This window comes from Phocoena phocoena, chromosome 18, assembly GCF_963924675.1.
Source record: "Phocoena phocoena chromosome 18, mPhoPho1.1, whole genome shotgun sequence".
Classification (NCBI taxonomy): domain Eukaryota; kingdom Metazoa; phylum Chordata; class Mammalia; order Artiodactyla; family Phocoenidae; genus Phocoena; species Phocoena phocoena.
The window spans coordinates 7,016,544-7,160,722 of NC_089236.1; the positions used below are offsets into that span (position 1 = coordinate 7,016,544).

A 144,179-nucleotide genomic window follows, 5' to 3' on the forward strand; every position below is an offset into this window, starting at 1 on the left:
GGGTCTCATGGGGATTGTGCCTGACACAGACTGGAAGAGATATTTGAGAGTGGGCCAGCCTGTGGGGCTTTCCCAGATCATGTCACGCAAGCAGTCGTCTCTTGTGGGTCCTATCGAGGCATGTTGGGTTTTGTCTGGTTTTAGTCCCGATGACAGTGGGGGACTAATTATGGGATGCTAGATTCTCAGCAGCCCTTACCTTGGGCTATGATGTAAAGACCACCAATGCACATAAAGACAGACTCTGTTCCTTAATCAGTATGGAGAGGGAGTGAGTTCTGTTTAAGAGTCTTTCTCGGGCTTCCCTGGTGGCGCAGTGGTTGAGAGTCCACCTGCCAATGCAGGGGACGCGGGTTCGTGCCCCGGTCCAGGAAGATCCCACATGCCGCGGAGCGGTTGGGCCTGTGAGCCATGGCTGCTGAGCCTGCGCGTCCGGAGCCTGTGCTCCGCAACGGGAGAGGCCACAACAGTGAGAGGCCTGCATACCAAAAAAAAAAAAAAAAAAGTAATCTGGTGACCACCGTAAAATCATTGGGGCTGGATTCTGTCCCCCACCTCCCCATATTCATATGAAATCCTAACCCTCACTACCTCAGAATGTGACTGTATTTGGAAAGGGGGTCTTTAAAGTGGTAATTAAGTTAAAATGAGGTCACTAGGGGGGTCCTAACCCAATATGACCAGTGTCCTTATAAGAAGAGGAAATTTAGACACAAACAGGCAGAGGGCAGACCACCTGAGGGAGAAGACGGCCGTCTGCAAGCCAAGGAGAGAGGCCTCAGAGGAAACCAACCCTCCTGATGTCTTCATCTTGGAGTTCCAGCCTCCAGAACTGTGAGAAAATGCACTTCTGTTGTTTAAGCCCCCCAGTCTGTGGCACTTTGTGAAGGTAGCTCTAGCAGACTAAGACAACGGCCCTCATTCTGACCCCTGCTGGAAGGAGACTGGAAATCTCTTCCGAGTTGAATCCTTCCCTCTTTGTGTAGAGTCCGGTGGGTTCTCCATCTCCTGGCCTTGCTATTCTAAGTGTACCTCATGGTGGAGTCCTTTGTAAGCAGCAAAGACATACCAGGAAATACCTCTCCTGCCTGGTCCCACACTACCGCCAGCCCAGCCTTCCGCTTGCCCACCCCCCCTTATACACCTGGCCGTGGAGACCCTTATTCCAGCCCCACCAGGACTGAGGCCACTGCTGGGTCAGTGACTTGCCCAATTTCACTAAATAAGTTGTTGGCTAAGAATGGTGTCAAAATCCATCCCTAATTATTCAATCGATAACCTTGGCAAATGTGTTCCCAATGTGTGCCAAGTGACTTCAAAACATTTTTGACCAGCTTCCCCTCTCCTAGAATAAGTATCTACTAGTAGCCTGAAAAAATCCCCTAAGATTTAATTAAAATTATTAGTTGCCAGTGTGAACGTCTTTCTTTCACCTGAGCCCTCTTGGCTGGAGTTAATTTGTCATGATACTGTAACCCAAATTTTATAATTACTGGTTGTGGCACAGTCAAAAATTCTCAAGTAGTACAAAATGTCTGCTCTAAAGCAGGGTTACAGGTTTGGAAGACAAACCGTTTAAAAGAAGCTCCGAGTCTAGCCGTCCACTTAAGCCTGTTATTCTTGGTGTAATTGGTCACATGCACCTGTGCAGTTTTGGGGTTTTTTTTGTTTTTTAATTTATTTTTGGCTGCGTTGGGTCTTTGTTGCTGTGTGTGGGCTTTCTCGGGTTGCAGTGAGCGGGGGGCTACTCTTCGCTGTGGTGCACGGGCTTCTCATTGCGGTGGCTTCTCTTGTTGCGGAGCACAGGCTCTAGGAGCACGGGCTTCAGGAGTTGTGGCGCGCAGGCTCAGTAGTTGTGGCGCACGGGCTTAGTTGCTTGGCGGCATGTGGGATCTTCCCGGACCAGGGCTTGAACCCGTGTGCCCTGCATTGGCAGGCGGATTCTTAACCACTGCGCCACCAGGGAAGCCCTGTGCAGTATTTTTCTAGTAGTTGACACACAATGTGTTAGAATATTTGGCAAAAAAGAAGCATGAGATATTTTTATTCAGATTGTGATTCCTATGCAAAAATGCACAAACGTAAAAAGAAATTCTTCCTGGGAGGTGATATTGATCTCACGAGGGACAGTAGACACTGCTGTGAAGAAAACTCACTGGCTTTAAGCAAGGTATTTACGTTCTTTGGCCTCAATTGTCCCATCAATAAAGTGGGATTAAAATAGTTTCCTTGCCTGGGTGCTATAAGCATTGTGTTTGGTACTTAGTTAAGCTCAGGAATAGTCAAGAAATAACTTCTGGGAAAAAAAAAAAACGTAAAGTTGCATGACATACAGGCATACACATTTCTATTTCATTAATATCCTGTGACAAAGTGAGATGCAGAAATCTAATGAAAGGATACAATAGTAGCTGATTTTTCATTGAGAGGGGAAAAGTGGTTTCTTTCTCCATCCCAGAGCCAAGGGCTGGTCAGAGGAAAGAATGGGGACAATTTCAACAGAAAATAACCAAATGTCGGAAGAAAATTTGCAAAAACAATTGATTTCCTTCCCAAGGACTGGAAGTGGCATAGGCAGTTGGGCAACAAAGGAGCTGCAGTCATTTTCTGTCCCATTTCTACAAATGGCAACAAAAACATGATGGCGGAGAACAACGCCAAGTGACAAGTTTCATTTCATTCCTCGGGGATAGAAAACACATCCGTTTATTAAGTCTTTAAAAGCTATAACCACAGATTGCAGCAACAAGACGCTACAGAGAAAAGAGTGCTTGGGTTGAGCCAACCCTATGTGGCAACCAAATGAAAAGATGATTCCCGTATGGAGGCGCAGCGGGCCAGTCCCCGGGAAGAGCAGGAACAGAGTTCTCATTTACAGCGGAGATGCTGACGTACCGTGTGTTTTCCTCTGCAGACAGGCAAGCTCCCTGGAAAAGGAAGATTAATGCAAGCAGAGAACGTGAACTCTCTCTAGCAAACCATGTCCATTTTCTGCCTGGGGAGACCTCTAAGAAATGGATGGCCCAGACCCTGGATTAGGAGGGTGTGAATGAGTTCTGCCCCAAGTACTGCCCCTGCTTCCCAACTCTGCCCAACTGGACTTTCGCAGAGAAGTCTCACTTGCCCCATCATCCCTGGGCGAGAGCCTGTCCACCATTTTACCAAAAACAGAGCTTTTCCCATTTAAATTGCAAAGGTTTGTTTATGTCAAGTTTAACATATTTTTGTAGAAATCTTTTCAAAATGAATGTCAGACCCCCCGATCTCTCAGCATACACTGAACATTAATGAGATGGCACGTGAGTAAGTATAGAGTGCGTGGCACAGAACACGCACTAGGCGGTGCCCTATGCCTGTTGCTCTGTTTATCCCTTTTTATAATTCAAGGTCATCAGTGTGACTATTGCTGATGGAGGGGTGCCTCTGCAGAGGTGGACAAGGTGCAAGATGAAGTTGGAGAGATACAGAGGACTACGCTTTTTGAGTATTTGTGTCTGTGGTTTCTCTCCCCTCCCCCCTTTCACCATTAGGCTATTCATGGTCATTTCTTGGTCCCCTTCTCTACACTGTTTCGCTTATGCAGGCTCAGTACCTTCCCTGAACAACAGATTTGTTCATAAAACTCTCTACGTGCAAACTCCATGAGGGCACCGACTAGGTAACGCAACCAGACACGCCCTGACACGGCAGCTGTTCTGGTTCCCCAACCTCTGTCTCCCACTCTTGCCCCTCTCAGCAAGGGAAACTCCACCCTTCCAGCTGTTGCGCCTCCATACGGAAATCATCTTTTCATTTGGTTGCCACATACGGTTGGCTCAACCCAAGCACTCTTTTCTCTGTAGCGTCTAGTTGCTGCAATCTGTGGAGTCATTCTTGACAAGCCTCCTTCCTCACTCCCCACCCGCAGGCAATCAGCACATCCTGTAACCTCTCCTTTCAGAACAGGGACAGAAGCTGATCACGCCTCACCTCATCCTCTGCTACCACCTTGGCCCAAGGCACCGCCTCCTCTCCCCCAGATTACTGGCCTTGCCTTCCTATTCTCAGCTCATAAGCAGAGGTCATCCTTTTAATCCCGTCACTCCTCAAACTCCTTTTAGTGGCCTGCGAGGCCCACTCATCTGGATCCTCATGACCGCGCTGCCCTCGTCTCCGTATCCTCTTCCTCCTGGCTCACCCAGCTGCACCCAGCGCCCTGGCCCCCTTGCTGTGCTTCGCACAAGCCAGACAGTTTCCTGCCTCGGGGCCTCTGCACTGGCCCTTTCTTCTGTCTACAATGCTACTCACCTAGATGTGGACATGACTCTTCTCCCAGCTTCAGATCCCTGCTCAAACATTACTTTCTAGCAAGGCCCTCTCTCTTCCTCTCCTTACGCTGCTTTAACACTTACCACTACCCAACATAAAGTAGAGTTTGCTTGTATATCTTGCTTCCACCAACTAGAATGTGAGCTCCATGAGAACAGGGATTTTTTTTTTTTCATATCTTGTTCACTACTATATCCCTAACTCCTAAAACAGTACCTGGCACACAGCTGGTCATCAATAAATATTTGCTGAGTGAAGATTTTTGTACTGTAGTCATTGAGCCCGCTCCTAGACATATAGGGTAGTGATTATGAGCAAGGATTTTAAAGTCAGACTAATGAAGATTCAGAAACCTGCTCTAACCCCATTTTAACTGCGTGACCTTAGGCAAGGTGTTGCACTTCTCTAAATGTAGTTTTATCCTCTTTAAAACAGGCATGGTGGTGTACAAAAAAGTATGCAAAGCACTGAGCACAGAACCTAGCAAACTCATTATGTATGCAGTACATATGCCTCGTTATGAGTATTATTCCCATGGCCACCCCTAAGTGCAGGTGGCTATCATGTGTGCCCTGTTGACCACAAAACCCCCAGCTCATCTCCTTGACTCCAGCGTTTCCCCACACCCCAGCATCTTCTACACACTAGGACCAGAGTGATCTTCCAGAACACAAATCTAATTGGTAATACAGAGATCCAAAGAATCTCTCTTCCAAGGGTGAGCTGTGACAAAGCGAAAGAGCGGCATGGACATGTATACACTACCAAACGTAAGGTAGATAGCTAGTGGGAAGCAGCCGCATAGCACAGGGAGATCGGCTCAGTGCTTTGTGACCACCTGGAGGGGTGGGATAGGGAGGGTGGAAGGGAGGGAGATACAAGAGGGAGGAGATATGGGGATATACGTATTTGTATAGCTGATTCACTTTGTTATAAAGCAGAAACTAACACACCATTGTAAAGCAATTATACCCTAATAAAGATGTTAAAAAAAAAAAAATCTCTCTTCCAAAAAAGCTGACAATAAATTGTCAAAACCACCTTGGGCAGAAGTCCCGAAGTTACCCGAAGGCCTGCAGTAATCTGGAAAGCTTTATCCAACCCAAATGGCTAAATCTTGGTAAGAACAGTGAGGCTTATGGTGTTTTAACTTGCCCTGTTCCAATCTACCCACCTCCAGGCTCCATGGTTGCCCTGAAAACCAGGCCTAGTAAAACCAGTAGCCCGAGAGCCATCAGACAGATGGAAATGGAGTCGGAGCTCCTCTAAAGCTTCATTCCTGGGGAACTGTCAGTACGTGACCTCTCTGGTAGCTCCCTGGAAGACTCCACTTGCAAAGTCATTCTTGTTTCACCTGACTTGGCATTCACTCCAACAAAACGCCTTTTCCCCCCGGGGGTGATTGTCAGAAAAAAAAAAAAAACATTAAAGGCAACTGTTTAACTTTGCGGCTGGGAGCTTTGTGGCTGCCTGAGGCAGTGAACAACAGTTGGGACAATTAGCCAAAAAGCTTCAGAGGAAAAGCTGAGGAATGATTCTCCAAAGGGGCTTTGAAAAGCTTCCACATATTCATGGGAATCTCGAAGACCATGTGCGAGCGCAGGGCTGTGAGCGTGCCTAGGGCTGTGCGTATGCTCACAAAAGACCTCAGAAGGCCCTACGTTCTCACCTCTAGCTGACCTTGATGCTCTGCACGCCAGGGAGTGAAAGCTGAGGCATAGGTGTCGACTGCCCGGCTCAGTGTTGGAGATGAGCCCCACCAAGCACACAGAGCCCTTGGCAAAGGCTGGGAGATTTATTGGTTATAGAAATTTAAGGAAATATCTGTCCACTCATTAACTGACCACTGAGCTAACTGAGCACAGAGTATAATGACTAAACATGAAAAAGATTACAGACTTTACAGAACTAGTTCAGAAAAGCTATTTAAAAAAAACCAAACAATAACAACAACAAACACTGGAGACAGGGCAGAATCTGATTTCCAGAGTTACCCTATTATCGGTTTGCCCAAAAAGTTCATTCAGGTTTTTCCATAAGATCTTATGAAAAACCCGAACGAACTTTTTAGCCAACCCAAGACGTTATTTAAAATTTCTACTTTTCAGGACGGAGTCAAGATGGCGGACTAGGAGGACGCGGAATTCGCGTCTCCTCACAACGAGGGCACCTACCAGGCGCCGGTGGGGGACCACGGACACCTAAGGGGACGGGAGGAACCCCCAGCTACCGGGTAGGCCGTGGGGTGTGGGGGGAGTGAGAGGGGAGGAGAAGTGGAGGCGGGACGGGGCTGGCGCCCCTGAGGGGCGGCTGGGGGAGGGGAAGGGATACCACGCCCGAAGGGGGAAATTGGGGGACCATCGAGAGGGCAGAGGATCAAAAGGGAGCGTGGCCAGGTTTCCCCTGCCCACATGGGCCCCCAGGAGCTTGCTGAGATCCCGGGCCTGATCCTCTGCCCACCGAGGCCCCCTCCAGCCGCGGGTCCTGAGGGAGTGGGAGGGAGGGAAGGGAGAGCAAAAGTAAAGGTCGGACCTCCGCGACCGGCACCACTGGGGGCGGCTGGGGGAGGGGAGGAGTTCCTACACCCAGTGGGACCCACCCACGGTTAGGGGTCCAGGGGCGATGGGGGAGATCCTGGGGGACACAGTGGGGTGGGGTGGCGGGGAGGGGTGTCACGAAAGAACATAAGGGAACGGGAACAGTGCTTTCCCTGTCCACTCAGGCACTGGGGAGCCAGCTGGGCTCCTGGGCCTAATCCTCCTTCCGCGGAGCCTCCCTCCTGACGCGCAGAGCCCAAGCCCCGCCCCTGCACCCCCAGCCAGGGCCCCATCTCTACATTCGGAGACCCCCTCTGAGACCCCCTCCAACGCACTGGGCCTAAACCCCACCCACACATCCCCACTGAGGGCCCTACCTCCAAACTCCGGAACTCCACACTCCAGAGGCCCTCCTTCCACATGCTGCCTCTCCCCTTCTGAGCAGGTCCTAAGCAGAGGCTCCGCCCCACGCTTGAACATCGCCCACCTAGGACCCGCCCCATGCTCAAAGGTCACGCCCCTCCCACACACACACCCCCCGCACCTGCCTAGGTCCCGCCCCACCCTAAACCCCGCCCCTGCCTAAGTTCCACGCACACATCCCCCAACCCCCCACCCCCGCCTAAACTCCGGCCCCATAGCCAAGCCCTTTTTATTTCTTTTTTCCTCTTTTAGATTGGGCTTCTGTTTTACCTTGCTGATTCATTGTTGTTGATTCTTTTATATTTTTATTTTTCCTAATAAATCTTTTATTTTTCTAATTTTATTTTAATCTTTATACTTTGTTATTGTTCTCTCCTTTTGGCTTGTTCCCCCCCGCTTTTTTTCTTTTGCAGTTTTATTTTACCTTGTTGCAGTTGTTTCAATTATAGTTTTATTTTTCCTAATATAAATTTTATCTTTCTAATTTTATTTTGTTTTTTATTCTTTGATATTATACTGCTTTTTTTCTTCCTTTTTTTTTTTTTTTTTTTACTGTGCCACGAAGCTTGCGGGATCTTGGTTCTCAGGCTGGAGGTGTGGGAGCTCTGAGTCCAAACCGCTGGACTAACAGAGAACCTCAGACCCCAGGGAATATCAATCGGAGTGAGGCCTCCCGGAGGTCCTCATCTCAGCACCAAGACCCAGCTCTATCCAGCTGCCTACAAACCCCAGTGCTGGACGTCTCAGGCCAAACAACCAGTAAGACAGGAATATAGCACCACCCATCAAAAAAAAAAGAAACAACAAAAAAATATGTTAAAGATGAAGAAGCAAGGTAAAAACCTACAAGACCAAATAAATGAAGACAAAATAGGCAACCTACCTGAAAAAGAATTCAGAGCAGTGATAGTAAAGATGACCCCAAATCTCAGAAACAAAATGGAGAAAATGCAAGAAACATTTAACAAGGAACTAGAAGAACTAAAGAGCAAACAAACAGTGATGAACAACACAAATACTGAAATTAAAAATACTCTAGAGGGAATCAATAGAAGAATAATGGAGACAGAAGAACGGATAAGTGAGCTGGAAGATAAAATGGTGGAAATAAGTGCCAGGGAGCAGAATAAAGAAACAAGAATGAAAAGAACTGAGGACAGTCTCAGAGACTCTGGGACAACACTAAACACACCAGCATTAGAATTATAGGGGTCCCAGAAGAAGAAGAGAAAACGAAAGGGTCTGAGAAAATATTTGATGAGATGATAGTCAAAAACTTCCCTAATATGGGAAAGGAAATAGTCACCCAAGTCCAGGAAGCACAGAGAGTACCATACAGGATAAACCCAAAGAGAAGCATGCCAAGACACATATTAATCAAACTATCAAAAATTAAATACAAAGAAAAAATACTGAAAGCAGCAAGGGAAAAGCAACAAATAACACACAAGGGAATCCCCATAAGGTGAACAGCTGATCTTTCAGCAGAAACTGTGCAAGCCAGAAGGGAGTGGCAGGACATATTTAAAGTGATGAAAGGGAAAAACCTACAACCAAGATTACTTTACCCATCAGGGATCTCATTCAGATTTGATGGAGAAATTAAAACCTTTACAGATAAGCAAAAGTTAAGAGAATTCAGCACCACCAAACCAGCTTTACAATAAATGCTAAAGGAACCTCTCTAAGCAGGAAACACAAGAGTAGGAAAAGACCTTCAAAAACAAACTCAAAACAATTAAGAAAATGGCAATAGGAACATACATATCGATAATTACCTTAAATATAAATGGATTAAATGCTCCAACCAAAAGACGTAGACTGGCTGAATGGATACAAAAACAAGACCTGTACATGTGCTGTCTACAAGACACCCACTTCAGACCTAGGGACACATACAGACTGAAAGTGAGGGTACGGAAAAAGATATTCCATGCACATGGAAATCAAAAGAAAGCAGGAGTAGCAATTCTCATATCAGACAGAATAGACTTTAAAATAAAGACTATTACAAGACACAAAGAAGAACACTACATAATGATCAAGGGATCAATCCAAGGAGAAGATATAACAACTGTAAATATTTATGCACCCAACACAGGAGCACCTCAATACATAAGGCAAATGCAAACAACCGTAAAAGGGGAAATTGACAGTAACACAATAATAGTGGGGGACTTTAACACCCCACTTTCACCAATGGACAGATCATCCAAAATGAAAATAAATAAGGAAACACAAGCTTTAAATGATACATTAAACAAGATGGGCTTAATTGATATTTATAGCACATTCCATCCAAAAGCAACAGAATACACTTTTTTCTCAAGTGCTCATGGAACATTTTCCAGGATAGATCATATCTTGGGTTACAGATCAAGCCTTGGTAAATTTAAGAAAACTGAAATCGTATCAAGTATCTTTTCCGACCACAATGCTATGAGACTAGATATCAATCACAGGAAATAAATCTGTAAAAAGTACAAACACAAGGAGGCTAAACAATACACTACTAAATAACCAAGAGATCACTGAAGAGGAAATTAAAAAATACCTAGAAACAAATGACAATGAAAACACGATGACCCAAAACCTATGGGATGCAGCAAAAGCAGTTCTAAGAGAGAAGTTTATAACAATACAATCCTACCTTAAGAAACAAGAAACATCTCAAATAAACAACCTAACCTTACACCTAAAGCAATTAGAGAACGAAGGACAACAACAACAAAAAAAACCCAAAGTTAGCAGAAGGAAAGAAATCATAAAGATCAGATCAGAAATAAATGAAAAAGAAATGAAGGAAACAGTAGCAAAGATCAATAAAACTAAAAGCTGGTTCTTTGAGAAGATAAATAAAATTGATAAACCATTAGCCAGACTCATCAAGAAAAAAAGGGAGACGACTCAAATCAACAGAATTAGAAATGAAAGAGGAGAACTAACAACTGACACTGCAGAAACACAAAGGATCATGAGAGATTACTACAAGCAACTATATGCCAATAAAATGGACAACCTGGAAGAAATGGACAAATTCTTAGAAATGCAGAACCTGCCAAAACTGAATCAGGAAGAAATAGGAAGTATGAACAGACCAATCACAAGCACTGAAATTGAAACTGTGATTAAAAATCTTCCAACAAACAAAGGCCCAGGACCAGATGGCTTCACAGGCGAATTCTATCAAACATTTAGAGAAGAGCTAACACCTATCCTTCTCAAACTCTTCCAAAATATAGCAGAGGGAGGAACACTCCCAAACTCATTCTACGAGGCCACCATCACCCTACAACAATAGTTAAAATCCATGTTGTTGAGCACACAATTGTATAAAGGTATAATTTGTATGGCAATAACAGCACATAGAAGGGGGAAGTGAATGAAACTATTTAGAAGCAAAGTTTTTGTTTACTATTTAAATTAATTGGTATTAATCCAAACTAGATTGTTGGAAGTCAAGAGTTAATTGTAACCCCCAGAGCAACCACTAAGAAATTAATTTAAATATACATAGTAAAATAAATGGCAAAGGAATTAAAATAATACACTAGAAAATATCTAACATAAAAGGAGACAGTAATGGAGGAATAGAGGAATGAAAAAACCATGAGATATATAGAGAAAACAAATAGCAAGACGACAGACATAAATGCTACCTTATCAGTAATTATGTTAAGTGTAAATGGATTAATCACTCCCATTAAAAGAAAGAGATTGGTAGATTAAAAAAATGATCCAACTATATGCTGTCTACAAGAGGTTCACTTTAGGTTCAAAGACACGAATAGCTTGAAAGTAAAAGGATAGAAAAAAGATATACCACACAAAAACAGTAACCAAAGGAAAGCAGGAGTAGCTATATTAATATCAGACAGAAGAGACCTTAAAACAAAATTTGTTACTAGATATAAAGGAGGCCATTTTTTAATGATAAAAGGGTCAGTCCATCAAAAAGATATTTTCTAGTGTATCATTTTAATTCCTTTGTCATTTATGCTACTACAAATATAGTCAGGGAAGTGAGACCAGCAGTCATAGCTTTGGGGTGCAGGGTTGTGCTCAAGGTTACAGAGGAAGTGCTGAAGGAGATCATGAAAAGGGGGTGAGAACTGCCCCCTGCAGGAGAAACTGCAAAAGGCTTGGAAGTGAGAACAAATACAGTGTCTTGGAGAAAAATGAGGCACATAAGGTCCACTTGGGAGGGTTTTACATATCATGTCAATGAGTTCAGTGTTTTTTCCTGTCGACAATAGGGAGTCACTGAACACTTTTGAGCCAAGGAGAAAGTGATGTCATGCCGAGTGGTGTTTTTGAAGATTAACCGGGCAGGGGTTTGTAGGACGGTTAGAGAGGTTGAGGAAGGAAGCCCAGCAGTCCGGTCACCAAGCAGGGTGGCCCTATCAAGAAAGGAGGAGAGGGACTTCCCTGGTGGTCCAGTGGATAAGACTCCGTGCTCCCAGTGCAGGGGGCCTGGGTTCGATCCCTGGTCAGGGAACTCGATCCCGCATGCATGCCGCAACTAAGAAGTCCACATGCCGCAGCTAAGAAGTCCGCATGCTGCCACTAAGATCTGGCACAGCCAAAATAAATACATATTTTTAAAAAAAGAAAGGAGGAGATAATGAGACACAGGTGGGAGGGGAAGTTGCTGAGCACCGTGCAAATGCTCTGCATGTGCCAGCTCAGGTGACCTTCACACCCACCTGCGAAGGCATTGTTCTTAGCTTACAGATGGTTCAAAACCAGTCCCAGTGCAGTTAGGTAACTTGCTGTGGTCATACAGCCAGGAAGTGGCAGGGGAGGCGGGGCGTGGCCCCTGAGAATCTGATGTGCCTTTCAAACACCTGCGAACTGTTTGAAGTAGTCATTAGCTGAATAAATGCTTTTTCAGCAAGGGATAATAATTATATCAATAATCAGGTTCATCACGTATTGGGTGCTACACTTATAAGCACTACCAGAGAAGAATTGGTCTCTATCCTTCTCACACGCACCAGGTAGTTTGACACAGTCCTCGAGCCTCACCGGATATTCGTAAGTACTTACTGACTGAAAGTCCTGGGGCCACTTGGAAAGTCACTGGAGCGAAGTTATCAGAGTCCACGTGTTTTCAAGCATCATTTCAATAGGTTTCCATCTGGAGGCAGCGTGACGTTGGCGTCACCCTCAGTTCTGTCACCCACAGGCTACAGGCGGTTTTTAATGGACATGTTTAACACCAAACCGGTAGGTGGGGTCCGAGTGGCCATTTTTTTAAACGGCTCAGCCCTGAACTGGTTAATTTTTGCTCGTGTTCAATAACTTTTAAAAACTAGAATATGCTCAGGGTTAAAAGACTTTCTCAATATCCCTGCCTCACAACTAAGAAGGAGCGTAGAATTAGAATCCACTGCGTGTCATAACCTTAAGGTGACATTCTGACCCGACTTTGGAATAAACAGACTTAAAACAGTATTTCACAAGAAGAAACAATTCTGTTATCTCCTAAATTTTAAGAGCTTTCAACTTTGCCTGTTTTCTCCTCTTGTAACTATTAATGTAGATGGAGCATGGAAATCATCTTGCAGGAAGAACAGCTTCCTTTGTTGGCTAATGTTTTTTCCTTTTACTCACTATTGTGAAATGGAATTCCTTCATAGATGATGCTTAATGTTCCGTGTTAACCTCTCTTAAGGCTCTGTTGAGCATGACAAATGTGTGAATGATTACTTTTCGTTTTCATTGAGAAGATAAAACATTAATATATTAAATTTGTATTTTAAGCAAGTTCTTCTACATGAGGCCTTTAATTGTTTAGCCTTGTCGTTGACACATATGAGTTGAGTTGCCCAGTTTCCAACCGATGCTGCCCTTTCCCTTCAAGGTGCCGGGTGCTGTCTGGCTTCTTCACAGCCTTCTCCCTCTGGCTTTCTCAGGAGGTAGAGCTGGTGTCCAGAGCAGTTCCATCGTGTGCTCACTTCTAACTCTGAGAACTACAGAGCAGTGGGGTGTCCCTCACAATTCGGGGGAGTAAGGGGTACTGCTTTTGAATCGCACACTTCTCTCTAGCATGAGCTCAATCCAACACACGAAGGATTGCAGATTCACTTCCTGTCTCATTAACTTGTCAGGGAAAGTTTCGAGCTGCAAAACAGCCTGTCCTTTTACCTTCAAAGCTTGAAAGCTCTTGGATCTAAGAAGGAAAGAGCTTATTTGGGTTGAAAAAAGACAATTTGATTTTAGGATGGTTAAACACAGGGTTACTGAAACATTAAACCCAAACAACGTTTAGTCTAATAAGAGATTCGGGTGGTTCTGCTGGTACCTCCTTAATGCCACCTAGAACCAGGCATCCTTCCATTGGAGATGTGCAGTACTGAGGGGCTTACTGGGTGAGGTGAGAGGAAGCTGCCTTAGAGGTTCTGATGAGACAGGTTAGGAGGGCATATTTTGGAACAGGACTGTGAGCCGTGAGACAACAACCACGTGGTCCCAAGTTATCTTATGCACAGACACGCGTGTGCACGTGAACAGACGCCCCCTCCCCTCCACATGCACACAGCCTACAAGCCTGTCGGTGTTTGCAAAAGTCACTTGCCCGCAAAGCCAACAGGACTCTCACTAACCACGTGGTCTGGCAGGACTCTGACAGATTAGGTTCGACCATAGTGATTTAAAACCTTGTTATTACCGGGTTATTAAATTACTCACTGTGTGATTAGACAAAGTACCCAACCTTTCTGAGCCTCAGTTTCTTAATCTATGAACTTGATTAAATAATTCCTTTTAGGGTTGTTGGTGAGGGTTAGCAGTAACAGCTGAGACATCCAGCACAGTAAGCGGAACACCGCCAGTGCCCGATACACAGTACAAATTGCTATGACTTTTATTCTTATTTTTAATCAGGGGATGAAGATCAGGGATTTGAGGAAAATGAATGTCAATTGTATTTTTAATAGAAATGTTGCAGGGCTAAAGTAGTTTTTCTTTAAAATGTTGTCCACAGTGTCCTTACCAGATCTTTAAGGTTGTGACCCTGTGTGTGTGTGTGTATGTGTGAGATAAAACCTGCTTTAACAGCTATTTTTAAAATTAATTATTTAATTAATTTATTTTTGGCTGCATTGGGTCTTCGTTGCTGCGTGCAGGCTTTCTCTAGTTGCGGTGAGCGGGGTCTACTCTTCATTGCGGTGTGTGGGCTTCTCATTGCGGTGGCTTCTCTTGTTGCGGAGCACGGGCTCTAGGCGCGTGGGCTTCAGTAGTTGTGGCTCGTGGGCTCTAGAGTACAGGCTCAGTAGTTGTGGCGCACGGGCTTAGTTGCTCCGCAGCATGTGGGATCTTCCCGGACCAGGGATCGAACCTGGGTCCCCTGAATTGGCAGGCAATTCTTAACCACTGCACCTCCAGGGAAGTCCAACAGCTATTTTTAAATCTTTTAAAATGTGTTGAAATTACATGTTTACAGGAATGGATGGGACTTCTGTTTCTGGTTCTGCAGGTAAGAAGCTTGCAAGTTGCCCCTCTGTCCTAACAAGTAAAAGTTGAACAGACTGAAAACCAACCCTAGGACCCAATAAGAGAGGGAGGGGACACAGGACAAACCTTGGCCCCCAGTGGGAGAGACATACAGGCAAGTACAGGGAGGGGCAGCTGCCCAGAGCAGACTCAGTGGGAACCAGTGCCAGGAACCAGTGCCGGGAGGAAAACCTCGGCTGTGACGGACAAACCCCTAGAGGCTCCGAGCAGACAAGTCTGAGAGCTAAAATCTCCAGGGGGACCCAGTCATAGGGGGCCCACAATCCTATGAGATTTACCTCCAGGAGCTCGGCCAGGTTCCCACAGTAAATATCAGAGAAAAGCCCCCCCCCCCCTGCTCCCAGCAGCCAGAGGGGAAAAGGAATTGTGCTGAAATACACCAGACATATTTCTCTTGGGACTGACACACACACACACTACTATACATAAAATAGATAACTAATAAAGACCTACTGTATAGCGCAGGGAACTCTACTCAATATTCTGTAATGGCCTATATGGGAAAAGAATCTAAAAAAGAATGAATATATATATATATATATATATATATGTATAACTGATTCACTGTGCTGTACACCTGAAACTAACACAACATTATAAGTTAACTCTACTCCAGTAAAAATAAAATAGAATAAAAAGAAATACACCGGAGCCCTCTATTCTTCTTAACAAGGCCTGCCATCAGGGGAAACTAGGTAACAAGGCCTGCTGGGGTGTGCTCAGAGCCAGACTGACTGGGGAAGGGACATAGTCACCTCCAGCCCACCCTAGCCAACCTGTCCCACCTAAAAGAGGAGAAAAAAACCCTGAGAAACACTTGTGAAGCTCACAGGCCAGAGGCACAGACTCACGAAAGCACTGTCACCTAATCATAGAATTAGAACACTTCCCCGCCCTTCACACCTCACGGCCACATCACCGAAGGCCTATTTACAGCAGTTCCTTTTATCCAGCACACCATGTCTAGCTATTAAGAAAAATTACAAGGTCTACCAAAAGGCAAAAATCAGAGAGACAGAGCAAGCATCAGAACCGGACATGGAAAGCACATTGGAATTATCAGACCAGGAATTTAAAACAACTCTGATTAATACGCTAGGGACTGTAATGGAGAAAGAAGACAGCACCCAAGGACAGATGGGCAATGACAGCAGCGAGACTGAAATACTAAGAAGGAACCAGAAAGAAAGGCTAGAGATCAAAAGCGCTGTAACAGAAATGAAGAATGCCTTTGATGGGCTTATAGGCAGACCTTGTTTTATTGCACTTTGCTTTATGTTGAGTCACAGATACTGCATTTTTTTACCAGTCGAAGCAACCCTGCATAGAACAAGTCTATCTGCACTATTTTCCCAACCGCATTTCCTCACTTTTATGTGTCTGTGTCACGTTTTGGTAATTCCCACAATATTTCAAACTTTTTCATTATTATTATATTGGTTAGAGTGCTATGTGATCAGTGATCTTTGATGTTCCTATTGTAATTGTTTTGGGATGCCTCATACCACACCCACAGAAGATGGAGAACTTAATAAATGTGTATTCTTTTATTTTCCCCTCCCTTTTTTTGGCTGCGCCACATGGCTTGTGGGATCTTAGTTCCCCAACCAGGGATTGAACGCGCACCCTTGGCAGTGAAATCACGGAGTCCTAACCACTGGACTGCCAGGGAATTCCCAATAAATGTGTGTTCTGACTGCTCAACAGGGCCATTACCCTGTCTCTCTCCCTCCTTATTCCTTGAGACACAACAATATTGAAATTAGGCCAATTAATAACCCTACAATGGCCTTTAAGTGTTCAAGTGAAAGCATTGAACATCTCTCACTTTAAATCAAAAGCTAGAAGTTATTAAGCTTAGTGAGGAAGGCATATTGAAAGACTAGATAGGCTGAAAGCTAGGCTTCTTGAGCCAGTTAGCCAAGTTGTGAATAAAAAGGAAAAGTTCTTAAAGGAAAATGAGCATTGGCTTCAATTTGAAGTCACCATCTACATGAGTCCTTAACCAGAGTGTCAGCCTGTCCTTTGAAGCTTTGAAGCCAGGCATTGACTTTTCCTCTCCAGCTATGAAAGTCCTAGAAGGCTGTTTAGTCCACGTTGAAAACCTGGATGACAGCACATCTGTTTACAACATGATTTACTGAACATTTTAAACCCACAGTTGAGACCTACTGCACAGAAAAAGAAAAAAAAGATTCCTTTAAAAATATTACTGCTCACTGGTGACTGTTGAGAAAAAAACCCACCCACCTGGAATTCTGTACCCTACAAAATTATCCTTCAAAAGTGAAGGAGAAATAAAGACTTTTTCAGACAAACATTCAGGAAATTTGTTGCCAGTAGACCTGCAATATATGTCAAAAGAAGTTCTTTCAAGAGAATGAAAAAATATAGGTCAGAAACTCAGATCCATGTAAAGAAAGAAAGAATATCAAAGAAAGAATAAGTGGGGACTTCCCTGGTGGCACAGTGGTTAAGAATCCGCCTGCCAATGCAGGGGACACAGGTTTGAGCCGTGGTCCGAGAAGATCCTACATGCCGCGGAGCAACTAAGCCCGTGTGCCACAGCTGCTGAGCCTGTGCTCTAGAGCCCACGAGCCACAACTACTGAGCCCATGTGCCACAACTACTGAAGCCCGCACGCCTAGAGGCGGTGCTCCGCAACAAGAGAAGCCACCACAATGAGAAGCCTGCGCACTGCAACAAAGAGTAGCCCCCGCTCGTCGCAACTAGAGAAAACCCACACGCAGCAACGAAGACCCAACGCAGCCAAAAGTAAATAAATAAAAGAATAAGTGAAGGTAAAAAACCAAAAACTTTTATTTTTCTTATTCTCAATAATACTAGCAAAAACATATTGATTATGTATACTTATGTATTTGGTAACCTAGGTGAAATAGACCAATACCTTCAAAGACACAATCTGTCAAAAAAAATGAAAGATATGAATAGGCCTGTATCTATTAAAGAAATTGAATCAAGAATTAAAACCTTCCAACACAGAAATCACCATGCCCAGATGGGTTCACTGGTGAATTCAACTGAACATTTAAGAAAGAAATTATACCAATTTCCTACTATCTATTTCAGAGGATAGAAACAAAGGGAATACCTCTAGCTCATTCTATGAGGTCACTATTATCTTGATACCAAAATCATACAAAGACGCTACAAAGACGCTACAAAGAAAAAAATTAAAGATCAGTATCTTTCATGAATATAGAAGCAAAGATCCTCAACAAAATATTAGCAAATTGAATCCAAAAAAGTGTAAAAAGAATTATACACCATGACCTAGTGGGATTTATTCCAAGTATGCAAAGCTGGTTCAACATTCAAAAGTCAATTAATATAACCCATCACATCAACAGACTGAAAAAGGAGCACAGGAATGTTCTGGAAGAGTTTAAGCCCAGCTCTCACCGTTCCCCACCACACTGTCTTGGGATTATTGAAGCCCACGTGTTCCCACAGAAATAGGCAGGAACAGCCCAGTTCTTGGTAGTATCAGCTCTCCCCAAACCAGCTGAGCTGAGGTGCTGATGACCCCAGGACTGGAGCCTGGCAACCTGGGGGCCCTGAGGGTTTACAGGTACAGCTCTGGGCAGTGCCATCGGTGAGGGGTGGCTGCAGTGTTTCTGTGGTTCCTGGGGCTTCACTCGGGAGCTTCCCTCCGCTCCCCTTAAACTCACCGCGGGAGACACACGAGGGCCTCCATCGTGGCTTCTTGGTAACACACGTTAGCAGAGAGGGAAGCGGACACGGTCAGGGAAACAGAGCTCCTAGGCCAAACCACACCTCTGCGGAGAACAACCACTAGAAGAAAGACATCAAGCCAACAGCATGCATCCCTGAAGCAGAACTGTTGGGATAAATGGACCAAGGGGTAAGTTAACACAATAAATAAGCTCAAAGAGGTAAGGGAGCATAAAAGTAATGGGAACCAGGAAAAGAAGTTACCGAATAGGAAGCAAGTGGCTGATACACTCAAAGTGGGGCAGGAGGTCACTCCGAGATCCAGTGGAATTCTCAGCACAGCAGATGGAACTCCAGCTCCCTTGTCTACCCCGCCGCGCCCGGTGAGAGTGAGAGAGGTTACGGGGATACCGTTAGCCGCAGCCTTCCTCAGGTGTTAAGGGTGTGCTCTGCAGACCTTAATCAGCCCCTCACCGCACACGAGCGAGTTGCAGCGCAGATGTGGAGAACAGTGCACTGCACTGCGTAGAGAGTTTATTTCTAAACCACGGGTCTGACTGGGTTATTCTCCAGCGGAAACACGTTTAGTGGCTTTCTGTCATCAGCAGAAGGAACTCAGAATGACACGTGAAACTCTTGACATCCTGGCCCCAAACTACCTCCTGCCATTCTCCTCTAAGCACCTTACGATCTAACAACACGGAAGTCTGCATCCCAGATGGCAAAGCAAAGAGCTTCCTTCCAAGCACTGATTCTGCAGATCTGCGATCGCTGCCTGGAACCTCTGGGGAGGAAGAGTGTGGGACAGATGGCCGTGGTCCATCGGCGTGTGTGCCAGGGGCTCACGAGGTGGGGAAATCTTGCCATGCTGTGAATTAATGAGCCTCTGCCAGAAGTCCTCACACATACCATGGTTTTTCATAGCTTCATGCCTTAGAAAACGCTGTTGCACTCGCCTAGAAGGTTCTTTCCCACTCTATCCACCAATTAAACTCCTATGCATCCTTCTAGGCCCCAGCCCCTCACCAGGAGCCTTAGCACCTTCCTTTCCACGAGGCCGCAGCTATGATTCAAGGCACACATCACACAGCGCTGGGGGGTTGTCTGTGGATCCATCTCTCCAGCTGTGAACGCCTGGAGGGCAGGGACCAGGTTTCACTCTCCTCTTCATCCCCTGTGGGATGTGCGGTGCCTGTCACATAGAGACCATTTAATAAATGCTTGACTTATTAATTAAATATGAATGTCTAGCTAGCTAATTAATCATAATGGATAATTATACATTACTAGAGGATCTGTCCAGGATGATTCCTTGGAATTCCTGCCTTGAGGGAAAGTAAAATTAGTCTAGTCTGGCTGATCCTAGAGGCAGCTCAGCATCATTTAATTACAGGTCTTGTTAGGCCTCCTCTGAGCACCTGCCTGTCCTCTAGACTGAGGCTCCCCCCTGAAGGGTCCCCTGGTTTCCACCGCAGAGGCTGCCGGCCTAGCAGTGCCAGCCAGTGTCAAGCAGGGAATGTGTCCGAGATTAAAGGTTTGGTTTTCAAATCTCCTAGACCCCCAAAGATGACCCTGTTCTGTGGAGGGAGACTTCACTTTCTTTAACAGGCAAAAGACCTGGTCATTCTGACCAGCCAGAATGAATGATTTTCGGTATCAAGCTGAGCTTCCTGAGGGTCGGGGCTCCATCCAGGGTGAGCACAGGGGTCCTGGGCACCCTTCACTGTCTCGTCTCTCACTGCACACTTCCCCATGCACATCCCCTGGGCTGCTTCGTCTCTGGGGGAGGTGTTTCCTCAACCTGGAATTCTCACCCCACTCCCGCCCAGCCCACCGTCTACTGGTAAACACCTACTCACTGGTCTTTTAGAACTCAGGTCAGTAGGTTCATTTGTACCATATTTTTTAGATTCCATATATAAGCGATGTCATATGATATCTGTCTTTCTCTATCTCACTTACTTCAAGCAGTAGGTCAAATGAACTTACTTACAAAGCAGAAATAGACTCACAGATGTAGAAGACAAACTTACGGGTACCAGGGAGGGAACGGAGGGAGGGATAAATTGGGAGGTTGGGATTGACATATATACCCTAGTATGTATAAAATAGATAGATAAGATAGATAGATAGATAGATAAGGACCTACTGTAGAGCACAGGGAACTCTACTCCATACTCTGTAATGACATATATGGGAAAAGAATCTAAAAAAGAGTGGGTACATGTATATGTATAACTGATTCGTTTTGCTGTACAGCAGAAACTAATACAACATCGTAAATCAACTATACTCCAATAAAAGTTAATTTTTAAAAATAACTTAAAAAAAAAAAACTCAGGCCAGGCATCACCTTGGTGAGAAAGCCTCTCTGATCCCCCAGCCCCCAGGCCCAGGTCCCAGGAAGCAGCGACCCTCCTTCTTTCAGGCCCTTCTAGCCAAGCCCCTCCCACTCGATAGTGTTATTTGTGGAACTGAGTCTGCAGAGATCCCTGCTGGGAGGCCAGGGCAGTTAGGGACAAAGGGACAGGTTCTCCCACCATCACAGGAAACAGTCCCAGGCCAAAGCCTGAGACAGCTACCCCAGCAGCAGGGCAGGCAGGCGGGAGCAGCTGCCACAGCCATGGCGGGCTGTGTGGTCCTGCTGGGCGTAGACCATCAAAGGCGGGCAGGGCTGGGCTTTGGTGCAAACAGAGAGAGCTGGCACCACTGTGGCTTCAGGCCTTCCCTGGGAATTTGTTTGCCCTCAATGTTGACATGCATCTTTGAAGCACTTCTTCCTTTCTGCCTCTGCTAGAGAAAGGAAACTAACTTGGAGCACAAGAATATATTGCCAAGTAGGGATTCCCTGGCCATCCAGTGATTAGGCCTCTGCACTTCTTTCACTGCTGAGGGCGTGGGTTCAATGGGGAACTAAGATCCCGCAAGCTGTGTGGCGTGGCCAAATTAAAAAATATACATTGCCAAATCAATTAGGAATGCCAAATATATTGCATTCCTTCATTGCAAGGAATGCAAACCTCCTTGTCGGGCTGTAGAGGCCACCTGGGGTTGACGCGAGCTCAACCTGCCTCACTGAGGGATGGGAGCCCGCCGGGTGACAACAGCCAGAGGCAGTAGAGAACACGCCCCCCACCCCCCATCAGGAGAGCTTCGGAGCTAAGATCCTGAGTCAGTTGATCATAGGAGGATAAGAATTAGAGAAAATGGTACCAACTTTTTGTAGGCATTTGTTCCATGGCTGTTTTCCAAGAACTATCTGCTTCAGGAGTTAATACTAAGCTCAACTCTTTTAGGGGAGAGAACTCTTTCTGAAAATTACAGACAGAAGAGCATCTGGAATTCCCTCCCCCTCCCCTACACCTGGTTTTGATTTTAGCCTGCCCATCCAGGCTGGGCGGCCAGGCACCCTAGGCACGAAGCAAGAGCGGGGCTCCTAGAGTTACAGAAACAGTGTTTTACAGCCGGCTTAGCTTTTAAAGATTAACTTAGAAAAATAGTAAATGCATAGCACTTAATATGTGCTGGGCCCTGTTCTAAAGTCTTCATGTGAATTATTTATTTAATCTTCCCAACAACCTTCTCAGGTAGCTACCATTATGATCTCCGTTTAACAGATAAGGAACCTGGGGCTGAAAAGTGCCAGCGACTTGCCCCAGGTCTCCCAGCTAGAGGGAGAGACAGCTGGGGTGAAGAGCCAGGCAGCGGCCGGCCTCCAGAGCACCCACTTTTAACCACCACACCGTCCCACCTTCAGCATGAAAGCCAGGGTGAGGTGTGCAGGACACAGAGGATGGTTGCCCCATCACGGTGGGGTGACGGAAAGGCTAAATTGGATTTGGGGGTAACTCTTCCAGGGCGAGGATGGACGAGGGAAAGGAATGAGAAGCTGGGGCGCCTGTGGGGCTCTGGTCAAAGATGCGATCGCGTGGGATGACTAAGGGCAGCCAGGGGGCCAGTGTGGACGCGTCGGCGGGACTGTCAAGGGTCAGAACTAGAGAGACCCAGAAGACAAGTGAAAGCCAAGATGCGTCCTAAAGTGGAGGATAAGAGCGGGAGCCACTGAGGGCCGAAACCAACATGGACAAGGAACCAGGAGGTGGGAACTCATGTGCAGAGGCAGTGACGGCCCAGCTGGAGCCTCCTGGTGTGTCCAAAGGTCAGCCACCTGAAGGCCACAGGGTCGGGCTGGGCACAAGGAGGAGGTCTGGGTCAGGGGTGTCATATGGTAAGATGACCACAGGTGTTTGAAGTCTGACCACCAGCGCTGAAAACTGCACCCTAGAGAGATGAACCAGGATGGACTCCTTGAGAGCAGGTGGTCAGGAAACACTTGGACTGGTCTCTGAATCCCACTGGGCGGGGAGGCCACGATTTCGGGCTTCTCCCTAAAAGGCCCCGGGGAAAATCTCCCTTCTGCGGCCACCGACTCACCTGCTGTGGCCTCACTCACTGAGGGTGCTGATGACGGCAAACCTGCCACCATGTCACGTCCTATAAATTTTGGGCACTAAGCAAATGTTAAGCTATAAAACAGGAGTGTGGAAATCATTAGCAATGTACCAGTGATCTCCTAACGGCACTGTGGAGATTTCCCAAGGAAATAATCTCCTTTCCAAACACCAAGTACCGTAACAATACAACCAAGACGGGTTTCTATTCATTCCTGGCCAGCCTCTCTCAGATTTATGTTCCAGTCCTGAGATGGGACCTCTCGCTGCATTTCGGCGCATTACTTAATCGAATGGTATGCTGGTTGACCCCGGTGTGTCTTAAGGTTGCGGTTATTTATGGATATGGTTTCGCCTGTGAGGTCACTGTGAGGCCTGATCTGCGTATGTCTGTCAGGAGAGCTGGGGCGCTATTTGCATAAGAAGCCCTAGATCTCTTGGGAGGGCCCACAAAGAGGACCGCGGCGCTGCCGAAGGGCAGATTCTGCGCGTTTAGGGACCAGCTACCCAAGGGAAGACTCTAGTCAAGCCCCAGAGGAGAGCACTTTGGGAAAGCGGGGTCCCCACCCCACCTCAGGTCTAAAGTGAGCCAGTGAACACGTGCTCTGCTACAGAGGGCATCTCAGTGGGTGTCGTGCATCATGGCACCACGAGCGGCTGCAGTCTCCCCAGTTCCTTCCAGGTTCTTCCTGGGAAAGGGGGTGTCCTTATGAGCCACACTGCACTGCAATGGACTTTCACTAAATTTTATGAAAACCGTTTCTTAAGCACCTCCTGGGGCAGTTGGGGCGACAGAGCAAGACCAGTAGGTGTGATTCCTGCCCTCAAAGTCTCTTAACGGTCCTGTGAGGAAGAGAGACTTGTGCCATGGAAGCCAGAGCAGTGGTTTATCTTATTGCTTTGTCTTCCTGGTGGCCTGAGCCTTCTGTCATATGTAATGCCCCTCTTTGTCTCCAGTAATTTTCTTGGCCGTGAAGTCTACTTTACCAAATGTCAATATAGCCACTCCTGCTTTTTATTATTATCTGCATGGTATATCTTTTTCTATTGTTTTATTTTCAACCTACCCATGCTGTTGTATTTGGAGTTTCTTGTAAACAACATATGTTGGATTTTTTTATCCATTCAATGTCTGTCTTTTAATTGGTGTACTTAGACCATTCACATTTAAGGTAATTGTTGATGTTTCAGGGCTTAAATCTGCCACTTTATTATTTGTTTTCTGTTTGTTTCTTCTAGTTCCACCACTTCTCTTTTCTTACCTTCCTCTGGTTACCTGAGCATTTTTTAGGGTTCCGTCTTGATATATTTATAACGTCTTTGAGTATTTTGTTTGGCATAGTTTTCTCAATAGTTGCTGTAGACGTTACAATATACATATATAATTTATCACAGTCTACTGGTATCAGTGGTACTGGTGCCACTCTGAGTGAAGTACAGAAACCTTACTAGTCCTCTTACCCTCCCCATTTTTAAAAGTGCGTTTTCTTAAGCATTTCCTCCTCCACATATATTGAATACTAGTCAAATGATGTTATAATTGCTTCAACCATCAAATATGTTTTAAGAAACTCATGAGAAGTAGGATAGTCTACTTACCCCTATCCTTACCCATTCTGAGGTCCTTGTTAAAGCTCCGAGGCTTCTTCTGTTATGTCCTTCATGTCTAGAGAACTTTCTAAAAGGATAGGTTTACTAGCAACAAAATCGCCTCGTTTTTCTTTGTCTGAGAACGTCTTTATGTCCCCTTCATTCCTGAAAGATATTTTCAATAGATACAGAATTTGTGGTCGACAGTTCTTTGCTTTCAATACTTGAAAGATGTTGTGCCACTTCCTTCTGGCCACCATGTTTTCAGGTGAGAACTCTGCTGTCATTTGATTATTGTCTCCCTATAAGTAAAGCCTTGTTTCTCTCTGGCTGCTGTCAAAAATTTTCTTTTTTTGGGCTTCAGCTTTTAAAAGTTTATTACACGTCTTGCCATGGGTTTCACACCATTCGGGTTCATCCCATTTGGATCTCACTCAGCATCTTGAATCAACAGATTCTTGGCTCAACCCCACTGGTAACCCTCCCCGCAAAAGTAGGGCACCTACTCCCACTGCCCCTTGTCTCCCAGGATCAATGTGGGCTCAGCTTCCCTCCAGGGTCCCAGCGACACCTGGCAGTGGGGAGGTGAAGGGCTGACTCATGCGGTTTTGCTCCTGCAGGGGTGGGGCAGAAGCTCAGCTCCTTGTTGGGCCCTGCTGACACAGGGAAGGGGAAGAGGTGAATCAGCCTGCCGTCTAGCCCCATTCTGCTTCCCACCTCATTCTGTCTCCGATACCAGAGACAGGAGTGTGAGGTTCAACTAGCTACTGGACTCCACCGCCACTACCCTGGCAGGGAAACTGGAGCTCTGCCTACTTCCACTGAGCAGGGCACAGAAGATGAAGTACCCACTTGGTCCCTAGACCTCACCCAGCCAGAGGATTAGAGCATCACTGCTTCTACCAAGTCAGAGATGGAAGATTAGCCCTCTGCTTAGCTGTACTGAGCAGGGTAATCAGAGTGCTGCCGTCTGCTTCCACAGGGCAGCGGGGTCGTGGCAGAAGACCGGCTCCCTGCTTGGCCCTGCTGAAACTCGGGGGTGGAGGTGTAGTTCTTCCACTGGTGTTTGGCTAGAGCAAGGTGAGTATTGCCAAAAAGGGTTTCTGTTGTTAGGTCACCCCTTTCTAAGTCTTTGGGCCATGGGGAACAGGCTTTTCTTGAAGATATTTTCGGTCTGGGTGCGCCTGTGGGCAATTCCAGGTTGGACGTTTATGTAGAATCCTGTCTGGAATATACTGGAGGCAATAAAGAAACCCCAGGGACCCACCACTGTGATGTTCCTCAAGTCCTGAGGACCCTGGGACGTCTGCTTTCTTCTTTCTGCCTTTCAAAGCCTTCTTATGCTTTTCTGTTGTGTTATGTCCACAGTCTTTTAGTTGTGGGAGGAATGCAGCTACTTCATCTTGGCTGGAACCGAAGTCTGACCGTACCTGGCATATTTAGGAAAGATCAGATATGTTCCGAGAGACCTATAGTTCCCCTTGGGGTTACAGGCAATCTCAGAGCTCCCTCCTGACCAAGTGGGGTGAGAAGTAGCTAAGAGAAAGAGCCAGTGAGCTTGCCAAAAGGTTACCATGACACGATAGGAAGTTTTTATTGCTTTGAACATAATGCCTTTCCCACAAATTAACACTAAGTCATGATCCAGGAACCCTGCACACTGAGCCAGTTTCAAAACATAAACTACAAACTTTATAGAGCACAGCTCACTTTCCCACGTTGGTCGGATACATTTGGTTGTTATTAATTACTCAGTAGGCAACCCAAGGCACTTAAACCACCACCATGAACACCATAAGTGAGTCAACGTTTCTAGAACCTAAATTCTAACATTTCTTAACTGTGGCTTTTTCAGCCTTGATCTTCAAAGGTATTTTATGAAGCATAACATACACAAGGCACCATGGTTGCAACCAAGCACGACGGAGCAGCACGTGCGGTTAACTGATACGGGCTTTACTGGGAACTTGGTGCCAAGAAACTGAGTCAATAAGATGCCCACTGAAAAGGAGCACTTTGGTATGCTGCAAGAAATAGTGACTTTTGTCCTCAATTTCTGACATCTCTTTTAACATGACGTTTTTAAACATCTGTTTCTGAAGCAGAGCAGGAAATCTCTAAGCAGCCATAACTCTCTGGTTGTGTCACATGGCAACTACAGGCTGTATTTTTTTTTAATCCAACCAGGAAATCTTTCTTCTTCCTTTTAAACTAGTTCAAAGCAGAGCATTTAACGGGCATTTCTACGTAGGGAGAGTTTGAGAGGCCACTTTTACAAATGGTGTCATGAGATGAGTCATGGTAAAGGATGTGATTCTGCTTTGGGAGGGTTTATGAATGGGGCTGGTTTATTAGCCAGCTGGGGGCGAGGGGGTGTCACCTGATATTCTGAGTGAGTCCCACAGCAAAGGAAGGCAAGTTGCAGGTGTACTTGTCAGGTACCTCGCTTCTGGGCACCTTTTTGAAGCAAGAGTAACTGTTCTGGCCCTTTGACTGAATGGCTTTCAGAACTGTGTTTCCAATCTCTATGACTGAAGCTTATATGGCTTCGGCGGCCGTGGATTACACAGAGAGGGTGTGTGTGTGTGTGTGTGTGTGTGTGTGTGTGTGTGTGTGTGCCTGCACAGTAGGGGGAGGTCAAGGTGGGTTTTTTTTTCTCGGTGAAATATATGAGGTGCCATATGGTGGAACAACCTGAGAATACCAGGTGTGCCTGCATCGGAATCTAATGTGCTGTTACCATGGAGACCAGAGCTCCCTGGGCTATGCAGGCCCTCTACTTCCCCCATCAGAGGCGCTTACTTGTCTAACAGAAACAGGGGCTCTGACATACAAAAGAAGTAAACCTTGAAGGCAAGCCTTTAGCAATTTCTCATTTGTATTTCCTTGCTTCTTTCTAAAGAGTTTTCTCCCTCTCTACTCATGGCTTATTTGAGGAAAGGCTTTGCTAGCGATAATCATAGCGGCATTTATTAAGATGGTGCTTTGTGTTATACATACTCTATCTACCCTCTGGAGTCAGTGTTTTATCTATATTTTTACAGAGGAGAAAACCAAGGCTTCAAGAAAATAGGATATTTTCCCAAGTCATAAATCTCCTAAACAGCTGTCCAAGTTGGAACTTGAACCCAGATCCATCTGACTTCAGCCTGTGCACTTAACTCCCTGCCAAAGGGCGTTGAATTCATTACATCTGGAGTATGTCTTTTCAAAGGATCTCAAGCTTTTTAGTCCTATGAACTAAGAACTGAGAAGTAAAAGAAAAAGGATGTGAAGTTCCTGAAAGCTTTAGAATGGCCAAGTAATGACCTATTAACGGGACAAGCCACAACCACATTGAGAACAAATGGCTAAGATTTACTTAGCATCTGTATGTGTCACTCATTCTTTCAGCGAATACATATTGAGACCTACTTCATGCCAAGCGTTGTTCTAAGTCCCGTGGATGCAATGGTGAACAAAACTAACGAATCAGACAAAAATCCCTGCCTGTGGGGACTTCTTAGACTCCCCAGTTTGTGTCTGCGTCAGACACTTGGCCATGGGAACTCAGAAGTGGTAAAACATGGTCCTTACCCTGGAGTTTATGATTAAGAAGCCAAGACAGACACACAGATAACCTAACTGTAATGCACTGAGATTAAGTGCTAGACTCCAGAGGGGTACGAAGTTCTGGGAATGGTGGCTACTGGGTGGGCATGGGGGCTTCCAAGGTTCTTCTTGCTAGCTTTAGATGGCTAGAGCCCTCAAGAGGTCCCAGATCCACTGACCTGCCTGGAGGTCCTCTGGGACCCGCATGGCCAACTCCTGAGAAACAGGAACCCCTCAGGTAGCACATTCTCATGCAGGCCTTTGTCCTATAGTGACTATCCTACCAGGCCTCCCTCACCTGTGTATCAGGCAATTGCGAAGTATAGCTTTTTTTTTTTTTTTTTTTTTGTGGTACGCGGGCCTCTCACTGCTGTGGCCTCTCCCGTTGCGGAGCACAGGCTCCGGACGCGCAGGCTCAGCGGCCATGGCTCACGGGCCCAGCCGCTCCACGGCATGTGGGATCTTCCCGGACCGGGCCACGAACCCGTGTCCCCTGCATCGGCAGGCAAACTCTCAACCACTGCGCCACCAGGGAAGCCCTAAGTATAGGATTTTACATCTGTTCCTAACTCACTGCATTTCTTTACATTTCATTTTGCTCATTCTAGCTCTTCCTTCCACCTGAGCTCTTTTTAAACATTGTTTCAATAACCTTAAATATAATCTGTTCTTCCCAGCTTTGGGTTATCTAGAAATTTGATATCTTCACCTTCTATTAAAACACTTGGAGAACATGGTCAAGGACAGGCCTAGAGAAAGGTATTAAAGTCTTCTTTCCAGGCCAGCAGAAATCCACCAAATAATACCCTTTGGTGTAGTCGTTTGACCAGACAAGTACCCACGTAACTATCGCTGAGGTTACATCTCTCTACAGTGGCCATAAGGACATCATTGGAGATGTTATCACATGCCTTGGCAAAGTTCCTCCTTCCATCCCCACAGACACACACACACACACACACACACACACACACACACACACACACACACTTCTATCTTGGTAGACGGTTGAGAAGATTGCAGTTGATTTAAAATTCAAAATGTAAGATGAGAATACCGAATTATCTGGCTCTAGCCATGACAGTAAACTCAGGCCTGTCGTTTACACGTGGGTTTTGCTGAAATGGTGCCAGACTGTCAAACACAAATGAAAAGTTACCAAACAATTGTCCCACTTTGTTTTATTAATTTTTGAATAGACAAGAAGTATCGGAGCCGCACATAAATGGAGTTCATTGTTAGCATTAAATAAAACAACAAAGTAAATCTAATATATTTTAATGAAATGCACGGCCATGATTGTGCTGTATGGTAATTAAATAGAATTATAAGACATTAACAGCAATTGAAATAACTTTCTTACACAGTAGAAAATCCTGGGGGTGAGAACTGGGTAAAAAAAGATCCTTAAAAAAAAAGGAAAAGATATGGGTAGGGGGAGGAAATTAGGGCCATCTAATAAGATCAGGGTTAGGGGTGGGTTTTGCCCTTATTTAAGCCAAGCAATTCCAAAGACTGTGGAGTTTCCAATCCCTGCCCCTGACTAAATTTACCAGCTGGGAATTTGGGCAGGGAGAATAGAGTCTAAAAATATTTGTTCAGCTCTTCTAAGAGAAAAGAAACTGAAGAGTTCTAAAAATCAAAAATCAACTAGAGCTGATTCTAGGAGTATTGTTAAGATGCTAAAAGGTGAAAGGCAGTGCCTTCCCTCTATTACAGCAACAAGAGGAAAGCGGGCTTTCCTGTTCAAGAACCTGGTGAGTCAGTTCAAATTATCTAGGAACCCATTAAAAATTCAGGCACCTACATCACTCTTAGATCGCTCAAGGAAGGGGGTTGAGGCGTGTGTATTTTTAAAAGTTCCCTAAGTGGTCCTGACAATTACCCAAGTTGATTATCTAGAACCTTTATGCAGATAAATTCTGCACCTAAGGGTAATTAGAAATCACAGCCAAAGAGAGAAGAAAGATTGGGGAAAGCAAGCTGAAGAAGTAGAAAACCCCAAGGGCTACAATGCCAATGTGTGTAAGAAAATTTAACCAGGTTGCTTTCCTAACGCCTACCACCACTCAGGGGAAAGGTACTCTGACGGAGACGGTCAAGAGGGAGCTCGTCGTGATGCAGCATCGAGCAGGCCGTGTGGGATGTTAAAACATGAGGCTTGAGAAAACCGAAGTGAGGGAACTGAGCAGTTGATTTGCGGAGAGAAGATGTTTCAGGAGGCGAGAGGAAGTGATAAAACAGAAAGAGGCCTTTTCAAAATTATTCAGACTGATCTTGCTTTCTAGTCTGCAGAAGCCAAAGCAATTTTCAGTTAACTCCTTCCGCCCCTTTTCCCTTTCACTGCCACAGGCTAAGGGTGGAAACTCTGTGTCCAGGGAGGGGCGCTCTTTCTAGCCTAGAGCACAGCCCATACGAGCCACTTAACCTCAACTACGCTGGCAGCTCTACAAGAAATTCCGTACTTCTGTGACCTATTTCGTCTAACACACTCACAAATGCAAACAAATGTTTAAATTACGCTGGTCACAGATCTAAGAGATTTTCGAATGTGAAGTGTGATTGTCAACCAAGCTTTGTGCATCGGTAGCTGCTTGCCTGTGAGCTGCCCCGCAGAGAAAGGGACGGCACTGTACACTGAAGGCTTCCTGGGGCACGTGGGCAGTCACCCCATTCGCTTTCCTTCTGAATCTTATTTGTGAGCCTCTCATGCAATAGGCACTGTGTCTCCCTGGTAACCAGCCCCCCCCCCCCCCCACCAAAGTACAGGCAGCTCCTATTCTGCCTCTTTTTGTTGTGTCCCAATCACAGTCCTCTACACGAGGCTCTTCCAGTAACTTCCATCTACTTTATCACTTTTTCGTTGGTCCCTGACCTCAGAACTTGAAATCTCTGAAGAGCAGAAGTGGGGTGCTAGGAGAGCCAGTGGCTAACTAAAGGTTATCCACATTTCCCACAGGCAGTGCTGGGTCTTGCTATTTTTTATCAGCTGGACCCCACAAGAACATTAGAAGCCCATGGAATCCCCAGCGAACAGCCCTCACACAGTTTAACGTCTCCAGTATTGACAGTCATCCACCTACTGTTCCCCCTCAAAGGCTAAACATACTCCATACAGGTTTTATTTTAAATCAAATCAGCACAGGGTACAGACTACTTATAAAATAGAGATGCAATCTGCCTTGGCAGGAACTGTGACTTACTATTGTACTAAACAACTCCTGGTGCTCTGTTGATGCTACGTGGTAAATTTAAATAAGTTGCCTCTAATATGAATGTGGCTGGGGAAAAAAAATGATAGAAAATTGCACCAGTTTTCATCCCAAGACCGACCACTCAGGTTCTGTGTTATTTCTGTCTCCAGAAGGGGTATGATTTCAGCAATGGTAAAAGCATTTGCTTATCTGATTAGCAAAGCACTTCTTCCCTGAGATTTTCACAAGTTGATGTTATGAAGAGAGTACTGTTGTGAGGTCTTGCTGTGTGACCTTGGGCAAATCACCTCCCTAGGCCTCAGTTCCTCCACTAGAAAAATAAAGAGCATGAGATCTCTAAATGTCCATCCAGCCCTACAGCTTTCTGGCCTTCTAATTCTAAAACTTCCAAAAATGAAAATTAAAAACAGAAAGCCAACTGAACAGCCTGGTCAGCCAGGATGACGAGTGGCTGTGAAGGGCAGTTACATGGGTGGGCACCACCTGTGCGGAGTGCATTCCTGTTCCCAGTTACTCACCCCCTCCCCGGAGGAGGATTATACATCTCTAGCGTCTGCCACGTGACGCCTCTTGGAGAGAATATTTCCCAGTTCCACTGACAAAAGGTTTGGCCATGTGACTTGTTTTGCCCAGTGGAACGTAACAGACACGATGTATGGCGACATCTCAAGAGGAGTTCGAAGAGCCTCTGAGGGCTTCTGAGACCTCCTGCTCTCCTCCGTGTGCCACGAGGACAGGGGCCACTGAAGGTTTTGGGGATCTCAAGAAGACACCGCGCAGGGAGCGGAATCAGAGTGAAAGCAGGGCTGCAGATGACATGAGGTTAGGAAGCGTACTTTTGCTACTGCAGCCACTGAAACGTGGAGGTCATTTCACGCCCTCAGTCTCACCTAGAGAAAGCTAACTGACCCGCCACTCCACGGGGCACATCTGATAAACACCCAAAGAAGGACAAGGATGACCTGGCTAAGGTGTGCTCTTTGCATGAGCGTTCCTGGCGGCAGCCGCCTTGCAACTCGGCACCATGGACACCGGAAATACGCAACTCTCCGAATTTGCAGCACCGGTTGCCTCAGACAGGAATTTGGGGCTGGCAAGACGCCACCGTTCCGGTGAGGCCCTCGATTCACTATGCATCTAAGTGGGGCTCAGTGGGGTAAAGAGGGACCCTGGCCTTAGCAGCCAGAGGCGCCGGGCCACTCCCTGATGACTGAATTCCCACGTGTCTGCAGAAAACCTTGATCCTATCTCTGAAGCCAAGTCACGCCACCTTTGAAACCTCACAGCGGTTCTCAGTTCAGAGAGGTCATCTCCAGGGGCCAGTCTGTGCTTCTGTTGTTCTGTGGTTGTTCATCTGAATGAAAACGCAGTATTCTAAGATTTCGCATAGAACAAATGGCTTCTCTCACTCAGGATGAGGAACGCCAGGTTCAACGAGATGCAAGGTCCCTTTCAGCTCTGAAACAGACCAGGCTTAAACCATTACCTAATCTGGACACCACTGTCCTCACCATTGGACAGGCGGATACCGTACCTATCAGTGGCACGCATCAACTTGAAGCAGCAAATCAGGGCAGAAAAACATGAATTTTCCAAGTAAACTGACATCACAGCCTGGGTGAGATGAACATGGTTATATGGCAACCCTGCGCCTACTTATCAGTCCTTGTTCAGAGTAACATGTATGTTACTTTAAGAGAAAAAAAGAGAAAGAGAACTAATTAGATTTACATGTGAACACAGTCAAAATAAAGAACTCAAATCTATTTTTTTCATTCTTATACAGCCTGAGGGCAATAGCCAAAAGAAATTAAGAGTGAGTAACGCAAAATAGATTGTGTGAATTTCAATTTGAAATGTGTGAAGTTAATATACAACTGCAAATTAAGAAGTGCCTTTTGATTTATAAAGCAGGCTTGATCCACACGTGGAAAAAATTCTATCCCATAGACAACTCTAAGATGGGCTCCCAGGTTGCATGCGGACCCGGAGAAATGGAGGGGAATTTCGTAGCACTGAGAAGACCCTGTGACTGCGGAGCAGTGCCGTCATCCACGGCAGTCACAACCAAAGCACCCGAGGCGTGCTGCTGCGGGGCCTGTACAAGCAGGGACTATGGCCGGGCCACCGCCCCTCCTGAGAAGACCGGCAAGGCAGTCTCGCAACAACTCCACAACCAGCGCTCAAGATAAGGGACCTTTAAGCTACATACAAATGAAGGGAAATGAAGTTTTGTGTTTACTAAGGCCAGGTCCACAGACTAACATCCAACTTTGCCATCATCACACAGTGAATGTTTCTTCGTGTCAGTGTTCTTCACAAGGTCTTTGCTTACGGGGTCACAGTGAAGAAAGAGCCTTCCTGTAGGATTCTCACTGCCCACTGGGGACGGAGCCCCTCCTGTGTGCGGAGACCTGCGGGGGAGACGGCGATGACCCCCGCTCCCTGCCCTCCCAGAGCTCACCGTCTAGTGTGTAACAGAACCTGCTCTGGTAAAAGGCAACTAATAACTGTAACACAAGTCAGCAGGAAGACGGTGACCGTCACCGCTACTGGACTAGTATGCCCGCTCTCGCCACGCGGTAAACTCCTCTCCGTGACTCAGGACATCACCACCTCCTCTGTGCTTCTCCTCCACACCGCTGCTCAGTCACATGCTCACTGTGGCTGATGCACCTAGGATTCGGTGATGGTTTGTTTCAGGGCTTTCTCTACCGGGACGAGTTCCCTAAGGCAATGGCTGTGCCTCAGATTTACTGGGCATTCAGTAAGTTAAACTGACTTTATATAGGTCTAAATAATAGACCTACATAAATCAATTAATATCTGTATGAGATTCAAATTAGAAAACCTGGAGAAATAAGTCCTGGCTAGACCTTTCCAGGCGCCCTTTGTGCACAAGCCCCCATGGATTACACAGAAAACTTCCTTACCCAGAAAACCTTGGAAAACTCCCCTTTATGGAAACTGAAACCCGCTGACATCATGTCATGCTTTTTCTTTCTGTGAAAAGCAAATGGGACTAACAAACTGCAACTCTGGTCTGTGATTCTTAAGCGAAGTACACGAAGCTCTACCTGTGTGACCTTCTCTAGGACATATGCATGTATCTGCAGTAAGGAAAGACAGTGAGACAGTGTGTAGTTTGTAAATTCCATATTTAAAGTGCCTCTTTTTCAGAAATGATGCTTGCTTTTTTTTGTTCCTATTGTAAAGAGGGAGAAATTTGAGCCTTAGTCTGCTAAATGAGGCAAGAGTTCGAGCAGAGCGCTACTACAACCCGTGTTTTGGTTCACGAAAGGTACTAAAAGCAGTGAGAACAGGACCCTCTCTTCATCCTGCCTCTCTTACCTTTGCTGGAAAAATAGCCTAAGAGCTCTCACAAGCATTTGGCAAAACTCTTCTGTGTACACGGGTCTACCATGACCACTAGGGAAGCCACGCCAATATGGGGGTGATTGCAGAATCTCACCTTTGGTGAAAGGCTGAAAGCAGTGTGGGTACCGCCTAGACACAGCTCAGGCTGTGTGTGTCAGGGAATGAAAGGGTAGTGGGACACTTTGGTCTATTTCTGGTGTCCTAAGATTTCTGTTACATCACAATAAAAGTATCGGAGCAAACTCTAGCTCAGGGAAGAGAGTGGTCCCCAATTGTGGCAGATCCAAAGCAGCCATTCCCACCTTGAGTCCAAATGGCGCACTGCCAAGCAAACAGACCCCATGCGCTCTGAGCACGGGGTCAGGAGTCTTCCTCACCACTCCATCTACGTATCTGAGAGGCACTGACAAAGAGCCAGGCTAGGCATCCAGAGCTGCTTTGTTTGCAGGAAGAAACAAAGCCCATATTAAATAAAAAGAGCTAACCAGTGATGTGCTGTGAACTGGCTCCGCAAGGGGGCGTGTGGAGGAGGAATCCTCACTTGCGCTGTTTGCCGATTTCCACGGCGTAAATACTCTCACCATAGCCAATTTCAAGCTATCAACAGGTTGACAGACTTGCAGCATTTTAAAATATTCAACAATTGGCTCCGAGGGACATCCATGGTGGTGCAGTGGTTAAGAATCCACCTGCCAATGGAGGGGACACGGGTTTGAGCCCTGGTCCGGGAAGATCCCACATGCTGCGGAGCAACTAAGCCCGTGCGCCACAACTACCGAGCCTGCGCTCTAGAGCCCGCGAGCCACAACTACTGAGCCCGCGAGCCACAACTACTGAAGCCCGAGCACCTAGAGCCCGGGCTCCGCAACAAGAGAAGCCACCGCAATGAGAAGCCCGTGCACCGCAGCAAAGAGTAGCCCCCACTCGCTGCAACTAGAGAGAGCCCGCGCGCAGCAACGAAGACCCAACGCAGCCAAAGAAAAAATAATAATAAACTTTAAAAAAAAAATTGGCTCTGAGGAAGCCTGTGAGGAGCCAGCTCGAGCACACCGGCGCGGGTCACATTCATTGCGGGTTTATTATGGGGCCAGAAACTGATAAGCACTTTATATTTCAAGTATCTCATTTCATCTTCCCAGCAGTCCTGTAAGGAAGGCCCATCATCATCATCTCCATCTGAAGCTGAGAAAACAGAGGCACAGAGAGGATTAGCAACTTGCCCCGTGTCACCCAGCTGGGAAGCGGTGGGGCTGAGGCTGGAATCCCGGTTCTGACTCCCGAGCTGAAGTTCTCCCAACCCCACAGTGCTCTCCTGGGACAGATCCTTGTTCCCAAAATATCAGATCTCTAGCCAAAGGGCCAGGATGGTGCGATGACCAGAGTATGCACGGCCCAAATAAGACCAGACGTTTGCAGTTCATGCCAACCTCCCTCACCCAGTCACAGAACACACGGAGATTCCTTCTCTTTGAAAACTCAAACCTCCTCCCTTCTTGATTCTTCCTTCCAGTCCGACTCTCACCCCTTTACACTTCCCTGTCAGGAACGAGAGCCTCTGTCCTGCTCTTCGTCCCCCAACAAGCCCACTCACATTCAGATGACCAGCTCTATCCCTCCGTGAACAAGGACAGGTCGGCAAGCGGCGCCCTCCTCGGGAGCGACAGCTACCTGCACGTCCCCCCAACCAGGACAGGAACCAACGTTCCCAGTGCAGGAAGCAGCGAGCACACCGCCCGGGGCATGCTTTCTACACGCAGTGGAGGAACCGTGGTGGAAGCGGCCCAGGGATCACTGATAAATGAAGAGGAAGAAATGGACAGTGATATGTTCATATCATATCCAGAAGTCAGGAATTATTCCAAGTCTGAGGAGAAATGAAAACCCAGGACGGGAATTAAACTTGTCCTGAGTCATTCAAGGGCCATCACCTCCAGACTAAGCAGAATCAGGAGAACAATCGGTGGGACTGACTGAGAACTGGAATTGATGGGCATATGAGGGTCAGGGTGGCAGGCAGAGGGAAGACTCCCAGGCCCTGATCTCGAGGATTTGTTTCCATTGTTCTGTGATGTTGTTGCCGAAAACAGTGAGTTTCCTATTAGAAACTCTAATATGTGCAATCTAAACTTGAAACAATTTCCCCTATTTAAATATCTTCCACATTGCAATTATTCAAAAAATATCGATCAAATGATAATCGATGAATATATTTATATAAAGAAAATAGTTGGAATTTTGTGTTTTTAGGCTATGTTATTCACAATGCAAATTATGAAACACATATATGCCTGTGTAATACATTATGAAGCTAATTCACAAAGACAGATTTTAGAGATCTTGGGCAAATTCATCTTAAGAGGAACCCACTTTGTGTTCCAGCTGTTACCACGGTTGGGTGAGATTCTCCTCACCGGTGGAACTGCAGTCATTCACGTCATCACGTGCACACAGGTGTTCTTTAGAATAAAGTAAAAGGTAAACTAATGGTGATAAAGAAGAAAAGTCTTCCAAATGAAGAGGTTCAGTGGGTTTTGAAACTATTCATACAAAATGCAACCTTCCAATTAATTTGCAAGAACTGACGGACACCAGGGAGGATGCAGACTTAACAGCCAAAGTTAAATGAAAAGTTCTGCATAATTAGTGGCTGTGATTAAAAAATGAAGCTCAGGATTTATAACTGCAGCCAGTGATTTATTTCCTCCACTTGGATCTACACACTTTTGTGAGGTAACTTTTTCATCTACGAAAGTCATTAAAACTAAGCACTAAAATTAACTAAATCGCTGTACCTAGTTAGTCTAGCCCAAGGTTTTTTTAAAAAAATGAACCATATTTAATCTCATGGTTCTCGATAAAAATATTATTCATGATTTTTGGAGGGCATTTTGTGCCAATAAAATTATTTTTCATGTTTTCATATTTACAGTCCTTAAATTTTCTAATTTTGTGCATATTTTATAAATTACAAATATTCTGTAGATTATCAGTATAGTAAATATATTGTAATATAGTGTAAACTATCGTGTAAAACTCATAAACATCTTACCGATGGAGAGGCATCGTCACAGGAGTTTGCAGAGCACTGTCCCAGGTCACACGAAATGACCAGCACAGTCCTGCCCTGCAAGGCACATGCAATGGGGTCCAGAGCCACGACTGACTTTCAGGCCGAGGGCTTTCAGGAGGCAGAAGTAAAGGCAAGCACTGACTGGATTTCTATAAATACTGCTCTTTAAAAACCACCTTAATATATTTGTAAGCATATTTCCTTTGTAAAGCAAAATAATTATCATATAAAAGCAAAAGGTAAAAGTCTCCCTTCCTGCAAGAGGTTTTTCATTTTAGTTTGAATAAAAAAAATTCAGGTGCTAAATTTCAAAAGGAATTCATCTATCATAGAAGATTTTTCTAAAATATTAAAAGTTCATTTAGAGTACAAACTAATAAAATATAATATAAGAAACTGGTATACTTTGAAAAGCAAAGAAAAGATGTTTTCATTGTTTAATAATCCCACACTAAAAAAAATCAGGGGGAAAATGAGAGTTTTCATTAAGAATAGGAACTAATGAGGTTGTTTCTTATGATAAGCAAATATGTATTTCATACCATTCCCTAATGAGAACCTAGGAAAATGGTGCTTTTCTTTTACCATGAATATTTCTGGATGCAGTTTCTAGCTGCCTTGAGCAAAGTCCATTCTTATGTTGCTAGCTTCTGCAAATCTCTTCCAGAGCCACTGTGCTGGATGACATTTTGTCCAATTAGTTGTCAGCATATTTCCTTTTACCTTCCCTGCAATAACCTTACTTCTTCTAAGAAGATTTCACACCATCAACCCGTTCATTTAAAACTATACAAAAAGCTGTTCTCAAAGACCCACTGCTAGGCAACAGAAACCTGTGAACTAAATCTCAGGTGAAAAACAGTTCTCTTTGAAGAGAGATGAGAACAATTACGGTCATTTCACAGTAAATTATTAATTTAATCCAGAATACAATATCATCTTGTTAGAATTTCTAAATAGAGGTCAAAACAAAAAAGACAACCTACAAGGACTTAAGCATTTTTATGAGTGTGTACATGTATATCTGAATACGTACAAACATGTATATACATTCAGCACACGACAGATCCCTGACGAACAGCTAATTCGGTTTGCTGTGTTTGATCAACGCATGTCTGTCCCCTGTGCTACAACTCCGGGAGACGGCATGGAAGGTCGGTGCGCTGGGTTTTCAAGAGAGCACTGTTATTACCAGCTCTTTACAGAGAGACACAAACGAAGCCAGTTCTTACAGTAAAGGCAGAATAACGTGTTCTAAATTCAGAACTAGCTTAGATTTTGAAACATGGGCTCTGCATTGTAAACCAAACTAAAACATTTCACACACATTTATCTTTGAGGAAAAAAAGTTTGATTGGGGAAAAGGCTTTTAAAGGCTTACAGATTTCATGAGAAGGGTTTCCTAAGGCCTTAGAAACCAAGTTGTGCTTAAAAAGTAATTTCTATGAGTTAAGCACAAATGAATCGTAAACTTATGGATTGAATTCACCTTGAAATACACAAGGGTTTAAAAATTAAAGGAAATATGCTTGGTAAAGTATGTTTGAGAAATGTTATACAATATATTTCAGAATGTTTGAAAAACAGCTGGAGGTATTTTACAAATCCCAAATGAAGCCTGATTCACCCATCTCTAATTACAACACTAATTACTAACACTATAGTTTAGGATTTATGTTATGGAATACAGTAGTCATACCATGATTAGTTATTTGTTGAAAGAAGTTATTTAAGACGTGCTGATTGAAAGCATTTTGAACGTTCAGAGCTAAACTCAGCTCTGGGGTAACGTTCTTCAAATACAGACACTGAAGCCAGGGCAAGTACACGGGGCTGCTCTCCTGGTAACTCATGGCGACCATACGTACAGCTGAGGACTTTGGAGCTGCCGCCCTCTATGCAGAACACGGTCAGGAATCTTATTAGTAAAAATAAATGACTGAGCTCTATACCACTTAAGTTGGTGATTTAAATATGATGCATGGAAACTCTTAGAATGATCAGTTCATTTCATAAAACCGGCCCTGAGAAAGAAATAGCTGTATATTTACACTCTGATATAACGTAGGGCAACAATATTCCCAAAGTCATGTTAATCTCACAACACAAGCCATTATTTTTTCCTATTATTATAAACATAAATACTGTAACAGAATATATCACTGTAGTCTGCCCAAAAGTCTCCTGGTAAAAATAAAGTTACAGGAAAGGGATGGTAAAACGGTGATTAATAACCTCAGAAAAATGGGTGAATGTTAACATATTTATTTCAAGAATTGAGTACTTTTGCATTTAACGTTGTTGAAAGTAACCTTGGAATATGGCAAAGGACTAGGCTCTGGAACTAGACTGACTTAGGTTCCATTTTTTCTTCTACTTCTTAGGAGCCAAATGACTAGAGCAAATCACTCTATAAGCCTCAGTTTCTTCTTCTGCAACAAGAGAATAATAGTAAATACATCTTAGAGCTAATGTGTGGATTTAATAAAGCAATAAAAGTACAGTATCTTGCATACAGTAAACATTATAAATGTTAGCGCCAGTCCTATGATGTTAATTTATCCGATACTTCTTATTCTTAACTATCATCAACTTAGGTGAACAGTCTGTATTGGCACCATGCCGCAGAGGCTTTAAGGTCCTTAATGAATGTTCCCCTGTCTAGCTTGCTTTCATTATACCTTACCTGCAGCATTTGTTAAGGTCAGAAATAGATATAAGTCCTATTTCCCAGTTCAGAATGTGATCTTGAACACAGATATTAAAATCTCCCTGGGCACAGTTCCTTTACCTGTGACACGAGGGGACTGGACCAAGTCATTTGCTCCCAGCTTCGGGTCTGCTGGGCCAGGAGCATCTGACCGTGGTGATACCCAGGCAGGCAGGGAGGAAAGCACGGTGCACCAGTCTCCTGAATCTGAGCCTGGGTTGATGCAATCAGCCAGGTGAGACTTGAGCCCACCCTGCCCATCCATTTGCAAGGAAGCAGCTGCCACTGGCCAGGCAACGCTTCTATCTTCCCTCGCGTTTCCACCTGAACTCCTGGTTCTGGGCAGGCCCCCTAGCGATCCAGTGTGCTCTGCTGTGAGCCATCTCAAGGCGGCACTGCCCATACACCTGGAGAAAGTAGGAAGGACTGAAGGGAAGGCCCTGGCCACATATGTGTCCTACTTTTGTCCTTAATTAATTTTGTACCTCATTCTTTTTTTCCATATCCTTTAAGAGATCAAAACCTCAATGGTGACAGGAAGAAAAAAAGTGGAGCCACGGAATTAAATTGTTGCTAGGTGCCTTCCAGCTATAAATATTATACAACTACCTGACAAGATAATGACATATATATCTACTTCACACTTGGTCTACCTGGAACACTCTGGGAACTAAAGATAAAGCTAGAAAGGGCACAGACGGCCTAGATAAAGGACACAAACACGAACACTCAAAGAACAGACCTCCCTATCACTCCTCATCCCCAAATGGCTGGACTCCTAATTTACCCGCAATTCTAACACGCCTAACAACTGTTTCTTTTCATTAGGTTCACTGAAGACTGCAGGCCGGAAATTGGAAGAGAAATAAAGGTTGACAGCCTGATAACAGAAGAGTAAAAACGCTACAGAAGCAAACGCCAAAACTCAAAGACCACTGAGTGACAGGCAGAAAAGCCCTGCTGTCCCTCCACTAGCTGCTGAGGGTAGCACATCACAAGGAGAACTCTGAATGACAAAGAAAAGGTTACGTTCAAATTCTCTACTTTACAAAGTCAGAGAACAAGTGTGATATCTTTTAGAAAGGTTTCAGTAAAAACCAATTAAAAATAGATAAGCATATGAAAAGATGTTCAACATCATGTCATTAGAGAATTGAAAATTAAAACAGCAAAGAGAACCCACGACACACCTATCAGCACGGCACGATGGGAACCCTGACAACACCAAACGCCGGTGATGATGTGCAGCAATGGGGACGCCCACTCATCACTGGCGGGAATGCAAATGGTGCAGCCACTCAAAGGCAGTCTGGCAGATTCTCACAAGACTAAACATACTCCTACCATACATTCCACCAACAGTACTCTTAGGGACTTACTCAAATGAGTTGAAAACTTATGTCCAAACAAAACCCTGCACCGGAATGTTTACAGCAGTTTTATTCATAAATGCGAAAACATGGAAGCAACCAGGATGCCCTTCAGTAGGTGATGGATCAACAAACTGGCACATCCATGTAATGGAGTATTATTCCATGATGAAAAGAAATGAACTATCAAGCCACAAAAAGACAAGGAGGAACCTTAAATGCATATGGCTAAGTGAAAGAAGCCTGTCTAAAAAGGGTACATACTGCATGATTGCAGCTATATGACATTCTGGAAAAGGCAAACTGTGGAGACAGTAGAAAGATCAGTGGGTGCCAGGGGCTAAGAGGAGGGGCAAAGATGAACAGGCAGAGCAGGGAGGATTTAGGTCAGTGAAACAATTCCATATGACACTGTAATGGTGGATATATGACATTATGCTTTTGTCAAAACCCAATGAACTGTAATATAAACTATGAACTTTAGTAATAATCAATACTGACCCAACTAAAACAAGCAAATCACACTAAAGCGAGATACTGATAAAAGGGGAAATGGCGGGGGGTGGGGGGAGGGGGAGAAGTATATGAGAACTCTCCTCATATACAGGTTAATTTTTCTGTAAACATAACATTGCTCAAAAAATAAAGCCTGTGAACTAAAAACAAATAGTTTTGGAGAATTCATAACATAAGACACAGTCATGTGATGCAGATGTAGAGAATGGACTTGAGGACATGGGGAGGGGGAAGGGTAAGCTGGGACGAAGTGAGAGAGTGGCATGGACGTATATACACTACCAAACGTAAAATAGATAGCTAGTGGGAAGCAGCCGCATAGCACAGGGAGATCAGCTCGGTGCTTTATGACCACCTAGAGGGGTGGGATGGGGGGGTGGGAGGGAGACGCAAGAGGGAGGAGATATGGGGAAATATGTATATGTATAGCTGATTCACTTTGTTATAAAGCAGAAACTAACACACCATTGTAAAGCAATTATACTCCAATGGAGATGTTAAAAAAGAAAAATGGAAACAGGAAAGAAAAAAAAAAGACACCATCATGTGGAAAATTCACCTTATGGAACATCCACTTTGCAATGGTGCTACACAAATACGTGTATTTGTTAAACCAGTTAGAATTAATTGAAAAGCCATTCTTATCTTAGCCACATCAACCTTGAAATTATTAGCATAATGCACGGCAAACACAAAATGTCAGGTTCACAATATGTGATTTTATAAGAACTGAAACTCCTGAAAAAGTCATCCCATACTAGTGAGGGATTTGTTACTCCCACTGGTGGCAATAAGTGGACCAGCGACTGTAGATCAAATATGAACCACAAAGAAAACACCAACAAGCCACACTCTAGAAATTTATTACCAAACTACAACCTATGCACAGACACAGCTAAGCTCATGAAGCTAGTGATGTAGCCGCACAAAATGTAAGGAAAAGCACATTTAATAAATACAATTTGGAAACGTGTTTTTCTTTAAATTAGCTTCAAAATACTGGGAGACAGACACTGAAACAAAAATCTTAACAAAACACTTACAGCACATAGCGATCTCGCTGGACACTGTGTCCGCACAATGTTAACCGAAGGCGACGCCTGCTGCCCTGCTGCCGTGTGAACAGCCATGTCACGTGTCCACCTCAGTGTGTTTCCATGAAGTACTTAGGTCCTTGTACAGGAACAGATAGGTCCCGAGACTTTTAATGCTGTCACATGAGTTTGTATTTATGAAGCTATGAGAAAACGGGAGGTGTGTTGTGTTTGAAACCATTCCTTGACATGAGGAACATCGAGTGATGAAGCTGTCCCAACAAAGAAGGGAAGACTCACCCAGACATTCTGTAGAGGCTTCACTTGTAATATATGGCTTTCCCAGAGGAAGAACAACAAATATTTTCAAGTGAAATTTCAGTGTTAAAAAAAGTGAGTGAGAGAGGAGAGAGAAGGAAGCGCTTAGACGAACACATAGATAGAGTGGAGATGACGGACTGAATTTCAATATGGTTTCAATTCATTCGCACCTAACACTAAGCCTGTTTGACTGAGGTAGACTCTGGAAATAACACGTGCAAAGACTCAGGTTTTCCAAAGGGCAATATTTAGTCATTTCAGAGGTTGTAAAACAAAAGTGCATTTTATGATTCTGAACATAAAATAAAATGGGAGTCCTTTCATAGGAGGAAAACCTCCACATTAATTCCCTACCAAATTTCCATATGTATAGAAACCTACACACTGCTGGTGACAAAGCAGAATCTAGGTTATTTCTATACATATAAAATAAAATCAATCAACAAAGGAGAAAGGTAAAATAAAAAGAATAAATTTGATGACGTTACCTTAATATTTTTCCTGTTTTTATTAACAAGTCATCTGGAAATTGAGAAATATTCCTAAAGTTAAAGAGTTGTCCGGAGCCAAAAAACCTAATAAAAATTCAAAGAATTATTGTTAATTTGTGAATGTTTAAAAACATATGTGTTATCTTAGGGACTTTATTTTTAAATATTCATATAGTTTTCACAAGAGAAAACAATATTAAAAGCAAACGTCCTAAAAAATCAAATAAATAAGTACGAAAAGCCTAATTTAAAGGTATAAATAAGTAAACATAGTAATTATTACAGTTTTTAGCTTTTTCTGCAAAAAAAAGATAATTAGCAGAGATAAGAATAAAACATTTGGGGTTTAAATATTTGTATTCCCCTAACACGCCCTCCAACTATAATTTCTACCCTTTTCTATTGTGACAGATTCTTAGATTCACATAAATTCTTAGATTCACATAAATATTATGTACGTTGGGCTTCCCTGTTGGCGCAGTGGTTGAGAGTCCGCCTGCCAATGCAGGGGACACGGGTTCATGTCCCGGTCCGGGAAGATCCCACGTGCCGCGGAGCGGCTGGGCCCGTGAGCCATGGCCGCTGAGCCTGCGCGTCCGGAGCCTGTGCTCCGCAACGGGAGAGGCCACAGCAGTGAGAGGCCCACGTACCGCAAAAAAAAAAAAAAAAAAAAAAAAAATTATGTACATCACAAATTAAGTGGTATGTACAAACTACTACACAATCAAAACCATTATGGAACAGAAGATACAAAACAAATGTTAAAAGAAGGATTACTATTGTTTCTTCATACGGTTAAAGTGGCCCTTTCTTGGAAAAGGCCAACAATTATCCTTAACATTTTATGCCTATCACACAGGAAATACCCTGAGGTGACTTATCATTCACAAGAGAAAAGGAGGAGTGGGAATCTACTATTATGCCAAAAGATTCAATAATCAAGACAACACAGAAGGAGCCAAAGCCCACATGACAAGCAATACCTGCCTCATCCTTCACTTTACCTCAAGGTTGCTAGGGTAAGGAAAGTGAAACAGAACCGCGTCAACTGGTCTGTGATTCTCATCATGGATACGGCAGTGTAGACAGAAACTTCCAAGGAGGGGATTCAAACAAACTCAAGGTGTTCGAAACCTACAGTACCAATACTTTCTGTTCAGAAGAGTCAGGCTGCATGTAGCAAAGTGAAAGAGTGACACTTATATTGAAAATCTGGGCTGTATACACACATTTTTCCTGATGTACATGCATGTTTTTTTAGGGCAGATTCACCAGACACTTGCTTGCTCACTTTTTGAGTAATTAGTGATTTCAGCCTATGTTTGGACAAATATCACATCATAAAAACTGCAGTCTCTGGAGCCCAAACGAAACCCCCAGTTAGGCAGCTAGACCACAACATGCGACCTCTTCCAAGCTGTCTTGGCATTTTGGGAGGTAGAGGTCCAAGCCCAAAGTGTGTCTGGTCATTCTGGAATGCCCACACTGCTGCTGACTGAAGATAAAGTCTGTGATGCCATCGTCTATTTTCTACGTGGATTACTAGAAGGTTTCAGCCTCCATTAGAGAGCCATTTGTCTGGCACATTCCATTAATATTCATTTCCTTTTAAAAGTAAAGGAATTGCGCAAGCAAAATGTTTGCAATAAGCATGTAACACGCTTACATGTTTGCCATAATTGCATGTGTATGTGTTTACAATAAACATGTAGCTTGGGAAATGACAAAAATTGTTCATGAAAATAGCCAAGATCTATAGTAGTCCTGTTGTTCAAGCAAATGGATACCACTTCTAATTTTAAAGCAAATTTAAAGAGAGAAAAAGGTTCATATGTTATCTTTCCAAAGCAACTCACAGGTTGCTGTGCCTTCCATTTATAAACTGAAATTGTTTCATTAGTGGGAGCCAGAAGCTACACGGTGTAATTACAGGAAGTGCCCAGTCGGTACTGCACTGCCTGGTCCAACTCTGTGGCCACAGAGCGCCCACCCAAGGGACAGGCACACAGTAGGCAACCAACATGAGCCTACTAAGATGGAGGACTATCTGATCAGATATCCGCGAGACAGAAGTGTAGAAAATTTAGTCCCGACATCACTGTGTTGAAGAACCCCAAACACTCAGGTTTTCAGAGGAATTAAAGGAACCAAATCTTTCTAATTTGATAATACAACAGAAAAAATAAAATAAAACACAAAAATGCTCTCATTCTGGGTAAGGCAACACAGTCTTGCAATAAAGACAATGCACATACCGTGTGCAGGAAAGGTTGGACAGAACGTCCTAGGGATCTCCTCAGGATCCTTTAAGGAGTTAATACATACAAAGCATTCACCATCCACTGACAGAGCAAAATGAGAAACAAGGGAAATAAATAACACACCGGACTGACTTAACACAGTAAAGATAAGCTCCTAGGAGGCTTGAGTCTCCAAATACTGCTCAACTGATAGTTTTTAAAAAATCAAAATTACCACATTATTACACATGAAGAATTCAGAAAAAAATTGAAATGTAAGCCAAGACAAATAACATGAAATCCAGAAAAATGGTCTGACTAAACTATGCAAACAAGTTTTGGCAATCAAAACACTAAGGTTTCAATGACTGCCCCTAGGACTTCGGGAAAAAAATAACTTACTGGATGGCAATAGTCTGCAAGATTATCTTAGTGGGATTATTTATTTCTTTATTTTAAAAGTTCATGAATAAAATGAAAGTTCTCTCATTTCAACTTTTAAGATGAACTAAATCAATTAAAATAAAATCATGATATCTCATGATTTTAACTCTTATAAATCTATGCCTCAGAGGAAAGGGGGGTAATCTAAAGCATTAGATGAATGCTGTGGTATATGGTTCTAAGTAGGGGGAAGAAATCTCTTAAGGAAGCTGCTAAGAGTTTAACTGTCAAAAAAGCTATATGTTATTTCTGGTTTTAAACTAGTAGTTGCTGTCCAAAATTGAAAATTCAGGATATCATCAAATACAAATATTTTAAAGCTTGACTATTAAAGCAGAGGTTGCCCAATCAAAACAGGATAAATGTAATTTTTTAAAATTAACACTAGGCTACTCTACTTGTGACTAGATACGTGGCCTCTCCTTTTCTGGCCTCCTTCTACAGTCTAATTCCTGCTGAAAAAAATGGGCATGTCATATTTCTAACCTAATCTTAGCGTGCGTACAAGCACTCAACCTAGACAAGGAATGATTCTTAAACGTTCGTTGTTCATTATGCACGATGTTATTTTGTTAATAAACAAGCTGTCTCGAAAGCCATAAAGATTTTGCTTTGTTTGTTTTGCATTAGCCACAAGAGAGTGGACTTGTTTAGAATACCAAAGCATTTATTTAGAATATGAAAGGTAAATTCAGCAAAAAACAATGTTTGAGCTGAGAAAAATCAAGAGTTTATCTGTTGAACATATTGAAAGAAAAGTGAAAACAAACTCAGAAGTCTAGAGTGAAAAAGAGCATCTTATGCAAATATGATGTCCTTTCCACCCTTCCAAGGTAAAATACTGCCAGCAAAACAAATACTGAAGACCGGAGAAGCCACTTGGCAAAAGGATTCAAAAACCACAAAGCATGAGGCTATTCCCCCATAAAGCTCAATAAGTGATTAAGTAGCTAGTAGAGGGAATGGTGAGGGAAGGGAAGGGAAAATTCAAACTATATAATAGACTCTAACAGTAGTAGGTGAATTCTAAAGATTTAACTAGCAGATTCATTATTTAATCCAAAACCATAATTCTTAACAACAAATAATAGATCTGACACAAACTCAGTTTTGATGTTAAAAGCCAACAGATATAGGTCCCTCATGTTCAGAGCAAAGAACAGAAAAAAACTAAAACACAATGAACACTAGTGAGAAAAAGAGCTCCTTCTACATTTTCTGTAAACAAGTTTCTACGATAGCACACTGGTTGCTTTCTTCAGCCCCCAATACTCTGGTTAGGGTGTGCAACTATAATGCATGGATATGCGGATATCAGGCTCTCTATGTAAGCTTTTCTTACTTCTCAAGTATATGTATGTTCTTTTGTGTTTTAAATTTTTTCTTTAAGAGAAAATCTCTCCAATGTAAAGTCCCAAACCTGTTTTTTAAAAAATTGCTGGAATTTCTTCACATTTTATAAACAAAAATACCAGAAATGAAAGAGCTGACAGAAATTCAAGCAGATCCAAATTCAACCATCCACTTTTCATATTTCTCCAAGTCTGCAGCAGAGACAGACTTAGCAATTTTCTTAAGAGCCAATTCAAAGTCTCCTTTGGTAACAGGCATCTGAAGTTCCTCTTTAGAAAGTGCACGGATCTCTTCTGGACTTAGGCCATTGATTCGTCGTCTCATTGCCATTAAAGAGGCATCCCTAAAAATATACCAAAATCAGTGAATACTTTTTGTTGCAAATGTTTTAAACATATTCAATTGTGATAATGTTGAGGGAAAACATTCAAAAGATCATTTTATATGTTTTTACCATGCTGCTCAGAAGTTTCCACTTCAGAGACATCCTGAGGGCTCAGGAAAGGTTAAAACAAGATGCAAAGGACTTAAACATAAAAAGTACTGCAATGAATCCTGAAAGTCTAGGTTGGGCTCAGATGGTACTGAATTTTCTTTTCCCCACTTGCTCCTCAAAGACAGCCCAGAAGTCTAGGAAACTGAAGGAGAATTATGAAATACTGAATTGCATACTTGGAAATAAAACATACGGCTAATGTTAACATAACTCAAATCTTATACCAGTTTGTCTACAACCTAATTAGAGGAGGTAAAGCCAGGAACCTCTCTCTCTCTGGAGCATGAATATATCTAAATACAGTGGATGTGGAATTCCCTACACGGAATATTTGTGGGCAAGTGAAGAGAGAAAATCTGGCTTCTCTGGATCCTATTTTCAGCTCATTCTGATCACTTGTAAATCATTACGCAGGTTAGGAAGAAGTGTACAACTAGTGCTCACGAAAAAGCTATTAGGCAGCCAAGCCAACCAAAACTTCAAATTTTTATACATTTTTCTATGGTAACAGTAGAAGCTATTGTGGGCTTACTGAGTGCCACTGAACGTACACGCGAATAGGACAAATACTCGTAGAAAAAATGAGTAACACAGATGTCATGGTTTTAAGGAAAGGCTACTGATGTCAATTTAAGTATTGTTAGGGAAGTTAAGTACTAAAAACAAATCGTCTTCACTGAGTGATGTGAATTGTCTAAAAGTTATGATGTCACTAAACTGAAAGGGAAATATATATATATATATATATATATACAAAATTGATCACCTTTGTTCATCTGCGTGTAGTAAAATAATGCCAACCAAAACAAAATGATATTATTTTATGTTGATGCAGCTAGTCTCCAATTTAGGGCTAAATTAACCTTAGGTTGTCAAAGCCATTTATGACCAAGTTGGGCAAAACAATTTCTTAAAAATCAAAGGCTCCAAAAGGTGAACTACAGTTGACCCTTGAACAACACGGGGGTTAGGGGTGCAGACCCTCGGCACAGTTGAAAATCCGGGAATAACTTACAGTCAGCCCTCTGAACGAGCGATTCCTCCTTATCCACAATTCCAGATTCAACCAACCGCAGATCCTGTAGTACTACAGGATATATTTAGTGAAAAAAATCCACACAGTTCACACCTTCATCGTTCAAGGGTCAACTGCACACTGACTTTAAGACAAGTCCTCCTGATAACCCCATAACTAACGTCTAACGTCACGGATCATTAACAACAACAACAAAAAATACCTGCAAACATTAGTTATATCAGCACCAGAATAGCCCTCAATCTTCTCTGCTATATCTTCCAGTTGAATATCAGGATCCAATTCAACCTCACGAAGATTGATTTTCAGAAGCTCAGTTCTTCCTTTTGCTGTTAGAAGATTTTTTTTGTTGTTATTATTAGATGTTTTACTTTACAAATCATTTTGATAAGAAATCACCTATTTAACATTCAGGAAAAGAAAGAGTCTAATGCAAAGAAAAGTCAACAACTGTGAGTCCACTAATATTACGAATTCACTGCATGACTAGTGGAATCATTTAACTTCCTGTGTGCCTTGGCTGTAATAACTAATAACTGAAACAAAACTCAGAGCTTTCCTAATAGATTGTGAAGATATTTGCTATGAGAACAAAGGGTCTGAGATCCTTTATGAAAAATAAAAACATTAGTATTCAAGTACCAGAACTGCTTTTGTAAAAAAAGTATTTAGCCTAGCTTTATGAAACTGGACTGCATGGAGTGCAACTCCTATGAGTTACTTTGCTCACCTTTTAGTATGACCTAGGAAAAGATTTCCAGAACTCTAACCAGTATTTTTTAAAAACCCAGTTTTCTTTTCCTAGCAATCAGCAATTGGCATTATATTAACACTTATTAATATATTTTTTACTTGGAGAGCCGGCCCACAGACATTTGCTGTTCCAATATGATTGAAGTGTGTATCGAGTAAGCTGAAACAAACAGAATTTTTTAATAACCAATCTTGCTTGCTGTTTCACCATCAGTTTTTGTGACAAATCTGCTTAATATAGCACATGAAGATCATGCAGAATTAGCTTGGATCCGGCTCTCTACGATTTCCTGATATACAAAACGAAATTTAATTTTCCCAATTTTTATCTTGAAAAATTTTAAATCTTCAGGTAAAAAAAAAAATAGTGAACGCTCATTTACCTTTTCTCTAGATTCACCAATTGTCAACATTTTGCCATTATCACTCTCTTGCCCTCTCCTCTCATCCCCACTCTCATTTATGAACTGAGAGCTAGCTATAGGCAACACAACACTTTACCTTGAATTCTTCAGCATGTATTTCCTAAGAACAAAGGCATCCATACAACCATCACACTTAACAGGAAATTTAACATTGGTGCATTAGTATCACCTAATACACAGTCCAGATTAAAATGTCCGCATTTGTCCCAGGCCTTTATTACTTTCTTAAAAACCATTACACGTTACATTAAAGTTATTGTCTCTCTTTAGTCTTCTTCAAACAGTTCCCCAGTGTTACTTTGTTTTGTCTTTCATGACATTGACAATTCCCCCCCAAATGATCTTACAGAGTTAAGGCATTCCAATGAAGACCCCAACAGGTCTGTTTGTGGAACCTGACAGGCAGATATGAAAATGTTAATGGAAGGAACCAAGAATAACCAAGACACTCTGGAAGAACAATAGCAAGGCAGGAGGAACTGGTCTACTACAAAGCAATAGGATTCAAATCTGTCTAACACTCTTGCAGAGAGAGACAAGCAGATCCGTGACACAGAATGGAGAGCCTAGGAGCAGAGCAGAGCAGAGCATACACTATGGACACCTGATTTGTGACACAGGTGGTTCGGGGCAGTAGGAGAAAGGAGGGTCTTTTCGATAAACGATGCCAGAACTGACTACTCACAGAGAAAAAATGGGACTGGGTCATCCTCACCATGCATAAAAATCAGTGCCGGATATATTACTGAGCTAAACATAAGATGCAAAATTATAAGCATTTTAGAAGATAAAACAGGAATCTATCTTAATGACCTCACGGTAAATATTCTTAAGATACATTAAAAAATCGACTACATGGAAAAAGACGGATAAACTGACCCCATTAAAATTAGGAACGCCTATTCATCAAGACTGTAAAACAGTGAAAACACACAATCTACAGAGTTTGAGAAAATATTTACACCAGATTTAACAAAAAACTTATATCTAGAATATGTAAGGACTTCCTACAAATCAATAAGAAAATGTCAGACCACCTAATAGAAAAATGGACAAAAAACTTGAACAAATATATCACAAAATCAAAATGGCCAATCAATAAAGGAAAAGATGTTCAAATTCTTTAATAATATAGGAAATACAAATTAAACCGCAATAAGCACTGCACACCAAAAGACTGGTACGCATTTAAAAGTCTGACAATACCAAGTGATGGAAAATTGTGAAACAATGGGAACTCTCATACATTGCTGGGAGGAGTGGAAACTGAAGCAACCACTCTGGAAGACGGCCTGGATTTATCCACTGATGTTTCAGCTATGCAACATGACCTAGCAATTCACTCCTAGGATGGAATGCTCCATCCTGGCCTAAAGAGACGTAGGCACTTGCACCATTAGACATGTAGAAGAATGCTCATAGCAGTAGAATAGCCTGAAACTGGAAATAATCATAACGCCCATCCAAAAATATGATAATCACATAATGGATGTTATGGGCTGAACTGTGTCCCCTGCTAAATTCTTATGTTGAAGCTCTAACCTCTGATACCTCAGAATGTGACTGTATTTGGAGACAGGACCTTTAAAAAAGGTAAAATGAGTCAGATGGGTGGGCCCTAATCCAATATGACTTAATCCAATATGACTTAATCCAATATGTATCTTTACAAGAAGACTAGGACACAGAGACACACAACAGGAGGAAAGACCACATGAGGACATAAAAGAAAATGGCCACCTACAAGCTAAGGAAAGAGGCCCTAGAAGGAAACCAATCCTGCCAACACCTTCATCTTGGACCTGTAGCTTACAGAACTGTAATAAAATAAGTTTCCCTTGTTTAAGTCACCCAGTCTGTGGGTGTACTGTGTTATGGCAGCCCTAGCAAACTAATACAATGCAACAGCACACCGCCACAAACACGAGCTGCCTCTACGCGTCACAATATGGATGAATCTTAAAAACACACTGAGCAAAACATGCAAGCTACAAATGAACACAATTAATGTGATTCATTTATGTAAAGTTTAAAAGGAGGCAAAACTGTGTGTGGGGATACATTACTAGGTGATAAAATTGTAAGGAAAAACAATAAATTATTTCCCTAGAAGCAGTGACAGTGATTACCAGCAGGAACTGGAAGGGAGTTGTGCCGGGAAGGAACATACTACGGAGCACGGAGGCTGACACTGCTCCACTTCCTGTCCCAGCAGGTGCTTCGACGGTTGTTTGCTTTGCCAATTATTGGATAAATTGGACATTTTAACAGATTTTTTTGTATCTGAGTTATATTTCACACACACACACACACACACACACACACACACACACACACACGCTTGAAGTAAGGTGGAGCAAAGCAACGCAAAGAGCAGCCAGGGTGAAAAGAGAAGCAGCAAGCAGGCAGGATCTGCGTGTGACTAGAAAATCGTGACCTCCAGAATCCCTTCACCTCGGGAGCTCCTATCCTTGACCATCTTCTGCCACACGCACCCCCCTGCAGTGAGCATGGGTACCCACAGGTGGTGCGGGCCCAGGAAGTCCTCCGCTCAGGTGGTCAGCCAGAGGGGCGTGGGAAGAAAGACGGGGAAGGGAGGGAGCTCACAGGGCCACTGCTGCACGAGGCGCTCGTGCTCTGGATGCCGCAGGGGAAGCTCCAAGTTCAGCCCAAGAGCTCCACACACAGCAGGTGGATGTTAGTGAACGAACAACACTTTGCTCTTTCAGTTCCCATGTTAGAACACCACCGTATTTGCAAATCCAAACGTTTTACCGTGGCCTGCCCGAAGAACTTAAAGCATCAAGTTTAATATAACGCATTCGCCCCCATAAGCAAAGTTCTTTTTTTTTTTTTTTTTTTGCAGTACGTGGGCCTCTCACTGTCGTGGCCTCTCCCGTTGCGGAGCACAGGCTCTGGACGTGCAGGCTCAGTGGCCATGGCTCACGGGCCCAGCTGCTCCACGGCACGCGGGATCCCCCCAGACCGGGGCACGAACTCGTGTCCCCTGCATCGGCAGGCGGACTCCCAACCACTGCGCCACCAGGGAAGCCCGAAGCAAAGTTCTTGACAGTCGACTTAAATGAACTTTGGAGCATAAAGCTGCTCATAAGTGAGGGCTGGTGGGACTGAAGCTTAGTAGGAAGCATCCTCCTCTTCCCTAGTAACTATGATTTGGGAAAGATAACTTTTAATACTGGTTGTATCAATGATTTGTCAGAAGATTCTAAGCAGGATTTATCATCTCTATAAAACTGAATTAATGATATGTAATAAGCTTGTGAAAGGATTTAACGAGGGGTTAATGTGTTAACAACAGTATAAAGAACGGCCAATGCTACATAAGCAAGTTAATACACATTTGAAATTTAAATAAACACTGCTAGATGGATCACACAACTTCTTCTTGAGTACTGGAGGCAGTCCAGCATGACAGATAAGGAGTGTGTGCTGTGGGGCCAGAATGGCCGGGGCTCACATCCCTGCTCTGCCGCACCGGGCAAGATACCTAACTGCTCGGGGCCTCAGTTTCTCATAAGTAAAGATAAGAACAGAATCTACCTCACAAGCCTGATGTGAGGGTTAAATGAGCTAATACACGTAAAGCCCAGTCCACAGGCAGCGCTCAGTAAATGGCGGTCGCCCCATCACGCACACCACCTTCAGTCAATCAACAAACAGGATTAGCGGGAGACGGAGAAAAGCCAGATCCCTTCTATTAAGGACCACCTGGGGGTTAGATAGCACAGAGGAAACACCCAGGGGAGTGAAGTCCACACAGGGAGAGAGACCACGGCAAAGAAGATTTCACAGAATTGGGATGCTTTCGTGTCGACTTTGAAAAATCAATAAAATTTAAATACAAAGGAAGAGGGAGAACAATCTGGGAAATGAGAGCACCATAAATTATGACATGGAAGCAGGAAGAAGCACGAATGAAAAAAAAAGGTAAGTAGAAAAGTACAACACAGTATTAAGAAATGCAAATAGACACAAATAGGATAGATAAGGTATGAACTTACAGTTTAAAAAAAAAGTACTCTGACCCTGATGGGATAGGAAATAAGAATCACTCAGAGTCTAAGAGACTCTGTGGTGCCTTGGTGGTTTAGGGAGGTTGGCCTAAAAGCCAAACAACTAAGTGAAGGGGGCTGGAGAAAGGAGTTCATTAGGCTGAGCAGTGGTTGCGGCCATAATTCAGATGCATAAAGTAAGAAGAGACTTGGTATAAGGCCAAGCTCCACCTGTGCCTGTTACCTGACTTCTTCCATCTGTCGACTACCGCAGATTGTATTTACCAACATGGTGCAAGAAGCCTCTCCTCCCACACACGCTTCTGCAATGTGGCCTTCCACTCCTCCACCCAGAGGTAGTCTGATTCCCCTCCTCTTGAAAATGGGGGAGCTTGTAAATGCTTCAACCCAGAGTACAGCAGAGGTGACATTACGTGACCCCCAAGGCTAGGTCATAAGAAGCAATGCACCTTCCACCTTTTCCAGTGGAACAATCACACCTGGGGCCCTGACCTACCACGTATGAAATGTGACAAGCTGAGGCCACCATGCCTGAGGAAGCCCAGGCCACATGGAATAACCCCAAGTAACACAGAGGTGCTCCAGAAAGACAGCCCCACCTGAGGCCCCAGGCCTCAGCCACCAGGCACGTGCGTGAAGACACTCCAGATGATGCCAGGCTCCAGATGTGGAGTCACCCTCAGCTGCTGATCTTCCAGTTGTGACCCAGACATCATGGAACAGACACAAACCATCCCTGTGGTGCCCTATCCGAATTCCTGATCCCAGAATCTGTGAGCAAAAGAAGACTGTTTGGAATGGTATGTTAAACAGCAAGAGTAACTGATACACTGACTTTTCTTGCCATCAAGTTCTAATTGCCTCGCAATCTTAAAGAAATCTGCATATTTCTTTATGTAAATTACATAACTTACAATATGCCTTTTTGGGTGGCTTTCCTTGTTTTATCTATTTTCATTCTTATACTTCTTGCCTTTTCCAACTAAAAATTGCTTTTCGTGGTTGCTTTTGTTCATAAAATGTCCTTCAATTTTTTTACTTTAATATAATCTACTTTTCTTTCCATTAATTTTACCCTAGATTTCCAAATCATTCTTTCAGTTCTCTCATCTTTCCAAATTTTCTTTATAGTTCTGTCTCTTCCAGACCCTTTTATCCCACCAGATGCTCCGGCCACAACAGCTGGCCATTCACTTTCAAGCAACCATGCCTTTGTTCCTGTTCTTCTCTATGGAAATTCAGCGAAGACGCAACTGCCTCCATGAAGTCTCCCCTAAGCACCTCAGTCAGAATTTACTGTTCTACGTTTCCACCCCAAAAGTACTACGGGCAACTCCAGTATCACATGCTCCCTTGCTTCCCTGCTGTTAGGGTAGGTGTATGCCCCCTTCCAACCACACTGTGAGTTCTCTAAGGACAAGGATTGTACACTTTATATTCCCACAGTACCTAATAAATGTCTTTCAGATAGCAAAGAGCTAAATAAACACCTGTGAAATTAATTAACACAGATAAAAGAAGAAGTTAGGGTGGAGTTCTAATTATGATTATTTGTTCGGGAGCCCTTTAGGAGAAAGCAATTTCTCAAGTTCTGTGGTCATGAGGTACACACATTCAGACTAGTAACGAGCAAAGAGAAGCACCTAAAAGTCATTACCTATAATGACTATTACCTTTACCATTACCTATAACATAACCTTTTCATAAAGGAAAACAAGTTTAGAAAAAATCCCAATAGTCAGCCAGGTCTATGTTCTTCTCCAATGTTTCGAAGAGAGCTGAATTCCTATCTTTGTACCATAAAGTATATCTTTCTCCTCAACCCAAGCTTTCCTCAGCGGTTTATAAAATTCCTATCGTCAATTATTTTTCTAACTATATTTTTTCTGTCTGCTATAGTGAATTAAAGTTCAAAGTACAAAAGCTCAGATGATGTCAATTCAAGTAGTAAAGCTTTATTTTCCCCATCAGTATTAATTAAAGTTCAAAGTACAAAAGCTCAGATGATGTCAATTCAAGTAGTAAAGCTTTTATTTTCCCCATCAGTATTAACTTTGTATTTATAATCATTGTGCACAATAGCAAAGTTAAAAGATTTCATATAAATATACTAGGTGTCGGGCTTCCCTGGTGGCGCAGTGGTTGAGAGTCCGCCTGCCATTGCAGGGGACACGGGTTCGTGCCCCGGTCCGGGAGGATCCCACATGCCGCGGAGCGGCTGGGCCCGTGAGCCATGGCCGCTGAGCCTGCGCGTCCGGAGCCTGTGCTCCGCAACGGGAGAGGCCACAACAGTGAGAGGCCCGCGTATCGCAAAAAAAAAAATAATAATGAATAAATAAATAAATATACTAGGTGTCATACACATATTTTGTTTAGAAAGCAAGGAAGAAGAGAAAAAAGGGGGAAAGAGAAAGGGAAGAAATTTATTAAATCGGGAGTGATAATAAACCACTCAAATTTCAAATCTTCATGTGACTAATAGAAGAGCAAGCCAGACACTAAGGAGCTGCTTCTGGGAGGAGTAATATTTCAGGACAGTTTGAATCACTTCCATTATTGCTTTAAATAAGTTTATTATTCTATAAGCTCAATTAGTAAGTTAAGCATTATTTTAAGAAAGTATTTTCTGTTTAAGTAATGATATTATTAGAATTAATAGAATATGTAGTAGCAGTCAGGAAAGACAATCTGTGGACTAGAAATCTACCAATTATTTATATACACCCTTGAGATCTAGTTGCAAAAGTGAATAAGGAATATTACAATAATTAAGCTTCAAAAGTCATAGGGGAGGCTATGACTTCTGGCCATCATTAAAAAAAAAATGGTATCAGACTTATCCTTCTATGGAAAACAACTATTAAAATATAACAGGCAACTGTTTTCATGCATTAGTCAACAGAGAGTAAAGAACTGCAAAGTGACTTTTTAAGTTCTGCCCATAATTTGAGTGCCTGCCAGAACAAATCTCAACACCGTTTAAAAGAAAACAACATAATCCAGACTCTCTAAAATGCAGAGCATACAATAAAAATTACTGAATGTGTGAAGAAACAGAAAAATGTGACCCATACATGAAAAATTTTTAAATAGCAAATAGAAACAGATGTTCCACATGTTAGAATTAGCTGACAAAAACTATAAAGTAGTATATCAATTACCTATTTCAGAACAGCATATTATACTAAAACTTAGTGGCTTAAAACAACAAGTTATTACCCTCACGGTTTCTGTGCATCAGGAGTTTGGGAGCAGTCTAGCTAGAAAATTCTAGTTTAGGGTCTGTGATGGTTAATTTTATGTGTCAACATGGCTGGGCCACAGTGCCCAGATATCTGTTCAAACATTATTCTAGATGTTTCTGTGAGGGTGTTTTTGGATGAAATTAATATTTAAGTTGCTGGAGACTGTGCTCCATAATGTGGGTGGGCCTCAATCTATCAGCTGAAGGCCTGAACAGAACAAAAGAGGTCCCCAGAGCAAGAGGGATTTCTGTCAGCAGATGGCCTTCAGATAAAAAGGTTTAATCCTTTTTATGATCTAGCCTTGGATGTCATATGGCATCACTTCTGCCATATTCTTTTCCTTAGAAGCAAATCACTAAGTCCAATCCATTTTCAAGAGGAGGGGAATTAAGCTCCACCTTTTGGAGAGAAACATCTCAAAGAATTAAAGGAAAATATATACAAAATCAATGATCAGATGAGGAATCCCAGCAAAGCAATGGAAACTATTAAAAAAAACCCAACAAAACAGAAATGCTAGATTTGCAAAATGTCAATACATGTGAAATGAAAAATTCACTGGACAGGATTTGGACAGGATTAAAAGCAGATTGGCGATGGCAGAAGAAAACAGTGTCGGTGAACATGAAGACAAGTGAACAGAAACTACCAACCTGAGGAATAGAAAGAAAAAAGATTGAAAAAAAATTTAACAGAGTCCCAGTGATCTGTGCAGCAATATCAGAAAGTCCAACACACATGCAGGATAAATAAAAGGAAAACCCCACAGAGGTACATCATAGTCAAACTGCTGAAAAACAATGATAAATAGAATATCCAAAAAGTCAGCTGTAGAGGACAAACACTCAAGAAAATACCAGCTTGTTTTCTATAGTTAAACATATACTCACAGGTATTTATCCAAGAGAAATGAAAACATATGTCTACACAAAGAACTGAACATGAATGTTTATAGCAACTTTACTTATAACAGTCCCAAACTAGAAATTATCTAAATATCCATCAATAAGAGAATAGATAAATAATCTGTGGTACGGTCATATAACAGAATACTACTCACCAATAAAAAACAATAACATGCTGAGTGAAAAAAAAAAAAAAGCCAGTCACAAAATAATACATACTGTATGATCCTATTTATGTGAAATTCAAAATAATCTATAGTGACAAAAATCAGATCAGTGGTTGCCTGAGGTGGGAAGTGTTTTGGGGAGAGAAGAATGGACTGCAAAGGGGCACAAGAAATCCTTTCAGGATGAAAGATATGCTCTGCATCTTGATTGTGGCGTGTTTCATGGCTGTATGCAATTGTCAAACTCATCAAATTTTATGTGGATAAAGCTTAGTATATATAAATTATTCCTCAATAAAGCTGAATTTAAAAAAATAACTAGAGGAAAAATGATATATTACATACAATGATAGGAGTGGCAGCTGACCTCACATGAAAAAAACAATGGAGGCCAGAAGATTATAGAATGATATCTTTATAAGCACTGAGAGAAAACAAAACAAAACAAAAAACAAACAAAAAGCCCTCTTTCAACCCAGAATTATTTACCAGTCAAAAACAGCCTTCAGAAATAAGAGTGAAATAAAGACATTTCAGAAAACAAAAACTGAATTTGATGCTAGCAGACCTTAACTATTAAATGAAGTTCTTTAGACAAATGAGAGACGGACCCAGCTGGAAACTTGAACCTTAAAAAGGAAAGCAGAGCAGTGGATGCTAAATATGTAGGTAAACAGAAAAGACTACTATTTGTGCTCCTCTTAATTTAAGTTTGAACTGACAATTTAAGCCCATTATATGTTTGGATTTACAATGTATGCAGATGTAAAATACATGACAAAATAGCGCAAAGGCTGGGGGAGGCAAATGGGTCTTACATTTTACATGAAGTGGTACAATATTAGCTCTACAGTGACTGTAATAAGTTACAGATGCATATTGTAAATCCCTAGAGTAACTGCTAAAAAATACACAGTTAAGTATAGCTAAAAGCCAATAAGTAAATTAAAATGGATACTAAAAAAGAGTCAACTATTAAGAGAAATTAAGAAAGGAGGTACAGAGTAAAGAACAAACAAAAGGGACAAATAGCAAAATGGCAGACTTAAACATAACCATGTCAATAATTACATTATATTTCAATGGACAAAATATTGCAATTAAAAAGCAAAGATAAACTATACAAATAGTAAGACCCAATTATATGCTGTCTACAAGAACTGCACTGCAAATACAAACACGTACAAGGTGAAAATTAAAGGAAGGAAGCAGATATATCATGCAAACAGTAGCAAAACAAAGATGGTGAGGCTATATTAATATCAAAGTAAACATCAAGTCAAAGGATTTAATCAGAGATGAAGAGATGTTTCATAAAGGTAGAAGAATCAAGAAGATATAATAATGATAACTGTTTATGTACCTAATGACAGGACTTCAAACTGCATGAAGCAAAAATTTACAGAATTAAAGTGAAAAATAAACCAATTCACAATCATACTTAAAAAGTTTAACCACCCACTCTCAATAATTGATAGAAAAAACCAGAGCGAAAAATCATTAAGGATCTAGAAGATTTAAACAATACTATCACAACGACTTGATCTAACTGACATTTATGGAACATTGTCTCAACAAGTACAGAATAAATATTCTATTCAACTGCCGCTGAAACAGTCAGCAAGACACGCTATGTGCTGAATCATAAAATCTCAACAAAATTCAAAAACTGACACCTTACAGAGTAGTTCTCAATTATAGTGGAATTAAGTTAGAAATCAACAACAACAAGACATCTAGAAAATCCTCAAATATTTGGATACTAAACCACATACTTTTTTTTTTTCTTCAGCCTTGCCTCATGGCTTGTGGGATCTTAGCTCCCCAACCAGGGATTGAACCCGGGCCCTCAGCAGTGAGAGGACAGAATCCTAACCACTGGACCGCCACGGAATTCCCTAAACCACATACTTCTAAATAACTCAAGAGTCAAAGAAAAAAAGAAAAAGGAAAAATTTTTAATATTTCTAATTGAATAGTAAAGAAAATATAACAAAATTTGTGGGATGAAGCCAAAGCAGTGCTTTAAGAGAAATACAACCTTAAATGTTTATATTAAAAGAAAAAGAACAAAGGTTTAAAATCAACAGTCTAAGTTTCTAACTTCATAAAAAAAGAGAAAATTAAACTCAAGAGTATAAGGGAGAAATAAGAAGAGATAAAAATCAATGAAATACAAAACAGAACATTAACAAAGCAAGAAGCTGGTTCTTTGAAAAGATTAATAACACTGATTAATGTCTAGCAAGAATGATCAAGAACAACAGGGATAAAACACAAATTACCTCTTCTAGGAATGAAAATTGAGCCATTATTACAGATCATACAGACAAAACAGAAAATAAGGTGTGTGGATTTGTACTGTGTCAACTTCAGTGAAGTTAGAATTTCACTTCTCAGAATTCTCTTCTTTACATAGTTCTGGGTTAGTGGGGACCACATCAGTCATTATGGACAAGATGTGAAAGGCAGAACTGAAATCAACTCAGAAAGTTAGTTCAGGGCATGAAGAGCATTTGCAGCTGAGGCCTATTGTCGCTTGTCTGCCGGCTCATCTTTTTAGTGAGGGGCAGCACCTGGGCCTCCAACTCTTTCCAGCTCCTGTCAGATTTCCTCCTGCAGCTTGACTCCTAAGCCAGGTGTACCTTTAGTACTGTTACAAAGAGTGCCAGCTTCTTCTAAAGGACACCCCAATCATCAGTTGTAACTCTTAGAGGCAATGAGAGCCCAGTGTGGGTTCCAGTCTATCCTCATGAGTTCCAGCTCATCCCCACAGGTTACAGTTTGTTCTTGTTTCCACCATTTCATCTTCTCTTCCTACTGCCCTCCCTACTGACTTCAGGCTCCAGAACCAGACATGAAATCAACAGCCTCACATAAACCATTTAGTCAGCTTCCATGTTTGTATTAGGTCAAATCCCAATAAACCTGACAACCTAGAGGAAAGGGACAAATTTTTTGAAAAACACAAACTACCAAAGCCTACTCAATGAAAAATAGATAACCTGACAGGATAACCCTATATCTAATTTTTTTTAATCAATGGAACAGAACAGAGAATTCAGAAATAGACCCACATATATGCAGCAAAATAATTTTCAACAAAGGTGCCAAAGTAACTCAATGGAAAAATAAAACTCCTTTTAACAAGTGATGCTAGAACAACTCAATATACATATGAAAAAAAATGAAACTCAACCAACAATTGACACATATACAAAAAATTAATTCAATATGGATCACAGATCTAACTCTAATTTCTAAAGGAAAATATAGGAGAAAACCTTTGACTCCTTGTGGTAAGCAAAGATTTCTTAAGATACAAAAAGCACTATCCATAAAAGAAAAACCTGACAAGAGGACTTAATCAAAATTAACACTTCTGCTTATCAAAAGACACCATAAAGAAAATTGAAAGGCAAACCACAAACTGAAAGAAAATAAGGCATTTCACACTTACTAGAATGACTAAAATTAAAATACTGGCGATACCAAATGTTGGCAAAAATATGGAAGTATTGGAATTCTCATTCATTGATGGTGAGAGTGTAAAATGGTACAACCACTTAGGAAAATGGTTTGAGCATTATAAAGTTAAACACATACCTACCCTATGATCCACCTATTCTCTTCTTATCTATATTACCCAAAAGAATTGAAAATATTCATCTATAAAAAGATCTATACAAAAATATTTATAGCTTCATTCATAATAGCCAAAAACTAGAAGTAACTCAAATGTCCATCAAAAAGGGAATAAACAAATTGTCATGTAATCACACCACAAATAAACTACTGACACATGTAACCACATGGATGAATTTCAGAAACATTATGTTGTGTGGAAGTAGCCAGATGCACAAGAGTACATATGTCATGATTCCATTTATATGAAGTTTAGTAATAGGTAAAACTAATCTATGGTGTTAAAACTCAGGAAGGTGAATGACTGTTAGGGGTTTGAGTCAACTGGTAGGGGCACAGAGAAACTTTCAAGGTGAAATAAATGTCCACATTGTGAGTAGGGTACTGATTAAACAAGAGTATTCATTTGTCAAAACTCATCAAACTGTACACTTAAGATTTGTACATTTCACACTGTATGTAAATTTTATCTCAATATAAAAAGAAAAAACTCACTTATGAAAATGTCAACATTCATCAACAGAAGAAATATTTTTTCAAAGCAGCATACTTCAAAACAGATCCCAAGAGAACTTTATTTTTAATCACTGAAGTTTTTTTCATTATAAAAATGTTTTAAAATTTTCACATTCTTATCAACGTACATTGTTTTTTGTAGTACAGGGACAAAAACTTGTATCACAGAAGTTTTTTTTTTTTTTTGCAGTATGCGGGCCTCTCACCGCTGTGGCCTCTCCTGCTGCGGAGCACAGGCTCTGGACGCGCAGGCCCAGTGGCCATGGCCCACGGGCCCAGCCGCTCCGCGGCATGTGGGATCCTCCCGGAATGGGGCACGAACCTGCGTCCCCTGCATCGGCAGGCGGACTCTCAACCACTGTGCCACCAGGGAAGCCCCACGTAAGTTTTAATGAAGACTCAAGTTTAAAAGTAAAACTTAGGGACTTCCCTTGGTGGCACAGTGGTTAAGAATCTGCCTGCCAATGCAAGCGACATGGGGTTTGATCCCTGGTCAGGGAAGATCCCACATGCTGTGGAGCAGCTAAGCCCGTGCACCACACTACTGAGCCTGCGCTCTAGAGCCCATGAGCCACAACTACTGAGCCCGCATGCCACAACTACTGAGCCCACACACCACAACTACTAAAGCCTGTGCACTCTAGGGCCCACGTGCCACAACTACTGAGCCCGTGTGCTGCAACTACTGAAGCCCACGCACCTAGAGCCTGTGCTCTGCAACGAGAGAAGCCACCACAATGAGAAGACCGCACAGCACAACGAAGAGTAGCCCCTGCTTGCCACAACTAGAGAAAGCCTGCGCGCAGCAACGAAGACCCAACACGGCCAGAAAAATAAATTAATTAAAAATAAATAAAAGTAAAACTTAGATGTCCTATCAACTTATTAACACAACCACTCCTCTGAATGTAAGAAACTTCAGCAGAGTACTGAGGCCTCTGTTTCCATAAATAACAAATGGGTTTTGTGAGGCTATAACTTCTTTAAGCGGAATGCCAAGGGAATAAAGACCTACAGAAATAGAAAAATGTAACAGAGAGTAAAAGAAAGATCAAAATATAGTAAAAGGAAGGCATCATACCTGTTGGGAGAGGTATATATATCCTTTTTTCTAATCTCCTTCGCAATGCTTCATCAATGTCCCATGGGAAATTAGTAGCAGCCAATACCATAACCATTTTGGAAGGATCGTCATTCTCTAACGCTCCTCCAACTCCTATATACGGTAAGGGGGAAAGAAGAGTGTTTTTCTTACAGTCCTTTATTCTTTCATTCAACTAACGTTTCTAAGCATCGGCCACAGGCTTGGTGGTAGAGGCTCAATGACGAACATGATGCAGTTCTTCTGACCTCTGCATGGTGTCAGAACCAGACAAGTCAACAGACAGCTATAGAACAAGTACAACATAGTCACTCCTGTCTCTCATATTACACTTTAACAGAAATTAAGACGGTTAACTCATTGAGGGAAGGAGCTCCTGGTACTACATTATTTTATGTACCTTATAGTGCCTGGCACCGTATGCAACACACGTTTTAAGTATTCAATTAGTATCTATGGTTGGTGGATAACCACAGCTATTTTAAAACAATGCACTGTGGATATATATACATACATACATACATACATATATATATATATATATATATATACTTTTTTTAACACACTTTATGTTTTCTCATAATTTGCTTAAATAGCCTCCTATTCACCATACAACTACCAGAGTGATATATCTCTAAAAAGTAGCTCTGGGCCCATCACTCTCTTCCTCCAATGGCTCCCCAAAGCCTTTTCTTCTTGGTCTGAATAACTTATACCAATATTTCAAAGCCCAAGTCAGCTATTCCCTTCTATGACTCTCTTAGTCCGGGTGCTACCTCTCGTACTATGTTTTCACTAAACCCAGAGTTTAGTTCTACCACAGAACTCATAATGTATTGTAATTGTCTGTGAAGTGCCTGCTTCTCAGCTAGATCAGTGGTTCTCAAAAATTTTGGTCCCAGAATCCTTTTTATACCCTTAAAGACTACTGACCTCCAAAGAGCTTTTGTGTGCATGTAGTATATCAACATTTATTATTAAAAATTAAAAATGAGATTTGTGAGAGAATGAAAGTGAAAAAGGTAAATAACATCTTGATATTACTATGAAAATAGTTTGGCCTTTGCACACCTTTTAAAAGAGTCTTAAAGGCCCCTGGGACCCTGAGCCACATCTCTAAAGGCTTTGCTCTAAATAATAAGCTCCTTGAAGGCCACAACAGTCCTTTTCTTTTTAACCTCAGAACCTGAGATGGTGCAAGTAAGCAACAGATGCTTTTTGAGTGCATGAACAAATGTACAAATGCGTGGATGAATAAATGATTACAAATACATTCAGCTGCCTTCTAGTCCGGTCGTTGAGAATTTCCAAAGTATGAATCTACACAAAATTCAAAAAGGGACCAAAAACAGTTTAGAGACAGTAATTAAATATCAATTACCATCCATCTGAATGAGTAGCTCAGACTTGACCCTGCGACTTGCCTCGTGCTCATCAGAGGTTCCTCTTCGACTGCAGATAGAATCTATCTCATCAATGAAGATGGTGGTGGGGGCATAAAACCTAGCCTTTGTGAAAATAGTTTAAAGAAATCATTTAATGACCTCCTCAAATAATCTGAAGTTTTTAAAAGACATTTTCTCCGACTAAAACAATGGTGAAAAAGAGCAGAATTTCTCACTGCTTTAATGCCATCACTTGCTTATAGACAGAGGTTAAATTAATCAATCATATCAGAAACAGAAAAATTTCTAAACATAAAAGATAAGTTATATGGTTGGTGAAGTCAGGTGACAGATACATGAGGATTCATGGTACTATTCTTTCTACTTTTGTGTTTGAAAATTTCCATAATACAAAAAGTTTCTAAAGATAAATCACCAATCTATCCTCAAATATGCAGTCTTAAGTAGCTACTGCAAACTACTTTGAAAAAGGAACAAACTTTAATGATAGATCAATTTCTGATTTTCAAAATATATGTTAAAATATACTTCTGCTCACCAGCTCATTAGAGATCCAGAAATATCAGTCAAACCACACACATTTCCAAAGTCTCTTCTACCTGAACTGGACAGGATGCCAAAGGGCTTTTACTTCAGAGAGGAAGGTATGCTGAAGACACATCAACCACTCCACAAAACCCACCGCCCCATGTCTTATTAGCGTGTCAAGAACTGTGAAACTATAAGTACACTTGCCCTTTCTTAAAAGGATCCCTGGGTGAATGGATCTAGATTAAAGGGATACCATGTGCCTACACCAACAGTGCTTTGAAATCCGAATATAACATCACTCACCATTTCAAACAACAGACGAACTAATTTCTCAGATTCCCCTCTGTACTTCGACGTCAGTGTGGAAGACGAGACGTTGAAGAATGTTGTACCGCACTCAGTGGCGACAGCTTTAGCCAGCATGGTCTTACCAGTGCCTGGGGGCCCAGCCATCAGCACGCCCTGAAATTCCAAAGGACACACGAAATGATTTATCAGATTAATGTGCTTTCTAATAGAATATCAGCAACGATTACTGTACACGAAACCCTTCCCATCAAAAGATAAGCTCAACTGCCACAGTAAACTCATGGCGCATTGGGCACGAATACCATTTCACAGACAGAAAAAACAAAAATGAAGAATGGTTTCACAAAAGGTCTCAAATCAGAGGTACTCAGAGATGGGCTAACAAAGGGCCTAGACAACAAAGAATCTCCTGGTACATTTAGAAAGAGCCCACCGATTTTCCTGAACCTGGCAGAAGACAAATATGTATGGTCTTGAGCACCGCTTAAGAGTGACTGCTCTGTTTAAGCAATGAAAATAAGATGACATTCTCTACCACATGGAGCAGAATTATATATCCCTTGCCCTCCTAAGGTACAAAACCTATCTTCAACAACACACTTACAATATACACTTTTAATCAGAAATAAAGATCCATTCATCAGTTAATAAATAAGGTAGCTAAAATCTAGTGGTGATTCAAACATAATCAAATTAGCCTTTTATCAGTTTAACTGTGCTAGGCAGTTAAGAGTTTACATAAGATAGTGTTAGTAATGAAAAAGCCACTACATAGACTAAAATATAAATTTTAGTTACTTCTCACCTTTGAAACAAACAGAAAAACGTTCCATAAAAATAAATCAATGAGGAGTAAAAATTATCCAAGAACACCAATCCTCTAGTCTTGAAGACTAACGGATTTTTAAATACTTATTATTTCCTTCTAACACTTTTTTTTTTTTTTTGCGGTACGCAGGCCTCTCACTGTTGTGGCCTCTCCCGTTGCGGAGCACAGGCTCCAGACGCACAGGCCCAGTGGCCGTGGCTCACGGGCCTAGCCGCTCCGCGGCATGTGGGATCCTCCCGGACCAGGGCACGAACCCATGTCCCCTGCATCGGCAGGCGGACTCTCAACCACTGCGCCACCAGGGAAGCCCTCCTTCTAACACTTTTAATGAGAGTTCAGATATATAGTTAACACTACATTTCTTTTGCATAATAGTTCGTGATCTTAAGAGGAATTTGGAGCCATTTGTTAATTTAATTCAATTAGCTTTGGGGGATTTAAACTTTGAAAACTATGTGCATATCAAAGTTTCATAAACTCTAAATTCAGAAACCGTCCAAATGCTCTTCTAGCTATAGAATTTTGATACCCAGGACAACCAGGGATCACTAGGATTTGAAACACTCGTTTTACAAGAAAAATTTTTGCTTTGCAAGAAGGCTTTATACATGAGATTGATATTTTGAAAACTGTAAAGACAACTAATGGTATTGGCACAGCTATAGAAAAGTTTCTATTTCTCTTTCCACCATCCCCTCTCAATGCCCTCTCAGTTCCCGTAATGTCATTAATGTGGTCATGTCCAGCAGGAGATAATTTCCAGGGTTAGCATCTGTGCGCAGACGCAGCTCATAGATACAGTACAGCGTTTATAAATTTCCCCTCCTCATGACATTACCCTGTCAATTATCTCCTCTATTTCCTGTATCTCCTCCTCTGTGGGCTCTATTTATTTAAAAAATAAAATCCTTCACTTGACCCTACAAATCCTCTGGCTACTATCTACCTCTTCCTTCCCCTTCCCAGCCAACCTTCTTAAAGAAATGGTTTATGTTTACTATTTGTTCTTCACAAGCTACAGTCTGACTTCTGCCTCTACACCTTCACTAAAAATACCTAATTTACTAATCCAATGGTCACTTTTCTTTCCTTTTCTGTTTTGAGTTTTACATATTTTTTTTTTTGGCTACACCACTGCACAGTACGCGGGATCCTAGTTCCCTGACCAGGAATCGAACCCGCACCCACTGCTTGGAAGCACGGAGTCTTAACCACTGGATGTCCAGGGAAGTCCCAACCGATGGTCACTTTTCAACTCACAGCTTCTTTCCCTCTCTCTGACCTTGGATGGTGCCGATACCTGGTGTTCATTGCCTTCTCCCTGAAACCCCTGCTCCCTAGGTTGGTTCTATGACACGGTTCTTTCTTGATGCTTCTCCTACTCATGACCATCTTCAGTGGCTTTCAGGTCTCCTCTTGCCCCTGCCCTTTATATTCCCAAAGCAATTCTAAATCTTTTGCTCTTTTGAAAACCCTTTATAAAACTCCTTGAACAATTTCATCCATACCCAAATTATCAACCACCACTTATATCTCACAATTTTAATTTAAACTTAAACTCTAGCACGAGCTTCAGACCTCTATTTCCAATTACCCACTGAGTTTTCACCTAAATATATTTTGTTTCTATTTACATCTGCTCCTCTCCTTCATTTCCAGTAACAGTTCACTGTACCCTATTTAATGAAGAATTTGGCTGGCCCTTTTCCCTAGTTCCTGTGAGGCAGACTCTAAACCCTTGGAATTTCCCAAGTGAAAGGAGTGTCTTTGTTGTTTATGTTGGGCCCTGAAATTTGTTGTTCATGTTGGGCCCTGAAAATTGTTGTTCATGTTGTTCATGTTGGGCCCTGAAATTTTAGGCTAATAAGGTGGCTCATGGTGGGTCCCTATATAGATTATGCTAATGAGATGACTCAGGATGGGGGCTGGCCTTGCCCAAAAAAACCAACCCTGTGATTAGCAGGCTGGGGCTTTGAGCCATGCGATGTCAACCAGACCTCTGGGGAGAGAAGGGAGACTGGAGATTGAGACATATGGGCATCCATTCAATCAATTATGACTATGCAACCTTACATTATGACTATGTAAAACCTCTGGACACTGAAGCCTGAGTGAGCTTCCCTGTTGGCAGTACTGTGTATACTGTCACACATCCATGCGCTAGGAGGGTAAAGCATCCTGCTTGCAAGGGAAAGGACAACAGAAGCTACACTGTCAGCATCCCCCCAGATCTCACCCTACACACTTCTTCCTTTGGCTAGTTCTGATCTGCCTCCTTTTGCTATAACAAAAACTATAATCGGAAGTACAATGCTTTCCTGAGTTCTGTGAGTCATTCTAGAGAATTATCAAACCTGAGGGTGCAGTGAGAACCCCCAAATTTACAGCCAGCTGTCAGAGTGAGGGTGACCTGGGGACCCCCAAATTTGTGGTTGGCATCTGAAGTGAGGGCAGTCTTGTGGAAAACTGACCTCAACCTGTGAAGTTTGGCCCAATTTTGGTTAGTTGGTATCTGAGCAACTGCATACTCCTGTAATTCAAGCCTGGAATCTAAGAGTCCTCTCCCTACCCCTATAAACCATCATGTCATAATGTTATCACTTACACCTTTTAAATATCTCTCACAGATCCACTCATTCTTCATTGGCCAAGTAACGAACGCCTTTGTTCAAGGTCCTCATCGTTTGGCTAGACTATTGCAACAGCCTCCTGACCAGACTCCTCTCTGTATCCATCTATGCCCATCTCCAATCCAGCCTGCATACTGCTGCCAAGGTGATCTTCATACGTTTGCAAATTACCCTCTTGCTAAAAGTGTACAGGGCTCGTCATGATACATAGGTTATACCTACCATTCCAGCTGGTTTAAAACTCCTTTAAATACCTATTTTATCAAGGCCTTATTGTTTCTTTTAAACATTGTTTTTAAAGTTATCATAAAGGGGAAATTTATGGTAATATGGTCCCCAAATCAGGTAAATCTATAACAAACAGTCTATAAAAGTTTTTAAGTTGTGAGAGGCAATCAAAATGCCACGGGTGTTCCAAGCCATTTATGTAAACACACGATTTCTCCTCCTCTCTACTTTTAGGCACATCAAACAAGGAAGAGGTATTGCGAAGGTAAAAGACCTTCCCAGCTAATTCGGAAGGGCAAAGTAAGATCATGCTTTTATTTCACTCTACCAGTCAGAGTAAAGAAAGAGTCTGCCTATGGCTAAGACCAAAAAAAGTTCCAGGCAGCAGCTGTCGGAAGGGTTTTTAATATGCTAAAATGAAAACACTGAACTTAGGAGGAACTAGTCCTGGGCAAGCTAAAAAGATATAAACATTCTGATTACATCTGAGAATTACACCAAGCCTAGATGAAGTGTTCAAACTAATTAATGAAAATACGCCGGCTTTTAAAAAAATAATTTATTTGATCAAACACTTATTCTATGACTATGCACTATTACTATTTAATTTGCTTGCTAACTTTTTTTTTTTTTTGATACGCGGGCCTCTCACTGTTGTGGCCTCTCCCGTTGCGGAGCACAGGCTCCGGATGCGCAGGCTCGGCGACCATGGCTCACGGGCCCAGCCGCTCCACGGCATGTGGGATCTTCCCGGACCGGGGCACAAACCCACATCCCCTGCATCGGCAGGCGGACTCTCAACCACTGCGCCACCAGGGAAGCCCCTTGCTAACTTTTTATTTACAAAAACAGACATCTAGAAAATTCTTAAAACTCATCTCTAGCTCAGCGCCCCTGAGGGAAGTGACTTTAAAGACTATAGTTCCACCACTCCAGGCCCCTCTCCTGCCAGGCAGAGGCAGCATATCGCAACCACAAATCCAAATCCAGGTACCTGAGGACTGCCCAACCTCCCCAAACCTTTACAAACTGTGTTAATAAACACACAAAGAAACTACAGTGCTGCCGTTCTTTACCACGCAAGCAGCAGTTTTATACCTATATTACTTCAATAAATTCTCACCTTCCATGGCCTTCTAATCCCTTTGAAAAAGTCAGGCATCCACATGGGAAGAACAACAGCTTCCCTTAGCAGCTTCTTAGCTTCTTCCAGATCTGCTATGTCATCCCTTTGTAAGAAGAGCAAAGTTTCATGCTTATTCAGGGACATCTTTGATTTATGATCAATACCAATTCTTTTAATTTTTTTTAAATTATGAAATTTTTCTTACATTAAGAACATTATTCTAATTTTTACTGTATAAAATGATCAGTGAAAACATATTGCAATTATAAATTAGGACATGTTATTCAATCAACAACCTTTGTCAGTTATGTCCGCGTCAGATTAGTCTGAAAATGTCTTGGTTATATTCTGGAGAAGAACTGTCCTACCAATTCTGCACACTCATATTACGGATGAGGTCATAATCAGGAGATGAATGGATGACAAGACAAGACTCACACCAAGCCAACCTACAATTTGTTTTCTCCACTACTGTAATTCAAGAACTTAACAGACTAACCAATGAATGCTAGGATTCCTAGAGACAATGTCTCTCTCAAGGGCTTCCACCAGATCCTTATCATATGCAGCACCATCAAATCTTGGAATTTCACCATCACTTGCACCGTCTTGCATATTTTTCCTTCCCTGGGGACAGGTACAAAAAAATGCTGATCAATAACAAGATAATTTTAATTAACATCATTAAGCTTTCAAAATATTGCAATGTAACCATTTTAAATGGCTATTTTTTTAAATACTGTTTGCTAATTACCCAAATGCCATCCTCCCCTATTTAATTCATCAGAAATAGATGAACTGGCCAACTTTATTAGACACTTCAAATTTACATTCTTGAGGGGACAGTTGCACGTAAGACTGAAATGAGCTAGATACCTCTAAATTTGCGGATGCATGGGATTTCTACCACCACTAAAAAATACTTGAGTATTAACACAGAGGAAGAAAAGAAATCAATTGAAAACCTACTGCATGGCAAGAAATCTCTCATATATTATCTCATTTAATACAACTACCCTACAAGGTAGGTATTATAACCCTATTTTTACAGATAAGGAAGTGGGTCTCAGAAAGTTAAGGAACTTAAGTTCACAATTATTAAATGTCAGAGTACAGATTTTAACTAAGATCTTCCTGACTCCACAGATCCATGCTTTTTCACAGCATCAGACCACCTCATGCCTGGCTGAATCAGCTTAAAGCTTAAAAGCAGGTTATGGTGGAGAGGGATAAATTAGGAGGATGGGATTAGCATACACACACTACTATATATAAAATAGGTAACCAGCAAGGACCTGCTGTATAGCACTATACTCAATATTTTGTAATAACCTATAAGGAAAAAGAATCTGAAAAAATATATATATATATAATGTGTATAACTGAATCACTGTGCTGTACACCTGAAACTAACACAACATTGTAAATCAACTATACTTCATTAAAAAAACCAAAAGACTAGGTTATGTATGGCAGAGCTATTCTCCTAAGCATCCAAGAAAGAGGCAGCGATGAGGAAAGAGGTGGCACTCTGAACGGCATCTTACAAAGCCTTTTCCCTGTCCCTGTAAGTACCCACTCAGGGTTGAGGGTTTCTTCCTAGTAAGGTCCTTGGACCACATCATAAAGTCACTGTAATGACAATGATAAAAGGACCTTTTAAAATAGTATCATTAGGACCATTAAAGCAATCACTTTACCCCAAATTCTTTATTTAATAATATAGTAGCTTTAAAAAAGAATTATATGCTATGGTTTCTATGGAGTTCTGCCAAGATTTACTCCGCTCTGAAGAGCTTTAAATGAAACATGCTCAGCTGCCAGAGAGAGTTCAACCACTGGAACTACTTCAGCAGACAGAGCCAAGCACCTCCCCAGAGCTTCAGCTCCACAGTTACTGTTAATGTAAAAATGAAAGGAACTATGGTCCAAAAATGAGTCAGTTTCCTAAGCTTCAATCTGAAGAGAGAGAACAGGATGAACCTCTCCTACCACACTCCATCTGAGATAAACCATAAACTAGATCCTAAGTGCTGAGAGAGGCCTAAATGGCTCCCTTTGGGCAAACACTCTAGTTCTTTAAGCCACTAGGTAAATGACCAAACAGTACTCTGGTGACTTGACCCCAAAATGAATAATTTACTGTCCCTGGGTAGCACGGCAACAGAATTAAGCTAAGTTTTCAGAAAGATTCTTGTATTTCAGATGACAGATCCCAATACTGACACTTAAAAGGAATAAACTGCTGGCATGCCTACGCAACAAAAATAACATCAACAAATTTAAAATAAGCACAGCCTAGAATCACATTTTATAATAATGATAGGCCAAGGCTAGTCACATTCAAACAAATCACTGGGAACACTGTGTAATCATTTTAAAACTGTTCTAGAAATAAATCAACCAAAGAATGCAACAGACACTGATATATCTGGGACTTAACCAGCTTTGATATGTCACTGTAACTATTTTATTTATTTATTTTTGGCTGCGTTGGGTCTTCACTGCTGCGCATGGGCTTTCTTTAGTTGCGGCGATCAGGGGCTACTCTTCATTGCAATGCATGGGCTTCTCATTGCAGTGGCTTCTCTCGTTGCGGAGCATGGGCTCTAGGCACGTGGGCTTCAGCAGTTGTGGCATGCGGGCTCAGTAGTTGTGGCTCACGGGCTCGGTAGTTGTGGCACACGGGCTTAGTCGCTCCTTGGCATGTGGGATCTTCCTAGACCAGTGATCAAACCCGTGTCCCCTGCATTGGCAGATGGATTCTTAACCACTGCGTCACCAGGGAAGTCCTGACACTGTAATTTTAGACTTACCAAAAAATTAGTATTAAAAAATATAGGCAGGGCTTCCCTGGTGGTGCAGTGGTTGAGAGTCCGCCTGCCAATGCAGGGGACACGGGTTCGTGACCCGGTCCGGGAAGATCCCACATGCCGTGGAGCGGCTGGGCCCGTGAGCCATGGCCGCTGAGCCTGCGCGTCCGGAGCCTGTGCTCTGCAACAGGAGAGGCCACAACAGTGAGAGGCCTGCGTACCGCAAAAAAAAAAAAAAAAAAAAAAAAAAAAAAAAAAATATATATATATATATATATATATGTGTATATATATATATATATATATATAGGCAGACAGTCATTTTAATATGAATGTCCAAGTGGTGGGGGAGGATTTGATAAACACTACCAAGGGAAAGGAAAAGCTGCACACTTATCTGGAAGTAATAGGAATCATAGGATTTTAAGAACAATAAATATGTGACCATCTATGTCCAACACATTCAGTTTCAGATCAGTGAATAAAAATACATTACCTGCCCTCACTGAGCATCCAGTCTTGTGGTGGAAACAATTAACACGTAAACAAACCCAAAACATACATAAGTATAAACTGTTAAGTGCTATGAAAAAACTGAATGGTCTATAGCTATAGCTATGGTCTATAGCTATTTACTATAGCTAAAAGGTATTGAGCAAAAAGAATAAGTTGGAGAGATGATCAGAGGCCAGCTCACTGGGCCCGTATAGGCCATGGGAAGGAATTTAGATTTTATTCTAAGTACACGGGGAAATTTTTGAAATGTACTAAGCAGGGGGAATGACAGGATCTGATTTACATTTTAAAATGACCCTGCTAGCTGCGATTTGGAAAAAGGATGGGCTGGAGGGAGAAGGAGAAGCAGAAAAACAAAGACCTATTGCAGTAGTCAAGGTTAAGGCTCTCAATTCACAGAAGAGGACAGTGTATAAAGCTAGTCAAAAAAAAAAAAAAAAAAAAAAAAGGTTCTGAAGAACCTAGGGGCAGGACAGGAATAAAGACACAGACTTAGGGTGGACTTGAGGACATGGGGAGGGGGAAGGGTAAGCTGGGACGAAGTGAGAGAATGGCATGGACATATATACACTACCAAATGTAAAACAGATAGTGGGAAGCAGCCACATAGCACAGGGAGATCAGCTCCATGCTTTGTGACCACCTAGAGGGGTGGGATAGGAAGAGTGGAGGGAGACCCAAGAGGGAGGAGATATGGGGATAAATGTATATGTATAGCTGATTCACTTTGTTATACAGCAGAAACTAACACAACAATGTAAAGCAATTATACACTAATAAAGATGTTAAAAAAAAAGAAGCTAGTCAAAGGACGTGCCCTAGCACCCAAAGTTTCTCAATGGTAGAAATGAGATCTGAATACAAAGTAAGTACTACAAAGAAGATTCTAGAACTTTTTCAAACCAAAATGGTGAGGTTACTAAACAACAAATTAAGGAAACTAAAAATAAATAATATATTTGGTTATATTGGGAAATCACAAAATGGGTGACAATTATCCTTCATAACAAATACTCAGATAAATTAAAATAGGGATATCAAATATAAGTTAGTAGCTCTGGTTTCAGTTAACCAACTAGATTAACTACAACACCTAAAAGAAGTTTAGTTTTCAGGCAATAAAGCTAACCTCACCCAAGATATTATTACCTGTACGGTTTATAATAATAGCTGCAACATCACTGAAATGATCTTAGAAATCTTTGCTTAAATTTTCACATTAATTAATTAGCAAAAATTTGATTATTAGCATGAAGGCTGATATACTTTTTCTCATTAAAGCGAAGTATTTTAGCTTCTTTTTACAAGTATCTAAATTACCCATATCAAAAAGTTTGTTTATGATCTTTCATTAGTATACTATTTGAGGAAGATGAGAAAATTAATGACCAACTCAATATTATAGAGTCAATTAATGACACAGATTGGCCTAAAATGCAAATAATAGTTTTTATATTTCACTGTGTGCCATCTAAGAGAAACATGCTCAGTTACTAGCTCTGGGTCTTACATTTTAAGAAAAATGTTGACAAATAAATTATACTGAGAGAAGAGTAATAAAGGGTTCAAAACCCATGTCATATGGAGGAAGCTCAGGGACCCTAGAGACATTTAAGCTGAAGAAGAAAATGTTAACGGAGCAACACAACCAACTGACCTCCTTACCTGTATGTACTCTATATTACTCCAAAGGAAAGAACCAGGACCAGTACAAAGTGACAGAAGAGGTAAATTTCAGATCGACAAAAGAAAGAATTTTCTAACAATGAGTCCATCCATCAAGGGAGTCATCTCTCTTGTAGGTAATGAGCTACCCGATGTTAGAATCACTGGCTAATTAATAATAAAAACCACCGGCCCCCGATCACAGGGATGTCTGAGCCGAATGATAGCTGACCTTTGGTTCTTTGGGTAAAGCCACTGCCTCTCACTTGCCCACTTATTCATCTGTTTCCTGAGTTCAACAGCCCAAGGCAAGTGCAAAATTGCTTGGAAATCTCATTGTTTCTCTCTTTTTTTTTTTTTTACATGATCTTTATTCTGTATCATACCTGTGTTAGTTCCCCACTGTCATGTTACCTTTACAGCTAACACTCGTTTACAGCTTGCTATATGCCAGGCACTGTTCTAAGCACTTGACATAACAATCTTAAAGGTCCTATGAGTTAGGTACTCGTATTATTTCTACCTCATAGATGAGAAAACTGAGGCACCAAGAGCTTGAGTAAATTGTCCAAGGACACACAGCTAGATCCTAGGCAGTCTGGCTTCAGAACCAGTGCTTTCAACCCCTTTGTACACTACGGCATAAGGCTGCACACTTTGGGCTACTCCTACTGCAGTGTGAGAAGCAAACACAGGAAAAGTTAGACAAGATCTCTAAACTGATATTTTAGAAATAAGACTTTATTATTTACAAGGGAAAGTACGTTGATAAATGCAAAATGCTGACTAATTTCAGTGTCATGCCTTGCATTGGAGTGTTAATACAAAATATATTTAAGTTGAAATAACGAATCCATAGCATTCTGCTTACTTATCAATAAATGCATTCTTGCAGCAATATTTATGAATACTTACTCTGTACCAGTCACTATTCTAGGTACTGGGAAATAGCAGTGATCCAAGCAGACAAAAACCCTGCCCTCAGAGGCATACACTCACATTAGGGGACACAACATACAAACAAGTAAAACACAGTAAAACATTTAGGGACAGAACAGCAAGTAACCACTTTACTATAATCTAATGCAATAAAATTTAAAATAATAAAAATAAAAGCAAAAACCAACACTATTAATCAGCTGCCATGAGAGAAAAAATTTGTGGAGTGATTTAATATCCAAAGGACAGAACAGGATATTTCTTAAAAACAAGTCACTGATAATACGAATGGCCACTAAACATATGAAAGAACTTTTTTTTTTGCGGTACGCGGGCCTCTCACTGTTGTGTCCTCTCCCGTTGTGGAGCACAGGCTCCGGACGCGCAGGCTCAGCGGCCATGGCTCACAGGCCCAGCCGCTCCCGGAGCGGGGCACGAACCCGTGTCCCCTGCATCAGGAGGCGGACTCTCAACCACTGCGCCACCAGGGAAGCCCATTAAAGAACTTTTAAACTCAGAAGTTATCAGATAAGTACACAATACATGGTAGATATGCTGGTAAAATCACAATGAGATTCACCCACAAGAGAGAGACAATATCAAGTGTTGGTGAGGATGTGGAGCAACTAGAACTTTTGTGCTCTGCAGGCAGACATGGAAATTGGTATAATCACTTTGGAAAACTATTTGGTGTTACCTACTGAAGTTTAACATATGCATAACCTATGGCCCATCAATTCCACTCCTAGGTATATGCTCACTAGAAAGGTATATATGCTCACATATATACCAAAGGATAAGTACAAAACTATCCAAGGTAGCATTATTAATAATAGTTTCAAACTGAAAGCAATCCAAAAATTCACTAATAGTAAAACAGATTCAACTGTGGTATAATACTGTCTATTAATGAAAATAAACAAACTTCAGAGATATGCAACAGGATGGCGAAATCTCACCAACGTATGTTGAGCAAACAAAGCCAGACAAAAAAAGATTACTTACTGTATGTAAAGTTTCAAAAAAGGTATAACTAATTTATGGTATTAGAAATGAGAATAGTGGTTATCTTTGGAAACAAAGTGGCAGAATAGTGGTTACTTTTGAGAAAGAAGTGTCAGGGATCAGAAGGGATCCTGAGTATGGCTTCTGAGGTGCTAAATGTTCTATTCTTGACCCCTGAGTGATAGTTACATGGATTACATGGTAGTTACAGAGGCTAAACGCAGTCAGCCGAAGCAGACTCTCACTGGTTTGTAAGAGCCAATTATTAAATTTGCAGGAATTTTTCTATAAAAAACAGCCATTGATAAAAATTAAATTACACAAACAGAATAAATTATATTAAAAACAGAAGTGGCGGGCTTCCCTGGTGGTGCAGTGGTTGAGAGTCCGCCTGCCGATGCAGGGGACACGGGTTCGTGCCCCGGTCCGGGAGGATCCCACATGCTGTGGAGCGGCTGGGCCCATGAGCTGTGGCCGCTGGGCCTGCGCGTCCAGGGCCTGTGCTCCACGACGGGAGGGGCCACAGCAGTGAGAGGCCCGCATACCGCAAAAAAAAAAAAAAAAAAAAAACAGAAGTGGCAATTACTCAAAACTCCTCACTTCTAACTATTTAACTATTACCTATGCACTTAAGGTTACTTAAGTCTACTGTGTCTACACTATAGAATGGTAGGCTACTACCCATCTTATCTTGACTCTGAGTTCAGTGACCTCATATCGGTAGCTTGAAATCCATCACAGTGAAAGTATTTATACCAGAGAAACCAGAAAATGCTACAAAACAGGGCTTGATTTCTTGTTTTGTTAACTGTCTAGACTTAAAGTAATGGGGAAAATATTACATTTAAAAGTGTGTCATTTCTATAGTTGTTACAACGTAAATAGCACAAAAAATGAAGGAAATAATTTTCCAGTATTTGAAAACCATGATCTGATTCATCAAAGCTGCTCAAGTGATTGATCAATGAGTGAAGTTCCCACATATGTTTCTGTTGTTTCGCTTTCATCTGACTCATTAATAAAAACAAAATACCAACCAATATCCTAACAGAACTACCTTCCGAATCGTCTGTCAACTGCAACCACAGGTACCTACATTTGCAAGAGTTAAGCAAAAAGCAGCAAAGGCATTCGGCGAGGGTCCACTGGCTCTATAAAGTTTACACTAAAGAGTACTGTATATTTTATTATTTGTAAATTATATGCTGTACATCCTTTATATCAGTCAGATTTAGAATAAATTTGTGTGTGTATATGTACAAGTTTATATACACATACACTTTTTTTTTCCTTCAGAAAACTAGCTATTAAACGTTTACCAGTACACTGCTGGTTAGATGATCATCATTCATCAAATATACCCTTATAATGTATACACTTTTCTTCAATAAAAAGATTTTTTTAAGTCACTGTTCACTTGTATAACCACCGATCCACAGTTCTCAAAAAAATACTCCAGAGGCTTCCCTGGTGGCGCAGTGGTTGAGAATCTGCCTGCCAATGCAGGGGACACGGGTTCGAGCCCTGCTCTGGGAGGATCCCACATGCCCCGGAGCGACTGGGCCCGTGAGCCACAATTACGGAGCCTGCGTGTCTGGAGCCTGTGCTCTGCAACAAGAGAGGCCACGATAGTGAGAGACCCGCGCACCGCCATGAAGAGTGGCCCCTGCTTGCCACAACTAGAGAAAGCCCTCGCACAGCAACGGAGACCCAACACAGCCATAAATAAATAAATAAATCTAAAAGAATACTCCAACTCAGTTTACAATGTCTCTCCATATCAGACATCCCTACATTTAATCAGAGAAGGAAAATATTCAAAAAATGGCCATTTGTTATAATTCAATGAAATGAAGTCCTTTAAGTTTAATAGCTTTAAATTAAGTCTCTGAAGATGATTTACCATACTTTAATCTGAATTCTATCTAAAAGCACATACAGCTTTAATCATGAGATCATAATGGAAGCACTGCTCGTTTCACTAAGAGTTAATTAACCATAAAGCCATAGTCTTATAAATACTTGAGAATCAGAATTTTATTAATTAAATTTATTTTTGGTTTATAATATCAAAACAGCTATTCTGTTACCTAATATTTTACTTTTAGACTATCCTTTTTAAATTAAAAAATGCATGTTATTTCTATGTATATTTCTACACTGACTCTAGACTTAGTAAAATAAAAATAACCATTTTTCTCAGGTACATTCAAATAAGACTAAAAAATATGGCTGTAAAGGTTAATTTATTCATCTGATCCCCTCTCATCAATAACAATCAACTTGAGGCCAGGAGTCACATATTAAAGTTTGCCTTCCTAGTACCTAGAAGTATGACTAACACAAAGTATGCACTTAATAAAGGTACATTAAGTAAATGGCGTAACAAACTGGCCTCATGATGACTCTGTACCTCAGGGGAAAAAACTGTAAGGCTTGAATAACAGATCACCATACACAGTGACTGTTATTTATTGAAAAATAGCATTTTTAAGATTGGACCTAACTTGAAGCCTGTTAGCAGTTTAAAAAAAAAAAAAGACGAAAAAGACTTAATCACTCTCAGAAAGTGAACTGGTACTCTTAAAAGAAATAGATATTTGTGATACATTAAAATAAGACAGCAAGCATTTTCAAATAAGAGGCTGCATAGCATAATGGTTAAAAGCTCAGGTATTAGAGTTCAAATCCTAGTTCCACCACCTACTTGCAGTTGTAACTTCAGTGTCTCAATTTCTTCGTACACAGTACAGGGAAAATAACCCTGAGTTCACAGGAATTTGTAGGAAGGACTGGGACAGGTTAAGAATGCTCAAGGCAGAGTAAGACCTGTTGCTACTGCTTTTCTTACTAGCTGCTTCCTCATACAGTTCACAAGACTAAACTAAGAATCCAAAGATACTGAGAGTCTTAAGCAAAACATGTAATTTCTCCTGTCCTCTCTTTTTTTAACATCTATAAAGTTAAGTGGCTAGAGCAGAAAAGCAGCTTTCAAACTTTTGACCATGACACAAAGTAATAAATTCATCTTAAATCAAGAGCTAGTGTATACAAATATATAACTAAATTTTTACATACTTATATAACAAATTCTTTTCTCAAAATAATACTGTCCTTATAATGGGCAATGCAGTCTAAATTTTCTAGTCTATTTCATTTTTCTTTTTAAGCTGGTTGCAACACACAAAACTGATTTAAAAAAACCAACAACACTGAGTACCCTTCAGTACTCGATTTCAAATTAGCTTTCAATGGCAATGGATATCTGTCAGTTTCATCTGAACTGCCTCAAACCCTATCACTGCTTCCAGTGAATTTAAGGACTCCAGTGTTCTAATAAATATCTGAGTGCTTACAATGATCATAACTGAACCAAGCACACCTTTCAAATTCTAATGAAGTTTCTATGAGTTTTTTCTTTTAATTGTAATCCCTTTTGTTTCCAGAGTGACTCAGAAAGTCTCTTTTATCTTCAAACAACTGTTCTTTTTCTTTTATTAAAGGGCTTATTTTCCAGTGACATTCTGAGTACTTACATGTGAATGAAGAACAACTAAGATTTAGAAAATTACTTGGAACTTTTTAAGTAAAAGACAATTTACAATATCCAGAGAAATTTATCTGACATTCAACAAATGCCTGGCTGTTTTGTTCTTTGCTTAAGAATCCCATTTCAAAATCAACATTTATTTAATTTTTCTGGAACTCTTTTCAAATCCAACCAGACTTGGTAGGGATACTACATAATATGAAAAATACTAAAATAAAGAGGAAAAAGATCTGTGATTCACAAAGCTCCATTCCTTACTCTATAACTTCGGATAAGATACTTTAGCTCTATCTCAGTTTCTTCATTTGTAAAAATGGGGATAAAATGACTGCCTACTACTTGGGATTATTTCATAAATTATTGTGTAATCACTCCAAATGGTACCTAGCATCCAAATGGGAAGCATCCAATAAACCACGACCAATATCCTTCTCTTGTGTTATGTGAAGGTAAGATAAAGACTGAAAGTTCCTTACCTGGTTCTAAAAGTTTACCTAAAAGCTACTAGCAGAGTGATGGGTGGACTTCAGCCACCACTTCATTCTCTAAACTGCAAACCAAGGTTAGCAGCACAAAAATGAAGAACAGAGGAAGAAACAAAGATGATATATAAGATACAGATTTTTAAGTATCCATTATGCAGCTTTTGGTAATGGGGAGAACCAGTTCAATTTCATCAGCAGGAAAATTTATTTATTTATTAGTACCCCTCACTAATCCCAAAAGGATCTGAAATGGAATCACTTACTGTTTTATGACATAATAGCTTGAACAAATTACAAACATAAAAAAATCTAATTCATTTTCAGTGTCCTAGTGAGGTAGAGAGAATATGTCTTTGGCTCTATCTCCTGAATAGAAATACTCAGAAAACATCAGTTTTATTCCATTATGGTCTAAAAAACCACAAGGTGTAGGAAGTTGGTCTGTGTAGAGTCCTTACCACTGACTGAAATCATATAGAGTAAAAATATTCAAATATAGTATGTAATTTTTAAGGATAACCATTTGCTATTAGTTATAAGCTGTATTTTCACAATAAATATCACGGCATAAATGTGATGACATATAGAACCCCTAGCTAGGAAAATAAAACTTCTCTGTGGCAATTCAATAACATCCTCATTCATTTATGACATCATAAAGGAAATAGGTATTGCTATCACTAAAAATTAATTTTTGTCTTTTCATTAAAATTAAGGCTGAGAGAAATGTCAGGTCATCCTGGCTCCTTACTCTGAAAAATTATTTTCAGCACATTTTCCTAAGTCCATTTTAGGACAGCACACAATTTCTACCCAGTATTATGCTTATTCAGCAATCAATTTCCCAGATAAAGTAAAAGTACATACTGAACCCAAACCAAAAGAAATTTTCTCATTAAGAAAAAAAATCTTGTTTTACTCTAAAATTTAAAGATAAATCAAAGTTTAAAAATTTTTTATCAATTGTAAAGCGTATCTATCATCTTATTCTGTGAACACTGTAGACACATCTACTTCCTTATAAATCTTTCCCCTACAATTATGTTTTCATTTTAATTCAGAATACTAGTTAAAATACTTTTTAAGTTTTAAAACTTTATTTTGAATATTTCTATAAACGCTCAGGACTTCCCTGGCGGTCCAGTGGTTAGGACTCTGCACTTCCACTGCAGGGGGCACGGGCTCGATCCCTGGTCGGGGAACTAAAATCTGGCCCAAAAAAAGCTCCATTTTAGAGGGCAGATAGCAGAAGCAAGAAGAACTACAATCCTGCAGCCTGTGGAACAAAAAGCACATTCACAGAAAGATAGACAAGATGAAAAGGCAGAGGGCTATGTACCAGATGAAGGAACAAGATAAAACCCCAGAAAAACAACTAAATGAAGTGGAGATAGGCAACCTTACAGAAAAAGAATTCAGAATAATGACAGTGAAGATGATCCAGGACCTTGGAAAAAGAATGGAGGCAAAGATCGAGAAGATGCAAGAAATGTTTAAAACAAATCTAGAAGAAATAAAGAACAAACAGAGATGAACAACACAATAACTGAAATGAAAAATACACTAGAAGGAATCAATAGCAGAATAACTGAGGCAGAAGAACAGATAAGTGACCTGGAAGACAGAATGGTGGAATTCACTGTTGCAGAACAGAATAAAGAAAAAAGAATGAAAAGAAATGGAGACAGCCTAAGATACCTCTGGGACAACATTAAATGCAACAACATTCACACTATAGGGGTCCCAGAAGGAGAAGAGACAGAGAAAGGACTGGAGAAAATATATGAAGAGATTATAGTTGAAAACTTCCCTAACATGGGAAAGGAAATAGCCACCCAAGTCCAGGAAGCACAGCGAGTCCTATACAGGAAAAACCCAAGGAGAAACACGCCAAGACACATAGTAATCAAACTGGCAAAAATTAAAGACAAAGAAAAATTATTGAAAGCAGCAAAGGAAAAACGACAAATAACATACAAGGGAACTCCCATAAGGTTAACAGCTGATTTCTCAGCAGAAACTCTACAAGCCAGAAGGGAGTGGCATGATATACTTAAAGTGATGAAAGGGAAGAACCTACAACCAAGATTACTCTACCCGGCAAGGATCTCATTCAGATTCAATGGAGAAATCAAAAGCTTTACAGACAAGCAAAGGCTAAGAGAATTCAGCACCACCAAACCAGCTCTACAACAAATGCTAAAGGAACTTCTCTAAGTGGGAAACACAGAGAAGAAAAGGATCCACAAAAACAAAACCATTAAGAAAATGGTCACAGGAACATACATATCGATAATTACCTTAAACGTGAATGGATTAAATGCTCCAACCAAAAGACAGAGGCTTGCTGAATGGTTACAAAAACAAGATCCATATATATGCTGTCTACAAGAGACCCACTTTAGACCTAGGGACACATACAGACTGAAAGTGAGGGGATAGAAAAAGATATTCCAGGCAAACAGAAATCTAAAGAAAGCTGGAGTAGCAATACTCATATCAGATAAAATAGACTTTAAAATAAAGAATGTTACAAGAGACAAGGAAGGACACTACATAATGATCATTCCAAGAAGAAGATATAACAATTATAAATATGTATGCACCCAGCATAGGAGAACCTCAATACATAAGGCAACTGCTAACAGCTATAAAAGAGGAAATCGACAGTAACACAATAATAATGGGGGACTTTAACACCTCACTTGCACCAATGGACAGATTATCCATAATGAAAATAAATAAGGAAACAGAAGCTTTAAATGATACAATAGACCAGACAGATTTAACTGACAGGACATTCCATCCATAAACAACAGATTACACTTCCTTCTCAAGTGCACATGGAACATTCTCCAGGATAGATCACATCCTGGGTCACAAATCAAGCCTCAGTAAATTTAAGAAAATTGAAATCATATCAAGCATCTTTTCTGACCACAACACTATGAGATTAGAAATGAATTACAGGGAAAAAATGTAAAAAACACATACACATGGAGGCTAAACAATACGTTACTAAGTAACCAAGAGATCACTGAAGAAATCAAAGAGGAAATCAAAAAATACCTAGAGACAAATGACAATGAAAACACGATGATCCAAAACCTATGAGATGCAGCAAAAGCAGGTCTAAGAAGGAAGTTTATAGTCATACAGGTCTACCTCAAGAAACAAGAAACATCTCAAATAAACAATCTAAGCTTACACCTAAATGAACTAGAGAAAGAAGAACAAACAAAACCCAAAGTTAGCAGAAGGAAAGAAATCATAAAGATCAGAGCAGAAATAAATGGAATAGAAACAAAGATAATAAGAGCAAAGATCAATAAAGCTAAAAGCTGGTTCTTTGAGAAGATAAACAAAATTGATAAACCATTAGCCAGACTCATCAAGAAAAAGAGGGAGAGGACTCAAATCAATAAAATTAGAAATGAAAAAGGAGAAGTTACAACAGACACCACAGAAATACAAAGCATCCTAAGAGACTACTACAAGCAACTCTATGCCAATAAAATGGACAACCTGGAAGAAATGGACAAATTCTTAGAAAGGTATAACCTTCCAAGACTGAACCAGAAGAAAACAGAAAATATGAACAGACCAATCACAAGTAATGAAATTGAAACTGTGATTAAAAATCTTCCAACAAACAAAAGTCCAGGACCAGATGGCTTCACAGGTGAATTCTATCAAACATTTAGAGAAGAGCTAACACCTATCCTTCTCAAACTCTTCCAAAAAATTACAGAGGAAGGAACACTCCAAACTCATTCTATGAGGCCACCATCACCCTGATACCAAAACCAGACAAAGATACTACAAAAAAAGAAAATTACAGACCAATATCACTGATGAATATAGATGCAAAAATCCTCAACAAAATACTAGCAAACAGAATCCAACAACACATTAAAAGGATCATACACCATGATCAAGTGGGATTTATCCCAGGGATGCAAGGATTCTTCAATATATGCAAATCAATCAATGTGATACACCATATTAACAAAATGAAGAATAAAAACCATATGATCGGGCTTCCCTGGTGGCGCAGTGGTTGGGAGTCCGCCTGCCGATGCGGGGGACACGGGTTCGTGCCCCGGGCTGGGAGGATCCCACGTGCCGCGGAGTGGCTGGGCCCGTGGGCCATGGCCGCTGAGCCTGCGCGTCCGGAGCCTGTCCTCCGCAACGGGAGAGGCCACAACAGTGAGAGGCCCGCGTAACGCATAAAAAAAAAAAAACAAAAAAAAAAAAAACAAACAAACAAAAAAAAAACCATATGATCACCTCAATAGATGCAGAAAAAGCTTTTGACAAAATTCAACACCCATTTATGATAAAAACTCTCCAAGAAGTGGGCAAAGAAGGAACCTACCTCAACATAATAAAGGCCATATATGACAAACCCACGGCCAACATCATTCTCAATGGTGAAAAACTGAAAGCATTTCCTCTAAGATCAGGAATGAGACAAGGATGTCCACTGTCACCACTATTATTCAACATAGTTTTGGAAGTCCTAGCCACAGCAATCAGAGAAGAAAAAGAAATAAAAGAAAATACAAACTGGAAAAGAAGAAGTAAAACTGTCACTGTTTGCTGATTACATGATACTATACACAGAGGATCCTAAAAATGCCACCAGAAAACTACTAGAGCTAATCAATGAATTTGATAAAGTTGCAGGATACAAAATTAATGCACAGAAATCTCTTGCATTCCTATACACTAATGATGAAAAATCTGAAAGGGAAATTATGGAAACACTCCCATTTACCACTGCAACAAAAAGAATAAAATATCTAGGAATAAATCTACCTAGGGGAACAAAAGACCTGTATGCAGAAAACTATAAGACACTGATGAAAGAAATTAAAGATGACACAAACAGATGGAGAGATATACCATGTTCTTGGATTGGAAAAATCAATATTGTGAAAATGACTATATTACCCAAAGCAATCTACGGATTCAATGCAATCCATATCAAATTACCAATGGCATTTTTTACGGAACTAGAACAAATCATCTCAAAATTTGTATGGAGACACAAAAGACCCCAAATAGCCAAAGCAGTCTTGAGGGGAAAAAACGGAGCTGGAGGAATGAGACTCCCTGACTTCAGACTATACTACAAAGCTACAGTAATCAAGACAATATGGTACTGGCACAAAATCAGAAACATAGATCAATGGAACAAGATAGACAGCTCAGAGATAAACCCACGCACGTATGGTCAACTAATCCATGACAAAGGAGGCAAAGATATACAATGGAGAAAAGACAGTCTCTTCAATAAGTGGTGCTGGGAAAACTGGACAGCTACATGTTAAAGAATGAAATTAGAACACTCCCTAACACCACACACAAAAATAAAATCAAAATGGATTCGAGACCTAAATCTAAGACCAGACACTATAAAACTCTTAGAGGAAAACATAGGAAGAACACTCTTTGACATAAATCACAGCAAGATCTTTTTTGATCCACCTCCTAGAGTAATGGAAATAAAAACAAAAATAAACAAATGGGACCTAATTAAACTTAAAAGCTTTTGCACAGCAAAGGAAACCATAAACAAGACGAAAAGACAACTCTCAGAATGGGAGAAAATATTTGCAAACGCATCAACGGACAAAGGATTAATCTCCAAAATATATAAACAGCTCATGCAGCTCAATATTAAAGAAATAAACAACCCAATCAAACAATGGGCAGAGGACCTAAACAGACATTTCTCCAAAGAAGACATACAGATGGCCAAGAAGCACATGAAAAGCTGCTCAACATCACTAATTATTAGAGAAATGCAAATCAAAACTACAATGAGGTATCACCTCACACCAGTTAGAATGGGCATCATCAGAAAATCTACAAACAACAAATGCTGGAGAGGGTGTGGAGAAAAGGGAATCCTCTTGCACTGTTGGTGGGAATGTAAATTGGTACAGCCACTATGGAGAACAGTATGGAGGTTCCTTAAAAAACTAAAAATAGAATTACCATATGATCCAGCAATCCCACTACTGGGCATATACCCAGAGAAAACCATAATTCAGAAAGAGTCATGCACCCCAATGTTCACTGCAGTCCTATTTACAATAGCCAGGTCATGGAAGCAACCTAAATGCCCATCAACAGAGGAATGGATAAAGAAGATGTGGTACATATATACAATGGAATATTACTCAGCCATAAAAAGGAATGAAATTAGGCCATTTGTTGAGACGTGGATGGATTTAGAGACTGTCATACAGAGTGAAGTAAGTCAGAAAGAGAAAAACAAATATCGTATATTAACGCATGTATGTGGAACCTAGAAAAATGGTACAGATGAACCTGTTTGCAGGGCAGAAGTTGAGACACAGATGTAGAGAACAAACGTATGGACACCAACGGGGAAAGCCGCAGGGGGGTGGGAAAAAAAGAAAATTCAAACTACCTCCTCATCCTCCTCTAAGTGAACGTGGACTACTATTTAAGATTCAAAATTATTTCCTATTTAATTTTGTCATTTTTTATCTTTAATTATCAGAATTGTGATGATATTTAATACAATTTTGAAATTCAAAGAATGAAAAGCTCCATTTTACTTAAGATTTCTGTGTGTGTGTATTAAGAAATATATACACCTCTGAGGTTACTGACAGTGCAGAATGGCCTTCAAAATGCAAAGACTGCATAGGTTTTTGATTCAAAGTTTTTAAAAAAATCTCTTCCATGTCAAAACCAGGGTCCTCTGAAAAGCCCACTAAAAGTATAATAAGCAACAAACATCACAGGCTTAAAGTGAGTGGGTTACAAAGAGGTAGTCTTGCCTTGTCATCTCTCCCTCTTGCTCTACAATCCTTGTCCCTACTTGTAGAGGGTTTTTCACTCTTTGATATAGGATGTGCTCGGCCTACAGGTCCTCGGGCTCCTCCTCCTGGCATTTCTTTCCTCAGAGGTCTTACTTCTCGATTGGGACGCCTTATCTGAGGTGGCGCTCTGACAAAAAAATAAATACATAAAATTAAAATTAATCAAAGGCAAAAGTATTTCAATACTACATTAGTCAATAAAACTATTAAATCAATAAGCCCACAAGGTCAATTTTCCCCCCTTTTGCCAATTCACGGCTACAACTATTAGGTCAGTTTTTAAAGTGCTTTTCTGTAAAGTATACTGGTTGATACAAACATTAAATATACATATAAATGACACACACAGCAGCAATTATTTTGTCAAAAATAACACTCACCAATAGAGGGCAATACAGACTATTCCTATCTAATAATCTTAATAGTGTTAACAGAAAATCAATTCCTTTATTCATTACTGTCCTAAGCCAAATAAGTAACTTTAAAAAAAAATTATTAAAAGCTGAAAGGACAAGAATTCAAAATATATTTATTTGCATAGCTTACTAGTTTATCCTTTACAACCAAAATGATTTTCTCTGCTTCCATGTTGGAAAAACCATTTCATTCATCAAATTACCAACACCAGGGTTTAATGAAATCTTCTTAATTTATGTGCAAAGTTTATGTGTAAAAATATTACTCATGCTTTGAGGGTGTCAAAAATCAGAGGATCATTCAAATTATACAGGCCCCCAAATGGGAATCAAGAATTTTGATAACTATATGTGGCAAAGGATGTTAATTCTATTTATGGTGGTGATGATTTCACAATATACACAAATACTGAATCATTACGTTGTACACCTGAAACTAATGTAATACATGTCAATTATACAGCAATTTTAAAAAAGAATTTTGATAAAGTACATAAATATAGTTATGTTACAAAGTGGCATATTTTGTCTAATGTAATGTGAAACATGTCTTCTTCAAATAGTGAAATTATGGGGCTTCTCAGAACAGTATTTATTTGCCTCTCTCTGGGTGTTGGGGGAGACTCCATCACTTTGTGTCTACGCTTTTAGTTCTTCCTCCCTGAACTGCCTCTGCCTCTGTTTTCCTACCTTTACTCTCTTTACAGCTCTGCCTGTATTTGCAGCCCTTCACATCCCATATGTGTGTTCCTTTTCCACCCATGTGCCAAAATCTATTCTTATCCCTTTTCCAGCTTTATGCTTTTAATTCATCTAACTCATCACAGAGTTTCTCTTCCTGGTATCAGAAAAAGTCTCACATGTGTATTACTCAATGAACTCAGGAAAACAGGAAAATGGATGAAAAGCCAGGAAGGTTGAAAACTCAAGGTAAAAAACAGTTAACATATTGCAGCATCTTCAGACTTCTGGGATTAGACCGCTACATGAAAGTGCTGAGGATGAGAGAGGCTGGTGAAAAGTGTATGTCTTTCTACTAGGTTACCATATACTGACATCTGAATCCTTGGAGTCCAATCCAGTTAAACAGTTATTTACTGAACACCCACACCTGTTAGGAGGTATATATCCTCTACTGTGCTAGGCCCTAGGAGGAGACAAAGATGAATAAGCAACCTTGTGGGGAAAACATCCACCGAAAAGGAGCTTGAAAATCATGTATAGTGAAATAGTTATAAGGCATTCTCAAATTTAAAGGTATTATTACGTTTTTGGTTCTAGCGCATTATTAGTCTTTTAAGTATTCTGTCAATAAGGTAAAAATGTAATGAGACTGGTAAAGACTAAAAAACTAAAAATGTTATGTTGCTCTGTTCCTAGTATTTCATTGCAACCATTGTTTTTTGAACGAATTTCTGTTTTGTTTTGGGGTTTTTTTTGCGGTATGCGGGCCTCTCACTGCTGTGGCCTCTCCCGCTGCGGAGCACAGGCTCCAGACGCGCAGGCCCAGCGGCCATGGCTCACGGGCCCAGCCGCTCCGCGGCATGTGGAATCTTCCCGGACCAGGGCACGAACCCGCGTCCCCTGCATAGGCAGGCGGACTCTCAACCACTGCGCCACCAGGGAAGCCCTCTGTTTGGTTTTGATGAAGAGGTGTAAAGTAGAAGAGCAGAACTTTACTGTTTTATATATATATATATATATGTATATATGTGTGTGTGTGTGTGTGTGTGTGTGTGTGTGTGTGTGTGTATGTATAATGTCTTTCCTGAATTGGATTCCTGGCCAAAGACAATAAAAAGCGACTGACAATCTCTTCCACACAGAACACACGTCAAGTCTGCCCTTCTGCTAGCAGCTGCGCCTGCTATTTAAATAGTCTGTCATTGTTTGTGGTCCTGCTTTCTGGAGGCACAGCCAGCCCGAAGCTCTTGCTCACACAGCAAGCCCATCCTTTACAGCTGCGTGCCAGGCTGCTCGGTGGCCTCGCTGAGGAGGGGTGAACTGCAGGGACTCTGGAAACATTTCTTCTGCCTCCTCAGCTTGTGCTTTCCCACCTCAGCTTGCTATTTAGCGGTCACTGCGGAGTCCTGCTTGCAGTCCACATTGCACACACAGCCAGTTCAGTAAAGCTGTGCTGCGAGAATTATGTCAAAGCTCGTTCACAGGCTGCACTCCAGGTGTTCGCTGCTGCTGACCTTGTCCTGCCACTCAGTATTCTGACGGGCTCATAAACGGTCTGAAGGAAACTGCTCAAGAGGCCAGATGTGGCATTTGTGGCAAGTCCCACGTCTCACAGGAAGCGTGCCTGTGCTTTGCAGGTCTTCAGTTCCATCTCACCGCAGTTTGATAGTACATTCGAAACAGACTGTCAGCTTCCCAAAGGACACCCTTGACTCTGTTCTGTACTTCTTCCTCCATTAGGGCATCACTGCCCAATGGCATGCTTCAATTTAAGGACTCAGTGACAGCTTCCAGGCTGTAAAAAATAAGTCTCAGGGCTTCTTTTACTGGTCTCTTTTTAAAAAGACACCTTATTAGTAGGGTTGCACAGCATCGTCAGCCTCTGCCCCAATGGTCAAACACGGGCTGACACCTGCTAGCTTACAGCATTTCAAATACAGAGAATAACTGGAAATCTGCAGATAAAAGAGTAGCATGTCTACACTGAGCTCAGTTCTCCTACTGGAGGATATTTCCCCGCAGGAATGGGAAGAAAGATGCCTTACCCTATCATAGGCAAATAAGCCTGACTTCCTCCAAAAGCCAATATTCCCTTTCTAAGCAATATTAAATATCAATATTATATGTAAACGTTCTTACAGCACTGCTTGTAATAGTAAACACCTGGAAACAACCCAAAGGTCCAGTATCAGAACAGATGCATAAATTATTATACATTCACATAATGGGATACTATATTCACGTGAACATGAATTACAGCCACATGCAATAATAATAGATCAATCTCAGGACCACAATGTTGAGTGAAAAAGTAAGTTCAAAGAACACATACAGTATGATTCTAAGCAGAACAAGATACTGTGTGGAGATTAAAATGTATGTGCTAAAAGTATAAAGAAAGGCAAAGGAATGATAAACCCCAAATCCAGGACAGTGGCTAACTCTGAAAGAGGAGGGGAGGGAACAGGATGCAGGGGAGCTCATAGAGGGCCTTCAAGGTAACGCTAATGTTCTTTATCTTAAACTCCATGGTGGGTACATAGATCCTACTGTATTATAACTCCTTATTCCTTACATAAATTTTATTATTCATATTAGTTACTTGGTAGTTAATAAACTTTAAATATGATGAATATAACAATAGCACTAATTAAATTATTTGAGCACCTAAGAAAATGAAATTATAGGGTTGCTACAAAGTTTTTGGCATGTTCTAGAAACACACATGTGGTAGTGATGTGGGCTCAGAGTACACATCCTCAGTTGAACCTACTGTATTACTGCCTGGCAAATCTCCATAAAAGACTGGGCAACAGAAATAGAACTGTCTGTCAGACAGCACCACGCATCCAGGGTTCCAGAAGTCAAAGGGGAAGAGACCTCTTCTGAAGATGCCTTCATTCCACACCATATTTAGAAACAGGGTCAAAGATACTATCACAATTTTCTCCAATTGCTATACAGGCACCTTCTTAAGATTCCCATCTATTCAGCTCTTTCTATTTCTTCCAGCTTTCTGTTTCATGATTATTCTAAATTCTTTGGTTATATCTGTTTGTTCATACATTGTTAGAATTCTAGTGTAAGAAAAAGAAATTTGGAACAGGTCCTATATATGCCCAAGAACATAAATCAAATTACTGAAACTTCTGGAAAAGGAAGAAAAATAATCTTACTTTGCTATGACATTAATCTATATGAATTAAACAGGAAAACATACCTCTCTATAGCTAATGAAAAAAAACACGAGTTCCAAGTAGGTAATACTGATATTTTTACTATAAGGACTTGGGGTCAATATATGAGACTTTGAGTCCAAGAGAAATTACTTGGTAAGAAATCAGGAGGCAAGAAAGCAAAGCTTAAACAGAAATTAGAGGACTTATTATTTGAAATTAATGATTAAGAATTTTTTTTTTAATATTTATTTGGCTGCCTCAGGTCTTAGTTGCGGTGGGATCTTCATTGCTGCATCTTTTTAGTTGCAGCATGCAGGATCTTTAGTTGTGGCATGCGGGACCAAGTTCCCAGACCAGAGATTGAACCCAGGCCCCTTGCATTGGGAGTGCAGTGTCTTAGCTACTGGCCTGCCAGGGAAGTCCAATGATTAAGAATTTTAATGTCCACTCTCATCAAATATATGACTGCTATTTTTTTAAATCAGAAAATATATGTTTATCTAATAAGGACAGGAACTACACTGGCTGTTGACATAAAAACGTTGCAAACACGATTCCTCCCTTCACAGAGAAACAGCATGGTGATCCGGAGTTAGCATTAGATTTAGAATCCTAAACCCTGGGTGCCTTCCTACTCCCAGGTCCACCAATTACTGATTATATGAGCGTATCACGTAACATCTACAAGCCTCATATTCTTCCTCTGTAAATGGGGATGATTAATACTTAACAGAATTTTTAAAATCTATTTTTCATTGAGGTATACCATATATTCAGTAAAATGTACATATATTAGGTATACAACTCAATAAATTTTGGTACTGTATAACCACTAGTAGAACAAAGAGCATTTCCCAATACCCCAGAAAGTTTTTTTCATGGCCCCTGTTAGTAAATATCAGCTGGTAAAGGTAACCACTATTTTGACCTTACTATCATAGATTAGGTTTGCCTGTTCTAGTTTCATAAACTGGAATCCTATAGTACATACTCTTTCAACATTACCTGTGAAATTCGTCCATGTTCCTGTATATAGCCGTTTATCTTTCTTTACTGCTGTGGAGTATTCTATTGCATAAATATACAACTTATCAATTCTATGAATGGACACCTGAGCTGTTTTCTGTTTATTATTAAAGCCTCTATGAATATGGGAATTATCCTCATGGTAAACAGAAGCATTCATTTCTTTGGGATCTGTACCCAGGAGCAGAATAGCTGCATCATAAAGTGTATGTAAGATTAGCTTTAGTAAATATAGCCAACGGTATTCCAGAGTAGTGATGCCATTCTACACTCCCAACAGCCATGTACGAGAGTGCCAGCTGTCCCACCCTAGTCATTCTGGGGGTGGGGTGGGGTGTAATGGTGTCTCATTGTGGTTCTACCTTGCCTTTCTTGAATGGCTACAGATGTTAAACACCTTTTCAACAAGATGCTTATTAGCCATGTGAATATCTTCTTTTGTATAGTATCTGTTCCAGTCTTTAGTCCATTTTTTTTCAACTGGGTTGCCTGACTTTTTCTTATTGATTTATTGATCGTTGTTCTTTATATATTCTATACAAGTCCTTTGTCATACATATGCTTTGCAAACATCTTCTACCAGTATATGGCTTTCCTTTTTTTTTTTACTTTCTACCAGTATATGGCTTGTCTTAATGGTGCATCTTTTGATGAAAAGAAGTTCATAATTTTAGAATTCTGACTTACTGATCTTTTATCTTTAATGCTTTATTGTCCAGTTTAATAAATCTTTGCTATCCCAAGAAGATGATAATATCCCTTCCATGTTTTCTTCTGGAAGTTTTATTTTATTACCTTTTTACATTTTAGGTGGTGATCTATTTCAAATTAGTTTTTCTATATGATGTGAGGTAAGGGGTTAAGATTTTCCTCACCACATGGACATTCAGTTAACCCAGAAGCATTTACTGACAAGACCCACCTTTCCCTACTGAAGTGCAGTGGTGCCTCTTCATAAATCACGTGACTCCATAGAACTTAACCTTTAATAAGTTCCAGTTCTAAAAAGAACTTTAGAAATTTTAGTTATTTGCTATCAGAAAATTATAAACAAATATTTTAGTATGATATATTCCAGAGTCAGTTCAAAATATTAATTTTTCAACAAATATCTGAACTTTTGATGAATGCAAGATACTACACTACGTAATAGAAAAGGCTTTTTTGTATACTGGATTAAGTCTTCCCTCACTATCTAACAAGCAAATCAATCACACTCAGAAACACATGGAGTACTATAAGCCATGCTGATACGAGTCGTTTTATATCCTCAAAGGTACTTTTTGTGCAAAAAAATCTCTTCAAAGGTTTACTTTGATTTTTTAAATATTCAATTTATTAAAGTTAAAACTGCAAAAATTCAGTTAGTCCTTAAAGCTTTTAGATTCACTTACAAATCTTTTTTTATGTACAAGAGTAGCAGATTTTAGAAGTCACTTTTAAGAGGTTTTTGAATAATGCTTGATGCCATTTACAAACCTGGCTAATTAAATGCCACTAAAATTTTTAACATACGTTTATAAATGTAATATATTTTATTTCCTTCTTAGTTCTTCAATTGTCTTACTTAACAAAACATAACTTACATATAAATACTTTCATAAACTTAGCAAGTTAAACTTATAAATGAGGTAAGCCTAATTTCTCCTAAATGTTCCCCAAAAGTACTTAACATAAATTTTCATGTAAAATCACAGATCTAAATTATTCCATAATACACTTAAAATTGGAATTGCATGCTTATCACCCTCATTAGCCATATTGTCTTAAATTACAAGTACATAAAAATAATAAATAAATATGTACATATCCCTTAACAAAAAGTACTACTATTACAGTTTTGAGTCTCTTAGACATTTCTACTCTTAATTCTAAATGTCACTGGAGTTGAAAGATGCTTACCCACTACAGAAGACAATTATCCAAGTTAACCAAGGTAATATTTAGCCAAAAATTTCAGCTGGTATGAGATCTGGAGCTGCAGACATACTTCTCACACCAAATATTATACAGTCCCATTTAATATCACGGGGGCTGCCCTCTTAGCATTTTGATGTTACCCACAACTAGGTATTTCAGCAAGAACAGGGGCGAGATTCTTGTCAGAGACTCTGATGGGACATACTGATCCTTATTTAAAGTTGCTAAGCCAGTCATTTTATCACTTCTAAGGTAGGGGAAGGGGACGATAACATTACTAATTATTTCGTCTAATGGTAGGATGCCACTACTCCCAGGCAGGTTGATTATTTAATTTTACCTTGCTCTTCTTTGGATCTAAAGATAGGCCCTTGCCTTTTCCATTTAACTCTAAAGAGCTTTGAACTTGAAAAACTTAAAATATTTAATTTCTCTTATGTCTAACTCTAAAGACCTTAAAACTAGATGGACAATGGCACTCTTTCAGAGTATAGGGACTACACAACTTTTACAGATTATATTAAAATACTATCAGTTGAACTTTAAATATCTCATAGTTCTTTGTCTAGTTTATAGTCAAGTTCTGAAAATATTCTACTGATTTTCAAAACACTGGAATACAAAAAAATATGATATAGTCTATGCATTCAAGAAGCTTATAGTTTAGCTAAAAATATATACATATTTTATGTATTATATTGGACATCCCTTTCTATCCACATATAAATCCTGCAACTAAAGCCTTGCTGAAGACGAGTTCCCAACTAAACCATAAATAAAAGTCCTCAAAAACAACAAACTGGAGGATAAGACCCTCAAGAACTTATGATAAATATATAGATACAGTTTATCTCTAATGAACTGAATTTTCTATCTTTCAGTTTTCTTTTCTGTAACATTAAAAAAAAATTCTGGATAAAATGTAACAAATATCCTGTTTATATATAGGTGATCTTACCAGAAGATAAGAGAAATACCTAACAGTCAAAAAATAAATAAAATACAGCTGACGGCATGGCAGTCCTTGAGGGTTTCCAGGTCTCAGCCACCTAAGGGCTTGAGATTTAATGAGCACAAAGTGAGGCCTGCGACAAGGCCTGAGGCCTACAAATGTCAAAGCTGAACTGAGACTGGCAAGTGAAGCCAGGACTCTCAAAGGGCAGACTTTAAACACGCACATGGAAGAAACAAGTACGTCTGTCCATCTGAGCCTATGTTCTATATGTGTGGAGTAAGGTACAAGTCTCCCCTAGAAACAGTAACCAGGGCCTGCACTCGTGTGACTTGGGATTTAGTTTTATACTCCCTTAAGTGAAGAAATTTACCTAAAAGTGGTCCAGGCAGGTGACATCCTGAAGGCACCCAGCTGAACCCAACACAGACCCTCTGAGGAGTGATATCCCCCTAAACAAGCCACATATTAGAATGATTCAAACCTTGAAGGGACACTCTCAACTTTACCACAAACAAGAGCCATCAGAACTAACCAAAAAGACAAGGTTCCAAATAACTTCTGATAATAGAACTATCAGTTATGAACTATAAAAATGAATGTTTAAAATGGTTAAAAGCATAAAAAAGAATTTGAAACACAAGTCTTAAGTAGTGTTAAATAAAAATAAATCCATATTCAGATAACCTGTAGTGAAACTATGTAACATCAAGGCAAAAAATAAAATCATAAAAACAATGAGAAAAGAGAAGTTATCTACAAACGATAATTAGACTGCTCGTGCAAACCAGAAGGCACAATCCTCCTATCACTAGTGTCATCTGCAAAGCAGAGAGAGAGTGGGGCTGGATATAAGGAGCTGAAGTGAATACAGAACGAGCAGAGGGACAGCACTAGGGAACCAGAAGAGGAGGAGATAAGAGAAGAAGGGGCCACAGTTAGGAAAAAAAAAAAAAAGAGGAAGGAAAAAAGAATAGTACAGTGTAACAGAAGCCAAAAGAAGAAAGATGGTAAATACTATCAACTGTTACAAAAGTTAAACACCTTAACTCCTGAGAATTTGGCATATTCCATTTTAAATTAGGAAGCTGTCTTCAAGAAGTCAGTCCCATACTGCAGTGAATAGAGATCCAGGATTTCTACTCATTAAGGAAAGAGAAGCAGTGAATGGCAACACAGGGAAAGTACGCATCACAGCAGTTTGCCAGAGGAAAGAAGAAGGGAGAAAACAGTGGTAAAGTGCAGCAAGGCAAATATTTCTTTCAAGAAAAACAAAACTGATGCGTTATGATTTCATTCTGACTTACCACTATCTTGTTCCCATTCCTTAGTTTATCTCTAATGAATTAAAATTTCTATCTTTCAGTTGTCTTTTCTGTAACATAAAAAAAAAAAAAAGATAGAAATACCAAGTTTTTAGGCACTCATTGTAATAAATACCTAGGATTCCAAAATAAGATTTCAAATGAATGACTACTGAGTTCTGCAAAATAAGACAAATGCTTCCTAGAAAACTTACATAAAAGAAATAAAATAGCCAAATGGAATGGACGTCCCGTCTTGGGACACTTTAGGTGAGAATTTAAACCCTGGAAAACACCTGCACCCCACCCTCACTCTCAGATGATCTTGCTTGCTTTTCTTCCCTCATCGAAATAATCAGGAGAGAACCTCCACAAGCGCTCACCTCCACATCTGCCCACTTCTCTGCGTCCACAGCCTTTATAACTAACTGCCTTCCCTCCAGCTCCTCTGAATCAGCTATCCTGCACCCGCCCCACCTGTACACTGGATTCTGCCTCCTCTTGTCTACTCAGGGACATTGCTCCAGTAGCGCCTCTTTCTCCCAGGCATCGTCAATCTTCCCCTTTCTGCTGCAGCATTCTTAGCAGCATACAGAAGTCTCGGAAACAACAACAAATTTTGATTCCACTTCCCCAACTACCACTCAATTCCTATGCTCCCCTTTTCAACAAGACTCACTGAAAGAACTGCACGCATTCATTGTTTTCAATTCCTCTCTTCCCATTCTCTGAACCCACTCCATTATTCTCCACCATTCCACCAAAACCACTCATCATGGTCACCGGTGAGCTCCATGTTGCTAAATCCAATCCAATTCTCAATCCTTATCTTACTTAACCTACATGCAACATTTGGTAAAGTTGCTTAGAATCTTTAAGCTTCAATTTCTTCTAAAAAAAATAGGGATGATATTAATAGTACTTATTTTAGAGGGTGGTTGTGAAGACCAAGAAGAAAACCATGTAGAGAGTTTATTAGCATAGTACCTGGTTCACAGTTAAAAACTCCTCACTAAACAGAACACTGCTACCTAATTCTTCCCAGAGTCTAAATATAGAGTCCATCCCACACTCCAGAAACAGAATTCTGGAAGAGAATATGACTCCAGAGTGTTTAGAAATGAGTATAATCTCAACCTGCCAATCGTACTCAGCAATAACCTACTCCACCATGTGAAGAATGACCTTAAAATTTCTTTCTTAAAATTCCATACTTGCTGACGATTCCTAAGTAACTACTACTAATCCCAATCTCTCTTAAACTCTGGTTCTCACTTCCAATTCCTATTCAATAGCTTCATCTAGATATTTAATTACCTGCTCCAATTCTCTCATTCTCTTATATCATTAATCACCAAATCCAGTCCATTCTACCTCAGTAATGGCTCTCACACCCATTTTACAAGACCGTAAGCTCAGAAAGGCAGGGACTGTATCTGCTTCTGCATCCCACCGTATCCCCACCATAGTACTGGCACCCAGCATAGTACTTGGTATACAATAGGTGCCAGCATCCTAGGTTAAGCTTTCCACAATGTCTGGATTATTTTTCTGATGGTTTCTGGAGGCCAAGGTCTGTGCTGGGTTTTTTTTTTTTATTACCTTTATACTTTCCACAGGGCCAAAAATAAAGTTGAGTATATGATGAATGCTCATAAAATATACGTTGGATAGAGCAATAATAGTGTTTTTCTTCCTAAGACTTTAAAACAATTTTACAAAACAATCTCATCATGATGTACATTTTACAGAGGTGAAAAGTGAGGCGCAGAGAAGTGAAATTAACTTGGAGGACCACTCAATTAGTGGTGGAACTGATACAAAAGCTTGCTCTCCTACCTCCCAATCCCAGGAAAATTTCCCAGAGCCTGGGTGAGATACCAGTAAGGATGAGACGGCAGTTTACTGTCTATTGGTACTTGACCTTGGCCTTAACTGATCTTTTCCCCGTGCAAACTGGGATTTAATATGCGAGCAGTTACTTAATCTATTAGGGTACCCAAAGAAAACATAAAGCAACAATTTTAATACCAAGTCAACAAGAATTTCTTCTTTGCTGAAATGCTACAGAATAGCACAAATTTGATAAAAAATCAATCATCCTATCTATCTGCATACAGGAACACTCTATGGCATTTCCCTTGGTTCCAGATGAAATAACGTTAGAGAGCCTAGCAGAGTTCTCTTTTTCAAACCTGTATGGGATAAGCCAAATGACTGTTTTCAGGCCTGTGTATCCTGTTGCTACTGCCATATCTCCCAAAAGATGTAACTTTAAAAGACCTAACACATTTATTTTTCAAGTTGAATAAAGAATACTTTATTGAATATAATCTATGTCAAATACTGTTCCAATACAGAAAATCTTAGTTTCATGGCCTCAGGTCTCACCAGCAGAGATCATTTTTAAATGGCCTCATTAAAGAGAATGTGCTTAATAAATTTACATGGAAAATATTATAAAATAATTTAATTAATACAAGATACCTTTTAACTTAGGACACTAAGAATGATCTGGAGGCTTCATCTCTTTGGAGTTTAATTCTCATATTGCCAGAACCTCCCATTATAATCCTACTTTTGTAGCTCAATTTCCTCATACTTAAGGCAATAAATCTAATTCACTTTAAAAGGTTGTTCTGATTTATCCAAGCAGCTGCTGGTAAACAGGATCATGATTAAACCCAGAGGACACGTGACATATAAGGTATAACTTTGAACAATGTGGAAAACCACCACGGAAAACCACCAGTGGTAATGGACATTACCTCACCGTACTGTAACAGGGAGAGAGGAGAAGTTTTGTGTTAAAGTCCATGAGGTGAAAAGGCAGACCCACAAGCAGGGCTATCAAACTAGTGGCTAACAATAAACCCAACAGATGCGTCCCGGAAACATTTTGTACAAAACAAGGTAAATTATACTTTCCGACTGGCCTACACTACAATTTCTGTGTGGTATTCTCAAAGAGAAATTTTTAAAATTACATTATTTATTTCATCAAGCATTTTCAGCTTCTTTATTCCCCTACCACCTCTAGTAAGAATTTAATCAAGTGGTTAACAGAACTATATATTATCTATTAGGATATATAGATAAATATCAAAATAGACCCATAGATACCACCAAGTATGCGTAGCAAAGTAACATGGCAGAGTGGATATAAATAAGACTCCTGAAGTTGAGGAGATCTGGGTTCAAATCCTGGCTCTGCCACTTTCTTGTTCAGATGACTTTGGGAAAATAACAAACTTTGTAAGCTTCAATTTCCTCAGCTTCATACGATTCATATGAATGAATCGTAGGATTCAAAATGACAGCTTCATACAATTTATTCATAACAATAGATCAGCAATAGTAATATGGGTACACGATACAAGTAGCTACTTCAGAGGATCACTATAGGTTTAAATAAGATAGTGCTTGTAAAACATAAATTGACCGATAACTAGTTATCATGCTCTTCCTAAAAATGACTGCCCACGGGCTTCCCTGGTGGAGCAGTGGTTGAGAGTCCGCTTGCCGATGCAGGGGACACGGGTTCGTGACCTGGTCTGAGAGGATCCCACATGCCGCGGAGTGGCTGGGCCCGTGAGCCATGGCCGTTGAGCCTGCGCGTCCGGAGCCTGTGCTCCGCAATGGAAGAGGCCACAACAGTAAGAGGCCCGCGTACTGGTTAAAAAAAAAAAAAAAAAAAAAAAAGACTGCCCACTTCATGAGACTTGGACATTGAAAAAACCATATTCTCTCTGCCAGAGTTATTCAAAATGTTTCAGAAAACTAAGGATTTATATAGAATGTACAGGAAGGAAAAAAATTCCTTGAGGAATTTTACAAATGAGGCTATGTCATTTTTAAAATTCTGTTAGTCTCTTACTATTTATCTGAAAGAATGCTGTAGTCTTTTATTTCAGAGTTGATGATTCACTTTACTTATTACATGCCAGTTACTGTCCTAAACATTAAATTTTCTTGGGCTTCCCTGGTGGCACAGTGGTTGAGAGTCAGCCTGCCGATGCAGGGGACACGGGTTCGAGCCCTGGTCCGGGAAGATCCCACATGCTGCAGAGCAGCTAGGCCTGTGAGCCACAACTGCTGAGCCTGCGCCACAACTGCTGAGCCTGCGCTCTGGAGCCGGTGCTCCGCGAGGAGAGAGGCCACCGCAACGAGAGGCCCGCGCACGGCAATGAAGAGTAGCCCCCGCTCACTGCAACTAAAAAAAGAAAGCCCACATGCAGCCACGAAGACCCAACGCAGCCAAAAATAAATAAATTAATTAATTAATAAACATTAAATTTTCTTAATTAATTCCATGAGGTAGACATCCCCATTTTACAGACAGTGAAGCTAATGTTTAGAGGTTAAATAACTTGCACAAGGTCATAAAGCAAAGAGGTGTCAGAAGTAGAATTCAAACTCAGATCTCATGGGCTCCAGTCAATTGTCTTCCCATTACACCAAGAATACCTAAGGACTATATCCACTTTTCACTATCTCTAGGTGGAAATTTTATTACTTTTGTTTTATACGACCTGTAGAAGAAACAAAATTTTAAAGGGAAAAAATTATACAATTTTAACCTCCCATAACTTTTAACCCTAAACTTACAATCTTAATATTTGCTTATTCTATCAGCTCATGCACACATTCTGTGCTACAAACGTGTGTAAAGTTGACTTCATTAACATCTGCCTTACGTAGGTATCACTATGATGTTATTACTTGGTGAAGGATCTGTGGATTTGCTTATGTAAAGATTTTATTCGTAAAGTTTAGAACTGCTAATCCCATGATACTACTCAAGGTATTAAACAGAATTCCTTCACTAGTAGAACCCTGTGGAGTTGCTGGGTGTTTTTCCATTGTTGTTGATGATATATGTGGAAATGGGAATCTTTTTTCCCCAAGCAATATACAGTCTTAGATTTGCTTTTATTAAGGATTTCTGATCCACAGAGAAAAAAAAAATACACACAATGGTTACACACAAGGGAAACTTTTTAAAAATTTAGTATGGAGGAAGGAGGTTTGGAGAAACATATTCTGGTCCATTCATCTTCCACTTTCATTGAGAATAACGATTAAAACAAGTATAAAAATAAGTCAGATCTGTGCTATGGGCAGTTACAGGAGGCCAAAGAAAAAGAAATAATTGCGCTGGTGTTTCTCTAATGAGAAGAAGTTTTCAGGAAAGTGTTCATCAATGGGAAAATGCCAGCCACACTTTCTATTCACTCTGAGCCACAGATATTAAATATTAGAGTTATTATCTGTGGCCACTGCCTTCTGAAATACATCATGGTGCTCTAGCAATTACGAACAGGTACTTCCTATACTGAAAATTATTCCCAGGACCAGATGGCTTCACTGGCGAATTCTACCAAACATTTAAAAAAGAATTAATGCCAATCCTTCTTAAACTCTTCCAAAAAACTGAGGAAGAGGGAACACTTCCAAACTCATTTTATGAAGCCAGCATTACTCTGATACCAAAGCCAAATAAGGACACGATGAGAAAAGAAAACTATAGACCAATATTCTCAATGACTATGGAGGCAAAAATTCTCAACAGAATATTAGCAAACCAAATTCAATATTAGCAAACCAAATTCAAATACAACATGACCAAGTGGGATTTATCCTTGGGATGCCAGGGTGGTTCAACATATACAAATCAATAAATATGATACACCACATCAACAGAATAAAAGATAAAAATCATACTATCATCTCGATAGATGAAGAAAAGCATTTGACAAAATACGACACCCTTTCATGATAAAAAGCCTCAACAAATTGAAGGAACATACCTCAGCATGATAAAGGCCATATACGACAACAGCTAACATTATACTCAACAATGAAAAATTGAACGTTTCTCTTCTTGAACAGCAACAAGATAAGAATGCCCACACTCTCATCACTCTTATTCAGCATAATACTGGAAGTCCTAGCTAGAGTAATTAGGCAAAACAAAGAAATAAAAGGCATCCAAATTGGAAAGGAATAAGCAAAATTGTCTTTATTTGCAAATGGTATGATCTTAAATATAGAAAACCCTGAAGACTCAACCAAAAAACCATTTGAAACTAGTCAATGAATTCACTAAAGTTGCAGGATGTAAGCTCAACATACAAAAATCAGTTGTGCCTCTATACATTAACAACAAAACATCTGAAAAAGAAACAAAATTATCCCATTCACATTGGCATCAAAAATAAAGTACTTAGGAATAAATTTAACCAAGTGAAAGATCTGTACAGTGAAAACTACCAGACTTTAATGAAAGAAACTGAAGAAAACACAAACAAATGGAAAGATATCCTACATTTATGGATCAGAAGATTAATATTGTTAAAATATCCATACTACGCAAAGCCATCTACAGATTCAACACAATCCACGTCAAACTTCCAACGGCATTTTTCACGGCACTAGAAAGAAGAATCCTAAAATTTGTATGGAAACACAAAAGACCAAAAATAGCCAAAGCAATCATGAGAAAGAAGAACAAAGCCAGAGACATCACACTTCCTGATTTCAAACTACACTACTGATACAAAACTATAGTAATTAAAACAGTATAAAAACAGACACATAGACCAGTGGAACAGAATAGAGAGCTCAGAAATAAACCCCTGTCACATAATAGTGACAAGGGAGCCAAGAACACTCAATGGGGGAGAGGATAATCTCTTCAACAAATCCTGTTGAGAAAACTGGATAATCACAGCGGAAAAAATGAACTTGAACCCTTGTCTTACACCACTCACAAAAATGAACTCAAAATGGATTTAAAAGACTTAAAACATAAGGCCCGATACTGCAAAACCCTAGAAGAAAACACAGGAAGGAAGCTCCTTGATATTGGTCTTGGTAATGATCTTTTTAGATGACACCAAAAGCACAAGCAACAAAAGCAAAAATCAACAAAGGGGACTACATCAAACTGAAAAGCTCCTGTATGGCAAAAGAAGCAATAAAAATAAATAAATAAAAAGGCAACCTACCAAATGGGAGAAAATATTTGCAAACCATAAATCAGATAGGGGGTTAATATCCAAAATGTTAAGTAAATATATATAAAGAACTCATACAAGTCAATAACAACAACAACAACCCAATTAGAAAATGGGGAGAGGAACTAAACAGACAGTTTTCCAGAGAAGACATCCAAATGACCAACATGTACATGGAACTATGCTAGACATTACTAATCATCAGGGAAACGCAAATCAAAACAACAATGAGACATTACCTCGCATCTGTTGGAGTGACTATTAACAAGAAGACAAGGGATAAGGGTTGGCAAGGATGTGGAAAGAAGGGAATCCTTGTGCACTGTTGGTGGGAATGAAAATTGGTTCAGCCACTATGGAAAAGAGTATTAAGTTCCTCAAAAAATTAAAAATAGAACTACCAGACGATCCAACAATTCCACTCCCGGGTATATAACCAAAAGAAATAAAAACAGGATACTGAAGAGATATATGCATTCCCACATTGACTGCAGCTTTATTTACAATAACCAAGATATGAAAACACTAACAGATGAAAGGATATGACCACTAACAGATGAAAGCATAAAGATGATGTGGTACACATATACTACAATGGAATACTATTCAGCCATGACAAAGAAGGAAACCCTGCCATTTGCAACAACATGGATAAACCCTGAAGGCATTATGCTAAGTGAGTTAAGTCATACAAAGAAGGACTAATGCATGTTACTTATATGTGGAATCTGAAAAAGCCAAACTTGTAAAAACAGCGAGTTGAAGGGTAGTTACCAGGTGCTGGGAGATGGGGGCGGGGGCAGGGAGTTGGGAAGATGGTGTTTAATGGTACAAACTTGCAACCAGTAGTTAAATAAGTCCTAGAAATCTAATGCACAGCACAGCGATTAAACACTACAATACTGCATCACATACTTCAGAGTTGCTAAGACACTATATCTTAATTCCCACCAGAAAAAGAAATGATAACTATGTAACGTGATAGAGGTGTTAGCTAAGGCTACTGTGATAATCCTATCACAATATATAAACATATCAAATCAACAGACTGTACACCTTAAACTTACACAATGCTATGTCAATTATATCTAAATAAAAACAGTGTCAGCTTTTAGCTTTAAACAAGAAATGTATTTCTAAATTAATGACTTTCAGGAAAAAACAAGGTATTTATTATACATACATAAAATTTTCAAGTCTGATCCATCAAAATGCCATTATATTTACTTTGGAACTTCCTATGACTCTTGAAACAGTGCTCTTTGAGGGCTAACAGTCACCTTAATCCAAAACACCTGAGGGTGGCTACATCTGAGGAAAGCACTATATTACTGTAGACCTTAGAAAAGAATCATCATCTAGTGTTTTTATAATGGGAATCATAAAATTATCTCTAACTCAGTGGAAAAAAATCCTGAAGAAATAAATTAACTACATTTCACAGTTCTTTAAATGCTTTTAGGAAATTTTAAGAGATCAACAAGCTAAATACATGATCACAGCTACTACCAAAGGGATATTTATTTTCTATGATGCAACACTCTGGCCACAATATACAACTTCACAAAAAAGGGGACTGAAAGCCAGAAAGACCTAAGCTCAGCTCCTGGTCTAGCCTAACTTACAGGTCAAGGTCTCCCAAACCTCAGTTTCTTTACTTGTGGAATTAATGAAGTTACTCATTCAATGTTGGCTGAATGCCTACTATGTGCCAAACACTGTGTGAGCAGTGGAAGTTTGCTATTTGCTATTTGTTTTGAGTAAATAAAACCATGGTCCTTGCCCTTGCAAAACTCCTAGTCCTGTCAAGAGACAAAGAAACACAACATAACTAGGATGAACTCTGTTATGCGAGGGAAACCAGAAAAGGCTGCAGAGAAGACAAGCAGTTTAGCTGAGACTCGAAGAATGAATATGAGTTGCTTAGATGGGGATTGTGGTTATTCCTTGAGGAAGAACAGACTATGCAAGACAGCAAAGAAGAAGAAGAGAGAGGTTTAATGCAGATGATGCACAGACAGAGCATCAAGGAGATAAACTTCAAGCCTTATTGACACACTAGGGAATTTGCCCTTTAGGGCAAATTTAGGGAAAGGTTAGGGAACATTTAGGGAAAGGTTAGGTTCCTTCAACACTAAGGTTCAGGAAACTGGCTGTATGCCCAACCGGATGAACCCAATTTGTCCACCATTTCATCTAAAGTTGTTAGTCTTTTAAAGCAAAAAAGCTCTGATGCTGACATTATGAAATCTAAAAGAACCTGCTTAACTGATAAATGTATCAGTTAAACTAAAATTTAGGACTAGCAATAGATTGCTATTGTTTTGATTACAGTAGTAAAACATTCCAAAAGCAAGACAGATGACAAATGATATACTTCTGTTCTTTATCAAATACAAACCCTGTAAACATACGTGTGAAAATTATAAATAGGTATTAAATTTACATGCCCCCCAAAACAGTTTTTCATACTTTGTTCAAATAAAGCGTTACTCTCTTCACTCTGAATATCAATTAACTATAGAAGTACCTAAAGAGAATGTAAAGTCCCAGTTACCTGTGTTCTGCAGGCACAGGGGGCGGCCAAACAGCAGGGTCTCTAAATGGTTCATCTTGACAGGACACAGGGAAATCTGGGGGCTTGTCGATTTTAAAACTTTCCAAAGTGCTGACAATACTTTTAACTTGTTCATATTCTTCCAATAATTCCTGCCGAACCTTAAAAAAATAGCCTTTATGCTATAAAATATTTATATAAATTGCAAATAACAAATTGCTATAGAATTCTAGTTTTCTTAATGTTGTTCAAAGTATGCAAAATGGGTAATTAAAACATAGTTTAAAAAAACAACTATTTAACGTTACATAGGAGGCCAGGAATTGGTTTGAAGACATACATGTAATATATATCTTTTCTTAGTGCAAGTCGTTATATATCTTTCATGAAGAAATTCTTTCTACCAAAGAATGTGATGACCATTAAGACAATTTAAAACAAGCAACTAAGTTAGTAAGAAGTTAACCATTCCCATAAATCTATAATGTTATGCTAAATACTTTTAATATATTTGTAAATAGCTTCCTCAAAAATTGTCAGCCAAAATGCTGATAGGAAATCAGCATTTCCTATCCCCAATATCACAAAATACGAAATGCCTGTCATGAGCATCTGAAAGTCTGAAGTTGTGTAATATTGATACTAAGAATTACCCATTTCCAATTTAAATTCTGCCTCACCAAGGTCTGACTTCTTTTCGCCTTGTTTAAAATCTTTCAAGTCCTGGCTAAAGTTTATTTTGAGCTCAAAGGCAAGATTTTTCCCATATTTAAAAACCTTCACTGAGGACCAACTATGTGGAAATTCTCATGTTTTCAAACTTTGAGCCCAAACTAATTTTCAAAGACAAGGAGGTAATAGATTGAAAACTACATTTATAAATTAATTTTAACAATTTTAATTTTCTTAACCAGAAAGCACACTTTCCTATAAAGCAGAGCGTAAGAAACTTTCCCTTAACTTTATCTCAAATAATATATAGAAAGGAACATAGAAGGGAGTCACAGAACCAAAGAAAAATCTAAATTCAACTAATATATGCAATTATAGGCTACACTTAGAGAAATGAAATTTCAGAACCTAATAGAAAGAAACATAGTAGAAGTACCAGAACAGAAATGGTCACTATTTAACACAATTAAGAACAGGTCAAAAATATTTCCATGCTAGATTAATAAACAACTCTTGCCTGGGGCTAGGATGTAGGATAGAACACAACTAAAAATTTCAACTTGAGTTAAAGCGAGTGTATTGTTTTCACTCAACATAATTTGGTTAACACTTAAGTTGGAAAATAAGCCAAATTTACCCTGAAAACTTAGTAAACCATCAATTTCTGACCAGTGGAAAACTTAAAAGAAACACTTGAAAGGCATTAGCACATAAATGAAACTTCAAAGAAATGCCTGACTTTGTACTTTTAATTTTAAAAGGATTTTAAGTTTTAAGAGTAAGTGGGGAAATTCTAATTTAAGTTTTTATTAATTGTAATATTATATAACCAAGTTGTATAGTCAAGAGACACAGCAAACATATTAGTGTTTTTTATTAGATTACTGACTCCTTTGTATTTATAAGCAGTCTTTCAAAAGAGGAGGAAATCTTCTTAAAGGAAAAGTTTTATGAAATGAGTCAAAATTACATGTAAAATGAAAGGGGAAAGGGCAAGTAGAAATACCTTATTTCAAAAATTTGTGATCACACACAATTAGTCAACTTATCAGGGAAAAGAATTAAAAGTAGATTCAATTTGAATTAAATATCTTCAAAATATGTCTCATAAAATATATTATCAAAAGTATATAAAATATTAACTGGGAAAGACAGAAAACTATTCAGAGTACATTTTAAATATATTTCAGTATTCAGACAAATAAGAGCTATTTACAAAAATCTCAAACTAATTTTCTAACTCTTATCTTTCAAGTATAACAGACCCGCTGCCCTCATTCACTGAATACTTGAACGTGACCTTACCTGCTGCCATTTGCCTTTGACAGCTGGGTCTCTGACTGACTGGCAATGTCTCTGAATCTGCTGTATCACCCCCTGGTAATATACCATTGATGAGTCATAATTTCCAAGAAGTGCATATTCTCTTCCTTTCTTTGCATTGTCACAAATCTCAGCCAAATTCATCTTTCAGAGACCTAAACATAAAATATGACTTTTTATTAAGTTTTCAGTACTGACTTTAAAGCATTTCTTATTATGATTTAAAAGATCTGCTTAAAACTACTTTGAAAGTCAAAATGGTTCTCTCACTCTTTGAGGTTATCTGAATGCATCTTATAATACTGAACAAAATTCCCAATTTTGGAAATACAAAGGAGATCACAAAAGAACACACAAAGAGATAATAAGGAGACAAATTACACAGCTCTGAACTATCGATTTATGTTTCAGGTACATAAATTAGACACTAGTTCTCCTTGCTCATTTATAATTACTACACGCAGATGAACTTGCTTTATTTTAGTCCACCTATTCTTGACAATGTAAAAATAAATATATGAATGTCTCACATTTTCCAATGACATCAACAATTAAAACTGCAGAAACTATTTCTCACTAAAACTATTTGGCCCCAAGAACAAAAAGTTAAGGAACTTTTTGACTTAAGGAACACATTTTAAAAGAACAGCCTATAGTTGTCCATGCATCGTTTGTATACATTTAATTGTTCCATACAATTTAAATCTAAGCAAAAACCTGTGAATTAAACTACCTGAGCTCTTTTTGCTCCTCATGTTGTAATCTTCTATGACCTTGTCATTTGTAGCTTTTTGTCTGTGCAAATAACTATCATTAATCTTTCCCCTTCTATAAGATGCTAGGAAAAAATATCATCTGAACCTCTGGTTTCCACCAAAGCCCTCCAGCCCAATAATTCTGGCTTTTCTTCTAGGCTTCTCTAAAGTCTCCCAAGATCATCCAAGGCTTCTAAGCAAAGCTGCTTTCCACCGAAAACTACAAAGAGTAGGAAGTCCAGAGATACAGGAGAATGACATCTTGGGAAAGAGTCCAAATTGACCTACTCTTATTTCCTGGAACAGTAAACCAATGAATACACTTGGTAGAGAAAAATCAAAATATTTCTCCATGCCTTCCTGAGGGAATTAAATTTTGATGTGGGTAGCTTGGCCCTTCCTCTCTACTTCTTATCTATTCTTAAGGGGCTCAAAAACTCTTCCTCAAAATTAACTGTCTCTAGTTCTAGTCATTTCAGCTGACTCCAGTACATTTCTGAGAATAAAATTGTTTCCTTGATGTGTTTTGGCATATTATTTGCCCCTTCTCCAGGCATAGGCTCCTTGAAGGCAGCATCTATGTTACTTGAGAATCACACTGCAGCAAATAGTACACGACTGTTACACAGTAAGAAATGTCAACATTCAGTAGATCTACCCACAGAAAATAGGACAACCACGGAAAGCCTCCTCTTCAAATTAGAACAATTCTTCAAATTAGTCACTGTGAGACAAAAGCATTAATTCTGCTAATATGTACAGGTACACAAATATGCAGACTGGAAATACCTCGATGGAAAGCAGGGGTCAGCAAACTTTTTCTGTAAAGGGCCAGAGAGTAAATATTTTTAGCTTTGAGGGGCAATGGGCAAAATCGAAGATATTATGTAAGTACTTACATAATGAGACAAAAATGTCCACAATTTTTATCGACAAAATTCAAAATATTACAGTAGTAATAGTTGAGTACAACTTTTTGCAAAACAGGTCTACTAATAAGAATGGAACTCTTTTGTGGGGGGATATTTCATGTAGTTCAGATTCAGTTACTGTTCCCTATCATCAAAATCACTTGCAAATGTTCGTATGTTAATGCTGTTCTTTAATAATACTTATGCATTTCATGTTTAAAAGTGTCTTTTTACCCAGATAGGTACTGTCACATAATGATATCAAATCACAAGCATATGATTTCATCCAGCATATTCACTGTTTGGAAAGCATTTAAAGATTTTATTCTTCTCTTGATAACGTCTTTTAGCATGTCATTACATTGCATGTTAATCACTTCCAATTGAAGGGTAAGTGGAAGTATCTCAATTACACAGTTAAATGGATTTCATAATATGGAAATTTCCTTTGCACTTGCATCAAAGTAGTTTGAGCTCAAAAAAATATACTGAAAATCTGGGTGGGAATGGAGATCTCACTTCTTTGCTTTAAGCTTTGACAGCAAGGAAAGCTATATAAAATAGCTTGGTATTACTTGTGATTCAAACATTAGTTGGCATTGAAATAACTTTTAGTTTTGCATATAAGCACTGTTTGGTCCTGTAATTTTCAGTTGATTCATAAAGAAACATTATTAAGTCTGCAGCCAAACTGATTTCCAAAGCCATTCAGTGTTCAGTAATAGTGGGTGAGAGCAGTTCCTCTCATTCAGAAAAATTTCAAATCAGCCCTTAGCTCAAACGATTACAATAGAACTTTACCACTACAAGCCACCAAACTGCTGTGTGGCAGGGGCAAGTCTATTTCTGACAAAGATTCATGGAACTGACAATGGCTAAGTCCTCAAGAGCAACACTCGAGTCTTAAGGCACTAATGCTTCCTTACTGCATGATAGATTCAAATATTCTCTGCAAAACACCTGCTGATAAAAAAAAAACAGTGAAGGGCTTCCCTGGTGGCACAGTGGTTAAGAATCCGCCTGCCAATGCAGGAGACATGGGTTCGAGCCCTGGTCCGGGAAGATCCCACATGGCACAGAGCAACTAAGCCTGTGCACCACAACTACTGAGCCCGTGCTCTAGACCCCACGAGCCACAACTACTGAGCCAGCGTGCTGCAACTACTGAAGCCTATGCACCTACAGCCCATGCTCCGCAACAAAAGAAGCCACCGCAATGAGAAGCCCATGCGCCACAACGAAGAGGAGCCCCTGCTCACAGCAACTAGAGAAAGCCCGTGTGCAGCAACGAAGACCCAACACAGCCAAAAATAAATAAAATAAAAAATAAACAAATTTTTAAAAAACAGTGAAGAGCCAACAACTTTAACCATGCTACATTTTCACAGCTTTGTAAATTTGTTCACCTAAGCCTTTTCCTGTTCTACACATATTTTTTGCCACCCCAAGTTTCAACACATCTTAACAGATTCCACTTCAGGTTGTACAGAATTCGTGTTTTCTCAACTTTTTATAAGTATTCCTGTCTGTAGCTATTCCACAAATACTATTCATAAAATGTAATTTTTCAGTAACTTCAAACTCAGCATTGACTTCTCAAATAAACACTTAAGCTGTTTTGGTAACATCTGTCAATTCATCAAGAGCCAAGGAAAACCAATCAAAATCATTTGCCTTGTTTTATTTAATTGATTATTGATGTCCTCAATAGCAACTGTTCTCACCAGAAGGGTAACAGTCATAAGCAAGTTTATTTTCTCCAGACACTTTTCTTTGGCTGCTACAATCAAACAAGATTTACTTAAATTACCATTGGTAAATGACTTCCTTGTTTGGTCAACAAATGAGACACTCAGAAACTTACTCTGGGTGCAGCCTGATTTTCGTTTTTTAATTTTGTGAAGAAATTCTGCTTAAAAAGATATTCCTTTTTAAGTTTTCTAACCACTGCTTTCCTATGAATTGGGAATACCATGACGAGTGATTACTCTGGTAATGTCAGTGTAAATTGTATGTCTTTAGCACAGCTATGGTGTCATTGCATAATAATCAAAATGCTTTGTCATTTAGTTCGATATTCTACACTCCACACTGTGCTTTAAAAGTATAAATATGTCAAGTCCATTTTTCTCATCTTTTCTTGTTTTGACATGACGGGAATCCGCTGACAATAAATGAAGTAAAATGTCACAGAACAGTAATATGCAGGGCACGTGAAACACTGTGCTTATAGCGCACACCAAGGAGCAGTGCAAAGCAACGAGAACATCACAAAGTCTCTACTGCAACTACTGAACTCTGCACAAAAGGAGCCATAAACAATATGTAAACAAATGAGTGTGGTTGTGTTCCAATAAAAATTTATTTACAGACACTGATATCTGAATTTCATTTATTTTCACGTCACAGAACACTATTCTTTTGACTTCTTTAACCATTAAAAAAAACGAAAATAACATTCTTAGTTCATGGGCCATACAAAAATAAGGAGCAGACTGAATTTGGCCCCCAGACTATAGTTTGCCAACTCCTGCTTTCAGCTTGTCTTAAGACTCTAGGAAAATAAACACATATTAACCCAAAAGAAGTAGAAGGAAGAACATAATAAGGTTAAGAGCAAAAATCAGTAAAATAGAACAGAAAAAAAAAAAAGAAATTTCTATGTAGCCAAAAGCTGGTTCTTTGGAAAGATCATTAAAAATGATTAAACCTCTAGTATTACTGACCAAGAAAGGGAGAAAGAAAATACAAATTAACAAAATCAGAAATGATGGAGGGGTTATCACTACAAACTTTAGAGCTATTAAAAGGCAAAAGAGGGCTTAATGAAATGGACAAGTTCTATGAAAGTCACAACATACCAAAGCTATTTCTCAAGAAGAAACAGAGTAATTAATCTGAATAGTCCTCTGTCAATCAATGAAATTCAATTTGCAATTTAAAATCTTTCCACCAAAAAAACCCCCCAAAAAAACAAACAAAAAAACTCCCAAAACACTCCAAATCCAAAAGGTTTCACAAGTGAATCCTCTCAAGTACTCAGGGAAAAAATAAACCAATTCCAAACAAACTCTCTCAGAAAAAGGAAGAGGTGGAAAAACCGCCAACTCATACTTTAAGGCCAGCTTTACCCTGATACCAAAACCAGACATTATAAGAAAAGAAATTTACCTACCGGTATCCCTCAGGAACACAGATACAAAAATATTTAAATTTTAGCTAATCAAGTCCAGTATATAAAAAGGATAACACATTATGACCAAGTGGGGTTTATACCAAAAATTCAAGGTGGTTTCTATTAAAAAACCAATCAGTATAATTTTTTTTTTTTTTTTGCGGTACTTGGGCCTCTCACTGTTGTGGCCTCTCCCGTTGCGGAGCACAGGCTCCGGACACGCAGGCTCAGCGGCCATGGCTCACGGGCCCAGCCGCTCTGCGGCACGCGGGATCTTCCCAGACCGGGGCAAGAACCCGCGTCCCCTGCATCGGCAGGCAGACTCTCAACCACCGCGCCACCAGGGAAGCCCGATGAATCTTTTTATATAGATCAAATTATCATTTTGTAACGTAACTACTACCTGATCTACCTGCTTAATGTGGTCAAGTAAAGTCACAGAACATGGCCTTTTGTCAAAGAGAACTGAGAATCCTGCCATGTTGTTGGTAAGGAAGGGGGAGAAGGGGGAGAGAAAGGCCTTCGGTTACAGAGCACTTCAGGTTTACCTCCGTTAAACTGTCTAATCTTCCCAAAAATCTTATAGATAGCATTAACATCTTTTTTGAGTGGGGCGCAGGTCTGGAAACATGCGCATGATCACATGGAAAATAAGCTGTAGTTCCAGAAGTGGACAACAGATCTATCTGACACCTCCCACTGCACCACACTCAGGAAATGATCCTTGGAGAAATGTTCTCTGTAAAAGAATATCACTGTGTATGTTGAGAAAATAAAGTATTGATCCAAAAGATCTGTAAGGGCCTTTCTAGTTTTAGTGTGATATTTATACAAATAGCAATTATCAGTTTAAATGAATAAATCTAAAGTCACTGAGCAATGGTCCAATCATAAGTTCTTGGCCTGAATTCTCTTCAGGAACACATTAGGATATTGGTTTCCTCACTCTTTTAAGCTTCCCCTTAGTAAACCAATCAAATTTTAAGGAAAAAAAAAAAATTGCACCGCCTGGTGTTTTGCTGTCATCTAATCAATGAAACAATCCTTACTTGTCCTAGCTCAGGTTCCATAGTGGCTATTTCTAATCTCCACTATTCTCCTTTCCTAACCCCAATCTCATCTCTCATCAATTGACGTTTACTTCTATCCACCTCTTAGGGGCCATAAGCTTTGAACTCTCACCTTTTACCACCCAACCTATAAATACCTGTATCTATTCCCATCTTTTCCTTTTTCAGAGCTTCTCCCCTCCTATCAACACTAGCATGCTGCCTAGTAACACAGCTAGAACTTATGAAACGTACCAAATTCATTCTAGCCGAATTCTTCCACCCTGCTCATCCCATCCTTTCCTACTTTCTCAGGGATCTCAATCAGCTCTCTCCTCGCTCTTCGTCGCCTACACTGTCACACATTTCCTCTTTGTTGGCTCTTTCCTTAATAGCTTGTCATCAATCTTTAAAAAAAAAAACCTATAAACCTCTTTTAGTTTGCCTCAACTCTTTCTTCACAGTCAAGCTTCTTTAAAAAGAAGTGTGACTGGAAATTTTATGTTAAGGAAGTACTGTTGAATTTTTTAAGTAGGCAATACTACAGTTCTATTTTTTTTTTAAAGAATCCTTAACTTTCAAAGATACATAATGAAATAATTACAGATAAAAAGATATGATATCTGAGTCTAGCTTTAAAATAATCCATGGGACTTCCCTGGTGGTGCAGTGGTTAAGAATCCGCCTGCCAATGCAAGGGACACCGTTCGATCCCTGGTCCGGGAAGATCCCACATGCCGCGGAGCAACTAAGCCTGCGCGCCACAACTACTGAGCCCGCGAGCCACAACTACTGAAGCCCGCGCGCCTACAGCCCGTGCTCCGCAACAAGAGAAGCCACCACAATGAGAAGCCCACGCACCACAACGAAGAGGAGCCCCTGCTCACTGCAACTAGAGAAAGCCCACACGCAGCAACGAACACCCAATGCAGCCAAAAATAAAAATTAATTAAAAAAGAAATAAATAAAATTATCCAACTGTGGGCAGAGATTATAGACGAAACAAAATTGGTCATGTGTTCATTCTCCAAGCTAGGTGATGGCTACATGGGGCTCATTATTCTGTTTTCTTTTGTATATGTATTAATACGGAAACTCTTTTCAAGTAGCCTATGCCCAGATTCCTCTTCTTCATTTTTGCAAAGTTTAGAAATGATGTGCAGTCACCAAATCCATTGGACACATTTCAAGCTTTGCCTTACCCTCTCCGAGGCACCTGGACCACTCCCTCCCTGCTTCCTACTTTCCTCTCCTTTGTCATTTGTTATGATGCTTTCTGCAGTTCTTCTCCTTGCTCTCTGCCTCCTGACCTCTCAGCCTCATCTGTGGGCTCCCACTTCCTTTCAAACACACCCCCCTCTCTCCAGAAACTCAACCCCCCTGTAAATGCTGCTGTTTCTCAAGAGATCCACATCCAAACCTCTTCTTTCTTCATAGCTACACATTCCTCCTATGTGAGCTGGTCCATTCTCTCCTGTAACTACTTATCTACACGTAAATCTCTACCCCTGAGCTCTGTCCGGAACTCTGGATACAAATGCCTCCTTCCCTGAATATCAAGGAACCTTGAACAAATACTCAAAAGTAAACCGATTTATCTTTATCTTTTGCCCCTGATAAAAACCTGTTCCTCCTCGTCTCAATCAGTGGTTTCAATATCCCATCAGTGATCCTAGCCAGAAAACTAAGAATCATTTGTCTTAGGATTCCAAATCTTTCTAGCCCCCAACATCCAAACTCTTATCAAGTCATATCAATTTTACCTCTTAAATACTCCTGCAATCCATCTCTTCCCATAACTCCGACTGCTTACTTTAGGCTCTTTTCCTTACTGGACTTTTTTTTTTTTTCCCCCTAAAACTGGTTTTCCTATCACCTCTCTCCTGGATCCATTCTCCACACTGGAGCCGGAGGTCTTTCTAAAATCCAAACCCAATAAATGGCACTACTCCATCAGAAATTCTTCAACAGTCACCCCATGTTGAGGAAAAAATTCTAAACACTTTGTCATGGTACCAAGTACTTCGAGACCTGGTCTCTCCCACTACATTGCAAGTATTCTGGGATTTAGTCATCGGAATGACCTAGGGTTCCGCAAACACAAAGCACTCCAATTTTTCCTTTGCTTTTGTAATGCCATTTGCCTAGAATGACTCTCCTCAGCCTCTCTCCAGTAAAAGCTTAAGCAACTTTCCTAACACAAGTCAAATGTCACATCATTCTGGAGGCTTCTCCGAATCTCCCTAGACAGAGTCAGGATCTTTCTTCCAAAGGGTGTGGAGAACGGCATGAGTGGTTGAGATCATGACTGAGATGAGCTAGACCCACTTGGGTTGAAATCCCAGGTTCACATCTTATCAGCTATGCCTTTGGGCAAGGTCTCTAAGGCTGTTTCCTCATCTCTTGATAACAGCAGTGGGGTTGCATGCAAAATACGCCAGAGTACCTCCCACAGAGTAAGTATTCAATACACGTCACTGTGATATTACCACGTATTCCCACTGGAGGCTCACAGCAACTTGCACCTCTCTCCCACCCTACTGTGATGACACGAATGTGTGCCCACGCAGGACACAGACTATATTCTATCATCTCTTACTTCCCACCACCTGGCATCTATTGCCTGGCACATAACAGGTCCTTAACAAATCTTGAATGAATATTTCAAATCCTTATACTGTATACCGTAAGGTCTTGATTTTTTTCTAGGGGTCTTACTAAACCTACTTTTTATCTCCTCCTATGAAACTGCTACTTTAAGTATAGTTTACAGAGGCCCACTTCATTTAATGGAAATAAAAGGAATTTTATAGTGGCCTTATGTTGTTTTCTTGTTTTAAAACATACACACACAAAATAAGCCCACAATACATCAATAATTTCCCAACATACCACTGTAAAATGCCAAATTTCTAGGATGGTATTCTACCTATCGAAAAATGTTAAAGGGTAGACAAGGCAGGTTTTCTAAATCTGTGTCAGCTTCCTTACCGCCAGGGCCTGAGCAAACTTCAGGCGCTAAGGTGTATTCCAGAGCATTAAAAGAAAGAAAGAAAGAACACGGCGCTTTTCATTCTGAAAAATGGTCCCGAGAAATTCTGAAAAATGTTATAAAAAATAATTATTACTACCCACTGCTAAAAAAAAATGAAATAAAAAGACAAGTCTGTATTTCAAAAACATTAGTGATTTAAGTTGAACTGAGGTTTCAAATAGAATCAAAATATGTGTCGGCAGTGTTCAGGCTAGTAGGCAGGGGTGGATCTTGACCCTCAATAAATAAAATGCAAAACGCAAAACGGTAAAAATATCAGATACTACCATATAACAGCATGGTATCTTTTCTCTACTTCTACACTTAACCTTTAAACATTAATGCCCTTTGAGTAATTATTAATCAATGGGTTTAATTAATGCAAACACCTCCTAACTACTTCAGAACAAATCTGATCAAAAACCTAGAAATAAAGGAGGGAATCAGGGAAAAGGAGAAACGCCTGTTAAAATATAGTTTTTCGGGTCTCCCATCAAACGTGTGCCATACATACGGTTCTGCACCGAGAGGCAGCAACCTGAGGGGGAGAGGCGCCGAAGGCCTGAGGCCCTGCAGCCTGGGCGGCCGCTCCTCCCAGAAACTACGCGGGGCGGTGGCCGGGCCGGGGTGGGGCCAGTTCTGCAACCGGGGCGGGCCAAATGGCGGGGCGGAAAGCCCGAGTCTCACCTCCACTTCCCCTTCCCAGCGCTCAGAACCCAATTCCGCGACCACCCCAGAACCCCCCTCAACACAAAGAGAAAGATTGTCTCTCCCCGCTCGGCTCAAAGTTTATCGGTCTTTCCCAGCTGTCGGGGACGCCGGGCTTTGTAGTTCTCCCGTCCAGGCCGCCCCGCCAAGGCCGCGAGCCCAAGGAGCCGCTGAACTACAATCCCCATCATGCCATGCGCGCCCGCGGCTCTCCCCGTCCCGCACGGCACGCACTGCCTCCCCCGCCGCGCACAGCCCCCGCCGCGCACAGCCCCCGCCGCTCCCGCGGCGGGAGCAGGGGTGGGGCTGTCAAACCGGATACCCCACCACCGGCTCTGTAGCTGGCGCCCGTCTCCTTCCGATTTATTACCTAGGTGCCGCAGGTCGACCGACCGTTTTGCTGCGGTCCAGGTGGGGTTGGGGTGGGGCATAGGCCGCCGCCGCCGCGGAGTCCGTTAGTTCGCGACGTGCGTGTAGAGGCGGCGGCGGCGTACGGTTGCCATGGCAGCCGTGGGCCTGTAGGGCGTGGGGCTCGAAGTCAGCTCTGGGGAGGAGCCTGGGAACCCACCCAGGTGCCGGGGCAGGGAGGCACTAGGGTGCGCCTAGGAGCGGAGGGAGACGGTGGCATTGAGGGAGACGCGTGACGAATTGACCTCCGGTGCTGCCGATGAGCCCTGCGCGGCAGCGTCCAATCCCCATGGCAGGACGCGTGTCCATTCTCTCGGCGAGCGCGTCGAGCCTGCTCTATTCTGAGACGATGCCTGTGGCGTCAGAGGAAGGAGCGGCGCCAGGCTCTTTAAAGGTCGCTGGTCCAGCCCTTCCCTCGCCGCCTATCCTGGCATCCCCGCAGGCCCTGCCTCGAGGCATGTTTGGAACCTGAGTCACCTCTTTTGAGTTTTTGCACCAGTAAAACAGAATTTGCAACCTCTCACACCTCCTTTCTGCCATTTTCTGTGTAGGATAGAAACGAATCATTTAGTAAAGTGTAATGCATGCGGCCTTTAGGATTATTCGGGAGGCTTGAGAATTTGTAAATGGCATTGATTTCACTTGAACATTGATCTATAATATTTCTTAAATAATCGTATGTGGGCTGGCCATGACCCGTCTCAGAGATGCCCTGAGTCTAAAACCCACTTCTTCGTTCACGCCCTGCCGCTACACTGGGTGGCTGAAAACCAGGGGCAACTTAATTGGTCTGATGCTCAACGTTTTAATCTGCAAAATGGAGGTAAGAGCCATTTCACAGTGCTCGTGAGAAATAAAAGCACTGATGCTGGTGAAGCATTCTAAAACAAAGCCTGGCATTCAACAGTAACTCTTAAATATTAGTTCTTTGATCCATCGTGATAAGAGCCAGAAGGGTGGGCGCCTGGAGGTGAGGGTGTGGTTTGACTGAAGAGGGAATTTTTCTGTAGTGATAGAAAAGCTCTATATCTTGCTTAGATTTGGGTTCCGAGGGTATATGCATTTGTCAAAACTCATGAAATGCTACACTTGAGATTTGTACATTTCACTGTAGGTAAATTTACCTCAAAAAAAAGAACATTAAAATAGCAGCTATTATTATTAGAGCTGTAGACTCTAATAGAGACCACAGACATATTCTAGGTCCAATCTCCAGAGTATGCAGGTGAGGAAAATGAGGCATATAGATTTAAGTAAATGGAGGAGGAAGGAGGCATTACTGACCCTGTCATTTTCTAGTAATAAAAGCCTCTTGAGAATTTATGATTGAAAATAGCAAGCTGCCGTGTGTCATCAGTTTTCAGTCGGGGTCACCTTGTCCATAGAGGTTTTGTGGAAGGCCAGTGTTCTCTCCAAGACTGCATATTCCTTGGGGGCTTACAATTTCAGGGTCACTTCTGGCTCTGAGCTCTTGTTTTCTCTAAATAGTTAGACTGCCTCACATCTCACCTCCTGCAACGCTTTTTTCTCCTGCTGACACACGATGTGGAAAGCAGACTCTTTTCTTTGGTTGTTCGTATAGCAGACTCTTCTGAAGGTTTGTAGCAACCAAAGCGTTCTGAATGAAAGATGCAAATAACCTAAAATTATAATTCCCTGCTCTTAAAAGTCCTTCAGTATCCCAGCGGCCTTGGTATCCACCGACCCCCATCCTCTTTTAGTATGGACCGCTGCTTCCCACTCTCCATCATCTCTGTGGTCCCATCCCTCCCCTCCTATTTTCTCTCCTTATATAGTACTTTTACTTATCTCTGTCTCCGAATCTATACTTAGGGTCACCTTCCATTCCTAAACTGTTTATCAAAGTATTTTCCTACACACAAAAAAGTGCCTTGCCAAGAGAAACTGTAATGCCAGCTATTAAAACAATTGTCTTCACCCCAGAATATTTCTGCATATTGTATTTGATTCAGCCCACATTATAGTTACTCAATAAGTAAGCAGCTTATGCACATGACGTGTTTAGGCTACCTACAGAGTGGATTCAATTATGAGAACTATTTAGTATAAGTTAGGAAGCAGTTGATAGTAGCTAGAATCTGATGTCCAAGAGAAAGAAAAGAAACCAAAGTCTTCGTGGTCACAGCTTATGTTGTGCAGAAGAAATGACAGCATTCAAACAAGAAAATCCAGAACAAAACCTGAGTGTGAAGCAATCACAGAAGCAACACCCGGACCTGTCACCTCTAGCAATTTGGTCACAACTGTGCCTATATTTTAAGGCTATAAATAGACTTTCCTTTACTCCTGGGGAAGATGATACTGATCGGCTCCCAGCTGAACACATGTCTAGTCAGGGTGACAGGTTCACCTGATCCATCGATCCTTCACCTGGTTTCCTGTGTTCACAGTCACTTGCACTTGCAAAGCAGCTGGCTGGGGTCGCAGTGCAGCCTACAACCATGAAGAGGTCTCCAAACGCAAGGTCCCAACGCATAACCCTCCTTGTTTTCTGAAGTTGGGATCCCAGAGCCTCCATGCAGCAGGACGAGCCCCTTGAGGAGAGTGGATGACAGCAGCGAAAGGAAACAGCTGCTTTGCAGGAAGCTGAAGGAGGGCAGTCATGCACAGGAAGACCACGAGCCACTGAAGCACAGCCTTAAAAAACAGCGTGGCTCTGGACGGCTGGGAAACTACGGGGACTGCCTGTAAACTTTAGTTGGGTGTTTTCACTGGATACTTTCTACCAGTTGAAGTGATAGTTAAACACACTGTGCAAATTCAAAAGATGGGGCTGAAAGTAATAACAGATTAATCTCCCGAGATAGACAATATGGTGAAGAGCCACCGCCCTCATTAAAGAGACTTTGCGGGAATTCCCTGGCGGTCCAGTGGTGAGGACTCATCGCTTTCACTGCTGTGGCCCAGGTTCTATCCCTGGTCAGGGAACTAAGATCCCACAAGCCACAAGACAGCCAAAAAGAAAAAAAAAGAGAGAGAGAGAGACTCGGCGCTTCTGGTTCAAAGCCAGAAGTTTTCCCTTAGTCCTCAGTCCCCTGGCCTTGGTAGCCTTTGACTTTACCGACCTCCCTCCTTTGTGCCCCGTGACCTTGGTTCTCTTCAAAGCATCGTCACTGCGTTCTTCAGCTCTTCTACCTGCTCCTTAAACGTGGGAATGGTTCCCAGCGTTCAGTCCATAGAGCCTGTCCATGTACAAGGCTTCGCCTCGGCCCCGAGCAACACTCAGATTTCCCTCACTGGTTCTGGCCCCCAGGTCTCAGGGCTGCAGCAAGCACGCAGGGGCTTGTTCTCTTCTAATGTTCTCTTCACCTGGAATGCTCCCCCCTCCACTAAATTCTACCTGTTCCATCAAAACTAACTCAGGCCTTTACATGGAACCTTTCCAGATCATTCCTGCTCACACTCCTACTCTCCTGCCCTGTACTCACAATATTTCCCACCTGTGTCACCCCCCGGACAACTAACCATACTGCCTCGTGACAGATCATGTACTGATTACTCATTGGCTTTTGTCTTTTCTCCTCACTAGCTTTCAAGCTCCTCTGATGTGCATTTCCGGGTATTCCCCAAAACATCTTTATAATACCTTTTCTGTAAAAAGGACACAAATATTTTTGATTGGTGGTTCCTTAGCTTTTCTCCTTAGTGCAACTGCCTCTCTGGTGGTCCTCCCCCTTCTAGTACTATACAGGACACTTGCAGCTTCTTAATACATCCTGAACTGGTGGATCCTGACCAATATGGATCGTGAAGTAAAATATATTTCCTCCTGTGAATGTCGGTGGAAAAGAGCCAAGAACACTACCTTAGAGGAGTCGGGGTTCTTAAATAAACAAGCAGGTGTCCTGCACGTCGAGGGACCAGTCCTGACAGGTAGAGGTGCTGTGCATTTCAGGTCTGCGAAAAGCGAAGACCCAGCTCCTCCACAGAAGCTGTCTCTGTTGGACCCCAGGCCTGCTCTGGCCCCTGAGCCTCACTGCCAATGAGCCTGCAGTGTTCTCCCAGAGCTTGGCCTGAACCCCAAGCTTCGTCTGGAATCTGACCTCTCTCAGAATGTGGAAACTCAGCTTTTTCACTTGCTACCCTTGTATTCCTCATTGGCAAGTGGAAGCAAATGGCTAATGATGCGAAAAGCCAGGAAGTGGTACCAGAGGCCTCATAAAGTGAACCTGTGTTTCTGTCTTATCCAGCCAAAATGAGGCTTTGCTCTGTTTTATTCACGAACTGTACTTCTGCTTCAGTGCTCCCGTTAGAAGTGAGACTTTCTTTAAAGACCAGCCTCACTTAATCACATATTCCTAATGAAAAGAACTGCTCCCCATTTTAGGGATTCAGAATATTTCCTATGTGTGCCAAAATGAACAGAAAATCTCTTGGCAGTAGCCTATGGGGATTCTCCTTGCTTGTGATTCTGTATTTCTTTATGCTGATTTAGAAATATGAACAGAAAACTCAGGATTCAAGGTTGTTAAGTGGATTTGTAGCACTCTGGAGTGTTGTGGGTACATAACTCAATGAATGAACCCATAGTCCCCTGTGACAGCTGGAGTCACGGGATTTCTTTGAGCACTGCAGTAAGTCATCGTGAATACTCTGCAAGGTGCTAATACATTCGCAATGCTTCTTTCCCCTAACTATTGTAGGACCTTATATTTAGTAGAAGGATACATAACCAAATGTGCATTACTCGAAAATGTTGGCAAGAGTTACTTCGTTTGTGACAAGCAGAATATCTTCTAGCGAATTGAAAAGCACGTCACCTTCTGATTCAGCCACTGAAGCATGTTATGATGTAGGTGGCGTGTCACAGAGGAAAAGCAGCTTGTGATCAGGTTTTCTATTCTTAGAAGGCAGTCCTGTGGCAAGCAACCCCAGCCATGAAACATTGCAGGTCTGAATGAAAAACGGAACAGTTCAGCTGGGATCCCCTTCCTCCTTCCCATTGCAAGAAAATACGGGCCACTCTAGAGGGACCCTCCCATTCCTGGAATACCTTTTCCCCCCCTGGTTTCCTGTGTCCTGTTCTACTGTGACTATAGAACGGAGAATGATGGGGCTGGGAGGCGCAATTCCATCTCCTTTTCTGGCTCTTGCTTTTCTGCTACATTTTAGGTCTTCTTTGTGATTTATGTGCATAAATGCTACGACATCATAAGTACTGGCTGCATGAATCATTCCTAAATGGTTAACTACTCAAGCAAACCGTTCATCATCCCATCTCTCCTTGGTATTCTCTGCTTGTATTCACCAGGCTGCCGCCTTCCTTTCTCAAATCTCACCTCAAATTTCATGTTTCCAGAAAACCCTCACTAAGAGCTGTGATAAAGAATTCTAACAGCCTTTACTCAACCTCATCTCTGTCCCTTTTCCCCCCAACTTACCTGTTCCCGCTCTCTGAAAGTGAAGTTACAATGACGTGAAGTAGGACAGCAATTACACAAGTTTTGTAAAGTGTCTTCTTGATCTGTGCCAGGATTTACAGCCTCACGGCCAATAAGCATTTCAGTTTTGTTTTGTTTAACATGTAAAACATACATGAAAAGAATAGAGTTGCGTAACAACAACACCTGGTACCCACCACATCCTGATTTGCATTTTGATCATCTTTCAGATGCATGTTTTTTACTATTACTCTATGTTGTAAGCATTCTATAATATCGTTTTATGGGTTTTCAAGCTTTATATAAATGTTATACTATGCTTTCTTGAGATTGCCTTTTCCTGTTCAAAGTTGTGTTTCTGAGGTTGATCCATGTTTATAAACATAAAGTTAGTTCATTCATTTTATTTCCTTTATTTGTGTATTATTTCTGGCCGCGTTGGGTCTCCGTTGCTGCGCGCGGGCTTTCTCTAGTTGCGGCGAGTGGGGCTACTCTTCGTTGTGGTGCGCATGTTTCTCATTGTGGTGGCTTCTCTTGCGGAGCACGGCCTCTAGGCGCACGGGCTTCAGTAGTTGTGGCACACGGGCTTAGCTGCTCCGCGGTATGTGGGATCTTTCCGGACCAGGGCTGGAACCCATGTCCCCTGAACTGGCAGGCGTATTCTTAACCACTGCGCCACCAGGGAAGCCCAGTTCATTCATTCTAATTGCTGTAACAATATAATACAGTTCGTCCATTTTCTATTGATGGATATTTAGGTCGTTTTCAACCCTGATGTCTTCGGGCATTCAGGCTGCTATAACAAAAAACCATAGACTGGACGGCATATAAACAACAGAAATTTATTTTTCACAGTTCTGGAAGCTAGGAACCAGCAGATTCGGTGTGAGATTTCTAGTCGTGGACAGCTGTCTTCTTGCTGTGTCCTCACATGGCAGATGGGGAGAGGGAGCCCTCTGGAGTCTCTTTTAAAAGGGCAGTAATCCCTGGGCTTATGAACTGGGGAGATGGGACAGAAACATTCAGTCTATAGCAGTCCACCCTTGGCCCTCCAAAATTTATGTTGTACTCACATGTCAACTCAAAAGTGTAAAGTCCAAAATCTCCTCCAAATACCATCTAAATCAGATATGGGTGAGACTCAAGGTAAGATTTATCCTGAGGCAAATTCCCCAGCTGTGAGCCTGTGAAAGCAAACGTGCCTTGTGCTTCCAAAATACAAAGTGGTAGGATGGTCACAGGACAGATATTCCCAGTCCAAAGAGGAGAAATGGGAAAGAAGAAAGCAGAGACAGGTCCCACCCCTGTGGCTCCATGCCTTGTTGGTCCCATCCTTTGAAGCCTAGCTGGAGGCAGCCATGCCCCCGGGGCGCCTACACTCTTTGGGCAGTATGGATGCTGCCAAAGTTTGCTGCCCGAGCCGCACCTGGGGCAGCCGAGGGGCATCCTGCCTGAGTGCAGGTTGCGGACATGTGAGGTAAAGCAGTGCTGCCGGCTATCCCTGAGCTCCTGAGAGCGCCAGCGGCCCCTCCTGCTCTCTCCCGCCCTGAACACAGGCCTGTGATGCAAGCGGCAGCCCTGACAATCTCTGCATCACCTTGCGGGGGGAGGGTTATTCTTCCGTTGTCTTGGAGAAGACCTCCTGGCTTCTATGGAGGTGGCGGATCCATACCCACCTCCTTATCGAATGCTCGCTTGGCCACATCCTTAGTGTTCTCTCCCAAAGAGCCCTTCTCATTCTTTTCAATATGGACACTCTGCGAATTTTACAAATCTTTAAGTTCTGTTTCCTTTTGTTAGTAACAATTTCGTCTTTAAGTCATTTCTCTCTTTTCACATTTTACCCTAAATAGTCAGGAAGAATCAGGCTACTTCTGCAACTCTTTGCCTAGAAACTGCTTCAGCTAAATATCCAACTTCATTGCTTGCAAGTTCTAACTTCCACAAAACATTAGAACACGAACACAATTCAGTTCTTTGCCACTTTATAAAAAGTACGGCCTTTCCTCTATTGTGCAATGAAATGTTCCTCATTTCCAGCTGAGCCTTCATCAGAATGGCTTTTTCCATCTCTATTTCTACAACATTCTGTTCAGGATTACTTAAGAGGATTGAGGCTTTCTCTATGGCTCTCGTCAGAATCGCCCCTAGTGGTCTGTTCATGGCAATGTTGGCTTTTTCTAGCAGGCACCTCAAAACTCTTCAAGCCTCTACCCATCACCCAGTTCCAAAGCCACTTCCACATTTTTGAGTGTTTATTACTGCAGCACCCCACTCCTGGGACTTCACTGATACTAAAGACTGTACAGTGAATATTCTTGGATCTTACCTTGTGCATATGTATAAAAGTTTTTTAGGGCTTATGTCAAGAAGTAGAAGAATGGGTGATAAAGCATGTTCATCTTCAATTTGCTGAGACTTTACCCATTATTTCCTAAAGTGGTTATTCCATTTACAGTCACAAGTGCAAAAGCATGCCTGCTTCACCATACCTTGGAATTATCCAGCATTTTTATTTTGCTGGTCTAATAAGCATGGAAGTATGAAGGTGTATTTGGGTTTGAAATGGGTGTCTCTGTATGAGTGTTGCTGGTCAGGAATATGAGGCTGAAACCAAGGAGGCAGAGGAAGTCAAATATAAATTAGACAGTGTATTATCTATTGCTACATAATGAATTACTGCAATCTTATGGGCTCAGGATAGCACACAGTTATTATCACAATTTCTGTGGGTCAGAAGTCCAGGGACAATTTAGCTGGGTTCTCAGCTTCAGGGTGTCTCCCAAGACTATAATCGAGGTGTTGGCCAGAGCTCAGGTCTCATCTGAAAGCTTAACTGGGGAAGGACCCAGTTGCAAGCTCACCTAGTTGTTGGCAGGATTCAGATCTTTGCAGGCAGCTGGACTGGGGGCCTTAGTTACTTGCTGGCTGTTGGCCAGAAGCTGCCTTCAGTTCTCTGCCCTCTGAGCCTTTTCATAGGGCAACTCATAACATGCCAACTTGCTTCATCAAAGCCAGCAAAAGTAAGACTTGCTAACAAAATGGAAGTCAGTATCTTAAGTGATCTATTCGTGAAAATATCATTCTTGGCATATTCTACTGGTTAGAGGCAAACCACAGATCCCACCCACACTGTAGGGGAGGGAATTACCCAGAAATGTGATACCAAGAGGTGGGGATCATTACAGGTCATCTTAGGCTCCATCTGCCACAGGAAGGTATAATGGTTAAGGATATTGGTTAGCCTACCATTACAGACCCAAACAACAGTGAGCTAAACAAGACTAGAGCTTTATTTCTCTCAAATTTAGAAGTCTGGACAGGCAGTATAGGGCTGGTATGGCAGCTCCATAATCATCAGGGAACCATGCTCCTTCTGTCTCATTGATCTGCCATTCACAACATGTGGCTCCTACCTCATTATACAAGAGAGCTGCTCCAGCACTTGCCATTGTGCTGCATTCCAACCACTCAAATCCATTCTATATACTGTAGCCAGAATAACTGTAGCACAGTTGTGCTAAAATGCAAACCTAATCATGTTGCTCCTCTGGGTAAAAACCTTTCAGTGGCACTCCCAGCCTACAACAGAGTATCTCAAACATTTTTTACCTATACTCAGTACAGGCATACATTTTTATGTACACACACACACACACACACACACCTATAACTGAAACATAAGTTTCATGCAACAAAACTCACCCTTGCTACGTATCATAGTCTCTGATAGTCCCTCTTCTGTTTCATTTATATTTAATTCATAAACTACTAAGGAATGTGGGAAAACACTGGCCTACTGGATATCCAGGGTACATGGTGACCCGGCTGTGCTTGCTTTTGCTTGCTGTCTGCACTCCAGCCTCCTCCCCTGACCTCTGTGCCTATGTAACTCCTATAAATGTGCCTATAGTCACCTGTCGTCCCAACTGTCCATCTCACCTCCCAGCCCCTCTTGCTCTTCCAGAACCGGCTTAGGCATTCCCTCTGGAACCCATTTCCTGGCCCCCAGTCCCCTTCCGTGTGCCTCCCACCATCACACACTTATGCTGATTCTAGTCACTGTTCACGCTCTGCTTCCCCACGAAACAATCAGTTCCTTAAAAATGGGAACCATGTCTTTACGGCTGTTTACCCCCCCCGCTCCTGTATGCCTGACTTCAAGTCAAAACTTAAGAAATGTTTCTTACATGAATAAATAAATGAATGAATGTCACAGAGAAAAAAGTTCCTGCCAACATTTACTGAAAATCTATTGCATGTATTGTGCTGAAGAGAATTATGGAAAAAACAGTGGAAGTTGACACTGATAAATTTTTTTAAATAGGTATAAAATGACCTGTATTTATAAATAAGAAGTGTCTCTATATACAACGAAGTGCCATCAGATTTCTCACTGACAGCGCATTGAACGATCAAAGTGGGACTGAAGGAACGCATTTTTTTATCCCTTCTCCTAACTGATTCCCTATTTTTATCTCTTAGGAGACAAACCTCAGACATTCCTCAGACATCTCTCTCCTAACCCAGGTCTACTCTCCAACGGCAAAGCCCAGTATTGAGCCAAGAACAGAGCTGTTCAAGTGATATTGATCAAGTACCCACACGACTAATTCAGGGCCCTCCATACAGGCCCAGGAATCCCAGTGAGATGTCACCTCACACCTGTCAGAATGGCTATTATCTAAACGTGTTGGCGAGGATGCTGAGAAAGGGGAGCCCTCGTGCACTGCTAGTGGGGATGTAAATTGGTAAAGCCACGATGGACGTTCCTCAAAAAATTAAGAACGGAACCATCATATGATCCAGCTATTCCACTTCTGGGTATTTATCCAAAGAATATGAAAACACTGATTAGATAAGATATCTGCACCCCCATGTTCACTGCAGCTTTATTCACAATAGCCAAGATACGGAAACAACCTCAGTGTCCATCAATGGATGAATGGATAAAGAAGATGTGATATATATGTACACACACATGATGGAATATATGTATATGATTGAATGTTACTCAGCCATAAATAGAAATGAGATCTTGCCATTCACGGGACAGCATGGATGAACCTCAAGGATACTGTGCCCAGTGAGATAAGTCAGACAGAGAAATTCAACTACCATGTGATTGCACTCATATGCAGAATCTAAAAAACAAAACAAAACAGGCCCAGGGAGCCCCAGTGAAGTAATGTGACACGTTACAGATCTTAACTTGGTTAAGGACACATACAGCAGCTGCTTCAGATGCCATCGTGAGCCAGAAAATTCAGAAACGCAGCGGGAAGGGAAGTGCGACTCCAATGTGGATTCAGTGTCTCACTCAGATGTTCCTTTGACCCTGGGAAGCCCAGTCTGCTCTGATCAATCCTGCAATCCCGGCTGGTAAATCAGTGAACAAAGCAGACCAAAAACATATGCAGACTATATTGGAAAGAATGAAGTATTGTCAGGTAACAGCTTCTAATTTGCTAGTTAATTTTAAGTCCCAAGTGCAGGAAAACAGCATTATAAATAACCTGACCTCTCTCAAACCACTGCTCTTTCCCTGTAGGTAATAATAACAGCAGCACTTTACACTTGTACTGACTTTTGCAGTCTGTGAGAAGCTTTATCCCGTTCCATCCCAGAGCGGCCCTGTGAGGTAGGTCCACGTAGTATCCCCATTTTATAAGAATAAAAAGAGAGGTCACACAACCACACGCAGTCACACAGTGAGTGAATAACTAGAACTATATGGGATTCTAAGTCATAATACGACCACTTGTTACAAGGGAATAGCAATCAGAAACCTGGATTCTAACCCCAGCGCTGCTAGCTACTTAGCTGTGTGATCCTGGACATGTCTTTCAGCCTTTCTGAACTTAATTTCCTCACCTGTAAAAAATGTACATATGGGCTTCCCTGGTGGCCCAGTGGTTGAGAGTCCGCCTGCCGATGCAGGGGACACGGGTTCGTGCCCCGGTCCGGGAAGATCCCACATGCCGTGGAGCGGCTGGGCCCGTGAGCCATGGCCGCTGAGTCTGCGCGTCCGGAGCCTGTGCTCCGCAACAGGAGAGGCCACAACAGTGAGAGGCCCGCGTACCACCCAAAAAAAAAAAAAAGAAAAAAGAAGTACATAATAATACCTTCCTCGGCTGCCTCACAGTGTCCTTCTGAGGACAAAGCTGGTGGTATGTTGAACGTGCTTTATAACTGGCAGGGTGTTCCACAGATGTCCGGTCTCAGCAATCTTTTCTAACAAAATAAGGAGAGTAATAGTTGTTATCTTTTTACTTTGACAGGGCCTTTCATTGCAGCCTTTTGATAATTTTGCGGCATATTATTACCAATAAAACACCCCTGTTGCTACCATCTCTACAGGTATGCCAGCAACTGGCCAATGAGGGAGGAGGAAGTTTCTTTCTTCTAGAATGAATTTAGAGCAGTGTCACCTGGAGAAATTTAAATATACAGGCGTCTAGGCCTCACGCTGCGGCCAATTAAATTTTAATCTGGGGGTGGGCAGGAACTGGGCATCAGGAGTTTTTAAAGTTCCTCAAGAGGACTGACGTGTGCACACCGCTATATTTGAAATGGATAACCAACAGGGACCTACTGTAGAGCACAGGGAACTCTGCTCCATATTATGCAACAACCTAAATGGGGACAGAATTGAAAAAAGAATAGATCCATGTATACGTATAACTGAATCACTTTGCTGTACACCTGAAAGTATCACAACCTTGTTAATCAACTATACTCCAGTATAAAATAAAAAGTTTAAAAAATAATAAATAAATAGAGTTCCCCAAGAGATTCTAATCTGCTACTGAGCTTGGGACCCACCGCTGTAGAGACTACAGGTCTGTCTACTTGTTCCAGAGATGGAAGCACGTAACCTGAGGATGTCTCAGGTCACTTGGGAAAGCGGTCCAGAAGTTGGACCTCGGACCTCAAAGATCCTAAAGTCCCACCATCACATATGCAGCAGACCTCCTTTCTGGACTGGCACCTTTGGAGGAAAGCATGGGTAATGTGTGTGGTGGGAAAGATGCTAAACCCACGGGAGAAGCCTGAACAGTGCAGAGCACCCTTTTCCTCATCACTGTTCCTCTATCAAAGGTCTGCTTCTCAGTAACTTACTGCTTCCACAGTAACTTCCCTACATCGTAAGGACTGGAAAAGTGAATACATTTATTTTAAAAAAGAAATCTCAGAAAATAAGCAAATATTCTACAAGTGGCCAATCCTATAATTTTTCCCACCGATAATAAGGAAATACTCATGTGTTATTTAACGTTAACTTCTTCCACTCAATTCCAACGCACTTGCAAATTAACATGTTCTGCATGTTTCACTTTAGAGTTAAGCAAATAAGCATAAAATTACAAGTGTCATTTATTTCATATCTATTTAAAGTATTTAGTTTCTAGTAAAAACACAGGTTTAGCTGTTTGGTTCAAATTTCTTAAAGAAATTTCCATTACTGGAAGAAAATATCCAACAAAAAGCCAGGGTATCACTATAATTAGAACTTAGCCTTTGTGTCTTCATAGGAGACGACGTAACACTTCCTCAACTACTCACTTCTGAATTCCCTTCTCATACCAGAAATGGAGAAACAAAGTAAATAAAATGATTTGATTTTTCAGGATCCCCCTTTAGATGTGGCCACCAGATTTTTATACTCTTACAGGTGGGGGGGGGGACATCCCTACCCTTAAACTGGTCCCATTAGAAACTATCTCAGGCTGAGTTACATTGTCTCATTTGATCACTTCTCTTACAAGAATTGAAACAATTTGGTTGGAGTAAACGCCTCTTACAAATCCTGGAGATTTAAATACTGAAGAGATTTATCCCTCATCTGAGAAGAGTTTACGGTCCAGAGCAATGGCCTGGAGACAAATCCTCCCGGCCTCTGTGACCCCACAAAAGCAGTAATTAGACAGCACTTCATCGTGATGCAGTGAGGGTGCAAAAGATGGAGCAGGGCTACTCTCTGGGGTTTAGGAATGAAACTGGCTTCCTGGAGAGTCAACAGAAGAAATCAGGCAACCTAAAAATATTTAAAGAGCTAGGACGCCCAGGGGAGAATTTCCAACTATTTAAGTGGAAAAGATTAGCATCTGCTAAGTCCGAAAAGGAGATTTTTAATGAAAAACTCAGCGAAGTGCAGACTTGTATGACATCTTTAAAAATAATAATAATAATTAAGATCATACCTATCATACACAGAGTAATCAGAGACTTTATATTTTCTCTACAATGACCTAAGGAAAAGAATCTAAAAATAGGCTCTACAGATAATGAGCTGTTCTTTGTCCAGAGTTTGTTAGAATCCAACACCTCTGTCATACAGGCGGTACGTTCCATCTCACCATCTCTCGGGCATAAATCTTGACATGGTCAAGATCTTTTCCTCTGGCCTCTAATTACAATTCAGCTTCTTATTCCTCAACATTGTCTACATTTCATATGCTCCTCATATGAATGAGATGCATTGTGTGTTGTGGTTAAACTCTTGGGCACCGGGCCCAGCTGCTTGGCCCAAACTCTCTGGCCTTGGCAATGACTTCCCCACTTTGTGCTTTGGTTTCCTTGGCTGTAAAATGGGAATAACAGCCTCAGTGGGTTGTCAGGAGAATTACAGCAGTTATGGGAAAAACACTTGGGAAAGTGTCCGACACACAGTCAGAACTCAATAAATATTTACTATTGTTATCACCACACTTTGCATTTCCTTAGTGCTTACAAAAAATATTTAAGATATATACGTATATTTTAAAAGATGCATGGTCTAACAAAGGATTGTTTTCAGATTCTTGGATTTGCTTGCATTGAAAGTCTCCACACACCATTGAATTACACGTTTAGAGGATTTTTTTTTTTTTTACATATAATCCTAAAGCCCAGGAAGTATTCTATAATGTGATCCCTGATCTCAACCTGTTTATACTGGTTATTTAAGAAAGAGAATATAGGTTCATGAAACGCTCATTAAAAATCAAAAGCAGCTCGTGATTCTGTATAAAGTGAGTAGTTCAGGCCATAACAGCTACAAAAATATGGAAGAGCAAGAATTCGGAGGGTACAAAGTCTTCATTGTGTACATAAAGTTGACAGAGAATAGCACGTGGAGCACGAAACACAGGTAAGGAAGATGAAGGGATGTTCCCACAGGAGGGACGCCATGAAGATGTGGGCAAGTGAATGGAACCACCCACCTGAAACAGACGGCCTGTGTTTAGAATTAGGTGAGATGGGTTGACAAAGCCATTCCAGGTACAGGCTGCATGGCTGAGGGCTTCAAATGCCAGACTGAAGCGTCTGATTTTGCCCCAAGAGTTCCTGAAATTGTGTTAGTTGGGAAGTGGCCTAAACACAGTTACATGCAAGACAGGTTAATGTGGGGAGAGACCAGAAGCAAGGAGAAACGTTGGATGGCTTTTAATAATAATTTAAACATGAGGCGATGAGGTCCTGGACCAAGGTGGGGACCTTGGGAACAGAAAGGGACAGTCATGAAAGGCATGACTGTCCCCCTCACTTCATTCTCGCAGCCAAAGTGTTCCCTAGACTGTGTTACCGGAGCACACCAGGTGCCCCCAGGAAACAATTCCCGCGTCCTGGTGGACCCTCTCGTCCTGATTCTTACCTGCTTCCTCTTGCCCTTCTGTCGTACGTGTGTGTCTCATAGATTCCAGGCAGTAAGATAAAATCATATTCGTCTTGCTCCCTCTGAAGGTCATATAGTATTTCCCAATTGTGTAGGGTTTTAAAATTATTTTTTATTTGAATTGGTGAATAATTTTTAATTAACAAGTCATTAGTAAGTTAGTAGTTTAAAAGGTTAGAAGAGTATGTACTTTAAATGGATGTAGTTTATTGTACCTAAATTGTTCCTCAATAAAGTTGATAAGGGGCTTCCCTGGTGGCGCAGTGGTTAAGAATCCACCCGCCAATGCAGGGGACACGGGTTCGAGCCCTGGTCCGGGAGGATCCCATGCTCGGCCACCACTACCTATGAGTGCGCCTCGTCTTCACGAGGAGAACAAGACTCTTAGCGTATTCTTTGCATCTCCTGCAGCTCTTAACACACAACCTCATACAGAGACACTTAGTAAACATTCATTGAGAGAATTAACGTTTCCTATGCTCACTATTTTCCTTTTATGTATAAAAAAGGAAAATAGTGCAATGCTCATAATGTCTCTTTTTCAGAGAGACTCTGAGTTTTTCTTAGATTCTCAGCCTGTTTTTCAAGCACAAAGGGATTCACGACTGCGTCAGTCATATTCTCCAACTTGTGCGCGCACCAAACACACCCCACCTGTCACTGCACAAACAGAAATCTCCTCTATGATTGCGCCTGCTGGGGGGCAACAGGCAAGTGGTTGGTGCTTTTCACTTTTTCTGGAGGGAGGGCTAGCTCTGATAGTTTCAGTTCTCTGAAAAATGAATCCAAAACAATAAAACAGGCTGAATGTTTTCCTCCAGTAGAAGAAAGGAAAGCAAACCCTACTACAGGTAAATGGAAATCTTCAAATAGACCCCTAAGGCATCGCCGAGACATTCTTGAGATAATGGCTTTAGTTAGACTGGGGCCACAAATCTTTACATTTCTTCATTCGCCTGGCAGGACTAATGAGATTTTATGGCGGGCAAAACTGTTTATCCCTTGGGTGATATTGGCAAGAACAACTATATCTTTATCAATCAAGAGTGTCCTGCACTACAGCTTCCTTCCTCACAAAAGACTGCCCCAGACAAGATCACAATGTTTACTAACACCTAAGAACCTCATTTCTTCCTGTAAACGCTCCACCCGTCCCCTTGGGTCCGTTGGATCTACTCATTTCTTCCTACGGTCACATTATTCCATAAAAGGGGCTGGCAGAAGACATGTTAAAAAGCAAAGCGAAGAAAAGAAAGTTTCCTAAGGGACCTGGGAAGAGATGCAGGGCTGACGGCTGTGCATCTGGAATATGATATGCACCCCATGGGCCATTAGGAAGAGAGCTGCCTGCCGTACCGTCACGCTAAACAGGCAGGGCCGGCTGTGCTCCCGTCAGCCATGTGTGGGAATAAGAGGAGGGTGGCTGCTCCTCCAGCCTGGGACAAGGATTGGGCCACTCTTTAGAGGCTCCATGTTGCCCACGAGAAGCTGCAATGTCTTTTCTCAGCACTTCAGTAGCACAAACTCACGTATTTGACAACTGCCCTCATACACTCCTATGATGACATGTCCATCCTCCCTTTGGAAGGAGTCCCCAGTTCTCACACCAAAGAGATCTGGAGAAATGGCTCAGCAAAAGTCAGTGAACAGCTTCTAGATCTGGGTAAGATGGAGTAAGCTCCCTCTCTCTACCCTGGCTCACCCACTGAATTCCGGGACAGAATGCAGGGGCCAGCTATCTGAGGACCAAGCAGGTTGATGGGGAGAGAAAACATGAATTCATAGTACCATCAGCTGTCTGCAGATCCACCATTTTCCCCCTGGAATTCCCTGGAAGGGACGCAAGGCAGCCTGAAGCCCAGAATTGGGACCGAGAACACTCCAGCAGAAATCTTCTAGTTCAGCCTCCAGGTGTGAGAAAGGAGTCTTCTGGCCGTGTAGACAGCAGTGTAAGTTCACAGCCTCGGGAGCTTCCTGCCGTGAAATCTGAAACCGGCCCCTGTACAGAGAGGGCAGGGAGAGACAGAGGAAAGAAGCTGACTCCTCCAGATCGGTAGGTGGCAGGTTTAATAAGCAAGGGGACTTACATAAGATGCTCACCTTGAGCGGCCGCAAGACAAACGCATCACTGCACCCGCCCGCCAGACTCTTAAAAGATTATTAGAAGCCCTACCGGGGTCCAGTCACGTATACTGTCCAGATGGTCTCAACAACACCTGACTCCCAAGGCTGTGTCCTTGGAACAGCTCCCACTGCGGGAATGGTGGGAAGAATGTACCTTCAGGGGAGGGGAGGGGGTTAGGAGCCTCTGCCTGCCCCGGTCCAGCTCGCGGGTCAACAGGAGGTCACATCCTCTCCATCACCTCCTCTAACAAACATGGAAGGCACGCAGCATGGAGAATGCTGGGGAAGGGGACACTTCCTCTCCAATTAAAGGAGGGGTGGTCCCAAGAGTATGGTTTTCCCTCTCTCAGTGCCCCCACCATTTGGCCCTGGACATGGGCAGAGTCACAAGAATGGCACAGGAGAACAGGGAAAATAAAAGCCCAGCTTTCTGGATGGACAACCAAAAAGGGAAACCCCAGGAAACTGGAAAATACCAGGGAGATTATAGAGAGAAAGGAGTTTGGGAAAACAAACCATAACGTTATATGCTAAGTTCTGGGCTCACCACCACGCCATGCGTGCTTGGATTTGATCACAAACAGCGTAACAAAGACCCAGAACTGAATTAACAGATACCTCACCATCTAGGTCCCAGCCTGACCATGAGATGGTGGGCATTCAGGAGAAATGTGAAGAGCACTGCAAAGACTTTGAAAGTGGAACTGACATTCAAACCACAGCCCACAGAAATCTGGTCAGAACTTGCAGACTGAGCCCAACGGTGTCGATTGTCTGCTTAAAAAAAACTAACAACAACATTCTCTGCCCGATTTAAACAAGACCCAGTATCTCATAATACTCAAAATGTCTGTGATATGATCCAAAACTATTTGGCATATGAACCAGGAAAATCTCAACTCACATGGGAAACTGCAACCAATGGATATCAGTGCCAAGATGATCCAGATGCGAAAGTTATCTGACAAAGACGTTAAAGCAACAATTACAAAAATGCTCCAAGAAGTAAAAACAAATACTCTAGAAAGCCTCAGCAAAAAAAAAAAAAAAATAGGAGGTGAACCAAATAGATATTTTAGAACTGAAAATACATGAACAAAAATGTAAACTTCACTGAATGGGTTAAAAAAGAGAATGGAGATAACAGAGGGAAAAGTTGGTCAACTTGAAAATTGAGCAATAGAAATTATCCAGTCTTAACAAGAGAGAATGAATATATAGAGAGATAGATATGTATAACTGAATCAGTTTACTGTACACTTCACCTGAAACTAACATAACACTGTAAATCAACTATACTTCAATAAAAAACATTTTTTAAAGACAGGAAAAAATAAAAAACTGAAAAGAGAGAGAGCATGAAGATTGAAAACAAAAACGAACAGCACTTCAGAGTCCTATGGAACAATTCCAAAAAGTCTAATATTTGTGGCATTAGAGTCCCAGAGGATAGGAAAAAGCGTATGACGTAGCAAGACAGATGAAAAATAGACTGAAAACTTCCCAAATTTATCAAAAGGCATAAACCAATAGATTCCAGAATCTCAGCAGACCCCAAACAGGATAAACCCAAGAAATCCATGCCCAGACACATCATAATTAAGCTGCTGAAAAAGCACTCAGAGAAAAACAACATATTATGTTGGAACAACAGTTGAACAACTGGAATTCTCGTCTGAAACAACTAGAGGAGAGAAAGTAGTTGAACAAAAGTGTTTATGTGCAGAAAGAAAAAAAAAAACACTGTCATCCTGGAATCCTATATTCTAAGAAAATATCCTTCAGGAATGAAGGTGAAATGAAAAGCTTCTCAGGTGAATGAAAAATAAGAGAATTCATCAGAAGCAGACTTGCTCCGGAAGAATTGCTGAAGGGCTAAAGAAAGATCTTCGGACAAAATCACCCTGTGTGAAAGAAGGCAGACTCAAAAGGTTATGCACTCTAATGATTTCATGATGCTCTCAGAGACAAAGCTATGATGACGGAGAACCGATCAGTGGTTGCTAGGAGTCAGGGGTGGGATGAGGGTGTGAGTAAATGGCATAGCAGGAGAGAAGTTTGGAAGGACCAGGCTGTCTGTATCCTGACTGTGACGGTGGTTATAAAGATCTCTACATGCAGTAAAACGCATGGGACTCTGCAGACAGATACATACAAAGTCAATACTGCTCCATATTAATTTCTTTTAAAAAGTCAACAGGGCTTCCCTGGTGGCGCAGTGGTTGAGAGTCCGCCTGCCGATGCAGGGGACGCGGGTTCGTGCCCCGGGCCGGGAAGATCCCACGTGCCGCGGAGCGGCTGGGCCCGTGAGCCATGGCCGCTGAGCCTGCGCGTCCGGAGCCTGTGCTCCGCAGCGCGAGAGGCCGCAACAGTGAGAGGCCCGCGTACCGCAAAAACAAACAAAAAACTTGGCATTGTCATCATAGGTGGTCCTTAATAAAATGCAGATTTTTAAATAAATAAATAATAAAAAGTCAACAAACAGAGATGTTGCTCCTTAAGAACCGCCTGGTCTTTGAATAATACTTGAGGCTTCACCACCTCCCTTGGACGCCCGCTTGCAAGGGCAATTGATAAGGCCATGGCCATGGTCAAGGCCAGGCTGTTTCTGCTGCCCTTGAGTGCAGCCGATAGCTGGATTTACCCTCCCCACCTGCCTGGCTCCCAGTTCCAGGGCAGAGTGTATCACATGCTTGAACTGGGCAGTGAATAAGAAGTCAGGAGTCATTTTGACAGCGTGAGAGTTCTACGAAAACTGTAAAGCTGACCTCCCCCCATCCCTGCCCCCAAACAAGAAAAAACCCACTGCATCAGCATCAGGGCGTATGGATCTACACGACCCCTCATCGTTGGCGCACAGGCTTCTGGGGCTGCTTCTTAGCAGCTGCACCCACTGAAGTGCCGCAAAACCCCGCGGGCCCCGGAGCCCCTCCCCCACTGCACCACTGCGGTGTGACGGGTAGAGTATTTCTCTCACGACACACGCCCTTTCAGCCAAAGTAATGATCCTCCTTTTGTGTTCGGTGGTTGGTATCACAATTTTTGCCTTTGACAGACCCATCTGAGGAAGAGGAGATCTGCACGTCTGCAGGGGAAGAAGTAAGATGAAAGCAAAGTCTTGAGCACCTTGCGGATACCACATTGTTTAGAAGTTGTCTTAATGTGACTCTCTCCTCCTAAGGCAGGAATGGTGCTTTCCTCGGTCTTGCGTCTCCAGTGATGGACACAGTGACAGACAGAGGCGCTCGCATCAATGTGGGCTGCAAGCTGGTGATGGATACAAACATGATGGAATAAACGGGCTTGCATGGCTGATAGAGGACAAGTCCTGCAAATATATCAGGTGCCGAGCTCCCCCGTCTAACCTTGTCTCTTGCCACTGATGGGAGGTGATGGGCAGTGGTGACCCGGTGGCCTAGGAGAGACAAGGGTCTAACAGAGGGGCTTAGTCTGGCCAGGGGGAGGCAGGAGAATCGGACCACAGCAGGTGACTCACCGTCCAGCCCCAGGCACTGGCATGAGCTGCCCGCTCTGGGTCGAGGAGGAAGGAAATAAGCAGCAGAAAAGAGTCGGCGGATAAGATGCACCAAGTCAACGTGCAAACCCCACCGTCCTCTAAAGCATGTTCTGTTCCCTGGATGGGCCTTCAAAGTGTGGCCCGTCTTCAAATATGGTTAAGAAGCACTCTGTCCTGTGTCTCCTTCTTAAAGATTTATGATACATATTTGCTGGATTAACTCCTCTGAAAAGTCCCACCATAAAGAAGTATGTTGCACTTTTTGAAAGATTTAATTGCGGTATCATTAGCATAGGCGCACACCTTAAGTGTTCAGGTCAATGAGTTTTAAAAGTTGAATGCATCTACCACCACCCAAAACAAGATACAAGACGCTTCCATCACCCCAGGAAGTCTCCTCGTTCCAGTCCATCCCCTCTCCTGGTCCAGCCGTAAACAGTGTCTGACTTCTCATCATTACCATAGTCTGGCTTTGCTACTTCTTAGACCTCACAAAAATCGAATCATGTTGCATGTGTTTATTTCTCTGTGTGTGCGTGGCTGGTCTGGCTTCTTTTGCTCAGTGCGAGATCTCTTACTCTCACCAAAGCTATCGTGTATATCAGCTCATCCTCTTTTTTGTAATTGCTGAGCTGTATTCCATTGTGTATGGATAAATACATGTATCTCATGGTCTGCTTATCCACCCTCCTTTTGACAAAAGTTGGATTGTTTCCGGGCCTTGCCTATTATCAATAAGGCAGGCGTGAACATTCTCGTGCAAGTTCTTCTGTGGTCATATGCTTTCATTTTTCGTGGATAAATACTTAAGAGAGAAATGACTGGGTCACAGGGCAGATATATTTAACTTCATAAAAACTGCCAAAATGGTTCTCCAAAGTGGTTGCACCTGTTTCACTTTTTAAACTTAGTATTTCCTGCATTCACTTGACAACAGAACCCTGCACATCTATAAAATGAGCAGGTATGATTAGATAGCTTTTAAGATTTCTCCCAGCTTTACACTATGAGAATATGGCCAAGGCCTCAGAAGTGTAATTGTTTTGTCTTCTCTGTGTGTATATATATATATATATTTTTTTTTTTTTTTGCGGTACGCGGGCCTCTCACTGCTGTGGCCTCTCCCGTTGCGGAGCACAGGCTCCGGACGCGCAGGCTCAGCGGCCATGGCTCATGGGCCCAGTCGCTCCGCGGCATGTGGGATCCTCCCAGACCGGGGCACGAACCCGTGTCCCCTGCATCGGCAGGCGGACTCTCAACCACTGCGCCACCAGGGAAGCCCTCTGTGTATATCTTGTAGACAAAAGCAAATTAAGTGAAACCAGAAGGGCAAGAAAGACCTGAAAAGTTTGGGAGTAGGAAGACAGAAGGCAGCCTTGAGTCCAGGGGGTGGGGGAAGAGGTGCCAGCAGGCAGCCATGTGGATGGAGGCGTGAAAAAGCCAGAAGGAAGCTGAGATGCCAAAGTTAAAACGATTAAAGCAGAGACAATGGTGTACCAAGACTCCCACAGTGTTTAAGAAGTTTCTCTGCTCTGGGGACATCAATAATGACAAGATATTAATAAAACTCTCCAACATCACTTTTTCTAAAAGGGAGAAATGAGTAGACAATTTGGGGTCAAAGCAAAAATAAGGTACTGGATAATTTTATTCATTCCAACTCCGTTTATTAAGAATTTAAGCTTATAAAGACATTACTGTAGGGGTATAATTCTTCACGGATCTTTCAAATTCCTGCACATCTTGAGCAGAGAAACTGACTGCCTTTTGTTCTGGACTATCTTTTGAAGGATGTTTACGTAATGACCAGCCTTGATGAAGAGAGACAGTGTCTCCCTCTGGAGCAAAATGCAGGTTTGCTCACATCCTTGTAAGATAGAGATAATGTCTATCGCTGAAGCAAAGGGCATTATATGCCTATTGTTTTTTATAAAAGATTCACTTGACAACCCAGGATTCCTCTCCTGAAATGCAACCCACTGCAGGAGCAGGTATAATCCAGCCCTCTTTGCAATGCCCTCTGGGAATTGAGGGTTGAGAGATCGGTACCCCAAACGTGCTGATAGTCTCTACCGCTATGGCTGTGAATAATAAACAGCCTTCCCTGACCCAGGAGTCTCCTGTCTTTACCATATCCATGAAACTGTAGCCACTAACTTGTTAGCGTGCAAGTGGGGTAAAAGCTCAGTCTCTTCAAACTTCTTGACAATTATGTGTGAACTTCTTGAATGATGATAGCAGAAATCCTTCCTCCACGCTTCTCCAAAGTTTAATTTGTGAGCAAGGGGAATTAATTCTAAAATCAGGAGATTTTTAAAAAACAGAGTTCAAGAAATTTTAAATTTCTCAATACACTGTTAATTTCTAAACCTGGGCCCTGGGGCAAGTATTTTCCTGCCTGTTTTAGAAAGTTATTTTGTTGGCACCATTTGGGAAAAGATATTCCCTTCATCCTAAGAACCAACACAGTAAAACTCTCTCAGATTCTGTATCACAAAGAAAAGAATCAAACTCAGCCTCAGCTGCCCAGCTCACTAGTGTCACCCAAGGGCAAGGGCCTCTCCTGCTTCTCCAGTTTCAGAGGCTGACTGGTTCACTGCTCCCCAGGAGGCCCTGAGGAGGGCATATTTCCTTCATGGTTTCTGAAAGGGAGAGGACAAGTGCCTGTCCACACTGCAAACAGTCAGAGAAACCTTAAACAAATCTCCAGCCAGAAAGCAGAGGGTCAGTGGCAGGGCGCCCATCCATCCAACTCGCCAGGAACGATCCCGCTTCACACGTGTTCCCCGCGTGGACAGTAAATTGGTCATCCTGGTCAAAGGATCCAGGGAGACCCTTCACCCCTCAAGTCCAAGCTCCAAGCCCACGCGTCGCCTCCTCTTACGTTGGTCACCTCACTGAATCACCTTTG

The 144,179-nt window shown here is 41.3% G+C and overlaps 1 protein-coding gene across 1 annotated transcript; it reads right to left on the reverse strand.

Moving 5' to 3' along the window:
• Positions 1-48,318: 48,318 nt before the first annotated feature.
• Positions 48,319-110,671, reverse strand: KATNAL1 (katanin catalytic subunit A1 like 1). Its single transcript, XM_065896040.1, has 10 exons — positions 110,510-110,671; positions 108,533-108,693; positions 89,434-89,602; positions 72,139-72,266; positions 71,637-71,742; positions 66,821-66,979; positions 65,962-66,088; positions 64,560-64,694; positions 49,991-50,117; positions 48,319-48,599 (listed from the first exon to the last, which is right to left on the reverse strand). The coding sequence occupies exons 1-10, from the start codon at positions 110,669-110,671 to the stop codon at positions 48,401-48,403; spliced, it is 1,473 nt and encodes a 490-aa protein (XP_065752112.1). The 3' UTR covers positions 48,319-48,400.
• Positions 110,672-144,179: the final 33,508 nt, after the last annotated feature.

What these genes read in the sequence shown, in the direction of transcription:
- KATNAL1 (XM_065896040.1), bottom strand. Translation starts at nt 110,671, where the DNA reads ATGAATTTGGCTGAGATTTGTGACAATGCAAAGAAAGGAAGAGAATAT. An exon ending in AGGAATCCTAGCATTCATTG is followed by an intron (nt 71,743 to 72,138) that starts GTTAGTCTGTTA and finishes CTTCTTACAAAG; the next exon opens with GGATGACATAGCAGATCTGG. An exon ending in GATATAACTAATGTTTGCAG is followed by an intron (nt 48,600 to 49,990) that starts GTATTTTTTGTT and finishes GTATATTTTTAG; the next exon opens with GGATGCCTCTTTAATGGCAA.